Source organism: Mauremys mutica, chromosome 4, assembly GCF_020497125.1.
Source record: "Mauremys mutica isolate MM-2020 ecotype Southern chromosome 4, ASM2049712v1, whole genome shotgun sequence".
Lineage (NCBI taxonomy): Eukaryota > Metazoa > Chordata > Testudines > Geoemydidae > Mauremys > Mauremys mutica.
Genome location: NC_059075.1, coordinates 30,741,006 through 30,861,442, shown reverse-complemented (window position 1 = coordinate 30,861,442; position 120,437 = coordinate 30,741,006). Strand labels below are relative to the sequence as shown.

At 43.6% G+C, this 120,437-nt stretch overlaps 1 protein-coding gene and 1 long non-coding RNA gene across 5 annotated transcripts; one reads left to right on the top strand and one right to left on the bottom strand.

The window, feature by feature from the left end:
- Positions 1–21,790: 21,790 nt before the first annotated feature.
- CATSPERB (cation channel sperm associated auxiliary subunit beta) lies at positions 21,791–114,581 on the bottom strand. Of its 4 annotated transcripts, none has more exons than XM_045016604.1 (27): positions 114,469–114,581; positions 113,813–113,897; positions 112,114–112,211; positions 109,863–110,015; positions 106,879–106,939; positions 104,879–104,974; positions 96,987–97,136; positions 90,218–90,310; positions 89,120–89,238; positions 86,101–86,133; positions 85,440–85,506; positions 76,419–76,465; positions 75,484–75,636; positions 74,316–74,501; positions 73,567–73,711; positions 72,660–72,811; positions 71,200–71,354; positions 69,032–69,225; positions 61,984–62,343; positions 57,407–57,546; positions 51,853–52,050; positions 47,961–48,071; positions 39,872–39,982; positions 38,370–38,508; positions 34,331–34,431; positions 31,978–32,052; positions 21,791–22,849 (listed from the first exon to the last, which is right to left on the bottom strand). In XM_045016604.1, exons 2-27 carry the CDS (start codon positions 113,895–113,897, stop codon positions 22,640–22,642), a joined length of 3,432 nt encoding a protein of 1,143 aa, XP_044872539.1. In that variant the 5' UTR covers positions 114,469–114,581; the 3' UTR covers positions 21,791–22,639. The 4 variants fall into 4 exon arrangements, with proteins under 4 accessions (XP_044872539.1, XP_044872541.1, XP_044872542.1 ...); XM_045016606.1 differs by having other exon boundaries at positions 113,813–113,869; positions 114,469–114,560; XM_045016605.1 differs by having other exon boundaries at positions 21,792–22,849; positions 74,349–74,501.
- Positions 30,126–38,444, top strand: LOC123370241. The gene is made up of 5 exons (XR_006579319.1): positions 30,126–30,212; positions 36,581–36,617; positions 36,825–36,914; positions 37,009–37,062; positions 38,322–38,444. It is a non-coding gene; the product is annotated as an uncharacterized LOC123370241 (long non-coding RNA).
- Positions 114,582–120,437: the final 5,856 nt, after the last annotated feature.

Below are 120,437 nucleotides of genomic sequence, written 5' to 3'. Positions count from 1 at the left end.
ATGCAAAAAAAACACTAGAGCTGTGGGGACCTTATAGGCCCATCACTGTACTGGGAGAGTCTATTACAAGACATATTCTAGCTACACATGGGAACTCATTGTATTTTACTTTATTAAATGGATGTTTGTATTTATTAATAAAATGCATTTTGCTGGGTCTAGTGTTCCACAATCACAGACTAACAGGTTATCTCCCCAATTAACAGTTACTCAGGAAGAGGTATCCAGTCGCCACTATTTCCACATCCCTGTCATACATTTTTGTTTGGCCCTTTATAGCTAACCACAAAATTTATATCCATATGTGAACTCTTCTAAAGTCCAGTTGTGGACATTTAGTTGGGGCCCACCTCTAGGTTTCAGCAGGGATCCAACTGTGGATTAAAGCTGGCTGTGATGGTATCTCCATCTACACTATGAAGACAAGCATGTTAAAAAAGCATCTATAGTATGGCTGAAACTGTACCACAGACACAGTTGTACCATAGTTCTCTTGACTAGTGAATATAAAGTGTTATTGGTGTTTTGAGAACCACATGTTGTGGATCTGTGCCCAGGGGAAGTCCTGGAGCAGGTGCACAGAAATGCACACTACCTGTAAATGCAGAGGCCATCCCTGAAGCACTTGTGTAGCCAGGTGTGGCACTGGAGGTGAGTTCCACCTTACTTTCCCTGATTAGGCATCAATAAGATCTGGGCAAGGAAAAGCCAACACAAACTAACAAAATAGTACATCCCTTTTTAATAAGGTTTCAGGACAGGCACAATTACATGAAACAATACATAACATCCTCACCCTGGTTCAGAGCGCTCACACGAAGTATTAGAATCTGGTCAGACTACTCCTGAAACACAAATCACCCCCTGCTGCAACCAACATAACTTCTACTGCCTTCTCTCTTGCCCAACTTCCTGTTTAAATAGCCAATCCCCATGGCAGGGCAGGGCTTCCTTAATTACACCCAGGCTACCCACGTTCTATAACCTCCACTTTGATAGAAGGTTTGAAGCCCACACAATGCCACAAGTATACAGGGATGGTCTGGGAGGCACTGGGGCCAATCTAATCAAAGATCAGCTACTTCATTACCTGTCCCAAGCACCCTCTGTCAACAGGGCTTCTGTTCAGAGTCCTGGCTGGAATCTGAAGTTGCTTTCTGCCAATGGAAAATCTGAGAGAGAGCAGTGGTTATTTGCAATTTGCACCCCTTTGTGGCCCTGGGAATAAATGTGGACCCTGGTTTATTTTATTGTGGTTTCTTTGTTTCAGTTTTTGGCAATTACAGAATGGTATGCTCAAGCAGGCTCCATGTGGAGTCTATAACCTTTAATTTCTTAACTTTGTCTTAAGTTTCTTTATACCAGACTCTGTTTGGTTTTTTTTAAAATCACCCTTCTTGAGTCTCAGTGTCATTGCATTGCCTACTCTCATATTTGTTTTTTCGTGATGCCTCAGCTCCCAAATTCATATGATTACATGAGAATCTCAATTTTATAAGTAAGTTTCTAGCCCTCATGATAGCAGAGAAAAGCTCAAAAATGTGACTAAAGGCTCAGAGACCAGAAGGGAGGGAGACCAGCAGAGGAGCTAGCAAATGGGAGTTTTGCAAGGGAGTTCTCCAGGTGAAGGAGAAGCAACTACATGACCCTTGGGGTGAGTTTGTTGCCTCTTAGTTTGTTGTTTGAGTTCTTGCTGCTTGCCTGAAGCCTACAGTGTGGTCTGTTTGGGGGGAAGGCGTGGCTGAGCCTAGTGGCCTGTTAGGCAAGGCTGAGAATTACTTAATGAGGCTTTGATCTGTAATTCCTTTAGGATCTGTTAACCAGGGAGTGGGGCTACTCAGGGAAAACAGGGGGTTAAAATGCCAGCTCCTAAGTGACCAAAGGAGCTAGTGAACAAAAACAGCAAACAGGATTTTTGTGAAAGAGTATAGAGAAGGAGCATGAGAGCCGGCTATACCAGATGTTCTTTAAACTTGGGCCAATATTCACCCCTCCTGAAAAAAAACCCAAAACAACCCCTTCCCCAATAAAAGCTTCAGGAGTAAAAATAATGCAGGTAGAAGCCCAGCAGCAGAGCTGGGCTATCTAGCTTATTGCACTGAACACAGCATGCATGATTACCTGCCTCGTGGACAGGTGGTGTATGAGTGCACTCAGTGCAAGCAGCTCATGGACCTCAGGAACGAAGTATGGGCTCTTGAGACCAGAGTGACTGAACTGGAGGAGCTAAGGGAAACAGAGAGGTACATAGACAAGACTTTCTGGGACACAGTAGAATGGTCCCACCTGCAGTTTGACAGCCTCTGTGCTGTTGAGGAGGATGAAAGTCTTTGGGAAGGAGAACATCAAGCTGGAGTGGAGAGAAATGATCACATGGTTAACGCTCTCCTACCAAATGATGCCATGGTATCCTCTCATGCTGAGGATACCTCTCCAGGGGAGGGAACCCCAGTTATTAGGAAGAGACCAGTAATAGTAATGGGGGATTTGATAATCAGAGATACAGATAGTTGGGTTAGTGATGTCTGGGAGAACCAGATGGTAAATTGCCTGCTGGGTGCAAAGGTTGTGGATCTCTTGAGTAATTTAGACAAACTTATGTGCAGTGCTGGGGAGGAGCTGATAGATGTGGTACATATAGGTACCAATGATATAGGGAAAGATATTTGAAGAGAGGGGTCCTGCAGGCTAAATATAAATCTAGGTAAGAAATTAAAGACCAGGACCTCCATGGTAGTATTTTCTGAAATGCTTCCAGTTCAACGCACAGGGCCAGTTAGACAGGCAGAATTGCAGAGTCTAACTGTAGGGAGGAGGGTTTTAGGTTAGGAACCGGGGAACCTTTTGGGAAAGCAGGAGCCTATACAGGAAGGATGGGCTCCACCTAAACCAAAATAGAGCCAGATTGCTGGCATGTAAAATTAAAAAGATCATAGAAGAATTTTTTAACTAAGGGCTGGGGGAAAGCCAACAGGTGTGGAGGAGCACAGAGTTTGAGACATCCCTTAGGGGAGGATCTATTAATGAGGATTTTCTATATCCTAGAAAAGAGGAGAGGATAGAAGTTGATAAAGTACAGGTAGGAACTGAAAAGAAACAGTCAAATGAAAAAAAGAGTCCCATTCAGTTATATCACATGAAGGCAGACAAATAAATATTGACAAATTTGATAAGTGCTTGTATACAAATGCTGGAAGTCTAAATACTAACTGAATAATAACTTGAGTGCTTGATATTAAATGACAGTATTGATATAATGGGCATCACAGAAACTTGGTGGAATGATGATGATGATCAGTGGGACACAGTAATACCAGGGTACAAAATACATAGCAATCACAGAGTAGGTCATGCTGGTGGGGGAGTGGCATTATATGTGAAAGCAAGCATAAAGTCAAATATTGGAAAAATCTTCAAAGAATCAAACTGTACCACCGGATAGACATTCCACATTTAAATAATAATAAGATAGCAGTAAGAATATACTACCAACCATTTGGCCAGGATGGCGATTGTGATTGTGAAATGCTCAGGGAGATTAGAGAGGCTATAAAAGTAGAAAACTCAATAATAATGGCATAGGTGCCGACTTCGTGGGTGCTCTGGGGCTGGAGCACCCACGGGAAAAAATTAGTGGGTGCTCTGCACACACTGGCAGCAAAGCTCCCCTCCCCCTCTGCCCCACCTCCTCCTCCTCCCCATCCTGATTGCGCCACGTCCCTGGTCCTCCACCTACCGCCTAGTGTTTCCCACCTGGCCGCCACCAAACAGCTGTTTGGCAGTATTAGCGCACTCTGGGAGGGCGAGGAGGAGTGGGAATGTGGCACGCTCAGGGGAGGAGGCGGGGCCGGGGCGGGGATTTGGGGAAGGAGTTTGAATGGGGGTGGGAAGAGGCGGGGCATCATGGAAGGGGTGGAGTGGGAATGAAGGTAGGGATGGGGGGGTTGAGCACCCATGGGAGAGAGGGGAACTCGATGCTTATGATAATGGGGGATTTCAACCATCCCCATATTGACTGGGTATGTGTCACCTCAGGATGGGATGCAGAAATACAATTTCTAGAAATCTGTAATGATTACTTCTTGGAGCAACTAGTCTTGGAACCTACAAGGGGAGAGGCAATTCTCTATATAGTTCTAAGTGGAGCACAGGATGTGGTATAAAAGGTGAATATAGCTGAGCTGTTCACTAATGGCAACCATAATGTACTTAAATTTAACATCTTTGATGGGGTGTGAATACCAAAGACCACCACCACACCAGCATTTAACTTCAGAAAGGGGAACTACACAAAAATGAGGAAGCTAGTTAAATGGAAACTAACAAAACTGAAATGCCTGCAAGCTGCATAGAAACTATTTAAATACATCATAATAGAGGCTCAAATATGATGTATGCCCCAAATTTAAAAAAAATAGTAAGAGGACAAAACTAAAGTCACCATAGCTAAACACAGAATAAACGAGGTGATTAAAGCCAAAAAGGCATCCTTTAAAAATTGGAAGTAAAATCCTACTGTAGAAAATAGAAAGGAGCATGAACTCTGGCAAGTCAAGTGTAAAAGTATAATTAGACAGGCCAAAAAAGAATGTGAAGAGCAACTAGCAAAAGACACATGCCCTTAAATTTTTTGCTGTTAGGTTATCAGAAGCAGGAAGCCTGCCAAACAATTAGTGGGGCCATTATACGACTGAGATGCTAAAGGAGCACTCAAGGAAGATAAGGACATTGTGGAGAAGCTAAACAAATTCTTTGCATCTGTTTTCACTGCAGAGGATGTGAGGGAGATTCCTACCCCTGAGCCATTCTTTTTTTAGGTGAAACATCTAAGAAACTGTACCAGACTGAGGTGTCAATGGAGGAGGTTTTGGAACAAATTGATAAATTAAACAGTAATAAGTCACCAGGACCAGATAGTGTGCACTCAAGAATTCTGAAGGAACTGAAATATGAAGTTGCATAACTATGGTGTGTAACGTATAGCTTAAATCAGCTTCTGTACCAGATGACTGGAGGTTAGCTAATGTGATGCCAATTTTTTTAAAAGGCTCCAGAGGTAATCCTGGCAATTACAAGCCACTAAACCAAACTTCAGTACCAGACAAATTGGTTGAAATATAGTAAAGAAGAGAATGATCAGACACATAGATGAACACAGTATGTTGGAGTTTAGTCAACACAGCTATTGTAAAGGGAAATCATGCCTCACCAATCTATTAGAGTTCTTTGAGGGGGGTCAACAAATATGTGGGCAAGGGTGATCCAGTGGATATAGTGTACTTGGACTTTCAGATAAATGATCTGGAAATAGGGTTAAACAATGAGGTGGCAAAATTTGCAGACAACACAAAATTACTCAAGATTGCAGTCTACTTTGGACTTAACTAAGAGTTTCAAAGGGATCTAACAAAACTAGGTGACTGGGCAACACAATGGCAGATGAAATTTAATGTTGATAAATGCAAAGCAATGCACATTGGAAAATAATCTCAATTGTACCTACAAAATGATGTGGTCTAAATTAGCTGTTACCACTCAACAAAGAGATTGTGGATTCATTGTGGTAGTTCTCTGAAAACATCTGCTCAATGTGCAACAGAAGTCAAAAAAGCTAACTGTTAGGAACCATTAGGAAAGGGAAAGATAATAAGACAGAAAATATCATAATGACCCTATATAAATCCAATGCTCATACTTTGAATACTGTGTGCAATTCTGGTCGCCCCGTCTCAAAAAAGTTATATTAGAAATGGAAAAGATACAGAGGAGGGCAACAAAAATGATTAAGGGTATGGAACAGCTTCGCTATGAGGAGAGATTAAAAAGACTGGGCCTGTTCATCTTAGAAAAGAGATGACTAAGAAGTGATATGACAGAGATCTGTAAAGTCATGAATGGTGTGAAGAAAGAGTTATTTACCTCTTCACATAACATGAGAACCAGGGGTCACCAAATTAAATGAATAGGCAGCAGGTTTAAAACAAACAAAAGGAAGTACTTCTTCACATAATGCAGTCAACCCATGGAACTCATTGCCAGGGGATGGTGTGAAGACCAAAAATATAACTGGGTTCAAAAAAGAATTAGATAAGTTAATGGTGGTTAAGTCCATCAATGGCCATTATCCAAGATGTTCAGGGATGCAACCTCATGCTCTGGGTGTCCCTGTGTCTCTTACTGCTAGATGCTGGGACTGGACAACAGGGGAATTATTGCATGATCCATCACCTGTTTTTTCATTCCCTCTGGCATTGATCACTGTCGGAAGACAGGATACTGGGCTAGATGGACCATTGTTCTGACCCAGTATGGCCATTCTTAGGTTCTAAAAAGCACCCAAAGTATCTCATGATGTTTAGGTCAATCTCATGATTTTGGGTACTATCTCATGACTTTTGAATGCTTGGGGTTGGCAGTATTGGTGCCATAGTAAAGTAAAGTAAAGACACAGAGCTGATTCAAAACTAAAACTTTGTTTTGTATTAGAAAGAAGGAAAGAGAACAGTTCCCTGTGGTTCAGTCTGAAAAACAACTAATTCAACCAAGATGATTAATTATATAAGTTAAAATATAGACAGATATGGGATGCTGCACAACCATCACCCACCCCAAAAGATACATATCTGAAACTGGTGTATGTGGGATGTTCAGGCATCTCTGGAAGAGCAATTTAAGCCATCCAGCATGCTGATATACATAAGTTATAATTAGTACATCAATGAAAGAGCATAGTGTGGGTTCCTTCCCCATGTCCCATCTGAAACAGCCTTGAGAAAGGACACTTACCTTCCTATAGTTTTTGGTCATCTGGTAGTCATCCCCTGTCTTCACAAGTGGCTCCACTGGAACTAGATAGAGAGGCAGGATGGAGAAAACTGGCTGGACACCATAGAAGGAACCAGTGGCCTGTCCCCCTGGCAGAGATGAGCCCATACTACATCTCCTAATATAGGATGCTAGAAGGGAGGGAGAAAAAAAAAAGATAGTAAGGCAATATACAGAACACTGAAAAGTGCATATAAGGTGAGAACAAATGACGCAACAGACCAAAGAAACCACAGAGTAATAGGCAAGATCTTCCCAAACATGATCACCCTCATGCCATGCTCAGAGGCAAGGATATAGAATCATAGGACTGGAAGGGTCCTTGAGAGGTCATCTAGTCCAGTCCCTTGCCTCATGGCAGGACTAAGTATTATCAACCATTCCTGACAGGTGTTTGTCTAACCCGCCCTTAAAAATCTCCAATAATGGAGACTCCACAACCTCCCTAGGCAATTTGTTCCAGTGCTCAACTACTCTGAACAGTTAGGAAATGTGTCCTAATGTCCAACTTAAATATCCCTTGCTGCAATTTAAGCCCATTACTTCTTGTCTTATCTTCAGAGATTAAGAATAATAATTTCCCTCCCTCCTTGTTATAACAACCTTTTACGTACTTGAAAACTGTTATCATGTCCCCCCTCAGTCTTCTCTTTCCTAAACTAAACAAACCCATTTTTTCCCCAATCTTCCCTCATAGGTCATGTTTTCTAGACCTTTAATCATTTTTGTTGCTCTTCTCTGGACTTTCTCCAATTTGTCCACATCCTTCCTGAAATGTAGCGCTCAGAACTGCACACAATATTCCAATTGAGGCCTAATCAGCATGGAGTAGAGTGGAAGAATTACTTCTCGTGTCTTGCTTACAACACCTCTGCTAATACATCCCAGAATGATGTTCGCTTTTTTGGCAACAGCGTTACACTGTTGACACATATGCAATGTATCTAACAGCACTGGCAATTGCCATGTAGGACTGGACCATTTGAGATCTGGGAGAGCAAACGTACAAATAGAGTGTCACAGAATCATAGGGTTGGAAGGGACCTCAGGAGGTCATCTAGTCCAACCCCCTGCTCAAAGCAGGACCAATCCCCAGATTTTTACCCCAGTTCCCCAAATGGCCCTCTCAAGGATTGAACTCACAACCCTGGGTTTAGCAGGCCAATGCTCAAATAGGAACTGGTATACTCTACAGACCTGTGGAAATGTGCAACTAAACCAGGGAGCAGAGCAAGGTAGGAAGATAAGCCAAAGGTTTACCCTATTTCCTGAGACTGGGGTGCTGGATACTAGGAAAGACAGCATAGAGGCAGGATGTTTTGGAGAAAAGGGAGTAGCAGAAGATGTGAGAAAATTAACTTGAACAAGGTGCAGGTTGCTATTATTTGTGTTACTGTAGCACCTAGGAGCCCCAGTCATGGACCAGGACCCCATTGTGCTTGGCCCTGTACAAACACAGGACAAAGACAATCCATACTCTAGAGAGAGTTACAATCTAAGTAGAAGACAAGAGACACTAGATAGATACAGATATGCAGATGAGGGAGCACAAGGAAACAACAGAGCAATGTTGGTCAAGTATGACAGGCAGTGGGCTCAGCATAACAATGGCCTAGCCATTGTCAATTTTTTTGTAGGCATCACACCAAAGGAGAATTTTAAGTAGGGATTTGAACGTGATAATGAGTTAGTTAGATTTACAGGGAGATCCTCCGAAGTATCAGGGGGTCCTAAAAGAAAGTAGAAAGGTGCTTGTCTGAAAATTTAACAAATGGTAATGGAGGCTGGCATCATGAACTGATTGGAGGCAGGAGTTGACATCTCAATAGTCAGTGAGAGATGATAGATAGCATGGAGAATGACTGTTGTGAGTCTTGAAAGTGAAGACAAGCTACTTACATTTAATGCAATAGAGAAGAAGGAGCCAGTGGAAGGATTTGAGGAGAAGAGTGACATGGTCAAAGAGATGAGCTAGAGAATCATCTCGGCAGAATCGACATGAGCATTCATCAGGGCCAGAGATCAAGATACATGATTATGAAAACTTGGATGAGAGTTTTAGCTGTGTGAATAGATAGGAAAGGAAATATTGTTGAGATGTTATGCCAAAAGAATTGGCAAGATTTAGAAATAGCCTGGATGTAAGGACCTAGAGAGAGGTCCAAATCAAAGATAATGCCCAGGTTACAGGCCTGAGTGACAGGCAGGATGATGATGTTGTCCAGAGTGATCGAGAAAAGAGGTGGAAGGAAGGCTTTGGGGGAAAGATTTAAGAGCTCATTTTAGCTATGCTGAGCTTTAGCTGATGGTCAGACATCCACAAGGAGATGTCAGAGAGGCAGGCAAGTTTTTAGTTTTGACCAGGAGACAGGTTACTCTCATTGCCAGGGCAGCAAATCTCAAATGGGGTAAGAACTGGCTAACTGACAGATATCAAATAGTAGTTATCAATAGGGAATCATTATTGAATGTGGTGTTTCTAGGGGGGTTCTGCAGGGATCATTACTAAGCCTAATGCTATTCAACATTTTTATCAACGATCTGGAGGTAAATGTAAACTCCTGGTGTATAAAATTTGTGACAGTCACAAAGATTGGCAGCATGGTAAATAATGATGAGGCCAGAGCAGTCATACAGAGTAATGTGGATCACTTGTTTATCTGGAACCATATAAATAAAATGCATTTTGTACAGCCAAGTGCAGCATCATACATTTAGGACAAAGAATGCAGGTCATACCAACAGAATGGGGGACTTTATCCTGGAAAACAGTGTCTCTTAGGCTACAATACTAGTGACTGTGCATGTCTCCATGTGTGTTGTTGTGCTATAGCTCACACACATACACACACACTCCTAAATCCCTGAAGCCTGAGTCTGGAGGCGAGTACAGGACGAGGAAGCTAGCATGCCTGAGGGCGTGGGTATGTATATGCCTCCACTATAGCATGGACCTATACCCATGGTAGAGTGTAGTGTGTGGACGGGGCAAGAGGCACGTACCAGATCCCAAGTTTCAGTATTGCTCCAGATCCATTCCCACAATGCAGTGAACCCTTTTCTGCTTGACCCTTACCACATCTATATAAAAGCCTCATAACTCTGTTGCCAGTGGTAGTAGCAAACTAGGCTGACCACTTCTGTACTCATCAAAAGAGTGCAGCAGAAAACTGTTCTGGTGAACATGGATCATGTTCTCATTGCAGCTGCATTGTCTGCCAAGCATACCTGGGCCGGATCGAAATGTGCGGTTAGACTATACCATCCTCCAGGACTTCTCCCAGAGCAGCAGGAACATTCACCTGAGCTGGGAGATTTCAAGGAGGCTGGAGGAGGCAGGAATTCACAGCACTCCAGTCCAATGGCAGGAATGAAAGAAACACCCGAGACTCCAATACTGGAGGGTAGAGGACTCCAACAATCGTTCCAAAATGGACTCTCATACATGCCCATACTACAATGACCTAGACCTGGTGTTCTCCAGAGCTCCCAGTAGTAGCCTGCAGTATCTCATGACCCCTTCCTCAACCCCACTGCTTCATCGTACAATGGGATGCCAATAGGGGCTAGAGTGTGGAGCTAGGACGGACCATGGAGGAAGCCCTGGAAGCTCCACAGGAAAAGAAGCATTTCATTCTGTATCTCTACCCGACAGAGCTGGTTGAGCGGGCAACCCTCTCCTCCTGCCAACAATGAGCTGCAGCAGGAACCAGAACTTGAGGCTGCTAAGCTGCAATGGGCTCCCACCCATATCCCATCTTGTCCTGGTGCTACATGCCTGAACCCCAGTCCCTGCTCCACCCCAAAATGGTCCCTGAGCAAGACATGGCTATAAATCAAGAATTTCATTGAATTCCCATCGGCCACATTATGCATTTAGCAAAAGCTATAAAACAAATTATTAATGAACTGTCATCGTGCCCTATGTCTGTGCATTTCTAGGCCAGCACACTAGGTACAATAGTTTAGGGCAGTGATTCTCAAACTTTTGTACTGGTGACCCCTTTCACATAGAAAGCCTCTGAGTGCGACCCCCCTTATAAATTAAAAACACTTTTTATATATTTAACACCACTATAAATGCTGGAGGCAAAGCAGGGTTTGGGGTGGAGGCTGACAGCTTGCAACCCCCCAAGAACCCCACGCAGAGTGGGGGAAAGGGAGGGAGGAGACAGGTTTGGAAAGGGACCAGTCAGGGATAGGACAGTAGTAGAAAACTTATGGCTATCCAAAGGCACAAAACCACTCCTCCATTTCCCTCTGGTCCTCCAGTCCCCTTACAAATGGTAGCTGCATTGAAGGGGATGGGGCTGGGTTAGGTGCAGGGTCATTTAAGTCTGGGAAGGAAACTTTGGTTGTCCAAGGAAAATCGCAGTAGTCCTTTATCTCTGTGACCATTACAAATGTTTTCACCATTCCTCATAGCTGGTGTGTGGCCTTTCCCCACTCTACCCCACGCTGCAGAAGCTGGGAGAAATGGGGGCTGATCCACTCTGGTGGCTGAACAAATGCAATGTGGTATCTTTTAGCAGTGGAGATGCTAGTGTCTTGCAGTGTTGATCAGAAAGTTCAGGGAACAAATAAAATTATAGTGCATCTCTTTCCCTGTCCCTTTCAAAGATGTTTGCTGGACACAGGGTCCAGGTTTTCTGGTAATGCTGGTTGAGAGTGGCTGGGCATTCTCAGTGGTTTCCTCCCCGCTTCCATAGACACTCCATCTGCTAGTCTTAGAATATAGTCAATTTTCTCTCAAATTGCCTCCTAGTCCTATAAAAAAAAATCAGCAAATTTCTGGTGAAGCAGAAATTCCATCTGGTTCTTCAGGTTAATGGCAAATGTGTTTGGTCCACCTTCATAACTGACCAAACCCTCCATTGAGCAATGTGTGAAGGGGTGATCTTTAGCAGAAACATCTCACTGTGTAGATGGCTGGATCTCTTCCACAGGACTGGAAAGCCACCTCTCTGTTCCATTCTGGTACCTTGAAAACTGCTATGTTCTCCAAATGATGACCAGCTTTTAAAGAAGAAATAGGTAACTGGTAACATAGCCCCTGGAAGGAACTGACCTCCTCCCCTCTTTGATACACTAAGTTTAAAAAAAAATTGTAACCCTTCTGCCAGGTGTAGTTGACAGTGACATGGCCTGGTTCAATATCTAGGGGTTCCTTTTACAGCATAACACAGAACTGTCTCAAGCCCCGACCCAGTAACCTGGGAAAATTACATTCCAGCCTTGGGTGCCTCCAAGACGCAATACTTCTTGTCTTGCAAGCACTGAGTCTGAGTATAGAAAAGAATTTTTTTAATAAAAAGTGGAATAGAACCTGGCATTAGTTTGGAAAAATGCCACAAGCATGACTTGGAAGCATATGACCATGAGCAAAACACTCACCCCAGAGTATGTTGGGCAGTGACTTTTGCCTCAGGTTCTCACCCTACAATGTGAAAGTCGAACAAACGTTCCTTTTACATGTCACTCCTCTCTCCCCCCACTGCACCCCACATACAGTTTTTGTCCTTGGTCAGAAAAGATCCAGAGGTGCATTCACCTTCCACCCTGAAGTGTGTGTGTGTGAGGTGTCAAGCAATGCCTCAACTGCTGCTGCTGCTGCACTGTGCACTCTGCATTGATGCCTGCTGCCACCGCTGCTACATCGTCATTCACTTCACCACTGCATCGTTCTACTGCCAACCTCTGCAGTGTCTCAAGGTCTCACCACTTAACACAGTGATTTCAACTGGGGAGGTGGTGATGGGGGGGAAAGCCTCACTACTAGGCTGGCCCACAGAAGATGTAAGCCTAGCACTTAGACCTGGTTATCACTGAATTCAGCTCTAACATTCTGTAACAAAACAAATGACTTCCTATTGAGTCTTATCAGTTCTGTCATTCAACACAGAAGAGGGAAAGTGTCAAATGGTATCCAGGACTCTTTAGCTAAAGACCACACCACCAGGTACACTTATCTGTCCCCACCCATTTTCCTTTAAACTGGGATTTAGCATCCCTACCCCTTCCTTAGTGAATGCAGTTCAGTTGAGGGTAACCCCCTCAACCTGGGCAGGTTAAGCACAGTTCTGCCATCCCACACTCACACAACAAGGACAACCACCTTTCATTGCACCCAGCGCCCAAGTGACTTGCAATCCAACAAACACCCAAAAGCGATCATTTGGTCAAAACAGCTCCATCATGCTGTGCACCTAGGCAGAGTAGGTGTGTCTATGCAAACAACCTGAGTTCCTGAAATCTTTTCCTTCAGCTTATCCGTAGATTTCAGGGGAGAGCCAAAGGCGCCAGAACCTTTGTAGAAGTGGAGGGGGAGGGGCCAAGCCCAAAGCGTCCTCTCTCTCTCTCTCTCTCCACAGCTGGCTGCTCCGGTGATGAGCCAGTTGCCCTCCCTTCTGGTGCCACAGCAGCCCTTGGTAGGCAAAAGATGTAATTGCAGGGCCTTCCCAACAGAATCTGTGTCTGTGTGTGTGTGTGTGTCTGTCTGTCTGTGTCTAAATCTGCAGGGGCATAAATTCTGCAGTTGCGCTGAATTCTCCCAGGAGTACAACATGCATCTTGGCCTTTAGCAGTATGATCATGTTTTTTCCCCACAGTGCATGTGATTCTTTTATTAAAAAGTGGTGAAGGGGCAGGGCATGGGCCCCTGATTCCAGCACGGGAAAGCTCATTCAGACCCTGCTTACACATTACTACAGGTATCTTACTATTATTAACCTCTGCTCCTTCCTAGGGGACTGCAGAAGTCTGAGATTGAAGGAGAGTGTAACAGTCACATTCCTGAACTGCTAAAAAGTATCAATATTGAGGCCTTTGGCAACACAGCTATGTTGCGTGGGAGGATTTATTAGCTTCCCTCAAAGGACATAAAAATGTAATGCTACCCTTGCCAGTGGAATTTCCACTGCCAAATGAAAACCATTTTTGCAAGGAGGGCAGGAGCAGCACCCCAGAGACATCAGAGGTAGATGAAGAAGGACCCTGGAGGTCCTGCTCAGTGGCACGGACAGGAGAAATCAGGAGCAGTTTGAGTTCCTCAGGGCTTGGGAGTATGAGACTCTTCGGCAGGAGAAGGCACTGATGAACCAGTTCTTGAAGCAGGATGCATGCCTCAAGGAATGGGATCAAGCCCTGATGTTGTCACTCATTCAGCTGGTAGCCAAACGAATTTGGGGCCCCATCAGCCAGGGCCACTGTGTCCCTCTGGGAACTGGCGCCATCTCCTTCTCCTCCTGCTGCTCCTTCTCCTTTAGCTGTTCCCCAGGGCTCTGAGGAGGTGGAGGATACAACCTCCTGAGTGACAGGGAGGATCCTTCAGGACTTCTGGCACAACAACCTCTACCAGCACCTGAAACCCTTTACAGAGGAACCCCCCTGAGCATGCAGGAGGGGAACAATGAGCCTGTGGCACTCCCTGAAACCCAGCTTGTGTCTGCCCCTCTAACTCCACACAGGAGATGTCCCTGCCTGGACAATTTTCCACTGCCATTTCCAGGGGGTTGGGGAGGGGAAGGGAAAAGACAAGGAGACAGGTTCACCGACAATAATGTGTGCACATTGCTCAGGGATCCTGACCCATTGTTTTTGGATTTGCAGTTCTGTCAAGATTTCCCCCCCCACTTTTATGTTCCATGTGTCACTTGTAATGTTACTGTTCCCTTGACTTGTGCATTGGCCCTCCTTTCTAGTATGATCAGTGGGCTATTTTCTCCAGATTTGGCATCGGGCCCAAAAATACACAGTACGTGACTGACTTCCATAAATCACTGCAGCCATAACACTGCAAAGAATTCCCTCTCTCCCCCATGCCCGCTCCCTGGGCCCTAAATATCATAATTTAAAAAAGCCCACTGGCAGAATACGAAAAGTAAAGTGTGATCAGAATGCACTGGATACTTTCACTAGCAGCAGAATTAAACACATAGGAAAAGTTTACATACATAGATTTGTGGCTTGGTTAATATATTAATTTAGTATACAGAAAAAGGAAACAATTAAATTAACAGTAAAGACATCAGACACCACACAGTGCTTAAATGGCCCTTCCGTCCCCCAAGCTCCAACCAACCTTGACCACTTTAAACATTGGGCGTAGTCAGGCATAACAGCCGATAAATGTTATAGGCAAGTGAATGGTGAAAATAAATATTCTGAAGCCCCTCACAACCACTTACAGAACTGTTTTTAAAGTGGTTTACAACTAATTGACTGCTCTTGGTAAGGAACTGCTTAACAGAGGTGTTGCCATAATTGTGCAATGTTTTGTATTGTTAATAGAACTGTGTCAGCACTCTCCGCCACACAAACACATGGCTAAAGGTATTAACCTTGAGGAGGTGCCTTCACACAATTGCCTATGGTCAATAGGTACAGAATGTTGGCTGTAGGAGATCAAAACCTACAAAAATGCATGTTGGCTTGCAACTCTATGCAAGTGTTCTCTAGTGCTTTAAAAGTGGCTCCCAGAGATAGTGTCCTCAGCAGAGGCAGAAGTCACTATCTCCCTTCCTGCTGTTTCAGGATGTGAGAATATATTGCATCCTGGATTTCACTTGCCCAACAGGAACCAGGACTAGTGTTCACATGGGTGGAATCTAGTTGTTAGTATAAGCTTTGCAAACTAGTTCTGTCCTGTGCAGGTGTGGCGGAAGCACCCTGAAAGTGAGGGGACCATAGACACCTGAACAATGGCCATGACCTTGGAGGCCCTGCCCCACCCCTTCTTCCTGAGCCACCACTCACTTCTCTCCACACCCTCCCGCTGTTGCTCACCCTTATGGCCAGTAAAGGCGGGGGGGGGGTGGTGGGTATAGCCCTTTTGGCACTTCTGGTCCTGTGCCCACTCCATACTGAATTATTTCCCTTTCCCTTCACATATGTTGTGAGGGGTACAGCATGTCACGATTATGCAAAGAGTGTTGGCCACAATGGCATCCAGACAGGTATGCAGACATTGTCAATGAGCTTTCAGCTGCCCAAATGCACACTCTATGACCATTCTGCAGCTACTCAGTCTGTAACCAAATTCCCTTTTTGTTGGATCAGGGATGTTGGGGTTTTGTTACATTAGCCAAGTTAGAAGTTGGTATACAGGGTTCCCCAAATTAACTGCTGGTACAGAAATACCTTAGAGAATCATGTGGTTTCTGGGTAATTAAGTCTCTTCTTCCCTTCTCAAGTACAATTCCACTCTCTTGAGAACCCTGGCATCATAAATCTTTCCTTTTTGTCCAGCATTGGTGTTCGCAAACCTACCTGTCACCATTCCAGTCTGACCCAGCTCAGCCCCTTGCGGGCAGGCACAATGTTGCAGACAAGCCCTTACTTGATTTTTCCCTTGGTCAGGGTATCAATAAGTCCAAACAGCCAGATAAGTGCTAAAGAGGCCCTTGTTGTGGAGGGTCTAATTTATTAGCGAAAAAGCCAATGCAGAACATAAACAAAACTTTCACCCCAATATCCCAGTGGGGTGACAAGGTCATTCTTAGTCCATGTTCCTCACCTGAGTCACATTCACCTCTACCCATGCTCTTCCTCCCTGGTTCCAGCCTCTACCCGTGGTGTTAGGTCTCTTGCCCCTACTAGAGTAATGTTCTTCTCTGGAATCTGGGTTCCAGGGAGGTCTATCCACTGCAACTCTTCTCCAGGGACAGCAGGTGATCCTTGCCAGGCTGGGCTTGGAGGTATGAATGGTAAAGCCTTCTGCCTCAGAGACTCCCCTCTCCAGGAGCTACTCTTACAGGCTCCCCCGCCTAGCAGGTTCCTCAGAGAGTTCACCTTCTAGGTATTCAGCCCTCTGGCTCAGGTTCCTCTTGAGGGCTCCCCTCTGTGGGAACCTCTTGTCTCCCTGTGGAGTTTCTCTAAATGAGCTTGGGTAACCATTATTAGATCCAGGTGCTTATTTACTAATCAGCCACCTGGGCAGTCAATTACCCTACAACAAGAGTATAGACTACTTGTATGCTCCAGAACTAGCTGTTCCAAGAAACATTCATTGCTTCTCCAAACTGGGTCCCCACATGACATTTGAACACAAGGGATGAATTTGGCTCTTTGGTAACTTCAGGGATTGACATGGATGTTCCCTATGGATTTTAACAGGACTCCATTATTGTTTCACTATTTATACTATTCATTTAAGTCAAGTTAATATGTAAATATTAGAAAATTGCTAGTAAATGAGGTTACATGGATCATGAAAATAAAAGTTTATTAGAATGTTAAATCATTCTCAGAAATAAAACTTTTCCAAAACGTTACCACACATATGAGTTCTGTTTACAGAACTTTGAATCACTTATTTATATTGTCTTGGAATGTTGCAGCTACATTTGAAAAATGCCTAACTCTCCATAAGTGATTAACTTTTTCTTACAGTATAGTTCCTTATTTGATAGGTTAGTCCGTGCCTTTATGCAAATACACATCCACAATGTCTCATCTTTGAATTTGGAGTAGAACTTTTAGAAGCACTCAGTGTTGGCCTAAATTTGCTCCCATTACAATTTACACACTCAGAATGCTGTAAAACATTAACTATTTATGCCTCAAAACAGCCTGTGAGGTTGGTAGGTAATTATCACTATTTTAAAAGCTACAGGGGAAACTGAGGAAGCGATAGGTTATTTGATTTGCTCAAGGTCACACAGCAAGTCAGGACATGTCTACACCGACAAAGTTACAGTGCCGGCAGTTACAGCACCTCTCAGAGAGCGCCAAAGGAACACCGCTGTTGTGTGTTCACACTGACAGCTGCCAGCGCAAAGTGTGTTCATACTTGTGGTGCTATTCGGAGCGGTGCACTCTGGGCAGCTATCCCACAGAGTACCTCTTTCTCTTTTGCTGCTAAGACTTGTGGGAAGGTGGAAGGGGTCATGGGGCATCCTGGTTCCTGTCCCAATACCCCATGATCCATTTCTTCATATCCCAGCAATCCCTGTGCTTCCGTCCGCATTTAGCGCCATCTTTCAACGGTTTGTGTACTGCGTGCTCTGCCCTGCCTCTTTATGGCTGCAAAAATGGATCCCAAGCTGTTGACAAGAATGCTGTTCGCACTGACCAATGTGTCATGAGTGGCAGTAGAGTTATTCCTTAAATTACAAAGGCAAGAGGAGTGCGACATTGATCTTGCCAGGCGTAGTAGCTATGACATGAGATTTCTTGTGACATTCATGGAGGTGCTGACCATTGTGGAACGCCACTTTTGGGCTTGGGAAACAAGCACTGAGTGGTGGGATCACATTGTGATGCACATCTGTGGAGACAACAGTGGCTGCAGAACTTTTGCATGAGGAAAGCCACATTCATGGGACTGTGTGATGAGCTCACACCAGCCCTGCAGCGCAAGGACAAGAGAATGAGAGCTGCCCTGCCGTTGGAGAAGCACGTGGTGATTGCACTGTGGAAGTGGGCTACTCCAGACTGCTACCGGTCGGTTGCTAACCAGTTCGGAGTGGGAAAGTTGACCGTTGGATTCGTGTTGATGCAAGTGTGCAGGGCCATTAATTGTATCCTGTGCTAAAAGACCGTGACTTTGGGCAACGTGTGTGAGATTGTGGATGGCTTTGCACAAATGGGCTTCCCTAACTGTAGAGGGGCGATAGATGGCACGCACATTCCAATTCTGGCACCACGTAGCCACCGAGTACATTAATTGCAAGGGGTATTTCTCAGTGGTTCTCCAGGCACTTGTGGATCACTGTGGGTGTTTCACAGCCATTAATGCAGGATCACCGGAAAGGTGCATGACACATGCGTCTTTAGAAACACTGGCTTATTCAAGAAGCTGCAAGCAAGGACTTTCTTCCCGGACCAGAAGATCACCATGGGGGAAAATAGAAATGCCCATTGTGATTCTGGGAGACCCTGCCTACCCCTTAATGGCGTAGGTCATGAAGTCATACACGGGGCAACTTGACAGCAGCAAGGAGTGGGTTCAACAACAGGCTGAGCAAGTGCAAAATGATTGTGGAGTGTGCATTTGGCCGTTTAAAAGCCAATTGGTGATGCCTGTATGGGAAACTGGACATGGCTGATGATAATATTCCTATGCTTATGCTTCGTATGTGTGCTGTGCATTCCATAATATTTGTGAAGGGAAGGGTGAAAGTTTCACTCAGGGCTGGACCACAGAGGCTCAGAGCCTGGAGACTAAGTTTGAACAGGCAAAGACCAGGGCTATTAGAGGGGCACAGCACGGGGCCATAAGGATCAGGGATGCTTTGAGCAGGGCCAGATCCAGGCACCAGCGCAGCAAGCAGGTGCTTGGGGTGGCCAAGGGGAAGGGGTGGCATGCCCGGCTCTTCGGTGGCAATCTGACGGCAGGTCCCTTGGTCCCTCTCGGAGGGAAGGACCTGCCGCCGAAGAAGAAAGCGGCACGGTGGAGCTGCCACTGAAGTGCTGCCGATCGTGATTGTGGCTTTTTTTTTTCCCCCGCTGCTTGGGGCGGCAAAAACCCTGGAGCCATCCCTGGCTTTGACGCAGCAATTTGAAGCTGAAAGTCACTAATATTTGTTGCTATGCTTGGGATTGCAGTGCTTGTAATGCTAGGAGGTGATTGGTGCACATGATGCAAGAAGGGGCCTTAACATAGCTGCATGTATGTTGCTTTGCAGTGCTCTTTTTGCTTTAATTTAATAGAATAAAAATTGCTTTCAAACACACACAATTCTTTTATTGAAAGAATAAGGGCCGACGAGAGGTGGGGAAAGCCGGTACAAATTACCAGGGCATGGCAGTCCGGAATGGGGCCCGGGGCCCAGCTTTGTCAGCCCTGTTTAGTCAGTCTGCCCTTGCTGGGGGGCCTGAAAATTTTTTTTCACTGGGGCCCGAACCCACTCTCGGTGGCCCTGAAGATAACAACCAGAGGGGAGTCAAATGAAAAAATTCATCAGCAGGGAGGGCCATGGGGGGGGGGGGGGAACTGGAAGGAATGGGGGAATGGAAGGTCTCAAGAGGAGGAGGGGGTCCCAGGACAGCTACAGATTTGTGTATGTCCAGGGGATCATACCCAACCTTCTCCTTTGGAGTATGATGCAGCGGGTGCTGTACTTCAGTAGGGCCAAACAGCAGAGGGATGGGTGTTGAATGCAGTGGGTAGTGGGATTCCGCACTGCGGGACTGTGAGGAGCAGGGGTGGCTCCAGGCACCAGCATGCCAAGTGTGTGCCTGGGGCGGCAAGCCACGGCGGGGGGGGCACTTTGCCGGTCACCACGAGGGTCCGCTGGTCCTGCGGCTTTGGCGGACCTCCCGCAAGCTGTCGCCGAATCCGTGGGACCGGGGATCTCCCGCAGGCAAGTTGCCGAAGGCAGCCTGCCTGCCGTGCTTGGGGTGGCAAAATACCTAGAGTCACCCCTGGTGAGGAGGGAGGAGTGGAATGCTGTGGGTAGAGAATTGAGCCAGGAGGTTGATAAGAGTGTGTTGGCGGTGTGGCGGGAGCACATGGGAAAGAGTTTTGCGACAGCAGCTGCATGAGAGGGCGGGAGTGAGGCTGCTCAGTTGAAGAGCTAGTATCTCCTAGAGCATGTCCACTTGGTGCGCCATAACTGTTAAGAGCCATTCCGTGGCTTCTTTCTGGTGTGCCGCATTCTTGTTTCGTTCCCTCTGACCATACTCAGGTGCAGCACTGTGGCCTACTGTATTTGGAAAATCTTTGAGGAAAGCATGCTAGATTGTTTCAGACCCATGGTTTACTTTTTTCCAAAATTGGATAAACATACGAAACCTGCCAAGTAAAATCATTTACCATATATATATATGGAACTTCCATAATATTAAGCATTACACTCAGCTCTTTGAGCAAGGGAGCACATTGTGTCATTCTCCAGCTAACTCATCAGGCTAACATATTGAGTACTGATGGTCTTCTTTTAGGTTAATTTAAGGAGATCTCTCCTCAGCCAAACCTCTACTGTAACCTAACATTCCCTGACCTCCCTCATTACCTCCAAATATACTATCTTCTCCCCTCTTCTAAACGCTTTCATGTATTGTTCATACCAGCTCCTTCTAGTTCCCTTTTCTTATCTCCCACTTCCTTGTGGTGCACATCCCAACTAGGGCTGACTGGAAATTCCATTTTGTAAAAAAAATTCAAGATTTCAACATTTGTTTTTGTTCCACATCAGAATGAAAATAAGACCTTTCAAAAAAATTTCACAAAAAACTATGACAGACCCACCCCAGAATAGCTGATAACCATTCCAGATGAGTTGTGGTTTGCCAGGTGAGCCAATAACCATACCTGGGGTGATACCAACCCCAGAATATCCAATAACCATCCCAAGAGTGTGCCCTAATCACCAGGCTATAGCCTCAATCTCTCACCAACTGGAGTTGTTCCACTTTGAATTAATAATATAAAGAGGGGGCAGGGAGTGGGAGAGAGAGCATTCATGCAAGGGAGAACATTGTCTCTATAACCCAGTGATCAGGATACTTAACAGGTGTGTGGGAGAGCCCAGCCCAAGTCCCTGCCCTGAATTAGGCAGAGCAGGGACTTGAACGTAGATCTCGCACAATCCAACTAAGTGTCCTAATCACTGAATAATTGGATATTATGGAGGTGGGGTGTGTGCATGCCTCTCTCAATTGAAATTCTATCCTTGACAAATGTTTTGTTGAAATGAATATGTTTCCACAAAAAGTTTTTGATTTTGACAAATTGGATTTTCCTGTGAAAAATGTTTTGTTAAAAAATTCCCAGCTAGTTCTAATCCCAGCCTTCTTTCTCACTCCCTATTTTTTAAATTATATTGTTGGATCCAGCTTTTCTTCTACTAGCTCCATGAATCCACCTAATTTTATATTGCACTCTAAAGTATATTCAAGCTCCAATACTCAAGATTTAAAGTGAAAGTGATCAAGTCCCTCTGGAGAAATAGGTGAACCACATATTAGATTTTATTGAATACATAAAAGTAACAAAATGCCAGAAACTTGTGAGGATTCTCAAGAAGAATGAACTTTAGCTATGAATCTTGAAGGAACCTTTATTCACCCACTACTGGTAGTTACTCACCCACAAGAGGTTTTATTTTTTCAGTTTTAAGAGTGCATTTGGTGCTCATAACAATAAGGACCAACAAAACCTTGAGACTTGGATAGTGCAGACAGGATTATGCTGCAAACTGCAGTAACATGCAGGGCATGCACACAGCAAGCACATCCAACCACAGGATGGAAGAACACTAATTAGCCAAGTCTGTTCTTGTGTTTGCCCTTTAATAGCCAAATACAACAAACTTGAGTAATTTATACAGGTTGAACCTCTCTAGTCTGGTACCCTCGGGATCTGACCAGAGCCAAACCAGAGAATTTGCTGAACCACGGGAGGTCAATATTGTAGCAAGCGGGTCTCTTTTTATTTCGCCGAGGTGAATAAACGGAACAACATTGCAGCACTGCCTAGCCAAGGCTTCCCGGTTCTCTTCATAACAAAGTGAAAGTGTTGTTACAGACTTTTACTGTATTGGCACTCTCACTTATGTTAAGTAGTACCTTATTACAAATGAAGTTCTTTACAACATCTGAAAACACTTTCCTAATAAAATAATTTGTAAATGAATATATTTTCCTCTAGATTTCAATACATACATTTATAAAGAAACCAAATCCTGATGGAAAAATTACATATGTAAAAATATCAATGAAGGAAGATAGATAACATAACAATATTAAATAGGAATTACTTTCAACGTCTGTCTTGGGAAATGTAGGTAAGAGAGAGATTTAATAAAGGGGGATGGAATAACTTGCTATTGGGTGTCACCTTGTATTTCATTTAGAAGTGTGGTTGTCCAACCTAGGAAGAAGTAGAAGTAACACTTGCTGAGGTTTCAGACACCGATACTTTGTTCTTTTTCCTCACTTTACTTTTCACTTTGTTCCATATGTTTATTTCATATATTTGCATCATAAATATGACAAAGATGATGCCTCCTACTAATACAGCTGTTACTGTGCTAACAAGATATTGTCCTGGGAAGGCCAAAGGAGCATCATCAACATAAATCTGCAACAGAAAACATTTAACATATCCTTATATTGTCTTAATCTAACTACTAAAATACTATATCAAAGTTTTAACATGTCCGATTTATTATTTGTTAATACTGTTAGTGTGCTCAACAAAGAGAAAGAAAAGGGAGATTCTCTTCCCCGGGAGCTGACAATCATAGGACCCAGTTCTGCTCCATTGAAATCAGCAGAAGTTTTGCCATTGCTTCAATGGGACCAATGTTGGGGATTAAATTAGACAACTAAACAGTTCAGATATAATATTTTGGACTATATAAAAGTACTCTAAGTTCAGATTATGCACATGCCTTCTTACTTTGATGTATTAACAAACCCGGATAGGCTTCACAGAAGGTTTACTGGGTCTGGTTCATTCCTGGCATGACTCCACAAAAGCAGTTATACCAGGGATGAGTTTGGTTAGTATACGCTAGACTATCATTTTTTGTGAAACATTATTTTGCATTTGTTATGCTCAGGACAGTCTTTTGTACAATATAAAAGAAAATACTTTTCTCCTACAGAGAACACTGATCTTAGATATTATTTTAAGGACCACAATGTCCTTTAATGCAGTGGTTTTCAAACTGCGGGTTGCGACCCAGTACTGGGTCGTGGAATGTAAGGCACTGGGTCACGGAGGCTCTGGTCAGCACCGCCGACCGGGCTGTTAAAAGTCCCGTCGGCGATGCTGTCTGGCTAAGGCAGGCTAGTTCCTACCTGTTCTGACACTGCCCTGTGCCCTGGAAGTGGTCAGCAGCAGGTCCGGCTCCTAGGTGAGGGGCCATGGGGCTCCATGTGCTGCCCCTGCCCCGAGCACCGGCTCCGCACTACCATTGACTGGTTCCTGGCTAATGGTAGCTGGGGGCTGGGGGGCAGTGTCTGCGTGTGAGAGCTGCGCCGAGCCACTTGTGAGCCTCTGCCTAGGAGTCGGACCTGGTGGTGGCTGCTTCTGGGGTGCAGTGCGGTCCATGGCGCTAGGACAGGCAAGAAGCCTGCCATAGCACTCCTGCTGCACTGCTGACCGGGAGCTGCCCGAGGTAAGCCTGTGCCCCAACCCCATGCCCCAGCCCCGTGGCCCCCCCCAACCCAGAGTCCCCTCCCGAACCCCTCATTCCTGGCCCCACCCCAGAGCCCTCACCCCCACACCCCAATGCTCTGCCCCACCCCAGAGCCCTCACCCCCACACCCCAAACCCCTCATCCCCAGCTGCATTGGTTCATGGGCATCAACAATTTTCTTCAACTGGGTCGCCAAGAAAAAGTTTGAAAACCACTGTTTTAATGAATGCAATTTGCCATGGCTATGGCTGTAAATATAGTCTAGCAATTGCTTCAGTGAAATAAGAGTCTACACTTTTTAAAAAAACCTAGCAATCCTTTTACATAAAACTCCATGCTTTCAACCTTCACTAGTTAGTTAAGATCTTTGAAGGTGTGAAACAGTCTGTCTTAGAATCATAGATTATTAGGGTTGGAAGGGACCTCAGGAGATCATCTAGTCCAACCACCTGCTTAAAGCAGGACCAATCCCCAAATGGCCCCCTCAAGGGCTGAACTCACAACTCTGGGTTTAGCAGGCTAATGCTCAAATCACTGAGCTATCCCTCCAAGTCCAATAGTTCTTTATACTCATCTCTCATAAAAATGGTTTCCTTGGTTAAATATTACATTATCTCTTCCTTCATCAGCAGCTTCCTCTTAGAAATTCTGCTTAGCCCAGGCCTGCACAACTTGTAAAGCGGCAAGGGCCATATTACTCCAAAGAAAACAGCTGAGGGCCGAAACACCCCAGCCCCGCTGAAACACCCCTCAGCCCAGAGCTGCCTGCCCGGCCCTGCAGAAACGCCCCGCCCCCCAGCGCCGCCTGCCTCACGGAAACAAACTCTCCTTCCCCAGCGCCTCCCCGCCGAAACAGCTGTGGGCCGAAAAGGAAGGTGGTGGGGCGGGAGGGGAGAAACAGCATGCATAGGGTGACCAGATCACAGCAGTAAAATAGGACCCGCCCCCTCCTTGCTCGGCCCCACCATCACACTCCTCTTCACCCCCTAGCCACCTGCTGGCTTGCTGCGTCCCTCCTAGTCAGTCCCCCACCACTCGCCTCCTTTCACCTTCTCCCTCCCCTGCCAGAAATCCCCATGCCCGCCCCTAGAACCCCTGCTGGCTCACTGCTCGCCTCTTTGCCCCCCGCCCCTAAGTATAAAGCCTCATTCAAAGACCCAGAGGTCACTATATTACTGCACGCAGCAGCCAATCAATGCAGTTGTAGATAACTCTCTGCATTATGCATTTTTGTATAACTTTTATATGACTTTGTATTGAAGCTTGGTAATATGTTATAGCGGGCCCCTAAGGCCCCTAATTAAGGTAAAAGAAAAATGTCTTTTTGCTAGAAGTAGAATAAGATCATCCCCCCACTGTGTGATCAAATGCCCTGTTGAATGAATGAGATGTGAATAAGGAAGGCGTGGAAGGCAGCACCTCCAGACACAGGGGCGGCTCTAGAAATTCCGCCGCCCCAAGCAGGGCGGCGCGCCACGCTGCTCATGCCGCCCTTCCCCGGTCCCGCGGCCGGGGCAGAAATGCCTGCGGACCGTCCCGTGGTCCCAGGGCTCCGGTGGAGCATCCGCAGTCATGCCTGCGGGAGCTCCGTCCGAGCCGCGGGACCAGCCCACCCGCCGCAGTCATGCCTGCGGCAGGTCTGCTCATCCCGGGGCTCCGGTGGACCTCCCGCAGGCATGACTGCAGAAGGTCCGCCGGAGCCAAATGCCGCCCTGCCGGGATAATGCCGCCCCACGTGCCTGCTTGGCGCGCTGGGGTCTGGAGCCGGCCCTGTCCAGACAGCTGCAACCCTTGGAAAGGGGCTGGGAGCCAGACCAAGGACAATCAGACTTGTCAAGTGGGATGACTAGAGAAGAGCAGACATACTGATGGCCTCGGCGGTTAGAAGCAAGCACCTTCCTTTGCAGTATTGGAACAACCCCCAGCCCAGAGAAAAGCAGCAAAAAAGACCAATGGACACAGTCCCAGATTTTGAATCTGGGAGATTTGCCCCCCTCCAGCCACTGACTCGCCACTCACCTCTTCACCGCCCCCAAGTATAAAGCCTCATTCAAAGACCCAGGGGGTCACTATATTAATGCACACAGCAGTCAATCAATGCAGTACCAAAAATTAAAATACTGAAAATGGATGCCCCCCTCCATCCACCGACTTGCCGCTCACCTCCTCACCCTGCCCCCCAAGTATCAGAGGCGGCAGGTTTGTAGAAATTTTGGTGGTGCCCAGAATGCTCAGAGCCCGCCCCCCTGAACTCCACCCCCCACCTGCCTAAGGCTCTGCGAGGGAGTTTGGGTGGGGGGGAGGAGGCCTGGGTGCAGGCCCTGGGTTGGGGCAGGGGATTGGGGTGTAGGACGGTTGAGAGGTTGGGCTCTGGGCTGGAGTCTGGGGTGCAGGTTCTGGGATGGAGTTTGGGTTCTGGGTGCAGGCTCTGGGCTGGGGCACAGGGTGGGGGTGCAGGATGGGTGGAGGGGTGCAGGCTTTGGGAGGGAGTGCGGAAGGCTGGGTGCAGGCTCTGGAACAGAGTTTGGGGGCTGGAGAGGGGGTGTGGGCTCTGGGAGAGGATGGTGGGTGCTGGGGGGAGGGGACTGCCATCACATGTGGCTTCCTTCCTCCCCTGCTGCCCCTCACCATAGCCTCACTGGGGGTGGGGGATGGGGCTGCCTCTTGCCCAGTGTTTGCAGGAGTGGTGGCTGGGGGGGTGGGGTGGATCACAGGGTCAAACACTCACCGAAGGCCCAGCAGCTGCTCAGGTGAGTGAGGTCCACTGCAGATGATCCTGTCTCCCGCCGGAAGCCCCCTTGGCGTCTCTTCCAGGTGGGCGCTGGGGGAGGGCTGCAAAGCTTTTGCACAGCTTTTGTTCCGGCAGTGACGCTCCAGGGCTGGCGGGGGGGGAGACAGGGAATGGACACACATTGAGCCCACCTACTCACCCCCCGCGGGCTGCACAGTGAGCCCATGCAGGCCACATGTGGCCCGGGGGCCGTATGTTGTGCAGGCCTGGCTTAGCCTATGATTCATCTTGACCAGCTACACAGAGGTAAAATTACATCTTGACAGGACTACACTAGGACTCTACAATGTGTTACCTATCTTGCTGTAAAAAAAATATCTATTTTTCCAACATGTCATTGATGCCTATCAAATCCTAACTATAATTCTTAAAGATATAAAAGCTGTTGCTATCTAATCTGCCCACCCATGTATTTCTAACACACTCATGACCATAATATCCAAGCACAAATTTATGGTTAGTAAATAAAATCTTTCTTCTGGGTTTTCCGACTGAAATTGCTTTGGTTCTCTAAGCAGCTGCATTGGAGGACTGGCAAAACTGCCCTAAAAACTTAGTTCTTAATCAAGCAGTGCCATGAACTGAACCGTGTTAGGAACATAGCAAGAGATTGTGCTCATGATCTGAAACCCTCTCTGCTTTGCCCTTTCTTCCTGACTGTCACCACCACCACCAGCCTCCTCATTGCTCACTAATGTAAGGGTCCAAACCCTGCCACTACTGCCTTCATCACATTTCCAAAATCTGAACATTTCTTTCTGCGCTAATGCTCTGACCCAGGCTCTCAGCATCTTCCATGTTCACTACTGCAACCTCTTTTTCTCTGGCCTCCCTCATACTCAAATCAGCCCCCTCCCCCAGTCTGTACAAAAAGCAACTGCTGGTGTCCATCTTCCTTGGCCACGGCTTTGACCACATCATCATCCCTTCTTTGGATACTTCCTACCATGGGGCTCTCACTTACAGGGATGCTGGAACAATTTGTATAGTGGGGGTGCTGAGAACCACTGAACCAAATTGTAAACCCTGTCTCTGATGGAAACCACTTCAAGCCAGGGGGTGCGGCAGCACCCCCAGCACTCCTAGTTCCAGCACCTATGCTCACTCAGCCACTGTATCAAGTTCAAGTTTCTTGTTCTTCCTATCAAGACCAGTTATGGAGCTCCCTTTCCCTACCTATCTGCTCTGATATCTGACTGCATCACTCCCTGCCTCATCTGCTCTTCCAGTGATGCCAGCTTCAAGGCCTCATATTCAGCTTCTCAGACAGACATATATATACTTTCTTCCACTTTGTTCTTTAAACGGGGAATGCTCTTCCTAAGCTGATTCATAAAGCCACTACTCGTCCCTTCTTACAAATCTCTCTCCAAAGACCCATCTCTGTCACAACACCTACAACAAAAATTCCAGCATAGAACACCTAGGTTCAAAGCTGCGGGGGAGGCACAGTGAGAAGATGGAGTGGGGAAACGTATTTTTGTAAATAAAAACAATTATGTAGAAGTTACAGAATCATAGAAGTGTAGGACTGGAAGGGACCTCGAGGTCATCTAGTCCAGTCCCCTGCCTTCAAGCCAGGACAATTTCTGATGGGTATTTGTCTAAACTGTTCTTAAAAACCTCCAGTGATGGAGATTCCACAACCTCCCTTGGCAATTTGTTCCAGTGCTTAACTACCCTGACAGTCAGGAAGAGTTTCCTAATGTCTAACCTAAACTGCCCTTGCTGCAGTTTAAGCCTATTGCTTCTTGTTCTATCCTCAGAGATTAACTAGAACATTGTTTCACCCTCTTCCTTGTAACTTTTTATGTGCTTGAAAACTGTTATGTCCCTCCCCTCAGTTTTCTCTTTTCCAAACTAAACACACCCATTTTTGTCAATCTTTCCTCATAGGTCATGTTTTCTAGATCTTTAATAATTTTTTCTCTCCTATGGACTTTCTCCAATTTGTCCACATCTTTCCTGAAATGTGGTACCCAGAACTGGACACAATACTCCAGTTGAGGCCTTATCAGCATGGAGTAGAGCAGAAAAATTACTTCTTGTGTCTTGCTTACAACATTCCTGCTAATACATCCCAGAATGATGTTTGCTTTTTTTGCAACAGTGTTGCACTGTTGACTCATATTTAGCCTGTGATCCACTATAACCTCAGATTCCTTTCCTAGCTAGTCATTTCCCATTTTGTATGTGTGCAACTGATTGTTCCTTCCTAAATGGAGTACTTTGCATTTGTCCTTATTGAATTTCATCCTATTTATTTCAGGCCATTTCTCCAGTTTGTCCAGATCATTTTGAATTTTAATCCTATCCTCCAAAGCAGTTGCAACCCCTCCCATCTTGGCATCATCCACAAACTTTACAAGTGTACTCTCTATGCCATTATTTAAATCATTATTGAAGACATTGAACAGAACTGGACCCAGTGGGACCCCATTTGACATGGGCTTCCAGCTTGACTGTGAACCACTGATAACTACTCTCTGGGAATGGTTGTCCTACTAGTTATGCACTCACCTTATAGTAGCTCCATCTAGACTGCATTTCCCTAGTTTGTTTCTGAGAAGGTCATGCGAGACAGTATCAAAAGCTTTACTAAAACCAAGATATACCACATCTACCGCTTCCCCTCATCCACAAGGCTTGTTACCCAAGAAAGCTATTGGGTTGGTTTTAACAAATCCATGCTGACTGTTCCTTATCACCTTATTATTTTCTAGGTGTTTGCAAATTGATTGCTTGATTATTTTCTCCATTATCTTTCCAGGTACTGAAGTTAAGATGACTGGTCTGTAATTCTCTGGGTTGTCCTTATTCCCCTTTTTATGGACTGGCACTATATTTGCCTTCTTCCAGTCCTCTGGAATCTATAATTGCTAATGGCTCAGATATCTCCTCAGTTAGCTCAAATACACCCTCTCTCCCCACCCTTAATATATCACTTGTCTTCTTTCACTATGGAGCAGGGATTATGTATCTATTTTATGGATTTGTGTATCACTCAGCATAATGGAGCCCTGATCCTGATTTGGGCCTCTAGGTGCTATGTTGCCCCTCTGTAAAATGGGGATAATGATATTGACCTTTTCTTAAAGTACTTTGAGATCTATGGATAAGTGCTATGGAAGTACTCACATATTATTATTGTTAGTAGTAATAGTTACATAAAATAATGTGGGCATCTGCAAGTGGGAACGTAACCCATGTGCCTAATAGGGCGATATCTCTTTAAGAGACTCATTGCGGGAGGTAGAAGTGAGTAGTGTCCGGATCATTGTTGCTCGGCAGATTTAGCACTCCACATCCAGAAGCTTCTGGATTTGTGTGTGGAAGTTTTGGGTCTGCTCCAATAGGTTCCATGTTGCTGGGGTCAGACTCCATGAGGGCAAGCAGTCAGGGCAGCTGCTTTACAAAGGGCCATGTCCCCTGTGTGAGCTGACAGAAGCTGAGCCCAGGAGCAGAAAGCAGGCGCTTGTCCTTAGCTCTGAAGCATTTTGCAGCAGGTTGGTGATATTGTGAACCCTCTAAACGGGAAGCCTGGGCAATGTCCATTACAGTAAATTTTATTTATATTGTATAGAAAATTAATTATAGCAAACTGGGAGGGAAAATAACGTTAGTTGTATGCTTTGAATGTTGTTTTGATTTTAGCTAAACTGTTCTAGCTAAATTGTCTCAACTAACTCACCAACTTTTCCTTAAATGTAGTAATGGGGAAAGAGTCATTTATATTTTGTTATTCTCAGTTTTGTATTTTCTTGTAACAGGGTTTTCTTTAAATCTATACACTTAACTGAGTGATTGGTTAACCAGTTAGCTGAGGGGCTAACAGTGATTTCAGCAGCAGAAGAGTCTGCATGGATTCCAACTGAATCTTCCTATAAGCAAGTGGAGGGGTGTATAGATTTGTTGATCAAAAACTCTAATGGAGACGTAGGTGAACTAAACCTAAGCTTTTGGGGACTTAACTGTTCAGATCTCAATTTGTTTTCTTTATTTATATTTCTGTATAACTGTGAAGATAATGTCTGGGGATTATAAAATAGCCATGTTATGCTGTAAAAATTAGATTGTTTCTTTATAGTAAGATTTTATAAAGTTATTTAATTAAATTCATTTCTTTAGTTCCTTTTGGAACTTGAATGTGGGGAGGTTGACCCTGTGCAATCCTTGCTGAAAATCCTTAGAGACTGAACTCTGGGTCTCCAGCTACTTTTCTATGGGAGGTGGGGTTTTTAGGCATTGAAGAAGGGCAATGAAGTAAACTCTGGCCCACCCAAAGGTTACAGGAAGGGGACTGGAGATTGTATTAATTTGCATTCATTAACTTTCCATGCCTTTTGTAATCCCTTTTGAAGTGTAAATTCTGGGAATAGGTAGGCCAGGCACCATACTGACCAGGGAGCCAGGACAGAGCTGCAGGAGTCCCATACCTGCTGCAGAGAAGTAGTGGCTTAGTACGACTGGGGCAGTGTTCCCATTTGATACTTGCTTTCTTCCTCTGGCTTACGACCACCAAAAATGGAATGGCCAGCTATATAAGGAAGCTGAAACTCACTTTTTATTGCCAGTATCCACTTCCTGTTAATTTGCTTAGTCACTTGGAGTCTGGTCATCCTCACCTGCCATTGTGCAACTCCTAATAGCTCCTTAGGAGAGCTGCAAGCAGGGGCGGCTCTAGAAATCAGGCTGCCCCAAGCAGCGCGGTGCGCTGCGCCGCCCTTCCCCGGTCCCGCGGCGGGCCCCCTCTTCCCACGGCTCCGGTTGAGCTCCCGCAGGCATGCCTGCGGCAGGTCCACCGGAGCCCGGGACGAGCGGACCTGCCGCAGACATGACTGCGGCGGGTGCCGTGGTCCCGCGGCTCCGGTTGACCTGCCGCAGGCATGCCTGCGGGAGCTCAACCGGAGCCGCGGGAAGAGGGGACCCGCCGCAGTCATGCCTGCGGCAGGTCCACCGGAGCCAAATGCCGCCCCCCCGGGAAAGGGCCGCCCCACGCGCCTGCTTGGCGCGCTAGGGTCTAGAGCCGCCCCTGGCTGCAAGGCCCAGCAACTTCCACAAAATGCTGTGGAAATTTTGGACTCTGGGATACATCTGAGGAAGACCAGTTGTGTGAATGGCAAAATGTGGGGGCAGTATCCCTGTTTTACAAAATGTGTAAATCCAAGTTTAGCAAGTACACCTTTTGTGACAGCTCTCGTCTTTCATTTGAAATGCTGTGATCATTTTTTTAAAGTGCCATTTGTTGAAATTATGGGCTATTTACTGTACCTGAAATTCATCAAGTAGATTGCAAAAGGAGACTCCAGGAATAGTTGCTACCCTGAAATGAAAAAGCTCAGACCCCTGTGAAAACAAAACAAAACAGCATTGATGGATCTCTTGTTTTAAGAACAAAATTTGTTTAATTAAAGAAAATACATATTGAAGGCCCTGTTGAGCAGAAACATGCACAGAAAGCATTTTCAGCTGGTTCCTTGAAACTTTTTTGCAGTTTTGCATGCAAGGTTGGCAAAAGTAAGAGCAACTAGTGAGGGACAAACCTATTTTGCTTGCAGATGCAGTAGGGCAGGGGATTAATTGGGGCCATCAGTGGGCTGACAATCTTCCTCTAACAGTGCGTGATTTCTTGATTATGGTGTGCATCAACATAAAAATGACAAGGGGTGGGGAGCAGACCATGAGGAGAGCCACTGCAAACCGCATGTTTTCTCCAGAGGTTGCTCCTAAAATCTAGAGGGTCATCTTCATTTCCCTCATTATCAGAGAAGACTCAGCAGCAGGACAGCATGGGGGCAAAGGGAACAGAATATTCTTGCCTACTTCCAATTCCACTTCAGAATAGCTGATGTGGAAATCAAAAGACTGAGTAGTTCCCAATCCCATTAGCACTCTAGGACAAATTAGAGTGTTTTTTACATTTTGAAGGGGCAGAGGACATGGGTTCTACTGCTCCAAAACATGCAGAGTGGATTGCTCTCAGAAAGTGGCATTTCTAAGTAGATTTACTAGGAAATGGGGCCATAACTGGTCCCCTGAATACCTCACTAGAAAATGCCAATGTTGGTTTCTGCTTCCGTAAATGGCCTAGTTTAGAAAGAGCAATCTAACTTCTGAAAGAAGTTAAATGAAAAACCAAGTGCTAATCTTAGCCCCGGTATAAATGGCCATAAATTCATTGGAGTTACACCTGGGCTGTATTTGGCCCATACTCTTTTATACAGAAGAAAAGTGTAGGACTCTCCCAAACACACCAAAATCTTTCAAAATTTAATTTTTAATCTGTGCTTAATATTATTTTAATACTTCTATTGACAACTTTAGAAGAAAGCAAAAAAGCTAAAATATGCAAAGCATATTTTTAATAAAATACTACTTCATTTTAATAAAATTATTTAAAAAAACATTTTGGAAGACAGGGCTGCTAGAGTACTAGGCAGGAGAGCTGTTTGAGAATTTTCCATTAGAATGATTTTTCAACTGAAAACAAAAATAAAGTTATGCCAATATTTTTGATTTTCCATAGAAAAAATGAAATTACTTTTTTTGGACTCAGTTTAACCAGAATTAGAATATTTTGTTTACTGAACTGCCCCAAAACATTTAACTTCAGATCAGTTAATAAAAGATATAAACTGTATTTCCCTAGCACATGGCCTTATGGGAGTTGTAGACTGGTTCCCTGGAAGACTACATCTCCCACAATACAATGTGGATCCAGCTCACCAAGCTAGGAAAATGAATTTAATGTTGATCTGACTTGAAAGAAGCTTTCGGGTCATTTCAACAAAACAAAATGAAACATTTAGATTTCAGAAATGTCAGAATGTTTTGATTCTATCAAAAATGAAAAATGTTGAAATGAAACATTTTGAAGTTTCTGCAGTGAAAATTTTCAGAATTTCCATTCAGCAAAAAAATATAGAAATTTCAAAGTTTCATCCTGTGTGATCATTTAGTTTGACCTCTTGCATAATACAAGTCATAGAACTTCCCCCAAAATTTCTTATGGGATGGAACTGAAATTCCAAATTTTGCTCGGCTCTAATATGCAGTTGTGATATTTAAAAGTTTAAGCAAAATATTTAAAAGTGGCTTTGAAAGACTGTACCCAGAATAGAGGCTTACTAAAACTGCTTAGAAAACATAATCTATGGATAGATTATATTAGATTAGATAGATAAAGTAGATTAGATTGATAGATCAAATATGCCCTTATTTAGTAATCAGTATTTTTTCCAAAGGAACATCTTGGTGACTGCATATAAAACAGGCTGGTGAAATAAGTGATGGTAATGTCTTGAACAAAACTTATAAAGTAACATAGTCAAAAGGATCATATGTGAAACAACTACCAAATACTTTCTTTACTATCTTAAAGGATCAGCACCTTTAAAGGCTATATATGGTATGGTCATAAGGTATAAAAGACAGTTTATCCAGATTACACATCGGTCTGATCTATGAATGGGTGTGCTTGGATCTGGGTTTTATACGGAAAGGAAGCTTGTATTCAGATCAGAACTTCCTCAGAGTTGAATGGTGTTTGGATATGTAGTTTCGATTCATGCCCATTTTTGTCCAAAATATTTATTTTTATCTGAAATAAAAAAAACAAACTTACATATATGTTTAGGGCTAGGGCTTCTGGATTATACAGTGTAATGTTGAGTTTATCAGCTAAATACGCTCTCATTTTTAACATGCTTGGTGTTTCATTGGTACCTGTAAAATAGTAGAGTTATTCCATTTTTTATTTCCCCCACATTTTTAAAATAATTCCATTTTCTATATTACGGGTAGTTGGTAATATAGGTTCTATGAGTCAGACAGACAGACAAGGGAAGAGGCGTGTGTTAGCCCATTTAGTCTAAAGGCCTACCTCTGTGAGATGGTGAGAGCTTCCTGTGAGATGCTAAGTACCATGAACTTCCATTAAAGAAAATGGGAGCTAGGGGCACTCAATACTATGAGAGGTGCTCAGAATCTTGTAGGATCCAGCCTTTATGTAGTTTTGATCACTCACCTATCATTGAGTTTCTGAGCATCACAGAGTAAGGATAATTAGGACATTTTTGCCTTCTTGTTTAAAAAAAAGTCTCCCTTTTCTTGAAAAATTTCCCTGCATCCACAAAAACATATAGACTGGGGACTCCAATTATACAGTATTACAAAAAGCAAAATAAAGGAACATACTTTAAGGTTGCTGTTGCAGTATCTTTGGGGATCTTATTGTATTAAGTTTCAAATGTTTATGTATCATTGTAGGCCAAAGATTGTATGCAACTCCATGGGGCAAAGTTATCAGAGCTCCTCCAGGAACTCAGAACGTGTGTGTGTGTGTGGTGTGATCACTACAGTCCCACAGATTGTAAACAGCTCCAGAGGAGTACTCTCTAATGGGGTAGTTTGTATATACTGGTTTAGGGCTGAGTTTAAAAAGACTTCTGTGTGTCTCTTGCATCTGATTAAAAAAAATGGTCAGGATCTCAGGTCCTAGAGAGGACCCCAGCCCTTGCTGAAAAGTTGGAAAGACTTTGGCTTACTAGTACCCATAAGATTTCTGGTTGATTCTTGGACTGTTTAGTGCATGTTTAAATCTGTTCATTGATTTTTTTATATGTTTTCTCTGTGATGCTTTTGGCTAAGAATAAATGTACTTTGCTTTGGAAGAGCTGTGTGGTCACTGGTGAAAACATTGTCCTTGGACAATGCTGGCCATTAGGTGACCTGGCCTGCTGGGGATATCACAGTGGATGGCATGGGCTGTGCAGCCTTAAAACTCCTTGTCAGGAGGGAGAAAGAAGCACCAGTCTCCACCTAAGAGACGTGATGGCTGGGAGCCTGAAATCTTAAGTGGGTGCCCTTGAGGGACCATGGAGGGGAAATTGCAGTTATCCTGAAACTCTGACAGTTGCTACAGATGACAACTTAAAACTAAAGGGCTATACACTTTATTACTTATATAGGCTAAGCTGTGTATCCCATAAGAGCAGCATATTAAACTGCTAGGATATGTGTGCCACCATAAAGATTCCTCTGCCTGCAGCACCAAATGGGAACTCTGAGGGGCTGTTTTTCCTCTCACACAGTGGAAATCAGATTTTCAGGTTTTCTGATTTTAACCAAAATGAGTAGGGTTCTGCCCTCTGAGGGCTACAGCATTCCCTGAAATGTTGCAATGCTCTTATCTTATGTGGTATCACAACCCTTCAAACCAAAGTGTATGTGATTGCTAAGGACCCAGCAGAATTGTCCGCTGAAACAGGTGTGGAAGTGGCAGAAATACAGTCTCTATCTTGAACCTGAATGTCCTGGCCTCCTAGATCATCACCCTCTGAGGACTTCAAAGTGCTTTCTAGGTCTGAGGGGATTCCCTCTAGGCCAACAGGAGACAAAGGAAAATAAGATTCATTACAGACAGTTCCTGCTACTTTGAGCCACTCCTGCTCCTCAGTCTGTCCCTGACCTCCCCACCACTCAGACTTGCAATCTCCATGCTGCCTTTTACTCCACTGTGTCACCTAGGGCTAGGCTGTTATTGAATCCCCTCTGTTCTTCATCCCCACCCCTCAACCTCTGCTCCCTGCCTTGGTCATCTCTTCATTTGACTGCTGCATAGGGTTACCAGATGATAACTGTGAAAAAATGGGACAGGGAGTGGGGGGTAATAGGAGCCAATATAAGAAAAAGTCTCAAAAAATGGGACTGTCCCTTTAAAAACGGGACATCTGGTCACCTTACTCCTGCGGCCTTCTCTTCTCTGGCCTCAGTGCCTCTCCTCTTGCTCCCCTCAGTTTAGTTAAAATGCTGTTGCTAAAATTATCTTCTTCCCTTGTGACTTTACTCACGTCACACATTTTTTTTTTTTTAGAGCCCTGAACTGCCCTCCCTGAAACTTGTTCATCAAGGTCAGACTTCTCTTCACCTGCTAGGTCCTACCCAGCTCCACTCCCTCCTGCATCTCCTCCTGCTCCCCCCTCACTCACCCAAGACTCTCTCCTCACCACCCCTTTGTATCCTCCCCATCACCTTTATTCCCTATTCTGTGCAGAAGTCTGTCCATAGTCCCATATGTCACGTGACTGCCCCTCCTCCTTTTTCATCCACCTCCCCAGAGCTCACTTCTTCCAACAGTACGTCTGGAGAGATTCTTACATACAATGTTACAGTCAAGCAAGAAGAAATGCAAGAGAATTGAGTGTAAGGTGAGTCACCTAATATTTCTCTCAATTTCTTTTTACTTATAATATGGTGCCTCAATTTTAATGAATCAAAAATATTATTTTTGTTGCTCCATAGGTATTCATGCTTCTTGATATACAAAGAGAAAAATATGGTTCCTGCGCTGAGGAGGTTAGAAAATAAATTATACTGATACTCCAATGAATAAAAACAAATCATAGTGAAAGTAGGAAAGCAAGAGAAATAACAGAAAACAAGGGAAAGGGAATAATATTCTTGCAGGAGCATTATTTTATTATTTATATACAACTGTTCTTAAGCAATGCTCAGAAAGGAGGTTGGTTCCCAGGTATTTTGCTCCTACACCTCTACTCTGATATAACGCGACCCGATGTAACACAAATTTGAATATAACGCAGTAAAGCAGTGCTCCGGGGGGGGGGGGGCGCGGGGCGGGGGAGGGCTGCGCACTCCGGTGGATCAAAGCAAGTTCGATATAACGCGGTTTCACCTATAACGCGGTAAGATTTTTTGGCTCCCGAGGACAGCGTTATATCGGGGTAGAGGTGTATATATGGCCCAAACAGAAATGATTTAATGGCGATTTTGTTCAATCATTTCTTTTAGAAATGGTAATCGATTAACCTAGGCAGCTAATATGTTTGATTACACTCTGCATCCTAATTTGGACAAATTTAAATCCTTCTGTTCTAATATTATGATGCTAATTTTTATTTGATTACAATAGGTCTCAGAGAACCACATCAGCATCAGGACCCATGGGCTAGGCTCTGTACAAATACACTTAAAGCCGACGTCCCTGCCTTGAACAGCTTGCATAATTTTTAAATTTGAAGATCCATGGGTGAAATCCTATCTACTGTGAATTTTGCCATTGACTTCTATGGGGCCAAAAATTCAATAGCTCCAATCCTGCAGTACCTCGTGCAAGTAAAACTCCCATAGTCTTCAATGCATCCGACGAAGTGGGTATTCACCCACAAAAGCTCATGCTCCAAAACTTCTGTTAGTCTATAAGGTGGCACAGGACTCTTTGCTGCTTTTATAGTCTTCATGTGTCTGTGGAAGGAGACTGCCCAGTTGGGTCCTATGTGATATTTTAAATGTTAGGGGGTTGAATCCTGCACCCATTTAACTCAATGGCTGGGGTTTTACATTTTCCTCTTGCATCTTTTACTCTGTATTTTTAACAGTAGAATGTCTTGGCTGAGAGAAATCAGACAATGCTCAGTCTCACAACCCTCCACTGTCCTACTTGACCACTGAGACAGATCTAGTACACACATCAGGGGCTAAACAGGAGTCCTTGCCTGGATCCGTTAAGAAAATAGATGAGAAAGGAAGGGTAAACTTCCAGCAGAAATGCCCATTTAGAGAGAAGTCTTACAGATTTTAACATTTGTTCCTAGGCTTGTCTGTTATCAAAAAGAACTTTTCTGCAACTCCTCTATCCATACCTGCAACTTCCCAGTTTGTCCTATGGTTAACCTCTGTGACTGTGACAAAAAAAGGAGATACCAGTGGTGTATATTCATTCTCACTGTCAACTCTGAAATGGACTGGAAGTCTTGTAACTGGATATTTCATCCTCAAAGCCTAAAATTGAAGTTGTATATTACTATTTAGTTACATTTAAAATAAAAGATTGTGTTGCTTCTTTAATTCACTCATTAAACACTGAAGCCTCACTGTGATGGGGTGTCTATCCCATACAGATGAACAAAGGTTTACAGGCATCTGAGAGCTCAGTTAGCCCACCGTGACGCACCTGGAGGATGTGTCAGAGTTGATTTGTTATTAGATCTAGCTGGGGATAAGTGGATAAAAGAAGGATCTGAAAGCTAGAGGGGAGGTCCCAGACAGAGAAACCAAGAGAGAAAAGGTAGTGAGATTCCCTCTGTCTGGGAAAGGCCTGGGGAAAGCAGATGGAAGAAAGCTACAGGAATTAGCTACAGGAATTAATCCCAGTGGTGGCCCTGGAAAGGTAGCATGGCACAGAGGAGTTCTGAAGGCAGGACTGGCTCTAGGCACCAGCAAACCAAACGCGTGCTTGGGGCAGCACAATTCCATGGGTGGCATTCTGGGAGGGTTTTTTGTTTTTGTTTTGCTTTGGCAGTTGTGCTCTCTGTGGTTTTTTGTTTTTGTTTTGCTTTGGCAGTTACGGTCTTGGAGGGGTTTTTTTTTTGCTTGAGGCGGCAAAACACCTAGAGCCGGCCCTGCCTGAAGGAGTGGTGTTCAAGGAGAGAAAGGAGGAGCTGGGAAGGCCTAGAGAGAAGCTAGAGGCCTGGTTAAACAGAGGAGAGGCTGTGTTAAGCACAGGATGCTGGGAAGTAGCACAGGAGGAATGAGAGATAGGATGGGCCCAGGGAAATAGCAGCATGTCTGAAGAAGACCCAGCTACTTAAGACAGGGTCCTCTAGGCCAGAACATAGATTTGAAGGTGGGCTTGAGTTCTCCAACCAGCCCTGAGAAAGGCATGTATAAGCCTGATACAAGGACTGCTTAGCCCAGAGTGTGGCTGAAGATGGAGCGTCAAGAAAGAGCTAAATAGTAGCCCAAGAGGGGGCAAAAGGATAATTTGTATTACAACAGCTTTGGACTTTCAGTTGTACTTTTGTTACACTAGAAGGGGTGCAATTAAAATGTGACTTGGCCAGAGGATGAATTGGGAGATGAGACCACCACAGGACCAGAATGACTATTGGCAGGGGAGTACTAGAGCAGAAAGAGCTGCTACATCATGCCCAGCTAGAAGGGGGAGTGTTAACAGTGAGTCAACTCTTCCACACTCACATACCTAGAATGATGAGCTGGGATGTCTCCTTCAGAGTTAGATTTTTTGCCCCCGTTTCATCCATACAATTCTTACTCAAGTCAGGAGAGTTGCCTAGACGTAGCTAAGGGCAGAATTCAGTCTTAATAAAAATTATTTTCAAGCTTGTCTTGTTACAGTTCTCACCTTCTCCTTGCAATCTGAGAAAGCAACAAAAAAGGAAAGTTTCTCGTTGTCATTGCAGTTACATTCTGCTCGAGTTGACTTGTTGGCACACTGCTTGTAGGCTCCAGAATTCTGTAGAAAGGACATAAAAACAGTTTACCTCACTTTCCTACCTACATTCTGAAAACAAGATTTATTTTTTTTAAAAAGAAAGAACATGAGTAAACAAGTGCAATTATTTATCTGCATTTATCAGAGAGATTTAAAATGTAAATGTGAGATTTGCTAAAGACCAATCTGGGTATTAGAGAAGGTCAAAATTCAGAATTTCCATTCTGTGGGAAATTCTGAGGTTGCAAAATATGGTTTCATTTCATGTGGTTTTGAAAAAAACCAAAATCTCAGAATTTTCCCTGAAATGCAATATTCCCAAAATATTTAATTAATGTTTAGTTTAATCTTGACTGTATGATTTTGACTTTTATGTTACATTATATTAACTAGAGCTGTTCAGGAAGCTGAATTTCAATTTTGTGAATGTTTTTGAGTTTGGGGGAAAACATTTTTTTTCTATACTAAAACAAAAAGCCAAAATTTCAAAAATTTTCCCAAAACTGAAATCCCATGATATTTTATTTCATAAACATTGAAAAAATTAGTTATTTACTTGTGCCATAACTGTTGTTTTTCAAGATGCGGGGACAGATGTGCATTCCACTCAGATGTGCACATGCTCAGCGTGCTGAAGACAGAGAACTTTGTGCATGTGCCCTCATGCCTTTTTTTCTGGTCCCTCCCAAGGCTATTTAAGGGTGGAACTGCCCTGATCCTCCTCAGTTCCTTCACACTGGAAGGGATAGAGAACATGCCATGGAATACACATCTGCATCCGCATCTCAAAGAACAACAGTTACAGTCCAGTAACTAACTGTTTTTTCTTCTTCAAGTGGTTGCAGACATGTATTCTGCTCACGTGACTCACAAGCAGTAATAGAAGGGGGTGAGACTCAGAGGCTATTTAAACAGCAACTGTAGAACTGACTTTCCAAAATTTGTATCTAGCCTAGATGCAGTCATAATAGTGTAGTATAGTGTTTGGTAAAGGTGTGCACAGAAGACCAGGTAGTGACCCAGCAAATGTCCAATAGGGAACGTCACTGACAAACGTGACCGAAGCCACTTGGTTTCTTGTGTAGATGTGGCCCATTGAGACACAGAGGCCCCTTGGCAAAGGATCCTCTCTTCTTTGAAAACAACTCTTGTTTCAGGCCTGACAAACTCACTACTCCAAACACATGTCTTGAAAAGTATTTATCCATAGGGGTAACCTGCAAGGCATAGACAGATAGCTTGTAACAAGATCTATAATAATTATGTATGGGTAATATTTAAGGAAAAATGTAACTATATGGAAAGTATGGTCTTGGAGTGAAGTTAGTTACCAAGGGATAAAAATATGTCTTGGTGACGGCACATTCAAACAGGCGGGATTCAACGCAACTATCTAATTTTGGGATGGAGCAAGGCTATCAATGGAAAACTATCAGAGACAATGGTAAACAATTGAAACCAGCTAGATGTAAAAAAGGAACATTACAACAGACGGGGATCACATTGCCTATGAGTAGAGACATAAGACTGTTTCAGTATAACACAGATTAAGAAGAGGCACTCTGGATCCATTCACTGAGGAAACATCTTGCGGAGCTGGGGTGTTTTCATGAAAGACTGGATCCTGGTCCTTGTAAAGCCAACCAGATTTGAACTCTGGAGTTTTCTGGCAATTTATCTATAAATTTAGACATCACGTTCCAATTTAGGAAGTCATATTTCAATAACAGTGCCTGCTGATTACCAATGTGCATCTGTAATGACAAGGTAGAATAAATATTCCTTCCCATTAAATCTAACCCCTTAGTCGCCTTATCTTCAGGCGTCAGCTTGAATATCTCTTGTCTCAACCTCCCATTTGCAGCCATTATAAGGAGAGAGTTTGGGATGGAATGGCAGTAGAAACTCTCAAAGCCTTGCATAGGGACATAGTATTGCTTATCCATATGCTGTGTGTGTTTCAAAAGAGCTTAATTTACAGGGAGAGCTCCTGCAACTAATGGTTGGAAAATGTCCACCAACTTATGGGTATTCTCCTGAGCAAACTCTGTCTAAATGCCCAAGGCTGTAGTCATTCGCCTCAGCAGATCTTGATAAGACTTAGGGTCTTGAGTAACAGAAGCAAACAAATCCGACATTGTGGAATCATCCAGTGAGGAAGGTGAGGAAGGAAGAGGAGCCCGTGGAATCTCCTGTAGCAAAACTTGCTCCTGCAATACTGTTTCAGACTGTAATAGCTCAGAGGGAGAAATGAGTATGAGACTCCAGTCTAGCTGAGTTGGAAAGTGAGACAATAGGAAGGTTCAGTGATCTTGCTCTGCAATGAGAAGAGGATTGGGTCTTTGAAGATTGAGAAGCATCCCCAAAGTTAACCCTCACTATAATAGAGAGGAGACTAATGAGCTCTTCTGGGCTTGTTCAGCACTAACTAGGCACACCTGTAAGGCTTGCTGTGCCTGGAAAGGAGGAGCTTAAAAAGGGAAAACAAGACAAAGACATTATAAACAACCTGAAGTGGAGTCTGGTGGGAACTCAGGGGAGCCACATGGGCCCCAAACCCCTACCCTTACTGTGGGAATGGTGCTGGTTCTGGTAATGATAGTGATTCCCTGGAGGCCTCAAAGACTTTCAAGATTGGTACTTGGAAGGACAGAGAGAGGCAGTAGATGACATTGAGCTCGAACACAAGGAATCTTCCAAATAGTCTGATGACAACAGAGGAGCCAGCCCTGGTGGAGTCAGCAAACGCCCATACTTGACTGAGGTTCAAAACGTGGACCACATTGGTATTAAAGATGGTATGGTAACCAGCGCCTTGAGTACCAGTAGGGATACTGAGGCTGCACAGACAGTTGGCACTGGAACGAATGTTAGTATTGAACCTGTAGATCTGGTCTGCACTGAAACTGCACAAGCCAACATTGGCATCAGTGCCAAAGGGATCTCTTTGTACCAGTAAAAGGAACTGATTTTGCCTCTGCACACTGATTTTTAAGCAGTGCTGAGGGCAGCACAGGCAACAGCACACAATCTTAAATCAGTTCAGGCAGTCCTGAGGCTGCAGAAGAAACTACCACAGCTGAATGCTTGTATTAAAGGAGAGACAGAGATAGAGAGGCAGAGCAAATCTGAAGCTGTCCGATAAGTCCATGGAAGAGGAAAAGATAGCCAACAGGAAATTTTTCTTTGGTTTCCTGTTTGAACTCTCCCAGGATTGGAACTAGGAAACAAAGCAGAGACATCCTAGAAACAACTTGGGTCAGCCCTAAAAGAAATAACCACCCAAAGCAGTGCAGACCAAAAGCAAGTTCATTTTCATAATCTGAATCAGATGCCACCAGCAGAAGGTTGATTTTCTTTTTTGGTGGTTCGGGCTCTGTAGTTTCCGCATCAGAGTGTTGCAGCATTATCTCTCATAAATGTAAACAAACTTGTTTATGTGCGTAATTGGATGAACAAGAAGTAGGACTGAGTGGACTTGTAGGCTCTAAAGTTTTGAATTGTTTTGTTTTTAAGTGTAGTTATATAACAAAAAGAAATCAACATGTGTAAGTTGCACTTACACGAAAAAGAGACTGCATTATGGTACTTGTATGAGGTGAACTGAAAAATACTATTTCTTTTGTTTGCCATTTTTACAGTGCAAATATTTGTAATAAAAATAATATAAAGTGAGCACTGTCAACTTTGTATACTGTGTTGTACTTGAAATCAATATATTTGAAAATATGGAAAAATCCAAAAATATTAAATACATTTCAATTGATATTCTATTCTTTAACAGTGTGATTTAACTCAAAAAAATTAATCATGATTATTTTTTTGGAGTTAATCATGTGAGTTAACTGTGATTAATAGACAGCCCTACTTTATAGCATGGGATACAGACATTACAAGATTAATGCATAAAGCAATTAACAAGCATTTTAGAGTCTAACACATCCGTACAAGTTTAACACCGGTCTTGAATAATACTAACATACATGCAAGTTGGCCTGGATTCCAGCTATAAATTTGTCAGTGCTCAGCTGACACCTACAGCCTTGGCAAGAGCTGGCACCAGTGCTACCAGCATCACACTAATTAACTAAATAGTAAGAGTACTACTACTACCACTATCTAGAACTATTTAAAGGCATTCACAGAGAAAGGCACTGTGACACCAAAATGTGACCACACTGAATGCTATGACTCAAGCTGTGGGAGTGAGAAGGACCTGAGGAGAGCTGGGGCAGTGTCACCCTTATATAGCCTTGAGAAGGACCAAAAGGAGGTGTGAGGGTGCATGTGCCACCTGACATGTACTGCTAAGCAAAGTTGTCCCTTTCTGGCGTGCTGGGCACATGCACACCTGAGTGGAATACATCTCTGCAACCACTTGAAGAAGAGCATAGTGTTTCCAAAACAAAATATATTCCCTAGAATCCCCCACTGCAGTGAAGCTGGGAATGCTGGAAGGTCTGGTAGCGGCTATTAAAATAGACATGATCCTTGTCAGTTTCACTTCTGCTCACCATTGAATAGAAGCTGTGAAATTGACCAGACCTGTCATCAAGTTAATGAGAGAGAGAGAGAGAGAGACACCCCCCACTTCCACCCTACAATATCCAATAGACCAGTAGCTGGGCACTCACATGGGATGTGGGAATCACATGTTCAAGTCCCTGTTCCAAAGCAGGCAGAGCAGGGACTTGAACCACATCCGATGTGAGTGCCCCAACCACCTGGCTACTCTGTGATGGGTCTCTTCCTCCATTCACCCTCACCTCATTTTTCACCAGAACTCCTGTCCTGGATCTGAAAAACCTTCCCAACAAAAGTTTAATCAAAATGGATGTGTTTCTGAGGAACTGACATTTTCCATTGAAAAAGTCTCCAGCAGCTGTAGTACCAGTTAGTTTCCATTGTCCTTCCTCTCTATCGTTGCAGAATCCACAGTTGTACACTGCAGTTTCCATCAAAGTATGTGGCGTAGTCTACGTAGACTGTCAGTCCTTCATCAGTTGAAACTGAGCCAATCACAACACGTCTTCTAATCTCTCACTCTGGCAATCCTTCACCATGCTTGCTAGGAAATCATCCCACCTCTTTGGAAGCTGACTGCGCGGCCGTTTCTGTTCTTGTGGATACCACACGGATATAGCTGTGGGCCATATGTTGTTGCTGAATTGGGCCACATGTCCCACCCACCGCATTTTGCTGAGCCTGCTTTCAACAACAACGTCTCGCACTCCAGACTGCTGCCTAATTATTTCATAGGGGATGTGATCGTGGGGAGAAATGGCCAAAAATGTTTGTTCCATTGCTTTCTGTGTGACAGATAGTTGATGTTCTTCAATCTTTGTCAGCGACCAAGTTTTGCTGCCATATAACATTGCTGGAAGCCTGGTTGAGTTGAAAAGATTCACATGAGTTGTTTTGCTGATCTTTCCTTGGAGGATGTCCTTGATGTCATTGAATATGCACCATCCAGCTTTTTTTCTATGTGACAGTTCACCTTTCTGATCGTGTCGCATGCTGACTTCCTGGCCCAGATAAACGTATTTATCAACCTCTTGGATCTGCTCTCCTCCAAGAGTTATGTGGGTTTTTGGCAGAACATCTGATCTCATTTTAAATCCAACTTGACTACTTTTCGCGTTCAGTTCTTTAAGCATTCTCTCAAGTTGGGCTGTATTTTTGGCTACCAGCACTATATCATCTGTGAACCTGAGATGGTTTAGCCGCTCGCTGTTGATATTAGTCCCACCTTTCAAGTCTGCTCAGCGAAAAACCGATTCAAGACAGGCTGTGAATAATTTTGGTGAAACTATATCTCCTTGTTTCACACCTTTCTCGATGGGGATTTGGAGGGGAGTATCAAACAGTGATATGTCCGTGCTGCAGCCAGAGTTTGCTTCCTTTAGTAATGTGATATATTTCACGCTGATTCCCTGTTCTGAAAGAGCTTCAAGGACAATGTTAGTCTCTATGCTGTTGAATGCCTTCTCGTAGTCCACAAAGTCAATGCACAAAGGGAACTTAAATTCCCCTCAACGCTCTAGTAGTTGGTTTAGCATGAAGAGGTGGTCTATCATGCTATAATTCCTTCGAAAGCCGGCTTGCTCTCTAGGTTGCTGTTCATCCAGGTTTCATGACAGTCGATTTATTATTATTTTAGTGAACAATTTATAGATATGCGAAAGCAGGCAGATTGGGTGATAGTTCTTTCGATTTTCTCGATTGCCTTTCTTATGCAGCAAGATGGTATTGGACTCTTTCCAACTGGACAGAATCATCTAGATTTCCAGGTAGCAGCTGAACCTTTGTGCGAGAGCTTTCCAAAGTTCCTGACCTCCCGCCTTAAGCACTTCTGCTGTCAGACCCTCCTTACCTGGAGCCTTCTCCTCCGTCATTTGATGGACTGCGTGACAGACTTCGCTAATGAGAACCTGAAGTATGTGTTCATCGGTTTCCTGAAGTGATGGCATTGGGATGTCTATACAGGATGCAAACAGCTGGGTATAGAAATCCCTGCAGATTGCCTCCATCTCTGTTCCATCGCTTACTGATTCTCCATCCCTGTTCTTCAAAGCTGATAATGTTGACCTGTACAACTCCAATTACTGTTTGCATTTTTTTTGAGACTTTTACGATCTTCAGCAGCCTTTAGGGGCTTTTCGGTTTGAAATTTCTCAAAGTCTTCCTTCAATTTAATTTGCATGAGCTTGCAGAGAAGGGAGTACTCGAGCCCGTCGCTACCATTTCTTTTCATTTTCCTTCTCTTCTCCAATAAAGTATTTGTATTCGCCGAGATTCTTCTGCTAGCTCTTCTTGGTCTTTCATGTTCAGCTGAGTCTCTTCAGTTTCTTACTGAAGTTCTAATAATCATCATCACAGTTGTTCAGGAGGCTCCAATCTTCCCTAGAAATGTTTTCCTTCAGGATTGCCTCGTCAAAAGCTACCGGTTGGTGCCTTCTGTTCGCCATACACAGCGCCTTTTTCTCCAACTTCACAGAGAACATGAGTCTGGCTCTCAGTAGGCAATGATCACTACCAATATTGAATGATGGCACTACTGAAATATCCTGCATGATGCGTTGTCTATCTATCAGAAACTATTCAATTTCATTTTTTGTCTTTGCGTTTGGTGCGATCCAGGTCCACCTTCTGTTGGCCTCCTTTCGGAACCAGGTGTTACCAATGAACTTTCTCCTCATCTCTGTCAATATAGCTAGTCGTTCTTGCGCGTTTCGTTCTCCGATACCACACCTTCCTATGAACTATTCGCCCTCTCTCCCTCTTCCAACCTTGGCGTTAAAATCTCCCATCACAATCGTATATGTGGAACTCTGAACGAGGGTTTCCTCCAGTTCCTGATAGAATCCTTCCACATTGTCATCTTCGCATTCACTTGTGGGAGCATAGATCTGGATGATTTTGAGGGTACTATTTTGGATCAGTCAGAGGTAAAGCACCCCAATATGCGGTGACTTCAAATGGCATGAGACAATTTTCGAAGACCATTCCTTGTTTATGATTAATCCGACTCCTCCAACTCTCCTTGTGCCTTTTCCTTTTCCTAGAATGACTGTGCTTCCATCCCTCCAGCTGAACTCCATCTCCTTCTTTCATTGTGTTTCACAAACACCCAGCACATTGCAGGCTGTTTTTGCCTTTTCCTCCATGAGATGGTTTATCGTTTCCTCCCTTGTCAGTGTTCTGCAGTTATAAGTGCATACTGAGAGAGTTGTCTGGTTTTCCTTTGCTCACCTGGCATCTGAGATTCTTTGCAGCCTCTTGTCATTTGAATGCCTCACTGCCTCCAGAGTGGGGATCAAGGGACATGCTGAGAACTGAGACTTGGTTTTCCATGTTGTTTTAGCCATTGTTTTCAGCCACCAGCTGGCTGGGCTGTCAGTGGCGTGTTTACCTCCTCAACTTAGCTAGCTTACAGCCTGAGAAAGCACCCATGATCCCAGAACATTCAGCAGCAGTGAAATGATTAGAGAAGACTTACTTTTGATCCAGCAAAATAATCTCTCATTCTAGGTTTGCTGGGGTCAGCATTATAAAAGTTATCAGTGAGTGGAACAGCTATTCCCAGTTTAGATGGAGGCCTGTAGTTTACCTGTATATAATACAACAGAAGAGAGATGGATATGGAATAAATACACATTCAGATGTAGTCAAAAGGATAATACAATAATGTCTTAATGTCAGAATAACTGGCAGAAGAAATGTATATGGTATTAATACCACAGATGACACAAAACCGACTGATTCATTTATTTTTTGTCACATTTCTACGTCCATTATTGTCCCAAATGGAAAAGTATCTATCTCCTTAAAATATATGTATTATAATGTTTAATAAAATGAATTATAAACCAAGTGGACTCAATTTTCAAACATGGGCATCTAAATGGAACATTCAGATCCTATATTTGAATGTTCAAATTGACACATATGCATACACATTTGACATGTCTATATGCTATATCCTAGTAAGGGATTTGGTTGTCTTATTTAGGCATCTGTGTTTGAAATATGGGTCTAACAATGTGCAAAGTTTTATATATTTTGTATCTTAAATATAATTAAGATATTACAGAATTGTCCAATATTAAGTCTGATCTAGAACATTTCACATGATTAAAAAGCCATGTTAGAAAATGAACCATTCAGTCATATGAATTGGCTATGTGTATAAAATAAACTAATGTTAAGAACGAGGTATTCAATAGTCAAGTTAATAATATCATAACTCGGTAACTTGGTTTTCTATCTTGCCCTGCTCCCTGCTTCCAATCCCATTTCAGAGCTCCTGTATTTGTGGGGTTTAGGAATCTTGACAGAAAAAACAAAATATTCTGGAGGACAGTAGTAGCCTTGAAATCATGAATTAACATGTAGTGAGAGGATTTTTATGATTAGAATGTTAAAAGCAATGATTATAACCTATTTAGAAAACATTGAGTGGGCAAAAGGGGAGGGGAGTGGTTCTGTATGCCAAAAATGGCATTACCTGTTTCCAAGTCACTGACAACTTGGAAAAAAATGCTCTTGAATGCTTAGAGATCAATGTCCTAACAGATGATAATGCACTAGATGGGATACTAATTGGTGTCTGCTTCAGACCACCAAATCACAGTAGAGAACAGGATGACCTACTCCTGTAGTGCCTATCTACAAAGAGTCAGGAAAAAAGCTGTGAGATCATGGGGAACTTCAATCTGAGTGACATGCTGGAGGTCTGATGCTGCCAGTACTAAAACATCCTTGGAATTTCTAAATATTATAGATGACAATAGCTTAACTCAAACAGTGTTGCATCCAACATGGGGGAATTCTATATTAGCCCTCATCTTGACAGATAAACAGGGATTGATTACAGAACTAAAAATTAATGGAAGCTTTGGTACAAGTGATCATGACTTGATCATATTTGTAATATGCAACAGAAAAAAAGCCCAAATCAGTAATACTCGGTGCTTGAAAAGGAGCAGTTTCACAAAGCTGAAAATAATTATGAACCAAATCATCTGGAAGGAAGAATTTAATCAGAAAAAACAAATGATAATTGGGAATTGTTTAAGAACAATTATATCTTAGACAATTCCCAATTATCATTGTTTTTTCTGATTAAATTCTTCCTCCCAGCTGATATATAACAAATGGAAGAAAAAAGAAGTCAATAGTAATAAATATAAATCAGAATCTAAGAATTGTAGAAAACTGATAAGAGAAGCCAAGGGACACAAGGATAAATTTATGGCCAGCAGAGTTAAAGACAATAATAAAATAAGTTTTTTAATAAAAAAACTTTTTCTTAAGAACAAAAAGAAACCTAACAATGGTATTAGTCCATTACTAGATGGAAATGATACAATTATTAATAATAATGCACAAAAGGCAGAAGTATTCAATATATATTTCTGTTCAGTATTTGGGGAAAAAGTAGATGATGTTGTCATATCATGATGATGATGATAACAACAATGACACTATTTCCATTCCACTAGCATCTCAGGAAGATGTTAGACAGCAGCTATTAGAGTTAGATATTTTAAAATCAGCAGATAACTTGCACTGAAGAGTTTTAAAAGACCTGGTGGGGGAACTTCCTGGACTGTAAATGTTGATTTTCAATAAGTTTTGGAACACTGGGGAATTGGCAGAAGAAAGCTAACATTATGCCAATATTTTAAAAGGGTAAATTGGGATGACCTGGATAAATATAAGCCTGTTGGTCTGACATCAGTCCCAGGCAAGATAATGGAGTGGCTGATGTCACTGATAAAGAATTAAAGGAGGGTAATATAGTTAATGTCAATCAACATGGGTTTATGGAAACCAGATCTTTTCAAACTAATTTGATATCTTTTTTTAAAAAAAATGAGATTACAAGTTTGATTGATAAAGGTAATTGTGTAGATGAAATATACTTATATTTATGCAAAACATTTGAGATGATACCATGTGATTCTTTGTTTGAAAAGAACAGAACGTTATAAAATTAACAAGGCACACATTAAAAGGATTAAAAATTGGCTGATTGATAGATCTCAAAATGTAATGGTAAATAGGGAACCATCATCAAATGGATGTCTAGTGGGGCCCCTCAGGAATTAGTTCTTGGCCCTATGCTATTTAACATTTTTATCAATGACCTGGAAGAAAACATAAAATCATCACTGATAAAATTTGCAGATGACACAGAGATTGGGGGAGTGGAAATAATGAAGAGGACAGTTCACTGATACAGAGCAACCTGGATCATGTGGTAAACTGAGTGTAAGCAAACAATATGAGTTTTAATATGGCTAAATGTGACTGTATACATCTAGGAACAATGAATGTTGGACATACAAGATGGGGGACTCTATCCTAGGAAGCATTGACTCTGAAAATATATTGGGGTCATGGCATGGCAGATAATCAGCCAAACATGTGTCCCCAGTGCGATGTTGTACCAAAAAGGCTAATGCAGTCCTGGTATGCATAAACATGGGAATCTCGAGTAAGAGTAAAGAAATTATTTTACCTCTGTATTTGGCACTGGCGTGACCACTGCAGAAATACTGTCTCCAGTTCTGGTATTCACAATTCAAGAGGGACATTGATAAATTGGAGAGGGTTCAGAGAAGAGCCATGAGAATGATTAAGGGATTAGAAAACATGTTTTACAGTGGTAGATTCAAGGAGTTCAATATATTTAGCTTAACAAAGAGAAGGTTAAGGGTGACTTGATCACAGTCTGTAAGTAGCTACATGGTGAATAAATATTTGAAAATGGGCTTTTCAGTCTAGCAGACAGAGGTATAACATGATTCAATGGCTCGACATTGAAGCTAGAAAAATTCAGACTGGAAATAAGGTGTAAGAGTTTTTGAAGTGAGAATAATTAACCCTTGGAACATCTTACCAAGGGTCATGGTGAATCCTCCATCACTGGCAATTTGTAAATCAAATTTGGATGTTTTATAAAAAGATATGCCCTAATTCAACAGTATTATTTTGAAGGCGTTCTATGGCCTGTTATACAGGAGGTGAGACTTGATTATCACAGTGGTCCCTTCTGGCCTTGGACTCTACAAACATTTTGATTTACTCAGCCTAAACATAGTAAATATTGATGGCATATTTGTAACAAAATATAATAATTTTTGATCCAACTTTCAAGCCCTGGCCTCTAATTTTGCACACACATTTTTGTGCACAACTAAATCATCTACAAAAATATGTTGACACCAGTTTATATATTCACTTCCTCAACTTTTGTGTGCAAATAAGCATGCTTCCACTTTCTCTTGTGAAATCAGTGTCTCCTACAAAAGTGGACGCACAAAATTGGAGGCTGAACATTACTCTCTTTGGATATAGATTTGCTGACTACTTAGCTTTCTTACCGGCAACTGTTTTAAGAGTTTGAAACCATATGGGTCTTTTGGGTCCCCATGCAGCCAACTCTGGGCAGAGATTGAAACTGGAGAAATGTAGTGCATTGATTTACTGTACGAACAGCCACTCTTCAGTGTTAGCACAATTGTTGACACATCACAAACAAGTGATGCTTTTGTGAGAATGACAGCTATTGAAGATTTACCCTGTGGAAGTTCATATGGTAAAAATAAATGAGTACATCCAAAACATATACAATATACCATTACAATGAACATAGCAAATAAAGCTAGAAATGGCCTATAGCTTATACAGTCTTCTTCAGGAATGATCTGTACCATTAGACACAGCAGTGCTTCATAATTTGTTCTGATTGGTTGGCTGGGTGGAGTTAAAGGGGAAAATTGTAATCTATATGACTTGATACCATTTATCTGGAGAATTTGTATTAATTTAGATGGAATATATGGGGCCAAAAAGTCAAAGTTGTTAACATGACCCACTCACCATTCCACATTAAACAGTTTTAAACAAGGTTCGGGATTTGGTATAGAGAGACCTCAGCCTGCTTAGTACCAGGGCAAACACATTACAAATCCTTTTTAATCTTTTATTAAAAATACAGAAACAGAAGGTAAAATGGTTAAAGCATTTGAAATGTAAAGTATTAAATAAAGGTTTCCTTTCAACAACATATCTTGTTCCATTTCCCTTTAGTGGGAGAGAATCTTTGGAAGGAACCCCACCCCTACATCACCCTCGTCTGACAGTCACTTAGATGGAATTAAAGATGGTAATAATTATCCTTTTGGAGAAAAGAAGAACTTAGTTGTGATAGGTTGGAGCTGTTGTTAAAGTCCAAACCCCTTTCGTAGGAGACAAAACATGACAAACACACACAAGAGGGAAGAGAAAATAACAGTAAAGACAGAAAATGCAGCTTCTGTCCCTGGTGTAGAAATTCACTTGCAATCACACTGCTGAAGAAACAATATTTTCAGCCACTTGGAGACCTGGCATATTTGTTCCAGCACAGGTCAATGTAGGATATTGCTTTTAACTGCCTTTCTAAATCACAAGCTTATAGCAATGTTGCAAAATATACAGTCCCAACTAGCTAAACCAAATTCTTATTAAACAGAAGAAAAAGGAGACAGATAAAAAGGGATTTAGCCAAAGCCGGTGGAAGTGGTTTTGTCATCTAGGTCTCTCTCTCTGGCCCAGTTTGACCAGGATCTCTCAGGATCAGGCTGACAAAAGCACAATGGTGTCATGCTGGATTCAAGGACCCCAGGAGATGGTGGGGATAGCACCCACAATGGTGAAAGTTCACTCCTTCCCCTTTCATAGAATCTTAGAAGATGAGGGTTGGAAGAGACTTCTAGTCCAACCCCCTGCTCAAAGCAGGACCAACACCAACTAAATCATCCCAGCCAGGGCTTTGTCAAGCCAGGCCTTAAAAACCTCTAAGGATGGAGATTCCACCACCTCCCTAGGTAACCCATTCCAGCACTTCACCACCCTCCTAGTGATATAGTGTTTCCTAATATCCAACCTCGACCTCCCCCACTGCAACTTGAGACCATTGCTCCTTGTTCTGTCATCTGCCACCACTGAGAACAGCCAGGCTCCATCCTCCTTGGAACCACCTCTTCAGGTAGTTGAAGGCTATTATTAAATCCTCCCTCACTCTTCTCTTCTGCAGACTAACTCAGCCGAGTTTCCTCAGCCTCTCCTCGTAAGTCATGTGCCCCAGCCCCCTGATCATTTTTGTTGTCCTCCACTGGACTCTCACAAATTTGTCCACATCCTGTCTGTAGTGGGGGGGAGGGGGCAAAACTGGACGCAATATTCCAGATGTGGCCTCACCAGTGCCGAATAGAGGGGAATAATCACTTCCCTTGATCCGCTGGCAATGCTCCTACTAATGCAGCCCAATATGCCGTTAGCCTTCTTAGAAACAAGGGCACACTGCTGACTCATCTCCAGCTTCTCATCCACTGTAATCCCCAGGTGCTTTTCTGCAGAACTTCTTCTTAGCCAGTCAGTCCCCAGCCTGTAGTGGTGCATGGGATTCTTCCATCCTAAGTGCAGGACTCTACACTTGTCCTTGTTGAACCTCATAAGATTTCTTTTGGCCCAATCCTCCAATTTGTCTAGGTCACTATGGACCCTATCCCTACCCTCCAGCGTATCTACCTCTCCCCCCAGCGTAGTGTCATCTGCAAACTTGCTGAGGGTGCAATTCATCCCTTCATCCAGATCATTAATAAAGATGTTGAACAAAACTGGTCCCAGGACTGACTCCCGGGGTGCTCCGCTTGATACCGGCTGCCAACTAGACATCAAGCTGTTGATCACTACTCGTTGAGCCCGACAATCTAGCCACCTTTCTATTCACCTTATAGTCCATTCATCCAATCCATACTCTTTTAACTTGCTGGCAAGAATACTGTGGGAGACAGTATCAAAAGCTTTGCTAAAGTCAAGATATATCACGTCCAATGCTTTCCCCATATCTACAGTGCCTTCTATGATGAGATAACTGGCTATCAGGTTGGTCAGGCATGACTTGTCCTTGGTAAATCCATGTTGACTGTTCCTGATCACCTTCCTCTCCCCCAAGTGCTTCAAAATGGTTTCTTTGAGGACCTGCTCCATGTTTTTTCCAGGGACTGAGGTGAGGCTGACCGGTCTGTAGTTCCCCAGGTTCTCCTCCTTCTCTTTTTTAAAGATGGGCTCTATATTTGCCTTTTTCCAGTCATCCAGGACCTCCCCTGATCACCACGATTTTTCAAAGATAATGGCCAATGGCTCTGCAATCGTAACAGCCAATTCCCTCAGCACCCTCAGATGCATTAGATCTGGACCCGTGGACTTGTGCATGTCCAGCTATTCTCAGGCCTGGTCTACACTAGGGGGCGGGGTCAATGTAAGAGACGTTATTTCAGCTACGGGAATAGCATAGCTGAAGTCGACGTATCTTATTTCAACTTACCTCCCGTCCTCATGGTGCGGGATCGATGGCCACGGCGCCCCCTGTCGACTCCGCTACCTCCACTCAGCCTGGTGGAGTTCCGGATTTGACGGGAGCGCGTTCAGGGATCGATATATCGTGTCTAGATGAGACGCGATAATCGATCCCCAATAAATCGATCGCTATCCACCGATCGGCAGGTAGTGTAGACATACCCTAAATAGTCCTTAACCCATTCTTTCACCACTTAGGGCTGCTCACCTCCTCCCCATACTGTGTTGCCCAGTGCAACAGTCTGGGAGCTGACCTTGTCTGTGAAGACTGAGGCAAAAAAATAATTAAGTACTTCAGCTTTTTCCACATCATCTGTCACTAGGTTGCCTCCCCCATTCATTAAGGGTCCCACACTTTCTCTGACCTTTTTCTTGTTGCTAACATACCTATAGAAACCCTTCTTGTTACCCTTCACATCCCTTGCTAGCTGCAATTTCAGTTGTGTTTTAGCCTTCCTGATTACATCCCTGCATGCTCGACCAATATTTTTATATTCCTCCCTAGTCATCTGTCCAAGTTTCCACTTCTTGTAAGCTTTCTTCTTGTGTTTAAGCTCAGCGAAGATTTCACTGTTAAACCAAGCTGGTCACCTGCCTTATTTGCTATTCTTTCTGCACATCAGGATGGTTTGTTTCTGCTACCTCAATAAGCCTTCTTTAAAATACAGCCAGGTCTCCTGGACTTCTTTCTCCCTCATCTTAGCCTCCCAGGGATCCTGCCAATCAGTTCCCTAAGGGAGTCAAAGTCTGCTTTTCAGAAGTCCAGGTCTGTATTTTGCTACTCTCCTTTCTTCCTTTTGTGAGGATCCTGAACTCAACCATCTCATGGTCACTGCTGCCCAGGTTGCCACCTGCTTCTACTTCCCTTACCAATTCTTCCCTGTTTGTAAGCAACAGGTCAAAAGGAAAACAGCCTTGGTTGGTTCCTCCAGTAGTTGCACCAGGAAGTTGTGCAATTACAGTTACAGGTACAATTATGCAGTCAGCAATTATTGTATTCACTTCTGTTCATCTGAATTCCCTCCCCCAATTTTATTTTTTTGAAGCACCCCAAAAGGGATGATAGGTGAAATAGCCCATCTCTTCATTATTTTGTCCAATAGGACTAATTTCCGACACATTGATTTTGGTTCATTGATTTCTGGACCCACACTTCTCTTGGATACCAGGCATGATCTTAATAAAGTCCCTGACTTAGATCAGTAGGCCTTTCTGTTTGGATTAATTCAGTCTGCCTCCCTTCTGCACCTTTCCCATCAATATTTGTATAGCTTATTGTGACAGTTTATAAACTTGCCCTCCTCACAGTTGAGCTCACAATTGTGGTAAATTTATATGCTTAATTACCACAACAGTTGCCTGTCTCTACATGTAATAGGACTATGGTTGTGATCAGCGGGGTACTCAAGCTACCTGCTTTAGATGGGAAGGGGAAGGGGGTGGGTATGGTAGGACATGCTCTGTGAGGCATCCTTGACTCAGCAATTCACTCTTCCACTTAATCTACCACAGCCCATGCTTGTTAATTTTCTGGTCATGCTGTAAAAGCCATTTTTTTAAACCAGGATACTTTGGGGAAGGGGGTGAATTAAGGATTATGACATGATAAAAGAGGGGGTGTTCTGATTAACAGAATTAATGTGGGTACATATAGCATATGAATTTGTGTAGACAAGTCATTATCTCACTAGTGCTGATTTTATTTTTATGTGCTTTTGTCATGCTTGTGAAAAAGCCCACAGCAATGGAAGAGGGTGTGTGTGTGAAAGAATAAAAAGAAAAACTTTGCAAAGGGGTAATTTTTTCCTGAGTTGCTCCATATTACTTGACAAATATTGACTTTACCCCAACACCAAACACTCTGAAAGGAAAAAAAGAGACTATCAAGGTGAAACCTGGTGGGTAACTCTCCCGTCATTAATCTAAGATTTCCATGCTCTGGCATGGCAGTGTCACTTCCCCGTGGGGCATTCACACTAATATTAATTGGCCTCAAAGCCTACATTCTGATCTCCACTAATCTTTTACACCTCATAGGCAATATGCTCATGTAGACCCACATACAGATTAACAAGGTCTCTACCCCGAGGAAGATAGAAAATAAACTGCACTGATAATGAATCATATGAATGCATAACAAATTACACTGAGGGTAGAGATGTGGGGGAGAACAGAAATAAGTAAAAAAGAATATGTCACTTGGAAATACTTTTATATTATATATACTAGATAGATTCTTGAGCCATACTCATTCCATAGGTGGAACTCGCAGTGACATGTATGAGAACTTTACACAAGGACTGAGGGTCAACAGGCAATAGATAGTCACAAAATTTTGATCAAATGTTGAAAATGTTTCATAGCAAAGTCCTTTAACAAAGATATTCTACATGACCCAGTTGCTACATAAGTGTAAATTCTCTCAATGTATAATCATCTGCTCTGCTCCCCTTTATCAAAACTCTGCTAAATAAAAAATGAAAGATACTATTGTAGGTGCCAGTATGTTACTTACTACTTGTCTGCTCTTACTTGTTTGTAAAAATTGTTAGTAACAGAGAATTCCATGATGTAACTATCAGTGTCATCCCAGTAATCATTTGTCTTCACTTTAAATATGGATGGATTTCCAACTACTAGCTTCATTAGTGGCATGTGAAAGATTGGATAGGCTGTGAAATCAAGCACAGAAATGAAGATCATAATTACTTGGAGCCACGTGCTCCCTTACTATAGGAAAAACTCAAGTGAGGAACAATTACGCACAAGACTCAAAGTTTGAACTCAGAGTTGCCATCTAATGCTCCACTCAAAGGGAAGAGATTTGTGTCCATATGGCATGACCAGGGAAGAGTTATCCCCTACTCACAGCTCTGAACGTCCTCCTCCTCAACATTAGTAGTCGCTTCTTAGTTTGGCCAAACAGGTTAGTTGACCTGTTACTGTAATGTGTCCTTACACAGATGAGTGCAGATTTTTGTGGGAACCATATCTGAGAATTTCCTGACTTTTTCCTCTCTGGCCTCCCTGCATCTCATCTCATCCCACTCTTTCTAGTCTGTGCTGCTGTTAAAATCATCTTCCCATCTCACCACTCGATCACGTCACTCCCATTGTCTTTGAATCAGACTTGCTCTCACAATCGAGCTTCTCGCCCTCATTCTCAGTGCTCTGCACAATTCTATGCTGGCCTGTATCTCAGATCTCATTTCTCACCAATATTGTTACCCTCAGCAATGCAGCTTTGGTATGCCTCACCCACCTTGGCCTTTGCACCTTTTTCCATGCCGCCTCTTTTGCTTAGAATATCATGCTTCCTGTTATTTTCCAAACATTCATTCTTCATTCCATTTCTTTGTTAAAACAGAATTCTGCCACAAAGCTTACCAACATTAATCCATCAATGCAATGTGTGTGTGTGTGTGTGTGTGTGTTAAAAGGAAGAAGAACTCAGCATCACTTAGCCCTGGTCTACACACAGCCCCGGGGTCGAACTAGGGTACGCGAATTCAGCTACGTGAATAACGTAGCTGAATTCGAACTACCCTAGTTCGAATGACTTACCCGTCCAGACGCCGCGGAAGCGAACTCCGCGGCTCCAAGGTCGACTCCGCCAACTCCTCCTGCCGCGGTGGAGTACCGAAGTCGACCGCGGCGCTTCTGGAGTTCGAACTATCGCGTCTAGATCAGACGCGATAGTTCGAACTCCGAGAAGTCGAACTTGCCGCGTCGATCCGCGCGGTAAGTATAAACGTACCCTTAGAAATTTGACCCTCCTCTGCTAATATATTGCCCTATGATGGGATTTTCAAAAGTGCCTAAGGAATTTAGGAGCACAAGTCTCATTAAATTTCTAGTGGGACCTGTATTTATCTCTCTCTGAGTGCTTTGGAAAATCCCACCGGATGTGTAGGAACTGTTATGTACCCCTAATTTAGGATGCAAAATCCTTGATTAGGTACTGTGTTGCTCTTTGTTTTATACATCATCAACCACACTATCATAAGGTTAAAATTTTCAACCTGGGATTGAACTGCAGATTTAGGGTCAAATTCTGCTATCAAATACACCCACACAACTACATTCACTTACATTGGCACGTACGGGAGAGATCTATACCAGGGATTCTGATAATTATCTTTTTAAATGGCTTGACCCTGCAAACATTTACACATGTGAGAAACTTGACTTATGTGAGGACACTCACTGAAGTCAAGGAGACTCTTCACACGACTGAAGCTATTTCATGTGCAGGAACAAGTCCTAAAATACTGACTTGTTCCTGCAAAATATCAGGGTAATTTTCTAACACTCTCACCAATGCTTAATTTTCTTTGATTCTTACTGGGCGTCACAAAGCAGTTAGTCCCTGAGGATAGACTAGGCCTAGCTCCCTTGGACCAAGCAGGTGAGTTCAGTGTAGCCAGTTAAAGAAGTCTGATCTACCCCTGTACCTATAAAGCAGTGGTCCCCAACTTGCCGTTGACAAGCAGCATCAGCAAGAGACGTCCCCGCCGAAATTCGGGGGCAATGCCTCTCGATGACGTCACTTGTCGGCAACAAGCGTCGTCATCGAGAGGCATCCCTGCCGTGGCATTTCGGTGGGTGCTCTCCTGGGGGCCAGGCCGCGGGCGCATTAAGATGCCCCTGCGGGCGCCATGGGCACCGTGTTGGGTACCACTGCTATAAAGGATTGGTACTGGGCAGGAAGAGGAGGGATTGATTGACATAGGCTGTGCCTGGGGAGGGAGAGCCACACTGGAATACAGCTAACTCCTGGAACAAAGTGGGGGTTGGTGCTCAGGGAGACAGCCCTGAGGCTGCTCAGAACTGAGAACCTGCCAGAGGGCCCTGAGAGCCGTAGAGCAGCAACCTGAGAGCAAGGACTGAATTAAAATTGTTTTTCTTTTATTTGATGGCTTCTGTTAAGAAAGTAAGCCTCTTTGCAAGCAGGGCCGGTGCAACCACTAGGCAAACTAGGCGGCCGCCTAGGGCGCCAAGATTTGAGGGCGCCAAAAAGCAGCGCCCAAAATATCTGGGATGCTCACCTGGCGCCGGCTAAATGTGTAACCCTCTTCCCGCCACTGTGCGAGGGGGCACTGCGGCTTTGATCAGCTCCGGCCGGCCGGCTGGCCGGGAAGTGATGTCATTCCTCCTCCAGCTGCGGGGGTGCTGTGCTGCTCCCTGCTGCTCTGGCTCTGCCACAGGGCCCCCGCCTCTGCTCAGCCCTGCCCCGCCCCATCCCCACTCCTCTGAGCTCTGCAGCAGGGCCAGGCCTGCACTCACCAGTGGTGGGAAGTGCAGAGACCCGGACCCAGCCGTGTTGCTGGTGAGTGCAGGGGGTGGTGGTTCCCCCCACTCCCACCCCCCTGCAGCCAGCCCCACACCTCTTACCTGGAGCCAACCCCTGCCACACTCTCATGCCCGAAACCAGCCAGCCCCACACTCCCCTTTCTTCAGCCAGCCCCTGCCACACTCCCGTGGCTGAAACCAGCCACACCACACCGTCTCCAGCCAACCCTGCACCCCATCTCCAACCAGCTCTGCATCCCCTGCCCTGCCCGAAGCCAGCCAGCCCCACACCCTGTCAGGTTATTTATTTATTTTCATTAAATATGTAGACTAAATAATTAAATTAATACATTTTCAAGCCAAATGTGTATTAATTCTAATTAACAATGCCACATTATGCAGTATTCATTTTTGAAAGTTTATAGTAAGCGATGCTCCAGGGGGAGGGGTGGGAATGGAGGGCGCAAGGTGGAGGTTTTGCCTAGGGTGCAAAATATCCTTGTACCGGCCCTGCTTGCAAGACAATGGGCATGGCAGCATATATTTTGGAGGTGGGGAGAAGCCTGGCCTAGTGACACTGGGGATTAACACACAAGTGGAAAAAGCACCCATACTGCACTGTTTACATGAAAAAACTGTGTTTAATAATTGTGGCCCCTGGCACTTCCTGTTCTCTTTCCTGTTATTATTTTATTCCATTGGTTTGATTTAGTCATACATCTATTTTTGGCCAACTATTTTTAAAGAAGGGTCCAAAAGTCAGGGTATCAGCTGGTGCTTATATGTAATTGAAAAATCAATGAAAACACATTTTAAAAGAAAAAATTCAGCTTCAACTTTGCATTAAATTTCTTCAACGGTATTTCTCCAAGCATGTCAAAAGCTACTTGCCTTTGCTAAGAAGAGAGGGCCAGATCCAAAGTTCACTTAAGTCAATGGAAAGACTCCCATTGACATAATGAAATTTGGATCATGCCTTAAGTCTATAATGTGATGTTGCACTCCATATTCTTTATGAAAATATGTTTATGAATGTGAATATAATGTAACTGGAATATGCTTTATGCAAAAGGTCTCTTGTAAGGTATCATTACAAAGCTTATGATCTACTGAGTGTGTTCATCCTATTTGTAAATTAAATTCATCTTAACTCTGGTACTTTTCCATTTAGAAGGAGGGGTGGGGACCCAGAGAGACAGAAGATTCCCACTTTGTGCCAAAAGGGGGTGGAGCAGGACAAAGGGAGAGCCAGTCATGGAAAAAAACCCTAGTTAACACCTAAGATATCTGCTGGAACTAACAAGGCTAGTGTGTCTGGCTCAACAAGGCAGGGTTCTGGAGTCCCAAGCTGGCAGGGAAACCAAGCTCAGAGGTAATTTCAGCACATCAGGTAACAGTCCCAAGGGGGTGTCTGTGACCGAACCTGTCACATATAGCAAATATGAAGGTTTAAAATTAACCTAGTTACGAGTGCAAAAAGAAACCATCTGTCAAAATGTTGTAACTGTTACAATGGCCATACTAAGGTGCTTGGTTTTGGGTGTGAGGAGAGAGTGGAGGTAAGTAGAATTTGGTTAAAAAATGTCCTTTTGTCCAAAACCAACCATGTATAATTTCAGTTTATAATTCCAGCAAGTGGCAGGGGATTGAAATGTAGGACATCGTCTTCATTGGAGTTACTCCAAATTTACATCTAACTGAAATCAGTATCTGGCCATTATCATGTAAAATTCACCCAAACCAGCCTCATTGCTATTTTATGTTTTGTGTTCATACTATAGAGCTCAAGAAATAAAACAAAATTCAAAATGTCTCACCTGTATTAACAGGGGTTACTCTGAATCCAAAATTGAAGGTTTGGGTAAGATCCAGGTATTTAATGGCATTCAGTGGTAGATTATCAAGCTCTCGTACCCAGTATCTACAGGTATCTACGATAATCTTCCATCTTCTTCCATTCTTAGTGCCAAAGTCATACACGAACCACATGTCTGAGGCAAAACTTTTGTTGAACTGCACTCTCTCAGGCATGGTAGCATCTGCCAAAGCATTCAGACTATCCAGAACTTCAACAATCAGGAAGCTGCTAAAGCCAGGAATCACCACAGTCTTCTCAATATCAGAAGGTTTAAATTCATTAAGACTTGAAGAAACAACCTGCTCCGAACTATTATAATCTAAATTAAGAAAACAGAATAATTACATTTTCTGTTCAATAATTTTTAGCATGCAAATATAGGGCCAGATTATGGCACCCTTACTAAAATTGAGCAGTACCTTATTCCTTCACTGGTATGACCACATGTAAATTAACATATTATTCAGTGTGAATCATGGTGTCAGAATCTGGCTCATAATTTCAATAAAGAATGCTCATAAGTAAGTTTAGAAATAAAAATTCATATTGGATTTCAAACATTTGTGTTTGTTGTAACTGCGATACATTTTATTAAACATAGGCTCTGATCCTGTGAAATGCTGTGTGCCTCCTCTTACCATGACATAAGAGCTGCACCGCCAGCTCTACTCCAGCATGGGGTTTTGATACTGAGGAAACCCTGAGGTAGTTGCTTGAGCCAGTTTTGCAGCTGCTTTGTGCACAGCAGCAGGAGGCAGCATCCAGCCCTAGGTTTACAGAAGGGCATTTTTGGGTGGGTGAATTTGCAGCTTTCAGTATTGATACAAAATGACCATTTCTGGAATAAGTTTAGGGTGGCAATATACTCTCTTTCAGTGGCACCATTTCGATTGCTTATAATTTATTTGTATATAAATTTCTTTAAGTATGTCATAGTCATTTTTCCTCTGGGAAAATTAAGTCCATGGCATTTCTTAACAAACAAACAAACCAACCATTTTGAGTGGAGTTCAAGCTAGATTCCACTGAAAGATTATATATCTATATAAAAAAATGGACACTTTGTCCATGCTTGTATAACTCCAGGACAGTTCATCTGAACTAGTGGTAAATTTCCAGTTTCAGCCTGAGGCTGAGAAAAAAACATGTGGAGTTACAGACTCAAAGGAAGTGTTTAGAGGGAGTGAAAATTGGGGTTTAGAATACAATGGCTTTTCAAAATATGTTAATGGTGGTTGTAATATTGCTTATTTGGCTACTCTGAAAGAAAAATGAGGAAGTCTGCAAACAACTCAGAATTCTCAGCACGTTTGTACTTCCAACACTCTCTCCCTCCACTCTTTTTATATCACTTGGCTCCTTAGATCTTCAGGGTTTAGATATCTTCATATGTGTTTGTATATCATCTAGCACTATGGGGCCTTTGGACACTATGTAATATAAGGATTACATATGAATATTTCTTAGTAATAATTAACAATGAAGCAAGAGAAAATTGTCTCAAATTTGTTAAAACAGTTCTGATTTCATTGTTTAATAATATATGGAGATATACCTATCTCACAGAACTGGAAGGGACCCTGAAAGGTCATTGAGTCCAGCCCCCTGCCTTCACTAGCAGGACCAAGTACTGATTTTGCCCTGGATCCCTAAGTGGCCCCCTCAAGGATTGAATTTGCAACCCTGGCTTTAGCAGGCCAATGCTCAAACCAGTGAGCTATCCTTCCCCCTCCCCCCCGCTGCAATTGGTATATATACTTTTGTTCTTCTTGAGTGATGCACATGTGCATACCATGTCTGAGTTGCAACAGCTTTTACCATCACCAGTGCCTAAGAAGAGGCATAAGAAGCAGGGGACATCATTGGCACTGAAGTCTATTAGGCATGGGGATAAGAGTAGAGTGCAGTCTAAGTACTCTTCTGCTTTGGTACTGCAGAAGATGGAACCATTGATTCTGGCACCTAGGTGGGTGACGTCAAGTCCGAAGCCAGAAGGGACTCCTTCCACATCCGTGGCACCACACCACATTTTGACACTATCTCAGTACCGGCCATGCTAGAGGCATTTGTGGTTGCCAGGGATCTCCTGACCCTGCCGGTGCCAATATTGCCAGCAGTACAAGAGCCAATGCTATTGGTGCTGGTGGACACAGGAGAACCAGCAGGATCATTATAGAGCTCGGTACCATGCCAGACTCATGTACCCCTGACAGCTCTTACTTTGGCACCGTGAATGATAAAACCCATGATGTTCACTTCTCTATGGACCTCTCCTCTGCACCAATTGCTGGCACCATCTGGAATGGCACCTCTGTGGACAGCAAAAGGAGAGTAATCTTTTTCCAAATCGGAGGCTGGGTCTTACATTTCCTATTCTCAGAGCCGCTCCTGCTCCCCCTCCCCTAGATGTCTCAACCCTTCCTTGCTACACAGGTCCTGAATTCTCCAAGTTAATGGATTCGGCTCTAAACAGTAAGCTCTTTGGGGCAGGGTCTATCATTTATTTTGTATTTATACAGTGCCTGGCAGAAAGTAGCTCAGTGAGATTGTTGCCTTTAGGTGCTACCACAATATAAATGTTAAGTAATAATAAACCTTTATAATTGTCCCCCAACTTTTCTATAGAAGTCAGATATGTAAGTAATGAAGAAGTAAGTTGATCAGAGAAGGCAGATGGAATTTAAAACTCGATATAAAAGTGAAATTAGCAAGCTTTAAATTAAATTTTTAAATCATATTAACTAGAAATACCACTAACTATTAGAGAACATTACCTGTATGGAGTTTCAGGGAAGAGAATAGAGTAATGCAATTTGAAATCATCACCTGTCTGATATTCAAGCATTTAAGATTTTGGAAAAGAAAGGAGATGTTAATTACCTGTACAGTAACTGGAGTTCTTCAAGGTGCATTGTCTCTATGGGTGTTCTGCTTCAGATGTGCATGCACCCAATATGTTTTTGATCAGAGATTTTTACCAGCAATAACTGTTTGGTCCACACATGCATCCTAGTTATCTTTGTGCACCATTCCAAGGGTATAAAGGGTAGTGTGGCAGGACCAATCGCCACTCCATCACAGTACCCAGCATAAGCTAGGGACTCTGAAGCAGAGGTGAAGGAAGATGGGTAGAAGAACATCAACAGGGACAACACATCTTAAAGACCACCAGTTACTGTACAGGTAAACTCTCTGAGCAATTGTCCCTATGGGTTTTCCACTGTAAGTGCCTCCCAAGCAGTAAACTAATTATGGAGCTGGGTGTTCAGCATCCTATCTAGTACAGATGAAGTACTGCCCTGCCAAAAGAGGATTCCAATCCAGAAGTCTCTAGACTTCTAGCCTAATGCCTTGAGAAGGTGTGAATAGAGCCCCAAATAACCTCTTTACAAATATCTATAAGAGATAATTTTCAACAAGGCTGCAGATATAGACTGAAGTCTAGTGGAGTGAGCTCTAAGAATAGTCTGGGGGGAGGGGTCTAATGTCATGATTTTATAGCATGTTCTTATTCACCCTGAAACCCCGTTCAATAATCTGAGTAGAAACAGGGGCACCTTTCTGCAAATGAAATAAAGAGCATCCGGGAGGTTCTTCAGGACTTTAGTCTTTGGAGATAAAAGGCTAATACTCTCTAATGAGTGCAATCTTGCTTCTTCAAGATTGGCATGAAATTTAGGATAAAATGTTGGTAATTGAATGTCCTAATTAAGGTAGAATTTGGATACTATCTCATCTTAGCTGACATAGTAGCTACTAGGAAAGATGTCTTCACTGCAAATGTAGGAAAGAACATCTTGCTAAAGGCTTAAACAGGGGACTCAAGTGCTATAAGGACCAAATTATGATCCCAAAGTGGATCCCAATAGGTAGAAAAAGTTTCAGTAACCACTTGATAAACCTATGTCATTGGGCAAGGGAAAAACAATAATCAAGAAACCTTCTAATGGAGGGGAAAGCTGCTAATAGCTGCCAAATGCACTCTAATGGAACTCAGTGACAGCCCCCTATTTTTTAGGAATAAGTAATCTAAAACAGGAGATAGCTGTGACTCAAGAGGAAGCAGACCAAATGTAGAACCTCTTCCATTTCCCATATGTCCTTCTTGTAGAAGGTTTTCTGCTGTGGGTGGAATTGTGCATCCCTATCCTGCCTGGACACCCAAGATACCCTTTCTGACTGATATTCTGGGGAGGGACTCCTAGAAAAATAAGGTTGTGTGTTCTCATCTCTATGTTGTGAATCTGATAAGAGACATCCAATTCAAAAGTGGGGCACATGCAGTAGAAAGTGGAGTAATTTGTGGTAAGGTCTAAGCTCTGGTCAGTACTGAAGATTCAGTTGGTTTTGATGACAGTCTTGTGACTCATATTGACAGGTGCATGTCTCCTGTCAAAAGAAAGGATTTCAATTCCTCTGGTACTAGGAGATCCTGGGGTAGAAAAAAAATCTATCTGGTGCTGGTGTCAATTGAGGAGAAGGCACTTGCTATATTAATCCTACATGGAAAGAAGTAGCTGGTACTGGTAGTGGAATAATTGATTTAGCCAATACTGAATAACTCTTCAGAACCAACCACTTTGCTGGTGCCCAGGACTTGCTTGCTTGTCAAAGCAAAGACAAGGGCCTGGTCTACACTAAGCGTTTAAACCGGTTTTAGGAGCGTAAAACCGATTTAACGCCACACCCGTCCACACTGAGAGGCCCTTTATATCGATATAAAGGGCTCTTTAAATCGATTTCTGTACTCCTCCCTAACGAGAGGAGTAGCACTAGTATCGGAATTACCATATCGGATTAGGGTTAGTGTGGCTGCAGATCGATGGTATTGGCCTCTGGGTGGTATCCCACAGTGCACCACTGACTGCTCTGGACAGCAATCTGAACCCGGATGCAGTGGCCAGGTAGACAGGAAAAGCCCCGCGAACTATTGAATATTTCCTGTTTGCCCAGCGTGGAGTGATCAGCACGTGTGGCGATGCAGTTAAAAATCAAAATAAAGAAAGAGCTCCAGCATGGACCATGCGGATGTGATTGCTGTAAGGGCAGGCAAATCTGTTCTATCAGCGCTCCGTTACAGAAGACGAAATTCAAAATCATTTTTAAAAAATCTCCAGACAGACGCCATAGCAGGGACTCAGCGCACTGCTGCGTGACAAGCGTAACGGAAAGCCAAAGAATCAAATGGACGCTCATGGACTGGAGGACTCAAGCTATCCCATAATTCCTGCAGTCTCCGAAAAGCATTTGCATTCTTGGCTGAGCTCCAAATGCTTCTAGGGTCAAACACAGTGTCCGCAGTGGGTCAGGGCATAGCTCGGCAATTTACGCACCCACCCCCCACCCCCAGAAGTGAAAGGGAAAACAATCCTCTCTTGACTCTTTTACATGTCACCCTATCTTTACTGAATGCTGTAGATAGACGCGATGCTGCAGCACTCAACACCAACATCCTTGCTCCCCCTCCCCCGCCATGGGTGGCTGATGGTATAATATGGCTGATATCCATCGTCATCATCAACCTATTGGCACATGGGGCAGTGCAAAAGGACTGGTAACCATGCCGACTAGCATCAGTGAGGTCGATCAAGGGCGCCTGCTCCTAATTTTTCCTGGTAGATGGTGCAGTATGGCTGGTAACCGTCTTCATCATAGCAACAGGGGGCTGAGCTCCATCAGCCCCCACCCTTCATGTGTAAAGAAAAGATTCAATTGTCCCTGGACTAGCAGTGGGATGCTGGGCTCCTCTCCTCCACACTGCTTAATGTCCTGTCTGGACTATCATAGCAGCTGGAGGCTGCCTTCCACTCATTTCTCACTAACAAGTCACTGTGTCTTATTCCTGCATTCTTTATTACTTCATCACACAAGTGGGGGGACAATGCTACGGTAGCCCAGGAAGGCTGGGGGAAGAACGGAATCAACAGGTGGGGTTGTTGCAAGAGCACCCCCTGTGAATAGCATACAGCTCATAATTTCTGCTGGATCTGACACAGAGCAGCTGTGCTCTCTGGTTCTCTGATACAGTGGTTCTCTAGTACACTTGCCCATATTCTAGGCAGGACTGATTCTATTTTTAGATACCAAAAAGAAGGGATTGACTCAGGGAGTCATTCCCAATTTTGGCTTTTGCGCCCCTGGCTGATCTCAGCCAGGGGCACTTATGACAGCAGCAAATGGTGCAGTGCAAAAGGACAGGTAACCATGATCATCTTATTACCAATTTATGGTATGGTAGATGGTACAGTATGGCTAGTAACCATCTCTGCTGTCATGCAAAAGCAAAAGCATGCTGCTGTGTAGCGCTGCTGAATCGCCTCTGTGAGCGGCATCTAGTACACATACGGTGACAGTCACAAAAGGCAAAACAGGCTCCATGATTGCCATGCTATGGCATCTGCCAGGGCAATCCAGGGAAAAAAGGCGCAAAATGCTTGTCTGCCGTTGCTTTCCCAGAGGAAGGAGTGACTGACGACATTTACCCAGAACCACCCGCGACAATGATTTTTGCCCCATCAGGCACTGGGATCTCAATCCAGAAATTCCAAGGGGCGGGGGAGGCTGCGGGAACTATGGGATAGCTACGGAATAGCTACCCACAGTGCAACACTCCAGAAATCAACGCTAGCCTCGGACCGTGGACGCACACCACCGATTTAATGTGTTTAGTGTGGCCGCGCGCACTCGATTTTATACAATCTGTTTTGCTAAACCGGTTTATGTAAATTCAGAATAATCCCGTAGTGTAGACGTACCCAAGGACTCAGAGAAGAATTTGAGATATCTAGCCATGAAGAAATAGAAAAGAAATTCAGTTTTACACTTTTGGAGAACTAACCCCACTGAAATGTGCATTCCTTTATCTGCAGGTTAAATATAGTGTACATTCAGACAGCTAGAATGGGGATTTTTTTTTTGGTAAAAGGTCATATAAGAAGTTATTTTCCAAAAAAAAAAAAAAAAAAGGACCTCATTACTGTACAGAATCAATGGTATCTGTAACTTACATTCAGAAACAAGCTGAAGCTTAACTCTGGTGGTGTCTGACACCTTCAAAATCCTTAAAGAATTACGTATAAAGGAGTTTTTCTCTTCAGATCCAAAGGGAAACTTTTCCAGAACGTCTACGATGACAGAGGATAAATATTGTGGAGGATATTCATGATGGAAAACATTGACTATTGTAGCTGATCCTCTTGGCCTACATGGGCAGGAAGCATATATTTGTTATTACATTAGACACTTTGCTAATTAAAGAATTTACACATGCTTAAGTCCAACCCTATTCACAACAGTACTTAAAGAACATATATAAATCCAATTGACTTCAATTGGATTTAAGCATAAGTTTAGACAGTCAAGCATACGCTTAAACACCATTCCTGAATGGATATGCTTTCATGAACTAAGGTGCTAGTCAGGTCCATTAGAGTAGAAATTACCCATGTCTGTCTCCAACACAAAGCCAGAACAGTTGGACTGTGTACAATGTTGGGTGCGAGTAGCAGAGATAGAATTCACTTCCTAACCTGCAGGCAGGCTATGGAGCTTCAGTGCAACCCCTCTAAAGTTGATATTCCAGCCCATGGACTATAAAAGCAGTCACTGCCACTCTGTTCCTCTTCTACTATATTCCTGCCTCTGGAGGACTTAGTGCAGAGGCTCTCTTATGATGGCAGCTGTTTTCAATCACTATGTTGTTTTAACACACGTGGTGCTAAAAATGCTGCCAGAGCAAGAGAAACATTGTGTACTAGAGTTCCCAGTGGTCCCAGCACCACTGCAGCTGAACTGGTCTTAGAAACGGTAGGAATTTTTTGTAACAATTCCATAGTGTAGACAAAGTTTGAAGTAAATTCTTGGTGCATCAGAAACCTGCAGCTGAAAAAAATCAATCCAGATGCAAAGGGAAAGAAGAGTGAAAGAGGCTATACTGATGATTTCTACTGTTATTTCTGAAGAAAGACAGGTGACTGCTGGCAAGGGTAGAGTGGGGAAGCTTGGTTTGCTGCAGAGCTCAAAGTATATTTAAAACATAACTGCTGATTGACACAGTTGATTAGCTTCTTTACCTATGCAGCCCTTTGCCTGTCTGCTGAGACAAGCAAAGGGTTGTAGTGGTGGCGGTTTGTGTCAGGTGGGTGCCTGTTCACTAGTACTGCCACAATGTCCTTCACACAGCAACCAGAAGGTAAGATTTAGCCCATTAGACAGAGAAACTATCTCTAATGATATTGAACGCTCTAGCAGACGTTTATATTCAACACAAAGTCAACACATAATTAGGTTACGACTGTCTGCTGCTATGCAAATGAGGCACTGGGCTGGAGAAGCAGAGTTGATGTAAACTGGCAGAGCAGTCTTAGGACATTTTCATGAGCATTACATTCATTTAAAACCAAAAATAACCACAAGCAATATAGGAACTAGACCAAAATGAAGCTTTATGTGCTCTCAGCTATTTCTAAAAACCCTTCGCACCAGTGTTGTGCTGATTTAACACATGATGTTAGTGTACACAAGAAGGAAGCAAATAAAAAGCTGCAATAAATCCAAGCTCCATTAACACATACACACACACACACACACACACACACACACACACGTACGTACGTACGTAAAGGCTACATACTACAGTCCTAAAGCAAATAAAACTACCATTGAACTCCCACTGGACTTAATGGTCTCCTAGTAAACTCCACTTATGACTCTCCTTCATGATTCTGCCATTTTACTTAGATTGTTTTCTGCTGACATTGCTCCATTGGACAATTAGAGGGCAATGTTTGCTGCTAGTCATCTGGCAAAGAAAGGCTTTCCGAAGGCCACTGAGCATCTATAGGACTTCAGTGCAAGCTTTGCTTGGAGTACACGAAGACTGTACCCATCCTTTGCAGAATGGAAAAAGTAAAAATTGACAGAAAAATCTATATCCAGCTAAAATCTGCCCTTGGTTATACCCTGGTAACCCCATTGAAGCCAATAGATTTGGAAAGTATGATTGAGGGCAGCTCTTTGCCCAATGTTTTCACGTTCCTAAAATGGTATATAAAACATTTTAATAAAATACAAACCATGAAAAAAAGTATTTAGCAATGCTCTTTTAAATGATTAGCACATGAAAATATTGAATGCTCTTTGATACTAATAATATAGGAAGAGTTCATCTATTTACCGATATTGTAACACCTTGCCTTTGTGCAGACCATAAAATCTTGACTTTTGAACACTTCTTGATTTTCCATTCAATGGGATATGTTCAAAAAATACCATTTGCTGTTCAGTGATGTATTGTGGCGACAATGGGCCATCAAAACCTATGTCGTCCTCCTAGAATGGAGGGAAAATGGTGGTGGTTATCCTTTTTCTTTTTATTCTTCTTTGCCTAAACAATGTAAAATATAAAATTGTGCTTATGCCTTGAAAACTGATTAAAGACAAATTAGTAAAATAAGGACATTTCAAATAATCTGTTCCTTCCCCCCACATAAAATGTTACAAAAGTTTTCTAAGACCTACAGGACTCTCTAAATATAGAGACCATCCCATTAAAAAGGCAACAGTAATCAAGCTTAAGAGAGTGGTATTTGAGGTACAGCAGTTATTTCCTTTGCTAAGTAAAGGGAAAACTGCAGCATCTGAGATGTGTAACTGTTGGCAAATGTTTTTAAATGGCAACAAAGATATTTCTTTTGAGTTCACTGATTATGTTTTTTAAATAGTAAGAAAAAAACCCAGTAAGTACAAGGACTATATTATTGGACAATTACTTGTTGCCCATTTGATTTAACAGGTATTATGCCAACTTCTTACTATATCGTTATTAGCAACTATGGATGAAGGTCACATTTCCTGGAATATTTATAATTGAAATGTGATTTTTTTTTTAGGTTAACCATGTTGCTTAGGCCCATAGACTGATCAGATTTTACCTATGTGACTAAATTCCACTCAGCCTCCCACTTCTTATTCCTGCATCATGAGCTTCTCTCTATTACTGTGAAAGAAAGTTCATTTCCTCATAGTTCTTAAGCCGTCTCTTCTTTTGGTATTATTCAGTACATTATTCCGTCTCACCATACACTTGGGAATTGCTCTGCTCACTTAATGAAAATGTTACTATTTAAACTCAAATTCTGCAAAGCACTGAGAAATAATTTGCATAAAAGATACTATATAAAAAGAAATACAATTTACCAGCAGCCGCTCTATGTGTGAGCAGCACTGGGTGATTCGGCTCTCTTCCATTTAAGGTGAAATCCACTTGCGTGTGGAGGGCACACTCAAAACCTTCTGCTCTATTCAAGCATAACATTGCACCATCTGCTAGTGGGGAAAGGCCTGTGCAAACCTGTGATGAACCCAAATAGGAGGGCCAGACGATGATGTTTGAAGTGGAATGGAGAGATGGACTACTGGATCCACACTTAATTGTACTCAGCATAAAAGTGAAGAAAGGTCTGTGACTTATTCCAGGTCCTGGACTAGAAATACCCAGACAGGGGCTCCACAGCAGCCTTGTAGCTTGTCCAAAGGGTGGATTCCTTGAACTTTCCTTGAACTTTGTGCCTGGGGAGGCAGGAGTGGTTTTAAAAGTATTCTACAAGAGTTTGATAATGTTGTTATACAACTAACCTGTATTAGAGTGATAACATCAAGCAGGTGTACTTCCAGACTATCAGAGATTGATTCATTCAGAGAAATTATATTTAAAGACCCCAAATGGTCGTAGTACAAATTGAAAACATCGTGTGCTGATGTCGTAAGCTTGGCATATCTTTCTAAACCTACAGAGAAAGAACATAGAACAAGATGTTGAAAATAGGTCACCTGCACAAGCAAAACTTGGTAGCATAGTGAGTTTCGGTTTATTGCAATAAGGCTGAAGGCTGCTGTTGGCTTCCGAGGGAGCTGTGATGGCTCAAGATGAGGCCTCTGTTTTTAAAAATCTCAGAAGAAACAAGCTTATGGTAAGTTAATAAATAAAAACTGTTTAGAACAAAATCACAAACAAATGTAATTGAATGATTATCTCCTAAGGCACATACTATATAAGGTCCTGATCCTGCACTGAGCACTGGGATAAGCCCTTGTGTCCATTATTGTCAAAGAGGCTCTGCCTGGGTCAGGGAATCCACGCATACATGCTCATTGCAGGCTCAAAGCCCCAAGGCTCAGTCCTGCAATCAGTTAAGTCAATGACAAAACTCCCACTGACTTCAGTCATAGTGTGGAGCATACCATTACTGATGCTCAGCCCAAACAGATTATCTGCTTTGCAGTTTTAGATGTGTATGTTAATGTTAGTAATACAAAGAGTTTTTCCAACCTAATGACAGTTCGTTCAGAACTTAACAGAAGATATGAATTGAATAATTATTTTTTGTAGCAGTTTAAAAGTCTTCTTGTATCCCTTCAGCCAATGTACTGTAAAATAATGGTAACAAAGAACTAGCTTTAACTGTTTTTCCCAGAGCATGGTTAGCAAAGCATGCCCTGGGTCAATTCCTGACCACTGCAGAACTAATTCTGAATTCCTCACCTGCCTTAGTAAAGAAGATGTTTCCCTTGTCCGTCACAAATGCAACTGAGTGACTATAAACACACATATTTGTTTTTATAATTATTTCATTCTCCAGAGTGATTAACAACATAAAAGTGTTGCCTCCATCATCAGAAAACCAGACCTATGGAAAAGAAACAATTGTGACTGTTGAACTGCTATCTGCATTCATAGTTTGCTCACAGAGTATTATAGAGACAGAATCTTTTTCAAATTAACATTTGCTGGAAATAATCAAAGTAAACACCCCAGCCTCACAGTTATAAAAATGCAATACATTTTATTGCATACATACATAAGTATTACAGAAATATCAGGCTGTCCCAAAATCTACAACTTGATGTTTTTAGAAAATAACCCCTATCCGGCAATACAATGTTTCCCTGTAACTAAAATTTGTTCATAATTAACTATAACTCACTTCTTGAGTATTTCCTCTCTCCCTTTCCCCCCCGAATTAAAGGCCTATCCTTACTTAAGATGAGCAGTACCTCACTCCACAAAGTCACGCTTGATTTAAACAAGACCATTCACAGACTCTGTTCAGTGGTAGCAAGCACTGCAGAATGAGACCCTGTGAGAAGTTATTTCTTCCCACAGTTAGAAAATGCATGACAGTTTCTCATTTTGATATTGCTTCTGCTGAAGTTGATAGGAGTTTTACAAAATTTCATCAAGAAGGATAGACCTGGACCTTTCATTCCTAAAAATCACCATTAAAATTATACCTCACTTCCATATATATTCCCAGAGATGCACACCTGGCTTCCATAAACATAGAGAAAGTGACTTCCTGGGTGAAAAAACATTCCAAAAGGCAAAAACTTAGGGTCTGGAAACCAGAATACTGGAAATTTTGTTTGCCTGTTCAATTTGTGGTCTGTTATCTTGTACACCGAGACCATTGCTTTATTCTAAAGAGAAAAAAATATTAACTATAGGCAGGTAAAATTTTTGCACAGTCATTAAACCACTAGCATAGAGAATATCATAAGAGACAGAATGTACAGCACATTTAAGTGGTTATAAATTTATGTCTAGCAAGTGACAGTAATACACAGAACTTAGAGAGAGAAACCTGCACTTTATTGTGTAACTGGGCACAAATTTTTGCTTTTCATTGACCGGTCAAATAGAAACATTCCCTAATTTCTAGTAATTGAAGGAAAAGGCTTTTGTGGCATTTAGAAAAGATGGAAACTTAAGTTCTGAAGAGGGGGAAAAGGGCTTGTGAATAAAGCAGAGGACTGGGAACCAGGGGAGCTGGGTTTTGTTTCCAGCTGTGCTACAAGACATCCTGGGAACTGCAATTAAATGTTTGATTTTCCTCATCAAAATATAGTTGCTCGTGAAGAGCCATTTGCACAGTTAACCTTTTTTCAGTGCAAGGCACCTAAAGAAGGACCCATTTTATATACAGAAATAAAGGAGAAATATCCCATTACTACTTCACACTTCTGTAGCACATTCCATGCAAAGATTTCAAAAAGTACCTGCAAACACTAGGGTGAAGTTCATCCCTGTGCAGAAGTTCAACACCAAGTCAATGCACCACTTCCACCCAACACAGGCCTTGCTCTGGACTTCTGCACAGGGGAGAATGTCACTGTAGATTAATAATTTTTTATTATCCTTATTTTACAGACGGGGAAACTAATGCACAGAAAGGTGAGTGACTTGCCCAAAAAGCAAACCAGTGAAAGCGTCAGGGATAGAATTCAGATCTCCTAAGTTTCAGTTCCTCTCCTCTAATACTTTGGCATCCTTTATCCAAAAACCATTGTCTTGAACAGAACAACAGAATGGCATGGAAGGATGGGCAATTTAATTTAAATTATAAATTAAAGTTCAGATGTGCTAAGTGACGGAAATTATGCCTGGGGTTCCATACTGTACCTGAACAGTTATAAGACCTATTCCAGTGTTCTGCTGATAGTCAATAAGAAATGCCACTACTCGTCTAGAAAGTGTCTTTCCACCATGAATTCTATGGGGCAAGCAACTGTACCATTCTATATATGGATCATTACTATAGAAACAGGTAGATACCTAAGAGGAAGGAAATATATGATTAGGAACTCAATATGGTGAAAGTTTGAATGGCTTTGTATGTAGTGTATCATAAGTTTGGTTTCAGAACAGAATGGAGGACCAGATCCTCAGCTGGTGTAAATTGGCTCAGCTCCATTGACTTCAGTGAAATGCTTGTGAGCATGAGACTAACAAAACTGCACAAGCTTTTGCACAAATCCCTTCAGCAAGACCAAACTCAGTCTTACTCGGGTCCTGGGTTTCTTCTTTGGGGCAGAAATTGACAACTACCTGGAAGCCAACCTCTATGTTGGATTTGTGATATGGACAAATGGGAACTGGTAAGTAAGTGGAAGTTAATGAGAATTTTCTTGGAGTATTAAGGAAGCAGTTCAAGTAAACAATTGCAACTTTAGGCCCTTTAATCTGCAACTACATCCATGTAGACCGCCCTTTGTGCCCATATGGAGCCTAATTGACTTTAGTGGGATCCACCTTGGTGCTGGGGCCACCAATGTTACCCAATGGAAGTATCAACAGGGTCATAGTATGAGCTAAATGTTATTGTATATTAATTTGGAAAGCAATTTTAAAGCTAGGAAACTAACTAGGGGACATATAGCATGCCAACTTTTTACTAATGAGCTATGACCTCAAGACTTTACATGTTCAGACAGAAAAATAGCAAAGAAATAGGAAGTTAAAAAATATAGACTGATATCAGTGGGAATACTGTTGCATTAGTACTGCAGTTACGATCAACCAATGCAAACCTTACCTGGTTTACAGCATTACCATACCTGGCTTAATGTCTTATCTTTGTTGAATGAGAGGCTAATGTAATCCACTAGGGAAAAAACAAAGGTATTATCTAAACATCGAAGTCAGCATGTAATAGCTGTAATATAGTTTTGTAAAAAGACCAATATGGTTTCATCTTTATGGGACAGATTTCCCAGAGTTGGGGCCAGTTCTTCAAAACAGCTCAGTACCCAACATGCTCAGCACTTTTGAAAATAAAGGCTTATATCAGCTCATATAATGTATATATATCATTATATATATAAATTTTATACTCCCTCCCTCACACACACCAACCCTCTTCCTTATACAGAGAGGGAACCTGTACAAGCTGATTTGGGTTTCGGCACGTTGGAAAGGGAACGATCGCCTCTGTGGTATGTGCCACATTTCATCCAACCCTAGAGAGACTCTTCCATGGGTTCTCTTTCGGGTTCCGGTTCCACCTGATTCTCCATCCCACCAGAGTTTAGGTAAGTTACGTTGTGTCCCCCTCCACCATTTGAAAATCCCCTTCAGGGTTCGGTTCAAATAACATCTTTGGTTGAGGGAACTCCTAGAAGGCTGCTGGGAGTTTGGCTCAGCACTTGTGGAGAGACAGGAAGCCTTTAAGTGGCAGTCCCTCTAAAAGGGAGAATCCTCAGGAGGATTCTTCAAAATCTGTGAGTTTAAGGATTAGAGCAGTAAAATAAAAAGATCAATATTTTTTAGATATGAAAAGTACTTTTTAGTCAAAGGATAACTGGAAAAGTCTATAAATGAAAAAGTGAAAAGCTCTCTGTTGCAAAGCTAGAATCTCCTGCAGCTAAGCTGTCATTACGCCAAGTGAGAACAGGAAATGGCTGAAAGGTCAGAAAGCACTGCCAAAAAGGCACTTAGCTACATGGGGAACAATTTAGGATAACTGTTTCTTTCATTTCCCCTTGATGAAGAGGTTTGGAGGGGAGGTGGATCTGCAAGAAGATATATGTACAGTAGAACCTCAGAGTTCCGAACACCTCAGGAAAGGAGGTTGTTTGTAAATCTGAAATGTTCATAACTCTCAACAAAACGTTATGGTTGTTCTTTCATTGACTTAATACAGCTTTGAAACTTTACTATGCAGAAGAAAAATGCTGCTTTTAACTATCTTAATTTAAATGAAACAAACACAGAAAGTTTCCTTACCTTGTCAAATCTTTTTTTTTTTAACTTTCCTTTTTTTTAAATTTAGCAGTTTACGTTTATCACAGTACTGTACTGTATTTACGTTTTTGTTGTTATCTCTGCTGCTGCCTGATTGCATACTTCCAGTTCCAAATAAGGTGTGTGGTTGACCGGTCAGTTTGTAACTCTGGTGTTCGTAACTCTGAGGTTCTACTGTATTCTGTTCCATACCTCCTGTTTTAATCCTTTTTCTCTACTCCCCTCTCTTACACTAAAGTGGTCCACTGGATGAATAAAAGGGGAACCACTAATCTGGGAAATTATAACCAATTAACAAATGAGTAAGGTAAAGGACAAATTTGGGATATGGACAAGCAAATCCTCTTTACTCTATAGACTGCATTTACACAGAACAGAATTTGTGAACTGGATTTGTGGAATGCTGATTTCAATCTGCCTGTCTAAAGTAGCTACTGTGCACCCACATACAAGTACAAATGAAAATTAAGAACATAAAAAATATCCATTGGTGCTAGAAAAACTCTTTTACCCCACGTGCTCATGCAAAGGATGGGAGATGAGGAGACCTCTTGTAACTGTTTACACAAATACACTTGTAAATAATTTAAATCTGTGTGTAATTGTCTGGGTTAAATTCTTGCTCCCTTTTCAAAGCTTGAGTGAATGGGCTTTACACAGGGATCTAGGGAAGAATTGTCACCCTAACCTGGAGCTGGGTTTCAGAGTAGCTACTATGTGGCCACTACAGCAGTGTCTGGGTTATAAGAGCCGCTGCTGCTGCTGCTGCTGCTCTGTGTCCACTAAATAATGTTCTGATCAGTGGATCTGTGAAGTTTATAGATTCTCCGCCCATCCCTTGCAGAGAACTGCTGCAGAGCAGTGCTGTAGGGCACTGAGAAAGCACAGGTTTCTCTTCCATGCAGCCTCTTGACCGCCTATCCCTCATGCAGCAGGAGAGGTTACTCACCTTGGGCAGTAACTGGAGCTCTTTGAGAAGTGTATGTGTGCCTGTGGTGCTCCACTTTAGGGGAACATTCATCCCTGCACCTTTGATTGGAGATTTTTGGTAGCAGTGCCCGTTCAGCCCACGCATGCATCCTACCCATCCTCGTGCCCTGCACCGAGGCTATATAGGGCTATGTGAGCAAGCTGCTCTCAGTTCCTTCTCTATCGCAAATCCCATAAAGGCAGCTCCAAAGCGGGGTGGATAGTGGAGCACCCACAGGGACACATATTGAAGAACTCCAGTTATTGCACAAAGTGAATAACCTCTCCTTCTTCTTGGAGAAGTGTCCCTGGGGGAACTCCACTTTAGGTGACTCCCTAGCAGTAACCCTTTAAGAAGGTGGGAGGTTGAGAACAGAGTCCATCACTGCCCCCTGGATGAGATGATTTTGATTGTATTTTTTGTGTATTATATTATTGAAGATCGCCTCATCCAGGGGGCAGAAAAGAACTGCCCCAGCTTTGGTCACGCCTCCCCACCCCCCACCCCCTCAACAACCATGAGTGAAATTAACAAGGATGCCAGAAATAACCCCGGATCCCCCGGTTCAGACCGTGGAGTGAACAGCTAAGTTTAAACTGTTCCTATGCAGGCAGCAGACTACCTGGGGAGGCTTCTCCCTCAGCCAGTCCCCCTGCTACAAGCTAGAGGGGAGCCGCTGCAGCCCCTGCTGAGTGCGGGGGTCGGGGGAACGGGGAGCCTAGCCACCTTGGCAACCTGGCTGGAGGAGGAGGAGGGAGAACAAGATGAAAAATGTGACAGTGAGTTTTCAGTTTTTCAGGCTTGTTCCAGTAGTAAAGTTCTATTACAGACAGTACTGGTAGTAGCTTTATTTTTTATATCTAAGTCATGCAATGGGAGGGATCCATGAAGTATGTAGGAGAGGTGGGTTGCTTGTGTTTGGACTGTACGGGTAAGAAATGTAACTTATTTCCACCCTGGCCCTGCCCCTTCCATCTGAGACCCCGCCCCTTCCGGGGGACCACAGTGGGACCCGTACCGGTGAGAGCTGTATTTTACTTTCACCCCAGCTCTTTACACCAAAGTTTATATCTTCTCTATTTCTGAAGATAAGTATGTCTAGTAGATTCCTTTCTGGTATTTAACAGTATCTTTTGTACTTCCAAAGAACATATGATCTCTAATCCTGAGAATCACTGAGGAACCAAGTTTGCAGGACATTCAGACTGGGGTGAAGTGTCTGACCCACATCCTGAGACAATAGTTGAGGTCTGATTGCGAGCTGCCGTGGAGTGTGAGAGATGAATTTGATGAAGTAAGGAAACCAAACTTGTCATGGTCAAGTTGATGGAACTCCATGCCAGAGGATGTTGTGAAGGCCAAGATGATAACAGGGTTAAAAAGAAACTAGATAAGTTCATGGAGGATGGTTCCATCAATGGCTATTAGCCTGGATGGACAGGGATGGTGTCCCTAGCCTCTGCTTGCCAGAAGCTGGGAATGGGCAACAGGGGATGGATGTCTTGATGATTGCCTGTTCTGTTCATTGCCTCTGGGGCACATGGCATTGGCCACTGTTGGAAGACAGGATACTGGGCTAGATAGACCGTTGGTCTGACCCAGTCTGGCCGTTATGTTCTTATGATGCAATCAAAATGACTTTGGCTTGGTCCTGTCTGATCTTGATAAAGACCTTTAAGAGCAATGGAGTTGGAAGATATGCATAGAAAAGACCCTTTGTACATGCAAAGAGGAAAGTGTCTCCTAGAGGATGGGGATCGAGCCCTGCCTAGAACAGAATTTCCTGCTCTTTGTGTTGGCTGACGTTGCAAAAAGATTGATCTCTGGAAATCCCCAAGCTACGAGTATTTTGTTAAGGACTTGAGAGTCCAGCTCCCATATGTAATTTAGGAAGAAGTGTCTGCTCATGTCATCCGCCATGGTGTTTTGTATACCCAGGAGGTAAGAAGCCAAGATGACTATCCAATTGGCTGTGCACCAGTTCCAAAGCTTTATTGCTTCGGTGCAGAGTGAGGGGAATGCACTCTGCCCTGATGACAGATATAATACATGCATGCTATGTTGTCTGTCATGATCTTGATAGACTTGGTTTTGAGTAGGGGAAGAAAGTGGAGGCAAGCATTTCTGACCACCCTTAATTCTAACAGATTGATATGCAAGGGCTGTTCCTGTTGTAACCATTTGCCTTGGACTGTGTGGTACGCTAAATGTACTGCCCATTCCAAGAGGGAAATGTCCAATGTTAATATGGACCCCTCTGTAGGGGGATTCTGGTTGAAAAGGATTCCTGCACAGACTTTGGATGCATTCATCCACCAGGTGACTGACTGTAGGACCTGACTGGGTACAGATACCAGACTGAGTATGTTGGGTGCATTAACAGTCCTGAGCCACCAGGATGTAACATGTTTGTTATCAGCCCTCTTGCATGTGGGAGCGTGGGGGTGTTGGTGGAGTTTGCCAGATGGACTTGGCTGGCTTCAGGAAGGCCTCGTTAATTGGCAGTGCTATCTATGCTGAGGCAGAGCTGTGCAATATGTTCAGGAGCTTGTGATGGGAATCCTGGACATCTTCTGGTGGAATTTTCAGGGTGTCAGTGACCCACTTCATCAGGTCCTGGAATGGTCTAAAGCTGTCAGCTAATGATGGTGAGGATGGGATGACTATTGATTGACTCATACAGTGATGATGAGATGTTTGAGATGGGGGTCACGGCCTTGTCTGCCCTTGCCTCTTGCTCCTCAAAGGTCTCCTCAGGCTCAGAATGGGGAGAAGAGATGGATAGTACTGGGGAACACAGTCTTCTGTGTTCCCTATGGGACTGAACTGAGGTCCCTTGAAATTGTTGGCAGTACATTGCTCGTGGATTACAGTAAGGGCAATGAGGGAGACCATAAGGCACAGTGGGAGGAATCCAGCACTGGTCATCTCAACTGTTGGAAGGCAGGGGTCTGGTGTCCTGCGTCTGTTGCATCTGCAGAGGGGAATAACTTCTCCTGGAATAAACTGAAGAAAGTTCAAAGTCTGAGTCAGAATGCTCCTCTACAGAATGTATTGCATGTGACAACTCCTCCTCATGGATAGTCGAAGATGTAGGTCTGTCTCCCAGAAACATGAGCAGACAGTGACCCAGCCAATCTCAGTACTGAGGGGCATCCAGAGCTTGCAAGGAGAAGAGACTCAGGCTCATTTGGTACCATAAGGTCTTTCAGGTACCGGAATTCCTGCAGCAGAACAGAACTTGGTACTGGCACCAATGATGTTGCAGAAGCCATTGTGCAAGGTACTAATGGGGCTGAAGATTCAGTCTCTTGTTAGTAGTAATCTTTGGTACCAAGCCCTTTACCAAAGAAGGTATGGGACTTAGTTGAAACTTAACATGCCTAATACTTGGAGCTTCACTAGCATTCCTCTGGGGCCTGAGGTCTCTGGGGACCAGATCTTCTTTAATGATGAACTCTCCATTGTTTTGCTCCTCTTATCCCCTTCCTTATACTTGGAGTGGGAAGCTCTTGGTACTGGCAGTGTGGTAATCAGTACTGCACTCAAGGAGAGTATAAGGATGCAGGGGCTAGAACCCTGGTCTGTAGAACCAGTGATGGCTGATGTTAGCACTGTGAAGAATAGTTGCCACAGGAAGTACCGCCCAAGGGAGACAGAGTGACAGTACCCTGTGGCCCTCTGATTCGCCAATCACCCTATTGTCTGGGCAACAAAACAGACTTTGAACCTGTTACAACTCAAGACCTCACATTATTTCCTGATCTCCAGCCTCCGATTTCACCCTGACTCTTGCCTTCTGACTCTAGCCTGGTACTACCTCTGATCTCCAATCTCTGATCCCAACCTCACCTTGACACTGATTCTTGCCTAATGAACTTGGCTTTAGCAATTCCTCTGACTCATGATCACTGACTACTGTCCCTGGCACTTGTGGACTCCAGCCCAGCAGTGACTGCTAGGCCAAACTGCCTATGCCTCAGTCCCTTACAGGCAGTGTTGGAGACCGGGGTTTTGTTGCTGTGTTCCCCTTGGAAGCTCTCAATCACTGTGATCTCAATGATGACGGGGCACTGACAGACAGAGAGGATCCCCATACAGGGGGGTTTCTGTACTTGGATCCAAAGCCAGTCTTAAGGCAGTCTTAAGGCCACCATTAATAATCTGTACTTAATTTCCCTGTTTTTATAGAATCTTCCCTTAAAAAGCAGATTTTACACTTGCTGGGAATGTGAGAGTCTCCCAAGCAATGAATGCAGTGGGAATGCCTGTCACTAACAGGGATTGCTTCTTGACAAGAGAGGGACCTTTTACATTTCAGGGAGCCCAGTATCCCCAACAGAAGAAAAAGTTGTTCAACCCCTCAATAGGGAAAAAATAAAAAAAAAGTGTGTGTGCACATGTACATATTTTAAGAAAAAAGAAAAGAAAAGAAAAGAAAAGAAAAAAGAGGAACATACATTCCAACTATCAGGTACTAAATCTACTATGACTAAGAACTAACTATACAGCAAAAACATTAATAAAAGAGTGGGAATAGGTACACAGTAAAAAGGCACACAGGACCGGCTTTAAGCCAATTCAACCCAGTCCCCTGAATCGGGCCCCGCCCCTAAGAGGGCCCCGCGTAGGGTGACCAGACAGCAAATGTGAAAAATCGGGACGGGGTAGTGGGTAATAGGAGCCTATATAAGAAAAAGACCCAAAAATTGGGATTGTCCCTATAAAATCAGGACATCTGGTCACCCTAGCCCCGCGCCCAAGCCCCAGTACGGCGTACCGGTGCACTGTACCGGGATGGCCTTGCTTCCCCAAGGGGCTGGAGCCCCAAGCCTTTTAAATTGCCACCAGAGCCCCACTGCTGGAGCCCTGGGGTAGGGCTGTGGGGCTCTGGGGGCTATTTAAAAGGTCCAGGGCTCCTGTTGCTTCTACTGCCCCGACCCTTTAAATAGCCGCTGGAGCACTGCCACTTCCTCTGGCTATTTAAAGGGCCAGGGCGGTAGAAGCAGGGGAGCCCCTGGCCCTTTAAATAATCCCCAGAGCCCTGGGTTAGCAGGAGGCTCCGGGGGCTATTTAAAGGGCCGGGGCTCCAGCTGCCTCTGCCGCCCTGGTCCTTTAAATAGCCGCTGGAGCCCTGCCACTTCCCCAGGGCTCCCGCAGCTATTTACAAGGCCGGGCGGTGGAAGCAGGGTAGCCCCGGGCTGCTGCTGCTACCCCGGTGGGGGGGGAGGAGAAGGGGGCACTCACCATACAGGGTGGGCTGTACCCCCTGTACCCGCACCCCCTACCCCTAGCCAGCCCCAGCCCTGAACCCCCTGTCCTGCCCACAGCCAGCCCCTGCCCGCAGCCAGCCCTGCACCCTCTGCCCTGTCTCCAGCCAGCCCCGCACTCCCTGCCCTGTCTCCAGCCAGCCCTGCACACCCTGCCCGCAGCCAGCCCCTGCCACACCCCCTGCCCTGCCTGCACCACCCCCACACTCTGTGTCCTGCCCGCACCAGCCCCACACCCCCTGTCCTGCCTGCACCAGACCCGCACCCCCTGCTCTTTCTCCAGCCAACCCTTGCCACACCCCCCTGCCTGAAGCCAGCCAGTCCTTCACTCCTCTGTCTCCAACCCTGCCAAGCCCTGCTGCACCCCCCTGCGGCCCTGCCTGAAGCCAGCCAGCCCGCCCCACACCCCCCTGTCTCCAGCCAGCCCTGCACCCCTTGCCCTGCTTGCAGCCAGACCCTACCTCCAGTCAGCCCCTGCCCTGCCTCCAGCCAGTCCCATGTTCCCTGGTGCCCTGCAGTTCCCAGGGCAGTAACCCTGCACACCTGCTTCAATGAGGGGGGCAGGGAGCAGCTGGGACCCACACGTGTGCACACCCTAGGGTGACCAGACAGCAAGTGTGAAAAATCGGGATGGGGGTGGGGTGTAATAGGATCCTATATAAGAAAAAGACCCAAAGATCGGGACATCTGGTCACCCTAGCACACCCCCAGGGAGTGGCGGGGACCCACACTTGTGAAACGGAGCTCATTTCTAGTTCAGGCCCATCTTTTTAAAAAAGAACTTTAGGTAGGGTTAACATACATCCGTATTTTCCCAGACATGTCAGGCTTTTTGGTTCTTAAATAGCCATCTGGGAGGAATTTTTAAAATTTAAAAATTTCTCCTGGGAAAATACGGATGTATGGTAACCCTATTGGTACAAAAAAAACATACTGTGGCGCATCCCTTAAATCAGAACTTTTTATAGGGAACCGGTTGCTAAGAAATGAAAGGCTTTTTTTTTTTCATATTTTTTTTTTTAGTCATCCCTGCCAGGGCCCCGCCAAAAATGTTTGAATTGGGCCCTGCACTTCTTAAAGGCACATACTACACTCCATCTCTGGATGCAGGTGGTTGAGAAGGAACTGAGGACAGTTTGCCCATGCAGCCTTGGTATAGGGCACAAGGATGTGTGGGCACATGCATGGGAGAACAGGCACTGCTACCAAAAATCTCCCATCAAAGGTGCAGACACACATACGCACCTAAAATGGAACATCCACAGGGACACCACTCAAAGAAGAACTACAGCACTTCTACTGTTTTTTAGCATTTTTCCTGGGTACATAAGTTGTGGGAGAATGGTTGGGGGATCAGCCCCTAAACTAAAGACACTTTATAGTTAAGGCTGGGATTTTCAGAAGATCCTAAGGGAGTTTGGTGCCCAAATTCCATGGAAATTGAGTGGGATATGGGTGCCTAACTCCCTTAGGCTCCTGCAAAAACCCCAAGTGATTAACACGAACACAACTCAGTTCATAACTATGCTTCACTATTTTTTCCTTTTCTCCCTCCGTTTCATAGATTTAAAAATGTTCACATCTGAACTTCTCACCTTCATAGCTCTCTGCATTAGCTAGACATTGCACATTATACCATACATTTGCGCTGAAATAATCATCCTATGAGAAACAGAGGGAAATATATCATTAAAATAATTGCATCCCTTTGTGATGTAATTTTTCTGTACATAAATAATGGCTTAGTTTGCATTAAAGAATCCTGCAAAGACACTGGAGGGTGCAAGGAGGGTTGGGCTTGATCAATAATGTAGATAAGAATAAATACAGGTTGATGGGGAAAGAGGAGTTGGAGAATACAGCCACTTCCTGAATCTCCAAGTCAGGAATAAGCAAGGCCTGAACATAAAGCTGTTGGAGATGTAATTTTGCAAACAACATGTGAAACCAAAGCCTTGATAAGTGGTAGTCATTAAAAGATCCCGTGATAATGCTACTCAGTGTCTACAGCCAAGTTCAAATCTGAGAAAGTAAATTGTGCGTGCCTACAATTCCCTCTGCTGTATTATTCTTAGTAGGCTGGCCTAACTTAAAATGTTTTTGTGGACTGTTAGGCAATTGTGGTGTTCTAACCCAGAAATTACAAATATTTCAGGTTTTTAAAAAAATATTAATTCACTGGTGTAAAGTGATCTCGTATTGTGAACACGTAAAACAAACAGAAAATTAAGAAAACTCCTTTTCCAAGATTCTCACCCTTTCAAAGCCACAGAAGCTTGGTTTGGTGAACTAGGGAAAAAAAGAAAGCAAAAAATTAGTAATACTAGTATGTGATCATGTAATTAAAGATTATCATAATACATGTGCACCAGGGGATGAAATTAAGGTTGCACACACACAGCCTTAATTTTGGTATTTACTAAATGTTGAATGCTTGACTTTGCAACCTTAATAATGTTCTTTTAGCATAGTTTTTTGCATATAATATACATATTAAAATCAATAAGGGAGGGCATTTCTTGGCAATTCATGAACAATAATATTAGGCATATTCAATTTCTCCAGCCAGTCATTAACAATCAAGAAATGTTTTTCCTATCAGTTATTAAATATGTTCATGATTAACAGAAATGATAGATGGGTTTGAGCTCCAGAGTTCAGATCCCAATTTGGTTTTGAATTTCTTCAAGTTATTGGGACATTTGAATCCATGGTTTTGATTCAGGCCTATCTCCAATATAAACTCATTGAAAATCACTGACTATCCAATCTGCAATAACAAGTTGTAGAAACATGTACAGTACAAATTATTTAAAAGTTAATAGGATTTGTTTTGATAACTTGTAATTAGGAGTTTTTAATTATATAAATATTTCAGTTACAGTCAGTCTAATTTTATTCTCATAGCTTCATTTTGTAAGCAGGGGCGGCTCTAGACATTTCACCACCACAAGCAGGGCGGCATGCCGCTGGGGGCACTCTGCCGGTCGCTGGGAGGGCGGCAGGCAATTCCGGTGATCTGGGGGTCCGCTGGTCCCGCGGCTTTGGTGGACCACCGGAGCTGCGGAAGCAGCGGACCCTCCGCAGGCACGCCTGCGGGAGGTCCACCGGAGCCGCCTGCCACCCTCCTGGCGACCAGCAGAGCACCTCCTGCGGCATGCCGCCCCTTGGCACTTGGCGTGCTGGGGCCTGGAGCCGCCCCTGTTTGTAAATATATAGAAGCACATGGAGCCAAATTCTGTTCGCAGCTACACCCACACAGGTCTCTGTTGATTTGCTCAGGTGTAAATAAGGGCAAAATTTGGCCAGTGACATGTACTTTGAGCTTTAAACAAGGTAAATTAGTAATCAAATTGGGCCAAATCCTTAAATCTTAATCCATAAATCCTTACTCAGACAAAATTACCATTTAGTGAGTGAGTTTGACCCTCAGATCCTCCAACGCCAACTGATAAAGGGTTTGCTGTTCTGTAACAGTAATGCCTATCAAACCTGATGCCCTCACTACACCTAACACACTGCTTTCATGGTATTAATCCATAAGTAGTGTCATTTAAGGTATTAAATGAAAGCCAGTGACACACTCTTCATTAATACCAGACGAAGCATGCCTATTCACTTATCCCTGTCTCCGATGTAAATTAAGTATGGTGAGGCAAACACAGTGGAAGCTACATATACATTCCAAGTCATCAGAGACCTGTGAAGTCAACAGGAATGGAGCACACAGGAAAATGAACAATGTGGGAGAAGTGTTTTATCTAGGGATGCACTTCAAAAGAATACACTTCAAAGGTTTACTGGACTATATCTGGGGGAAAGGGACAGCTTTTTATCCATCACTGAGGGAGCAAAAAGGACAGCACATTTTGCATTCATAAAAAGTGGATCCCAGCCATGCTGGGTGGTAGTGCTGGGAAGTTGTTTTAGGTGAGAACCTACTTCAGACAAGGATTTGATCCTGTTAACATTAAGTTTAGACTCTAAGAAGCATCTTATACTTCTGTCTCATTTGAGTCTTTGAATCTCTTTTCTTTGTGAATAAACTTATTCTCGTTTTTATTATAAATACATCCCTGTGTTATTAAGCAAAGTGTCAGTTGAATCAAACAAGCTGATGTGTACTGTATATAGTTCCCTTTGGTGACAGCGAACCTGGTAATTTCTGAAAGCATCCAGTGATGGGGCTGAACACTGCAGGGGTTGCTTTTAGAGGGGCTGAGGAGTTGGAGTCTACCTTTTGTACCTGCAAGGCAAAGTAAGGGCTGGTAATGCTCGAAGGAGATTGTTTGAGTAGCTAACAGACTGGTGGTGTCAGGGAGCAGACAACCAATTCAGCACAAGCACGTCTTTCTCACTGATGCAGGGATGGGGATAACAAGGTGACTCTCAGTTCTGGACACCCTAAGAAAGCATTATAATGTGGAGTTAAAAACAGAAGATTTCAGAGATTTGGTCCACTGTAAGCAGTTAGGGACATAATGAAATAAGTTGCTTATAGAGAGTATGTGACTAAAAAGATTGAGCCTGCAAGTAGGAATTAATATCTTTCACTTCAATGGAACTATTCACATGCTTAAAGTTAAGCATGTGCTTAAGTGCTTTTTTGGATGAAGACCAGAAGGCTCAGCATCTTGCAGCATCAAGTTCTAAGTGATCAACCAACCTTCCACTTACCACTAGTGCTGATCAAATGAATTGGCCTTGCCACGTTACTTGTGGCACAGCCAATCATTTGCAAAGATGGATCCAATCCTTTTGCTATGGTGGCAAAGCAACTCTGGTCAACCCATCCATATGTGGGTTTCAGAACATGTAAGTTAGCAAGTCCATTGAAAACCCTGCTTTCAGACTAACAGAGGAACTTCTTGTATGGATAGTTTAAATTAGATGACCCAAAAGATCTCTTCTGGCATTAAAGTTTATTAATCTAATAAATAGTTAACAGGAGCATGACTAAATGTGCTACATTTCTCACAAAACATTCTTACAATAAGATTACTCTACAAATTAACTGTTATGCTATGGGACAGTTGTGTTTCCTGATTCTGAATTTTAACAATCCTGAATCTTCCTTTATTCCTAATTTCCTAATCTCATGTTAAAAGGCTGAGAAAAAGGTAATCCCACTAGTCGCACAAGTTAAAATCTCCCTTACTATATTTCCATGAGGATTTCTCCAAAAATAACTGCACAATTGTGCAAATTTTTATTTGTCTTAAGCTTTACAAATATGGCTTTAAAAGTTACTTAATTTATAAGCAAACTCACATACATTTAAAATCCTTCCAGTTGGATAGCGTAGATCTTGACTAATGAAAAGGCCCAATGTAGTGAGGATTATTAAATGATTATTCGTTAAGATTATATTCACAAGTGAAAGGCCAGCACAGTCTTATGGAAGAGAAAAAACAGCATTATGAATAATCACTGCTTTGTTTTGTGCATTCACACATCTGTCATGACTATAGTCTACACGCAAGCCAAAGAATCACTTCGCCATTTAGAACATTTGTGGGTATCATTACAAGTGCTCAGTTCCCCTCAGGATTCAGCATATAAAATCATGAGAGACATTTTTACAAATCATGTAGGTTTTAGAATTTGACACTAATGCCATTTAGCTGGCCAGCCTGAACCTGAAAATAAGGCCAAAAGGATAGGTAGTGTGGAATTAGGGTTGTTTTTTTGCTGCTTCAGAATAGCTTCAAAAACCATATATCTTTCTTCCTATAGGAACCGATTATTCCTTTTGCCTTGCAGGTTATAGCACGGACTCTTTAAGAGCTTCCTAGGTCAGCTCAGCACTCACCCAGTACTTAAGTACTTCTCATCTTACAAAGGACTGGGAGATGGCCCTTTCCAGAGCACACTTTCCACTCCAGTTAGCCAGTAGGGACCACCGTGGCAACTCTGTAATGTCTTTTTCTTCTCTCTGACAGGGTTCAAAGCACTACCTGTGATATTTACCTTTTCTCTTGTCTGGATTGAGAATGTGGTCAAGCAAGGGACCAAGACTATTTCAAATTAGTTTCTACTACTTGCCACTGATCTAAGCAGGCCTTCCTTCTCTATGCATGCCTGCTATGGATTTATAAATTTTGGTTTATTATTATTTCTTAAGTTTTTTTATTTTATTATTGACAATTACATACACATTATGCTATATTTTGATGTAATTCAAGATGATCTCTACTGACCTCAAGGGCAGCAAAAAATGTGGGCAGAAATGGGTCAGGGCATCCCATCACGGTTCTGTCAACACAAGTCTAAGTGCAGACTTGAGTCTCTCACATGACAGTGTAATGAATGTACCACCCAAGCAATCATGAACACTGCACTTGTTAAATTATTAAGAACAAGAAGGAATTACCATCGTCTAGGAGACTACACAGGCTGTTTGTCATATTGAACCACTGTGTTTCTCGAGATATAAATCCAGAATAGGTAACTCCTAAATAAATTCCTACAAATAAAAAAAAAAGAAGAAGATTGATGTAGCAATGAAAGGATAAAAGGTCAACCTAAAAGCAGATGTCTCACAATTTGTAAAAGCATCTTCTGGTACAATCATATGAGGCCAAATCCTATACTCTTAATTCTGGAAAAACTCCCACTGACTTCATAGAATTAACTGCAGGGTTGCAAATGCTGTCTTCTATTGATCACTTCAATACAAAAGCTTCTATGTAACTTTTGAGTGAATGAGAACTGAGTAAGGACTCCGGAATCTGGCTACAGATATCAGAGGTGTTTGAAACTCCATTGTCTTTGGTTTTGAACCACTTTTTGGAGCTTTTAACTTGAATTTTGGGTCTGAAACTCCAAAATCAAAAGTAAAACTCAGTTGAAACTGCCAAGTTTTACCTTTTTCATACTGTGATTGGGAAACCACAATAAGGTTCAGATGTTGACTTTCCAAATCAATCAGTACCACATAGTTTTGATATGAAACCATAAATGAGACCCATATTTTATTTTGAAACAGAGACTAGAACTCATTTTAAGGATTTGCAGACTTTTTAGGAACACAAACTGAGCTGTGATTTTTATTTATTAAATGCTCAATGCACCTGACCAGATGAAGGTCCAGACTTACAGGGGTGCAGATTTCGTCTCTGATTTTAATTAAGCACATCTTGCTTTTGAGGGTTATTGTTGAAAGTTCAGGAAGCATTTCAATGGAATGAGAGTAGCCATTCAGCACAGAGATAAAAAGGGAAGAAGGAAGGATGTATCTAACAAGAGTGAAAGATGTATACGTTGAGTTTGTCATGACTTATTGAAGTGCCTGGTCCCTTAAAAGCCAGTTTTACCATTCACTTTTATGGGATCAGGTCTTTCCTCAGCTGAGTTTGACCGCTGTCAGTGTTTGTAATGAAAACTTGGAACAGCTACAATAGATATTTCAGGTGTCTCAGTCTGTATTTCAAGCACTGATGTTATGATTTCATTGAAATTAGTGACTGAGAAACTGCAAAAAGTTTCAGATAGTGTTTTTGTTATCCAAAACTCTGAAAACTAATGCGTAAATCTTAATAAACCGGCTTTACTAGAGTTCTAGTAGATCATCTGGCTCTGAAATGCAGTGACATTAATGAATGTGGTCATGAGATTTCCTTTTCCTGTCCCGGCCAAAAAGCAGGAAGGGCAGAGGAGTATGAAAAGTTTTAAAAAGAAAAAATATTTCAAATTTTTTTTGTAGATTTGGTTTAGTTTTAGTTTTGGGAGAAGTTTCAGGCTTTGCTACCTCATGAAAAAAAAAAGTTATTTACCCTACAATAACTGGCTCTTCAAGATGTCTTGTCCATATATATTCCACTTTTTGAGTGCATGCACCAGCTGCACTCTAGATGGATTCTTTGACCAGCATTGTCTGTTGGAGTATCCTTATGCCTCTGACTGAAGAGTGGTGTTGCCCCAACTACCCCTCAGATTCTTTGCCCCATGAAATCTTGATGTTAACAGACTCTATAGCACTGAGTATGGGGGGGAGGTTGAGGCAGATTGTGGAATGTATTTAGTCTAATCTTTATATAGGGAAATGTATTGAAGAACCACAGCTACTGTAGGGTAAGCAATTGTTTCTCCTTTGTTGCTCGTGTATATACAGTATATATTTCACTGCTAGTGAAATTATAGAAGGTAAGTACTCAGAGTCTACCCTAAATGATGGACCGTAGGACAGCTCTGCCAAAGTCAGCATCAGGTCTGGATGCTCCATGACAGAACAGAGTTGGATGAATATGAGAACTAAAGGCCATGGTTATTACTCTATAAAGTCTATGATTGGTATATTTCTCAGAGAGCCAACAGAAGTTGCTTGTGCTCTCATAGAGTGGGCTATGACCCTTAATGGTGGGATTACAGAAGCCAACTCATAGATTGATACAGACCAAAATCCAGTTCGAAAGTCTTGGGGTAGAAAAGACCTGGTCCTTAACCCTATCTCTATATGCTATGAATAGTCTGGGGATGATCTGAGTGGCCTAGTTCTATCTGTGTGTAATAAGAGGCCATCTAATGTATGTAACTTTGCCTCACCTTTTTTTCAAACGTGGATGGAAAAAAAACTACCTGAAAGGGGGTTCCAAAGAGGATGGATCTAGACTGTTCTCAGTGGTAGAAGATGACAGAACAAGGAGTAATGGTCTCAAGTTGCAGTGGGGGAGGTTTAGGTTGGATATTAGGAAAAACTTTTTCACTAGGAGGGTGGTGAAGCACTGGAATGGGTTACCTAGGGAGGTGGTGGAATGTCCTTCCTTATAGGTTTTTAAGGTCAGGCTTGACAAAGCCCTGGCTGGGATGATTTAGTTGGGGATTGGTCCTGCTCTGAGCAGGGGGCTGGACTAGATGACCGCCTGAGGTCCATTCCAACCCTGATAGTCTATGATTTTATGAACATGCAGGAAGCAATGTGGCCAAGCACTCTGAGGCAAGTTCTTACTGATGTCTTGGGGTGAACTCTTAGATGGTAACATAGGTCTAAAATGGCTTGGAATCTCTGATGGTAGATAAGCCACCACTATTGTGGAGTAGAGACTGGCTTTTATGAGGTTTATGTTTTTTTCAGTCACTATTGATTTGTCTTTGTTTATTTCCAGTCCAAAGAGAGATGCAGTTTGCTGAATGGAGCCCACAACTTGCTGCTATAATTGAATAAGCCAATCATCCAGGTATGGGAACACTTGAATAGATAGATTTCTGAGGGAAGCTGCCACTACCATGAGGCACTCTGTGAAAACTGCTGACATGATGAATGAAATACTCTCTCAGGGGAATCTCTCCCAGGGGTAAATGTTCCTGAGTACCTTGACCTTAGCAATTTAGCTGATGAAGGCTCTCTACTGTCCTCAGAGCTAGAAGAGGAAAAAGAATACTCCTCTTTAAGATGAGAGGCAATACGAGTAGGCTTGCGTGGAGCCACCACATAATGTGTTTTAGTTCGCAGAGGATGCACTCGGTATCATAGTTGAGACAGTGGCCAGTACTAGCAGTGGTGACTTTACCGCTGGTAACAGGGGGGAGGTCTACTACTGAGGAGACTGATAGGTCTTTGGATGCTACGTAAATCTTTGGTACTAATATGACAGTGCCTATGGTAAGCAAGCTGCCATTACCAGTACTGAGGTAGAGGCTACTGGAAGAGTCAGTACTGGGAACATCAGTACCAGATGCCTTGGCACTGAGGTGTCATTATCAGGTGATCTCTTCAGCACCAAAGATGAAGGTCCTGAGATAAAGTGACTGGTGCCTGAATGAGCACTGGTCGAACCCTTTTTGTCTCATGAGCTATCCTTGGCCTCTGATGCTCAAGAAGATTAATGAGCCTTAGAAGTAGAAGGACCCAGAGAAGGAAATCTGTCTTTTTTCTCTAAAAGCTCCTTCTTCCCACTGCCATCCAATGTTTTACTAGAGGAAGAGAACAAATCCTTCAGCACAGGAACATCAGAGACACAAGTGGAAGAGGCAGCAGGAGCACATTCAGATGAGAGTGCTCAAATGTTTCTGTTCCTGGAAATCAAGGATCCATGATCAGAGGAAGGATGCATCAATCTCTCCATCAGAAAAAGTTTTAGCTGAGCTTCCCTGGCTCTTTGGCTGTCTTTGAACGTGACTTACAGCTGATATCTCTCTGATGACATGCCCTTCCCTTAGACATAATAGCATCTAGGTTGTCCATAGTTTAACGGCACTATGGCTTTATACAAAGGGAAATTCTTAAAGCCTGGGGTTTATGATTATACAAAGTGACTGAACTCAGTGTTGAAAGTACCTTCCTCAAGCAAAATAAAACTAGTTTCCTCACAAAAAGATGAAAGGAAATGCTATTAAAAAAGACAAAAACTATACTAATCACTGTGTGCTATCAGACTACCTACGACTATTCACATATACAGAAAAAGGCCATACAACTCAAAAAAAGCTCGGACACTGCAAGTTCTGACTGACTTGTAGCCACATATGGTGAGAAGGAACAGAGGGGTGGAACAACTCTTTATGCCCTCAGCTGGAGGCACGAAGACACATAGGGTGCAAGTGTGGCCCCAACAGACACTGCTGAGCAAAAAAATTCATCTTGACAACACTGGAATATATGAAGGATACTTGCTGGAGGATTCTCTGCACCTTGAGGTCTTTAAACTATGATTTGAGGACTTCATTAACTCAGACATAGGTTAGGGGTTTGTTACAGGAGTGGGTGGGTGATATTCTGTGGCCTGCATTGTGCAGGAGGTCAGACTAGATGATCATAATGGTCCCTTCTGACCTTAAAGTCTATGAGTCTATATGCAGACAAGCAAGTGCAAAACCACCTCTCATCTCCTACAACTTGTGAGACTACTTCTTTTCATGCTTCTTCCTATGCCTGAAACAGATTCCCTGGTCTAGTATGCCTTGCAAATTCACCTTCCTCCAAATCCCTATTCAAAATGTATTTATTTCAGGAAGGCTTTCACTCATTCCTACTCTCAGACCTCTCTTCATAATCCTTTCATCTACTCTATATTATGGTTTGACCACAATGGACTGAATCTTGAAGTCTCTACTCAGTCAAAACTCCCATGTATGCCAAAAGGAGTTTGACTTGAGTAAAAATGGAGAAAAAAGTGAGTAGTAACTTCAGGATTCAGGCCAATATGTATTAAAAAAAACTTGTACCATGGAATTGCTAAGAAGCACCAGGACAGGCAGGCAGGCATCTGGCTGTCACTGGAGCAGTAGCAGTCTGTCAGAGCTACCAGGCAGCTGGGAGTATCCCCAACAAGGTAGTGATGTTGAGCAGACTGGAGTGGCTGCTTTCATTAGCAGCCTCTATACCTGCTTTGCTGTCACCTAGTTAGACTCTGGCTTGTTGATTGGCTGGACCCTTAGGACTCACAGGTAATTATCTCAGATGACATGTGAGGTTCATGACATGCAGGCTCAGGGATGACTCATCAGACTCAGAATACTTATCACACGAAGTGAGCGAAGACAATTTTTAAAATTGCTCAATCATTTTGCTTTTCTGTTGCTTCCCTTCCCTCCTGTCCTACCTCTATTTTGTTCATTTGGATTCTAAAATCTTTGGGTCTGTGAATTTATCATTTTACACGTCTATAAAGCACCTTTGATACCAATGGTGCTATATAAATAAAACCATTTTGCCCATCTCTAAAATGGATTAACATTTGGTTTGGTAGCTCTTCCCATGATGGTGCGACAGACCAGATTACCCATAAACTCTGCTGCTTTTTCCAACAGATATAGCTAAACAATAGTAAGTTACTGAATATCTGTATCTTTACTTTAGTTTTTGTTTTACAGGATTACTGGTATCTCCTATGCCAGGTAGTTTGTGCTGGTTTTACTTTTCAGCATTTCCTACATCTACCATTAGATGGCAGTGCTCACTTTTATTTGCATCTCAGGCCTAGTCTGTCTGAGATATTAAAGCCAATTTCACCATACTGTACAACAGAGTATAAGCCTGGGTCTACGGGGGGAAAATCAATCTAAGTTATGCAACTTCAGCTATGTAAATAACATAGCTGAAGTCGACGTACTTAGATCTACTTACTGTGGTGTCTTTACCATGGTGAGTCAACTACTGCCACTCCCCCATCGACTCTGCCTGCGCCTCTCACAGCGCTGGAGTACAGGAGTCGACGGGAGAGCGCTCGGGGGTCGATTTATCGCGTCTAGACTAGATGCAATAAATCGATCTCCACTGGATTGATCACTTCCCACCGATCTGGCGGGTAGTGTAGACATACCCTCAGAGTAATTTTCTAAATGTGATCAAGTTTATCAGGACCAAAAGACATCTAATTATAGAAGGCCATACTAAAAATCAACCAATGGTCCATCCTCCAGCAGGGGTTCATTGCTGGCTTCTTCAGGGGAAGGTTTAATGAAGTGTGCAACACTACCCTATTGGGAATTATTTTCCCGAACCCAAATGATGATCAGAATATATCTGGACTGGGGGACAACTTTGGTTTTATTTCCAACTCTACCATCAACTTGATAAGTGATTGTGGTCAAGTTACATCACTCCTCAGTGCTTCAGATCATTTTTACAGCTGGGAATCTGAGGCACTGAGACCCACAAGTTATTTATGTGTTGCTTAAAAAAGCATTTCATAGAGTGCCCTCTTCTGGGAATGAGCAAAACAGAAGTGCCCAATTAAGACTTTTCTATACCATTCATTAGGTCAGGTGACAATCCTATTTCCTTCTTTCTCCTCCAAACAGTGCTGGCCTTTAAATCTCTCTGCATGTCTCAGATAATTTCAGTTGCTTTTTTCCAGACCTCTTCTCCTTCTGCCTTTTTTAAATGAAGGGATGCACCCTAAATTCAACAGTCAAAGTGAGGAGGTATCATTGATTTGCATAATGGAAATATAGTTTTTTGGAAGGTTTCTTTTTTCACCTTTTGGCTGTGATTGCACACTGGGCCAGACAATGTCACTGACCTGTCTAATTTTGGAAGGGAGGGTACAGATGCTTACATAAGGTAATGCGAGAGGTTCTATTTCTTTCAGAACTAGGGAGAGTATGTGAACTGTACAAACTGTTTGATCCAACTTACGTTGCCTTGCACTGGTCTGCAGATTTATGGTGAATATATTTAAACACACAAATGCACAACTTACCATGTACTGTATCATTGCATATAAGAGCAATTACTGCCACATCATTAGCACAGGGGCATTTTGACACTGTGATATTTATTACATCGGGTATTAAAGCAGCAATTTCAGTAGAGTTTATTGGTTTGCCAAGATGCCACTGAAGAAGAGGCTCTGCGGAAGAAAAAAGTCTAGATGTTTAAAATATACAAAGCATGAATACACTGCATGTTTATTTAACCATCCTTACCATTTTCCTATATATTTCATGGATAAACAGAAGACAAATATAATTGGTTATAAGAGACTAAGTAAGAAATGTACCTAAAGTGCAATGGAGAAAGAACATGCACGTGGACGAGCGCATATGTAAGGGCTTGCCTATACTACAGACGCTACAGTGGTACAGCTCCAGCACTGCAGCTATGCTACTGTAGCATAGGCACTTGTTACAGTGTTACAGAAAGGATTTCCCCCCTCACTAGAGTAAATCCACTCCTATGAGAGGCGGTAGCCAGGTTGATGGAAGAAGTCATTCATTGACCTAGCGGTGTCTACACTGGGGCTTAAGTTCAGCTTAACTATGTCTCTCATGAGTGTTAAAATTTTTTGGTGTTTTAGGTGTAGACCAGGCCTAAGATGAAGGATGCCATTGAAATACAAAACATGTTAATCACATGGAAAAGAAAGTGCAATGGCAAAAAGTACTTGCATGAAGCTTAGTGGAGAATGCATATCCTGCTGCTTAAAATAAAATTATGCACACAACAATTTAAAAGAACATTATTGAGATTGCAAAGTCAAGCACTCAAGAGTTAAGAAGTACCAGAATTAAGGTTGCCCATGCAACTTTATTTTAGCCTCCTTGTGTCTATGCATTATGACATAGTCTTTAATTGAATGCTCACATACTATTTTTTCCACACCTGGTTCCAGTCTCCTTTCCCAGCCAATACCAGTTCCCCCTTTTTTCTCCTCACAATTTCTTGACCCCACAGCTTTCTTGCCCAGCCAGGCCCAATTGTCCCCTCCTGACTCCTCATACAATCTGTCTCCCCAACCCTACATGGGCTCTCAGTTCTAGTCTCCATCTTGGGGTTCTTCATCCAATCTGTTGCTCCTCATCTCAGTCTCCATCTAGCCAATCCCATTTCTCTCCCCACATCCCAACTCCTTGTCAGAACTCTATCCTCCTTCCTCAATCCATCTTCCTCCCCCACTGATTCCTGCTCCCGGTATCCCCTTCCCCCAGCTTCTTGTCCAACCTCAGTATACCCCTACCCCAGCCAAATGGCTCCCAGCCTCCCTTCCTGTTTCCCTCACTGGCTACCAGTCTCTCTCCTCCAACTACCATTCCTAGTCTCCTTGCCCAACCAGTCCTACCCTCCTCTCACAAAAGTAAATCCACTCCTTTACAAAAGCTGGTCTCCCCATCTTCTCTCTCAGTCAGTTCTAGTCTCCCCTTCTGACTCCTCCTCAGTTTCTCGCCCCTCTTCAACTCCAGTCTCCCTGTCCAATCGATTCCTTTCCCTCCCCCTGCTCTAGATTTTGTCCCCTTCGCATTCAGATCAGATGGCTTCTTCACCCACACTACCTGGGTGCGGGTGGGAGGTGTTCCTGAGAGCACAGGAGAGACAAGCTCTGTATACTCACTTCCGTTGCATACCTCCACCCAGGACTGGAACAGAGATTCCTTCTGAGCCTCATTTACTCCACCGGGATGGTGTATGTATAGTGTGTTCACCACTAGGAGCTGTGAGGGGATGGCACATGCTCAGGGAGGATGGAATCTCTAGATCCGAACTGTTAAAAGTCCAGACATCTCTACTGAGTATGTGCAAACTGTGATTTTTCAAAGGTTTATAACTTGGTGTGACAGAATGCTATCAGCAGCACCCTGATTATTGACATTACAGAAGCCTAGCTGAGGGCAATTTCACACTTTCTGGGGATTGTGAGCACCTGGCTGACAATCACTGAGCTAACAAAGTAACTGGGGAGAATGTAAGGGGACGATCAGGAAGCAAGGGGAACTCAACAGCAGTGCAAGAGGAGCTCAGCTCAGAAGGAAGCTCAGAAGGTGAGCCAGGGCTGAGGAGTGAGAGCTATAGGGAAGCCAGTTCTTGCTATTAGCCTGTGTTGCATATTCTTGTGAAGAAAGAGGGAAATAAATTCACACCTTGGTGAAAGATAAATGGCATGGTGTACATTTGAGATTATGAACCATCTGAACTGGCCAGGCAGTGAGGTTCACCAGGTAGTTATGGAGGCACTCTGTGACACTTGGCCAAATTTGAGTAGATTTTCACAGGGTTAGGAAAAAGCACAAGGGGTTGGCCTGACACAAAGGCTACTCCCTTGCCAAATTTTAAGGCCTTGTCTACACTACAAGACTATTTCGAATCAACTTAGTTCGAATTTGTGGATTCGACCGTATGAAGTCGAATTTGTGTATCCATACTAAATACACTAATTCGAATTTCTGAGTCCACATTCACGGGGCCAGCGTCGACTTTGGAAGCGGTGCACTGTGGGAAGCTGGGTAGAGCCCCCAATGCCTGCTGGGGGGAGAAATGTGTCGAGGGTGGTTTTGGGTAAGTGTCGTCATTGAACCGTCAATCACAACCTCCCTCCCTCCCTCCTTGAAAGTGCCTGCGGGCAATCTGTTCGTGCACTTTTCTGGTCAGTGACAGCGCGGACGCCACAGCACTGCAAGCACGGAGCCCGCTGCGATCATCGCCGTTTTCTCCTCCTCGCACTTTATTGTCCACCTCTTCCACAGTCAGCTGATGAGAAATTGGGCTACTTTTCAATGGTGCTGCAAGCACTGGGGGACCATAGGGGACGTTTTGCAAACATCAACGTCGGGTGGCCGGGCAAGGTTCATGATGCGTGTGTTTTCAGGAACTGTGGGCTGCTCAGACGCCTTCTGGAAGGTAGTTTCTTCCCGTACCACGAAATAACTGTTGTGGATGTGCATTTGCCTATAGTGATCCTCGGTGACCCAGCCTGCCCGCTAATGCACTTGCTCATGAAGCCCTATACAGGCGCCTGGGACAGCGACAAGGAACTCTTCAAATACCAGCGAGCAGCGAGCAGCGTGACCTGTGACTGTTCAGTTTCTTTACAGAGAAGCTGAACCTGCCCCTGTTTCTTTACCCAGTTACTGTTGACTCTCCTCTTCGGTTAAATACCCCGTTCTCCCCGTTTCCCCCACTTCCAAGACACGTGTAAAAATAAAATACATGTCACACTGTTACTGAGGAGAGGTTTCTTTATTCATGACTTTTCGTTAAAGGGTTGAAACTGGAACGCAGACTGTGGTGGGTAGGGTGTGCGCTGATGTAAAGACCGCCTCTAAACTCAAGGAATGACAGGCTCCTGCTCCTACAGCGGTCCGCATTGCCGGACTGCTTGTTTCAACGGAGCCTGCCATCCCTCTTTATGGAATTCTGTGTGCGGGTGGATATGTGACCTTGTGGTGAAGGAGGACGGATACAGATTCCTCAGCTGCGTGACTCAGCGGTCCAGGACAAGGACCGCTGTATAAGATCTGTAACCGCCCTCCCCCGCTGCAAAGTCACATCTCCCCCGCCCACACAGATCCTGGAAACCACCTCCCATACCGACCAGGGTGCCTACTGACTGCACCGTGTGTGTGACCCGCTGCTGATCCTGCCCCCATGTCTGTACCCTGGGAAAGGTGACTGTCCTATGCAATTAACCACCCCCTTCCCCACGCACCCCATTCAAACACGGTCTTCAGTGAAAAAACATGACGGAAACAGTACTTAACAGCAAAGTATTTTTATTACTTAAGTACACAGTTATGGGATGGGACTGGGATTGGGACTTGTTTGAGTCCGGAAGGGAAGGACTTATGCAAACGTAGGGTATGAGAGCTTTTGGTTACTTGAGCACTCTGCTGGGGTGCAGTGACAGTATTCACGGCCCAGGGCGGGCATCCTCCTGGTTATTTAGGGTGAGGGGGGTATGTGACTTTGTGGCGGGGGAGGGCGGTTGCAGAGATACTGCCGGGGGCTCTGTCCTGCAGCGGTCCTGCAGAACATACACAAGTCGCCGGAGCGTGTCCGTTTGCTCCCTCACTAGTACAAGCATTGCTTGAGTCGCCTGCTTGTGTTCCTCACACCACCTCTCCTCCCATTCGCTGTGTGAGTGCTGGTACAGAGAGACTTTCTCCCTCCACTGCCTCTGCTGGTCCGCCTCGGCTAGGTAGCAGCCCACACGTTCATCGAAAATCGTGTCCCTTGTCTTTTTCTTTCGCCGCCTAATCTTCGCCAGCCTCTGCGAGGGGGATGCTGTGGAAGGTCTGGAGACAGTGGAAGCTGTGAGATGGGAAACAGTTAGTGAATTCCTTGCAAAGATACTTTTTTGCGAACAATTAACTGAGTCTAGGCTGTCTCTGTGAATTTTTTGTTGAGACCCCTGTGCCTGCTGTTGCACAAATCATTTGCGCGGTGGATTCTGGGTAAATGTCACCAGTCATTCCTTCCTCTGGGAAAGCAACGGCAGACAATCATTTCGAGCACATTTTCCATGAAATGCCCTGGCACACGCCATAGCGTGGCAACAATGGACCCTATTTTGCCTTTTGTGTATGTCACCGTATGTGTACTAGATGCCGCTGACAGAGGCGGACCAGCAGCGCTACACAGCAGCATGCTTTTGCTTTTGCATGACAGCAGCGATGGTTACCAGGCATACTGTACCGTCTACCATACCATGAACTGGTAAGAAGACGGTAATAAGATGGTCATGGTTACCTGTCCTTTTGCACTGCGCCATTTGGTGCTGTCATAAGTGCCCCTGGCCGATCAGCCAGGGGCGCAAAAGCAAAATTTGGGAATGACTCCCCGAGTCAATCCCTCCTTTTTGGGTATCTAAAAATAGAATCAGTCCTGCCTAGAATATGGGCAACTGTACTAGAGAACCACTGTATCATAGAACCAGAGAGCACAGCTGCTCTCTGGCCAATCATGCATAAATTTTGAGCTGAATGCTATTCACAGGGTGTGCTCCTGAAACAACCCCAGCTGTTCATTCCGTTCTTCCCCCAGCCTTCCTGGGTTCCAATACCATTGTCCCCCCACTTGTGTGATGAAGTAATATAGAATGCATGAATAAGACACAGGTAGTCGTTTGCGAGAAATGAGTGGAAGGAAGCCTCCAGCTGCAATGATAGTCCAGAGATGACATTAAGGGGTGTGGAGGAGGGAGCCAATCATCCCTCTGCTAGTCCAGGGGCAATTGAATCTTTTCTTTACAATGAAGGGTGGGGGCTGATGGAGCTCAGCCCCCTGTTGCAATGATGAGGACGGTTACCAGCCATACTGCACCATCTACCATGAAAAATTAGGACCAAGCGACCTTGATCGACCTGTCCCAAGCAAGTTGGTATGGTTACCAGTCCTTTGGCACTGCCCCATGTGCCAATAGGCTGATGATGAGGACGGGTAGCAGTCCTATTGTACCATCAGCCACCCATGGCGGGGTGGGAGGAAGGATGTTGTTGTTGAGTGCTGCAGCAGCGCGTCTATCTGCAGCATTCAGTACAGATACGGTGACATGTAAAAGAGTCAACAGAGGATTGTTTTCCCTTTAACTTCTGGGGGTCGGGGGGGGGTGCGTAAATTGCCGAGCTATGCCCCGACCCACCGCGGACACTGTGTTTGACCCTAGAAGCATTTGGAGATCAGCCAAGAATGCAAATGCTTTTCGGAGACAGCAGGAACTGTGGGATACCTTGCGTCCTCGTTCCCCCCTCCCTCCATGAGCGTCCATTTGATTCTTTGGCTTTCCGTTACGCTCGTCACGCAGCTGCGTGCTGAGTCTGTGCTATGCCGTCTGTCCGGAGATTTTTTAAAAATACTTTGGACCAGGCGTAACATTACAGTAATTCCCCTACTTAGATGCAGGAGTCTCCGAGCGAGATAACCATGAGGACGGGCACTGAAGGAGATAGAGAGCGCATGCTGCGTGAAATCTAGCACGGACCTATGCAGCCGTGCTCTGGGAGGCAGTGCTCCCTGAATACCGCATGAAAGCCTCGCGCGGAAAAGGGTGCTATCACGGAGCACCCAATAAGGCAGCTCTCCCCAGGAACCTCCTGCTGATGCTTATCGATTAACGGCAGGAGAGCTTCGTGGAGATCTCCCAGGAGGATTTCTGTTCTATCACCATATATACAGAGACCTCCTTTTCACACACTTCAGATTGCTGTTATATTAAGAATAAAAGTTAACATGGTTAAAGCACTTACCGACTGCTCCTACCCCTGATTCAGGATCCGGGTTCATGGCCGGGGAGGGTTGGTAGGGGATCTCCGTGACGGTGATGAAGAGATCCTGGCTGTCGGGGACACCAGCGTTGTAAGCGCTGTCGCCTGCCTCGTCCTCCACAAACCCTTCCTCATCTTCCCCGTCCGTGAACATCGTCGAGGAACTGTCCGTCGACACTGTCCCATCATCAGAGTCCATGGTCACTGGTGGGGCAGTGGTGGCAGGCTCCGTAGCATCCGTTGGCCGCTTTGATTTTTTGGTAGGCTTGTCTGGGGTCCTTGATTTTCACGCGGCACTGCGTTGCATGACGGCTGTATCCTCTGTCTGTATCATGGCTTTGGAGACCTTCTCGTAGGTCTTTGCATTCAGTTTGTTGGAGCGCAGCTCCGAAAGCACAGACTACTCGCCCCCCACACCGATCAGATCCAAGAGTTCCCGGTCAGTCTAAGCCGGGTCCCTCTTTCTATTCAGAGATTACATGAACTCCTCTGCTGGAGAGCTCTGCATTGCTGCCGGTGCTGCTGAGCTCGCCCCGATGTCCAACCACAAAATGAGATTCTAACTGTCCAGAAAGGAAAAGGAATTCAAATTTTCCCGGGTCGTTTCCTGTGTGGCTGGTCAGAGCATCGAAGCTCGGACTGCTGTCCAGAGCGTCAACAGAGTGGTGCACTGTGGGATAGCTCCCGGAGCTACTAAGTTCGATTTCCATCCACACCTAGCCTAATTCGAACTAGCCATGTCGAATTTAGCGTTACTCCACCTGTCGGGGTGGAGTACCAAATTCGAACTAAAGAGCCCTCTAGTTCGAATTAAATGGCTTCCTGGTGTGGACGGTTGAGCGGTTAGTTCGAATTAACGCTGCTAAATTCGATTTAAAGTCCTAGTGTAGACCAGGCCTAAGTTTCTGTTCCAAAACAGGGGGACTTTTAGATCATCTCAAAGTATTTTTAAGGGGGGGGGAGACATATTTTCCTCTTAGCCTCATTCTTGGAAACTGCTGAACTATATTGGCTGAAATAAAAAAAAAAAATCAGCCTGAGGCAGACACCAGGCATAGAAAACTTCAGCCCAAACCACTGAAATTTCACAAAGTTCTAAGCAACTGAAAACAGGAGATCTTTCCTGGGAATTATGGGCAACCTTAATTAGGCAGTGTTGACAGCCACTCCAATAATAACCACGTTACAAGACAATAGACTTGATAAAGAAATTAGGAAGGCTCTTTAGCTTGCTCTACAGAAGGGACATAGTTTTCTAATAAAATTTACTGAAAAAGGTGCACTGATCATCTTGTTATAGCTTGCCACAGACAGAACTTTTTAGATGAACCCTGTCCTGTACTGATGTTGTACAATAACTATATGAATATGATTAAGGCATTTTAGCATGTGTAGAAGAAATTGATTTTTAAAGATTTTTTTTTCAATTTTTCCCTAATGTTGTCACTACAGGGCAGAGCTAAGGTTACTTGTGTGCCTTAGCAGTATGTTTCCATATCTTAAAATGTTTAGATTTAAGTGTAAGCTTAACTCAGACTAATATCATCCTTAACTCCATTTTTACAGGGTCTTTTTTTTTTTAGAATTCTACATGATTCTCTTTCTAAATGTATCTTACCTCTAAAAACATCTAGTAGTGTTCCTTCAGTAGCAAACATGTTTAATCTATGATGCATGGTGAATCTTACAAACCATTCCTCTATTGGAGCAATATCTGGTTGAACATAAAGTGAATACAAATGGACAGCATTTAGAGTCTTTTAAAAACACAACAGAAAAGTGTTTCGCAAAGAAGGTTCTTTCTTCATACTTCAGTCTGCCTTCATATAAGGGTTTTCCCATAACTTGAATCCACCCAAACTGAATAACTTCCCATGAATTCCTGTTTATAAAAAGAACCAAAAGGGATAGCTCAGTGGTTTGAGCATTAGTCTGCCTAACTCAGGGTTAGGAGTTCAATCCTTGAGGGGGCCATTTAGGGAACTAGGATAAAAATCTGTCTCGGATTTGATCCCCTTTGAGCAGGGGCTTGGACTGAATAACTTCCTGAGGTCCCTTCCAACCCTGATATTCTATGATTATCCTTGTTTCTATGAATTCTGAAGCCTTATTCAGCAAAAACACTTATTGAAGTCAATGGGAAGGTCTCTTAAATAAACTGAATAAAGTGCATCAGGATCTGGCTCAAAGACTATTCATTATGTGGCTTCTTTTCTCAACATTTCATGTAGCAAGGTGACACAATACAGAGAATATATAAGATGCAGTATATTTGGATTTTTAAAAAGATAAAGATACAGTGTGTCACTGACTCCTAGTCAAAGTATTTATCTGCATTGTCTTGGATACGAACACTGCCACACAGAGTGAAAAAGAGCTGAAGGACCACCAACTAGGCAACTGCTAATATAGCTGTGGGTCTATCTAGTCTGACATGGGTTTATTTAACATCTTTAAATAAGTGGAAGTGGGAGTAAACCAAATAATGAAATTAACAGATTATATTACATTAGGAGGAACTGTGAACAGCAGAGAAATATTTCTAGATATGTTAGAAAGGAGGACAGAACATAACAAAAAGATTCAAATTGGGAAAGTGAAAACCAATACAGAGGAGGAAAAACAATATGAAAAACAGATACACAAGGCAGGGAATGAATATGGAAAGCCGTAACTCTATAAGAAACAGAGGTGATAGTGGAAAACAAACAGGAGTTTCCAGTGCAATATGCCACTATAATTTTGTCTACGAAGTCATGAAATCTCAACCAAGGAGAAGATAGTCATTGGCAAAGGTTATTCAAAAATAGGTGCCTATAACTCTGGTCTGATTTGTTAAGTGATGAGCACCTTCAGCTGTCACTGAAATTCATTCAGAATTGCATAACTCAATATCAAAAAGATATTAACAAATTAAATGAAGGTAAAGAAAACAAAAATTACTAGATTTGTAAGGGAAGATTAACAAGGTTAACTATTTACAGAATGGGGCAGAGATTACTATATGGGGACATGATCTACAAGTATATGAGGGGGGCCAAGAATGAAAAGGACTAACATAGGGTGGTACAAAGCAGCAGCATAGCTAGGACAGAAAAACTGGGTGGGCCCTGGATTTTGGGTGGGCGGGCAATGATGGGAGGATGATGGGAGGGGGACAGGAAGGACGGGGGGGGGCACAGGATGGATTCCATGCCCTGGAGGGGGGGGGGCAGGAGGGATAGTTAGCATGAAAGGGAGGGACCACAGAAGGAATCCAGTGCCCTGGGTAGGGGGGCAGGAGGGCTCAGGGAGTCTGCCTCCCCCCACTCCCTTTCCTGCTCAGCAGGCACCTGGAGTGCACAGGCTGTGGGGTGAGCCCATAGGGTGTGTGGGAGCCCACTAGGGCTCATGTTCCGCCCACCCCTCCCGACCCTGGCTCAGTGTCATGTCCCCCTCCTGCCGGCGTCGTGCGCTGCTGTCCCAGTCTCTGGCCCCAGTGCTAGCTCCCACCCCCAAGGCAAAGAGCAGGTAAGCCTAGTAGTAATGGGATAAAATTAAGAAGAGTAAAACTTCAGTTGAAGTTGAGGGAGAACATGGTGATAGTGATATGTATGTAACTAAAAAGATAGTTTTTACCTGTATTATATGTAATATTTCTTCTGGGGATATCAATAGTCCAGGTAGACTGATTTTCTTCCTTTCATTAAAAAAAATCAGTTAAATATTTTATTTCTCTGTGATTCTAAGTCACACATTTTATTTTTTCCTTTTTCTCATTATTTTCAAAGGGTGTCAAAACTTTGGGTTAAATCATCTGCGATGAAATGGAAGCACTGCCATCACACAAGCTTCTGTCAGATTCTCTCTTTTATGGTACTTATTCATTACAATCCACACTTTATATGTGGATGATGGATAAAACTCATTGAAAAGAATAAGCATGATTCCATTCCTTACCGTAAAGCCATGGCAGAGTGCGCTTGGCCCCACGAGTAATTACCCAGGTTCCAGATGGGCTTGTAAAGCCCATGCTGAAGCATGTGCTGCTATGGCTTCCCTGCTCCAGTACCCAAGTTAGCAAGATTAAAACTAGCTCAGGTACGTCAGCTCGAGCTGCAGTCACCCTCTGGGGTTACAGTATAGTGGTACAACTTGTGTGTGTAGATAAGGCCAGTGGTGAGCTGCAGCCGGTTGTTAAATTTAGAAACCCTTTTAGAACCAGTTGTAAAGGGCTTTTAAATTTAACAAAGGTTCCAGCAGCTCCCTGCCCTGCCCCCAGTCCCAGCTCACCTGGCTCCAGCTTTGCCTCCTCCTCTGAAGGCTCTCCCTCCAGGCTTCCTGCCAATCAGCTGTTAGCGCGGAAAGCCTGGGAGGGCTGAGAAGGAAGCAGCAGCTTCCTGCAGGTAAGCTGGGGGGGGGGGCACAAGGAGGGCTCTAGGTGCAGCGCGTCCCCGGCCAGGCAGCACAGCTCTGGGCCGGCCCCGGCTCTGACCCCGACCTCAACCCCGGCCCGACTCTGGCCGAGCGGGCAGCGCAGCTCCGGGCCAGCCCCCGGCCCCGACTCTGGGTGGCGCGGCTCCGGGCCGGCCCCGGCTCTGACCCCGGCCGGGCAGGGCGGGTCCGGGCGGGAGGCTCCGGGCCGGACCCCGACGCCGACCCGGACCCCGGCTGGGCGGGCGGCGCGGCTCCGGGCCAGACCCCGGCCCCGACTCTGGCCGGGCGGGCGGCGTGGCTCTGACCCTGACCCCGGCCCTGACTCTGGGCAGCGCGGCTCCGCGCCGGCCCCTGGCTCTGACTCTGGTCGGCTGGGCGGCGCGGCTCCGGGCCGGACCCCGACTCCGGCCGGGCGGTGAGGCTCCGGGCCGGACCCAGATGCCGACCTTGACCCCGACTGCAGCCAGCGCCCGTGGCTCCCAGCCCCGACTCTGGGTGGCACGGCTTCCATCTCCAAGCAGCAGGGTAAGGGGGACAGGGAGCAGGGAGAGGGTGTTGGATAGAGGGCGGGGGGTGGATTGGGGTCAGGACTGGGGGTGGTCAGAGGGCAGGGAACAGGGGAATTGAATGGGGGCAAGGGTCCTGGGGGGGCAGTCAGGAAGGACCAGGGGTTGGATGGGGCGGTGGGAGGCAGTCAGGGGCAGGGGTTCCAGGGGCAGTCGGGAAAGAGAGAAGGGGTGGTAGGATGGGGCGGGGGTCCCGGGGGGCTATCAGGAATAAGAGGAGGGGTTGGAGGGGTGGCAGGGGGCAGTTAAGGCAGGGGTCCCCAACCTTTTTGGGTCCAGGGACCGGTTTCGTTTGCTGGACCCTCCGCAGGCGTGCCTGCGGGAGGTCCAGCTGAGCCGCGGGACGAGCGCTCCCTCCGCAGTCGTGCCTGCGGGAGGTCCACCGGCTCCAGTGGAACTTCCGCAGGCGTGCCTGCGGAAGCTCCAGCTGAGCCCCGGGAGCAGCGGACCTCCCGCAGGCACGACTGCGGAGGGAGCGCTCGTCCCGCGGCTCAGCTGGACCTCCCGCAGGCACGCCTGCGGAAGCTCCACTGGGTCGGTTCGCGGCCCGGTTTCTAAGAGGCCGCGGACCGGTACCGAGCCGCGGACCGGGGGTTGGGGACCCCTGAGTTAAGGGACAGGGAAGGGGGTGGATATGGCAGGGGTCCTGGGGGGCAGGGCAGGAGTCCCGGGGGGTGGGGGGGTCACCCTCGTGGGGTGAGGAGGAGGGAACCGGTTGTTAATATTTTGGCAGCTCATCACTGGATAAGGCCTCATTTAAAGCTCTGGGGATGGCTTGAATAGGTAGCCAGAGCAGGACTAGCATTCAGATCTGATTCAACACTGCTGAAATGTCAGACATTCTCATCAACTGATGTCCCAAAATGGAAGAAATAAGATTGTGTCATATTTACTCTGCGTTGTAAGCCACTATTCTGAAATGCCTGCAAAGCCTGAACAAAGTGTGGGGAAGAAGGGTGGCATCTGGAACCTGAATTTCTGTTTCTTCTGGGCTTAATGCTTTAATTCCTACCTGCCACTAAAATAGTGCATTCAGAATAGCTTGAAACATTGAAAGGTTGCAGCACTTCCTTTCTCTGTGCAGATAAGGCTCTGGCATTCCATCCAGATCCCAACCCAGTGCATTTCTTTCTCAATTGGTTTGCAGCTTGCTAGTCTTTTGACTTGCTGGCCTGTAGCTAGCTCTCCTAGGTTCTCCTGAATGCTGCTTTGCCTCCTGTTCCTCTGCCCATGCCTCCCTATTTGGGGCCACTTCTCTCCACCTACCTCTCACACTCCATTTCTTACTTCTCCAAATTCCGCACCTCATAGCTCAGAAATAGCCCAAGCCACCACTCCCGACCTGACCGCTCAGCTGCTACTACCGTTTCTCCCCGCTTCTTTGCTGAACTATAAAAAAGTCTCAGGAATGAAGGGGTTACACTGGACTCAACCTTATTTAAGTGTAGTTCTTCTGTATTTGTATCTACTTCTGACAGAAATGCAAAGGTAATCCAACAGCCTGGTAGGAAGGAAAAAGGGTTACGTGAGAGGAACTGGCTAAAATTGCTTTTTTACACTGTCCAGTGCTTGCCAAATTACTGTTTATCAAACATGCATTGAAAAAGAACAAAATGTTACCAGCTTCATTCTGAAGTAGAAGATCCCAGAATAGGTACTGTTGAAGATCTGAATGGTGGGAGCAAGCCCTGATGAGGTATATAGCAGAAGCAGCTTTTTTCTGTTCTCCAAAGTATCCTCCTCATTTACATTATATAAATGACAGCTGATTTTCTTTGAGGAGGAAAAAACCCACAAACTTTTAGCAGGGGAACACCTTTTGCTTCAGTTACCAAAATGATCAACCACTCAATAGGCCAATTTAGGTGGATTAATTAGTGGGATTTGATTGCACATATCAATTTGCCCTGCAAATAAACATATTATAACATATCCATGACCAAAGCTAGGGCTTCACAGTTATCACTACAATGCACATTACAGCCATGCTGAACTTCAAGTCAGCCGTGGGCATATGAATAAGATCCTCTAGTTCCAGAAGGACAGTCCCCTACCACTTGAGCTGAAGGAGAATCTTCATTAATAGTTAACAGAACAGGGTCAGTTGAAGAGTTCGGATTCTGTCAGTAGAGGTAATTACAATGTAATTAATTAAACACAAAACCCTATGTTATTACAACTTTAATTTTCAAAATGTGGCCTCTGTCTATCTGTGTGAAAGCAACTTCACATGCACCATCACTTCTATATGTAAGTTTTACACACTGAAGCTATGATTTTTATGCACTAACTGTAAAAGGAAAACAAATTTGTGCAAACAAGTCTGAACAAACAGGGTCATCCAAATGTGCAGGCAAATGATCAAAGCGATAGTGTGCAAAAACTACAATTGCAAATGACTGCAGGTGCACAATTACACACCTATAAAGTACATGCTTCAGTTTAAGATCAAGATCTGGCTGTAAGATTTTGAAATCTGGAAAGCTTGCCATTGATGCATGAGACAGAACAAAATGCAGTTCTGCAGTTAAGTAGCCTTTGCAGCTGAAATAGTAGAAAATGCATATTTGCCTCAGGGCCGCCCCGGGGGTGGTGGTGGTGGAGGAGTAGGGCAATTTACCCCAGGCCCCGCAGGGGACCCCACGAGAATATAGTGTTCTATAATATTGCAATTTTTTTTTTTAACGGAAGACGCCCCCGAAATTGCTTTGCCCCAGGCCCCCTGAATCCTCTGGGTGGCCCTGATTTGCCTATGAAATACAAGTGCATATGACTCCAAATATATTTTAAAAAGAGCTACTGTGTATGTGCAGTAAACCAATGTGCCATTTTTAGTGTCACATTGGTGACTGTAATGGGGCAGCTGCCCCTCACTGGCAGAAAAGGGGTTAAAAGCAGCCCTAGGGAGGCTGCACTGGAGGCAGCCAATTAGAAAGGGGCTGAGAGGAGTAGCCAATCATGGCTCAGCAGGCCTATATAAGAAGAGCTGCAGACAAGGGAGCTATAGAAAACTCCTGGCTGGCAGCTAGGGCCTGGAGGCTGAGGCAAGGGCAGAAGAGGGTGCTGGAGCTACATGGGAAGTGTCCCTGTGACAATGAACTGCAGTTCCCACTGAGGGAAGTGGCTAGATGGAGATTGCAGGTCCCCCAGAAAGGGAGAACCCAGAGTGTGGTGCAGCTGGAGGGCAGTGTTATGAAGAGGACACCACGGTCCTGGGAGTGACATGGGTCCAAGAGCAGAGGTGACAGTGGGTGAGACACCACCAGAAGAGGATGCAGAACTAGTTCCCCAGACAGCCAGTAGGAGGTGCCGCAGTGGTGAGTTCCACCCCATCACAGTGACCAAAGCTTGCTTTTTCATGCATATACATATATATACACACACACACACGCAGTGACTGAATAATCTGGATATTCTTCATATATCCATTCTTCATTGGAAGGAATAGTTCTCCTGGGATAATTCCAGTCTATTGTTATATATATCCATTAGTAAAAGTAAGCTGATGAAGAAATATCCAGATTATTTGGTCACTGAGATGTTAGGTAAAAGCAGTAATCCATTGCAAATCTAGGGAAAATTACCTTTTTGAATGATACCAGATCATTGCACTCTTCAATGCCATAGGTCAACTCTCAAATCTAATTTGTTACTTTGAGGTCATCATTCAGTCAATCTAATGCGAATTATTTCACTTTTAATGAAGTCCTTATTATGCATGACAGGTTTACACATATGGTAATACCTTCAACTCCTAAGAAGAATTAATTCACAGTCCTCAAATTATAATAGAACAGTTAAGCACAGTGCTGTACTTTTTGTCTATATGCATTGAACAATTACAAATATAAAGCTTCTCTTGGGAACTTACCAAATTTTGTGAACCAAGGTACAATTTAATGACCTTGGGCTTTGGGCTTGCATCATCTAATGGTTCAGTATAGCAAGAGAAACTTGAATTCTCCTTCACTGAGGGAGACAAAAATATAGTTTTATCATTGAAATATCCTTTGTAGAAATGTCTGTTAAAGCTAAATATTAATTTTGGAAAGGAAAAAAGGTAATGTACTAACTTGTATTAGGTATAAGGAAAATTAGCAAGCACATTTGAAAAAATTACACTCATCTATCAGGATCTGACCATAGAATCATAGAAATGTAGGACTGGAAGGGACCTTCATATGTCATCTAGTCCAGATAGGCTGAGGCAGGACCAAGTAAACATAGATCAGCCCTGACAGTTGTTTGTCCAACCCGTTCTTAAAAACCTCTGATGGAGATTCCACAACTTCCCAAGGTAATGTGTTCGAGAGGTTAACTACCCTGACAGTTAGGAAGTTATTCCTAACTTCTAATCTTTGGTGCAATTTAAACCTATTACTTGTCCTGTCCTCAGTGGTTAAGGAGAACAATTTCTCACCCACCTCTTTATAACAACCTCTCACATACTTGAAAATTGTTATCACGTCTCCCCTCATTCCTCTCTTCTCCTGGCTAAACAAACCCAGTTTTTTCAGTCTTTCCTCATAAATCATGTTTTGTTGCTCTCCTCTGGACTTTCTCCAAGATGTTCATATCTTTCCCAAAGTGTGATGCAGGACCCTCCGCAGGCAAGCCGCCGAAGGCAGCCTGCCTGCCGTGCTTGGGGCGGCAAAATCCCTAGAGCCGTCCCTGGTCCAAGGGCACTGATTTCATATTTAATACCAGCGGCTACTGGACTGAGCCAAAGTCTGACTGCTTTGAAAGGATACGACCAGATGCATCTTTTTGCAAAAGCTTTCCTATCATAATAAACAACCACGAAATACTCACAACCCAATCAAGCAGGCATTATTTGGAATCTCTCACTAGCCATTGTTCTGGGCATTATCTGTCAGCTTCCACCAGAATACAGTTTTCTCAGGGTGTTGTGGGTAGCTAGGTATTTTGTAATGAAGCTGGGTTGTGATCCATTGATGGCTTTGTAGAACAATGCTAAAACCTAGAAGTTGGCATTGAAAACAAATTGGGAGGGAGAGGGGAATGCAGAAATCTGTCATGTGATCTCAATGGCTTCTTTTACTGAAAAGACAGGCTGCTTCATTCTGTACAAGCTGGAGGTTCTGTATTACTTCCACCTTCAACTCTAGGAGCAATGTTATATTAATTAGATTGGATGTGACAAATGCATGGATTCATCTTAAAGGAATATGCACAGTCTTCTAGCAAGCTGAAGGTGGAAGAAAGCATCTCACCTATGTCAGTATCTGGGCATCCAGTGTGAGTGATGACTACTGGTATTATAGAATCTTTGTAAGGCACTCAAATGCTGTAGTAATCCGCATGGGGAAGAGATCAAATGAGTTTGAACAAACGAATGGTTTGGCCCAATGTGCATAAAAATGCTATGGTACCTTGCCACGTGATACAAGACAGGCCCATGATGACTTACGAAGCACTATGGTACTGATAGTTTCAATATTACCACTTTACATCTCTGAATGTGAGTCCGTAACTATTCACCTCCTACACTGATTACCAGTAAGTTAACATATCTGAAAGCCCCCTGACAGAGCTATATCACAACTTGCCTTCCACATTATAAGTGATTCCTGAAGATAGATTAGGCATCTTTAAAATTGCTCCAACTGCAATATATAAAACCAGTGAGTCCATCTGTTTAAACAAAACAAAACAACCACCCTCATTTTATAATCTTAACAATATATCATGGGAATCTTATCAGTTCTATAGAAACTGAGGCCTTTTCACAAAAAATTATGCTGGAGACTTGCAAGACTCTTGGCTTCTACTCCCTTCTCTACCACTGGCTTTTTGCCTGACCTTGAGCAACTCACTTGACTTCTCTGTGCCATACTTTTCCTTATAATTTGGATTACACTACCAATCCTGCAATGCCCCACAATGCAATTCTCTCTTGTAGAGAGAATGCTGCAGAACAGACTGTGCTAACTAGTAGTTAGGGTCTATGTTTAACTTTTGCCACTGACTAGCTGTGCGACCTTGGGCAAATCACTTTGCCTCTCTGTGCCTCAGTTTTCCCAGCTGTAGAGTGGGAATTCTCAGGGGCATTGTGAGAACTAATATTTATAAACCACTTTGAGACCCTGGGATAGAAGGTGTTATATAAAATATACAGCATTTAACTATCAGGATTTCCCAACTCTTGATAAGTCCCTTCTGTGTCTTAATCTTTTCTTTTTTATGCTGTCCCCATTTGGCTCACTTTAGTCTTGTTTTTTTGTGTATTCAAGACACTTCATTTCCTCTGAGTGCAGCTCTAAAACAGCGAGCAAAATAGACCCAGTCTTCTCTTCCTCCAACCCCACACTGGTCTCTTTACCATTGCTTCCCCATCTGCATGGCTGTGCTGTCATGCCTATCTTCCGCAACAGCCAATCAGCAGTTCCTTAACCCGGGACTAGCTTCAGGATTCTGAAGGATGGCAGTTGGCCTTTCCAACTGTCCCCTCAGATAGATGAACAGCAGCCCTTCTGCGCCATGCTTCCATGAGCAGCAGTCATAGGGCTCTCAGAAGTCCCTCCAGTGAGAACGGTAGTGCAGATCCCTGACTGGCATGGGGCCATTATGTTCACCCCTTTCACATAATTGACAACAGGCTTTTCTTAATTAATGTCTTTATTACTGAGTTAACAGGGAGCACAGGCTAATCTACACATTGGTTCTTATCCTGTAACACAGGCTGCTCCTGCACCAGGCCAGGAGCTGTTTCTTTCCTTTTAGAATTAAAACAGACACACTGCATGACAAAGAGAGCTAAAAACTTAAGAGAAAATTCTGCTCTTGGATCCACACGATGGCTCTCTCAACTGATACTCTGTTCTCTCTGCCTGCTCAAAACCCCTTACTCTGCTCCAAGAGACTCTTGAATTAAAGAAAGCAAAATTCCTCACTGGAGAGGAAGGACAATTACACAGTTAGATTGGGATCACTAAGAAAGGAGTGAATCAATATTAAATCATCCTCCTCCCCAGCCCACACAAGAAGGGGGATTGAAAGAGACTGGATAAGTTTTAAATAACTTGATATGACGTATGGGATTTCCTGATCTGCTCATGAAAGTTACTGAGTTCATAGGGTGATTTCTTACACCTCTTATCAAATGGGAATCATTAAAAGTGTAATGCAAACACAAAGTCTCTCACATTATATATTTTTCCTGTAAACATGCCACCTTTCTGTAAAGGTGCCCATCTTTATTCTTGTATGGCTGGAGAATAGAGACCACAACATCAGCGTGAGCACTCAAATCAATGAATGCGGCACATGTCTCTGATCAGGGCTAGCTCCAGTGTTATTGCTGCCCCAAGTGCCAGGAAAAAAGGAAGACACGATCGACTTTATAAGTAATTGCACATGCTGCAGCAGCTACTTCAAAGGATGATGAGTCCCTTGACAGGGAAGGGTAACCTGGTGCAGGGAATGGCATCAGGCTCTGCAGACTTGAATACATCTAATTTATCCAAATAAGTTGCTAATGCATTCTTCCCCTGTTTTGGGTTGCAGTTCATTCCCCCTTGTTATTAATATTAATTGGGTTGACTTTCTAGTTACCTTTGACATTTTTATTGCTCTTATTCTTCAGGCCTTACTTTTCAGGTAGTACTGTACTCTGCAGAGCATTATTGTCTCTCTGACTTCTCTGATTAGGATTTAAATCCTCTTTTCTAATTCAAGCACTGCTCCCTACACTCCTGGTCCCAGATAAGGAAAAATAAAAAGGAAACCAAATTGTCAGCCCCTATGCTGGGCTCAGCATATAGTCCTGGTACTTTAGGGAAGTGTCTCTAGCCCCTTTTGGTGGGAGCCTGTGGGGTAGGTCTGTATTCCTCTCCAGCCTTCTGAGTTGGGTTTCTGCCTTTTCAACCCTGTCTCCAGTTGGAGCATGAGCTGCAGGGTTGGGTTCCATCCCGGTGTGGGGTTTGTATACCTCAACACAGCCAGGTAAATTGATTTATGTAAGATCTTTTCCAAAGTTTACTCTACAACAAACTCTGGTACATCAACCATTGACTTCTTTTGTGCTACTCCAGCACATTATATTAAAACTACTTTAGACAATGGGATTTCCTTTTAAGTTTTGAGTTTGTGGGCCCTCAAATTGTCTCCTTGGAATAGAGAACAAAACAGATGACTCTTCTCTCATGCTTAGATTGTAAACTCTTTTGGACAGAAATTTTTTGTTCTGGTTATCCTGTCTCGTGAATATTTTCAAGAATTTTAAAAAAAAGTTTTCCCATCCCAAATCTGGAAAGTCAAAATCTTGAAAATCTTCATGATCGAAAACTGAAAATAGAGTTCAGATTGGGTAAATGTTTTGATAATTACAAAACATTTTGCTTCTATTTTGGACATTTTTCTTTTTTCCTTTAATTTTTTCCAAAAAAAATTTCAGTCTACTTAATTTAATTTCAAAACAAAATCAGTTTGAATTGGAAAACTGGGATTTTTCATTTAGGAAGCATCAAAGCAAAAGGTTTAGAGAATTTTGATACTTTTTCTTCAAGTTGGGAGATTCTCTGAAACCAACCCTGTTTCAAAAACAGACAGGTTTGCATTTTTTTGATAAAAATGATTCGCTGAAAACTTCCCAACCACTTCTATAACACAGTTATGTTTTTAGATTGTAAATTCCTTGGGCAATACAAATAATGCCATAGTTAATTAAATGAAAAATTCTGAATGCAGAGTGGATGCCCTTAAATTTAAGAGTGTTCTTTTTCAGGGAAGCACAGGAATTCTTCAAAACAAAATCAGAAATGGGCCTGAAATGGAATAATGGGTCCAAAAACTCTGATCCTGATCCAGGTCCAAATTTAATTTCTCCTGCTCTCTCATCTATGAGCCAAACTGGAACACTGACTCCAAACATCTCCCAACTCTGGCATTACCTGAACTTTGTGTATCAGACCCTCCAAGACTGATACACATCAAACACCTCTTTTCCCTCCAGAATGATCATTAAAGATTTCTTTGGGGACTCATCTTCTCAGACATAAATCCAGTTGTAGATATTGTGGCTCAAGAGAGACTTATTGTTGCTAGCCTATTTCACCTATTCATATTAGAGAAACCAGCTTCCACAACCTGAGCAAATCTTGAAGACACACACCTGTACTGGAATTCCACAGCCAGAGCTAGGAGGCCAATTTTTGTGTAGTTTAATCTCCATTACAAGAAGCTATAAGGCTCTGTCTTGCACTGCTGGGACTGTTTTATTTAGTCTAACACCTCCTACCACAAGAGGTCTTGGATTTCAGCTCTGGCGGTCCCTATCATAATTCCAATACTAAGTAGCTTAGACAAGACTTAAGTTTCTCTGCTGTTCTTCACAGCAGCCACTGTGTAGCAGTAGAACACAACTATTTTTCCTCCGCCTTAGAAGGCCAACATTTCACCAGACAGTCTCATACATGGGGCAACGCTCAAATTTTCTCCTAGATCATAAGCCTTTGCCAGCAGGAACCATCTTTTGTGTGTGGGGTGGGGGTGGGGGGAGGAGTGGGGTTCCTAGCATAATGGGATCCTGATTCAGGCATCTGTGCACTCCCACAATAAATAATTACAGATAGTACTACTAAGAAAACAGGTACACCATGAGAAGACAAACAGAATAATGTGAAGGAGGGTGAAGAAAATAGATTTATGCTGCTGCTTGGCTAGGTTAGTGCACACATCTTGAGCATTACACCAGGGAAGACAGGGAAGGGGTTGTTGTATGCTTATGGCTATAGTTTATTCAAAACTTCATTAAAGAAGTGTGTTTCAAGAAGGACCTTGAGGAGGAGGAAGATCCAGCCAATAAGGTGGTTCTAGGCATGGAGGCTGCATGAATTGAATGTGGACATGTCAGAAGGGGCTGGTCAGCCAGGCAAAACTCAAAAATGGCTTGAAAAAATAAAATTAAATGCCTTCCTCTCCAAAGAAGGCAGCAGATAAAACGGGGGCAAGTCCAGGCTAATGTAATGTGTCAAATTAAGCGCTGAGGCCTAAAAAAAAACCAAAAGACCGTTCTCTCAGCAACATAAAAGCTGGCGATCCACAGACATTACAGCAAGAAACATGTCTTGAAAACAAGCATTTTAATCATCATTTAAAATAAAATGTTGCACATGATCATCAGAGATATGAGAAGCGCTTTGTTTTGTAAATAAGTCCTGGTCAATTGTCCAAATAATAATGAAATACTACTCTCTGTATTGTGGTAGGGCCTAGATGCCCCAGCCGTGGATCAAGGACTCATTGTGCTAGGCACTCTGTAGACACATATAAAAAGAAGCTGGTCCCTGCCCCAAAGTATATGATGAGAAACAACAGGTAGTTATAACAAACAGATGTGGAGGAATACAAGGAAACAGTGAGACAATTATGACTGGTGTAGTAAGCAGTGGTCACAGTACACTAGCTTTGCCATTAACTCCCCCGCTCCCCCCAAAAGGCCATTTTACCAAAATACACTTCAGAACTAAACCAGGCTGTGGTTGGAGAATAGTGTTAAGCACAGCCCTGTGAAATACTCATAATGAAATGTGAAACCAGGCAAAATCACCAAGGTTTGGAGTTTTCCTGCAAACACAAAACTCATGTAAGTTTGCAAACAGCCTGCAAATTGAGTACACATGGGTTTATTTATTTATTGAAACTGTGTAAAGGACAAAGCAAGATGTGGCTGTTCAGCTTTGTGTTTTGGAGCTTTCAGTAGTAGATGGGCACCTTACCTCTGGGTTGGAGTATGAGGAGATGGATTCTGTCCTACCAACTTGTGCATTGTTTCAATAGTGAAAACTCGTCAGTCTCTCTGAGTAAAAAAGTCACTTAGTGCACTAAGCCATCTGATATGACTCTGCAAACCATTAGTTGCAATGAAGCCAAAAGCCAATGCAGCTACTCATATACTTAAAGTCATTTGCTAAACTGGGGCCGGAGAGCTGAAGCTTTTACGGGATGAGTTCCCTGTTCTATGCTAGCAGTTCCTCACTTTCATGAGCAACAAATTCACACCCATTCTATGCCCTTTTAAAATGTGCAGTAGTTTCCAAGTAAGAGTGACAAGTTAAACAGGTAATAAAACTGGGTAATAGAGCAATGAGAAATCAGTGGGACAGCAGAAGTACTGAGAAAGCTGTTAAGCAGCTCAACTAACTTTATTACTTACACAAAAAAGTGTATAAATCCACACATATTGGGCCTGATCCCACATTTCTTGTTACACCCAAATTTCCTGTTGAACACTAAAGGAGAGTTTCAGCTGTGCATGGAATGTGGAATCAGGCCCTTACTGTACAAAGAACAGAGTATTTTGCAAGTGGAATAAATGAAAGCGCTTAAGAGAAAAATATTATCCAAGTTAACTTCTCCATAGGAATCTCTGTTCATTTGGCTTTTCTTCATGTCTTCTAAACTGTCAAAAACTGTTTTGATCTGCATTGTACAGTGCAAAGCACAGATAGTTAAGTTAAGAAATGACCGTCAGTTATATGGCCTAACTAAAAGTGCAACTTTTATTCTTACTCATTTATAATATTATACTATATTCCACAATTCTGTGGCTAGAGAATTTGCAACAGGATCCATTAATTGCTGCAAAGTCACTCATTTAAAAATAAATTTCTAGTCCTTAAGGCTCTGAAGAAAATCATAAAAAATTACTTGCCTCATAAACTCTGACTCTGAAAATGAAAGATGACAATATTAAATGTCTTGTTGTAGCCCTATTGGTCCCAGGATATTAGAGAAACAAGGTGGGTAAGGTAAGACCAAATTCTGTTGAAAGAGACAAACTTACACAGCAGAAATTGGTCCAATAAAAGATATTACCTCACCTACCTTGTCTCTCTAATATAAATATCAACACTTAACTGTTCCACGGTTGTTCATTTTAGCAGCTATATCCATCAAGTGTGCCTATCCGTAGCCCGACCTGCCTCCCCTGGTGGGGAATTTATTATCAAAATGACTCAGATGTCCCTGTGATGTTATTCATTTTTAAAATTCCCATTTTTAAATGTAAATGCTGCTGCAGAATTTGCAGTGTCTCTCACCAGAATGCAGTGTCTGAAGTGTCCCTAGCCTCTGTTTGCCACAAGATGGGAATGGGCGACGGGATGGATCACTTGATGGTTGCCCTGTTCTGTTCATTCCCTCTGTGACTGGATCTCTGGTGTGCAGCCTGGG

Excerpts from the sequence above, each read along its gene's own strand:
- CATSPERB (XM_045016604.1), bottom strand. The coding sequence starts at position 113,897 with ATGGACTCACTGGTTTTATATATTGCAGTTGGAGCAATTTTAAAGATG. Across the intron at positions 86,134-89,119 it reads CAACTGGAAGGATTTTAAAT|TTCACCAAACCAAGCTTCTG; the intron begins GTATGTGAGTTT and ends TTTTTTCCCTAG. Across the intron at positions 38,509-39,871 it reads TCTCAGATTGCAAGGAGAAG|GCTTTGAGGATGAAATATCC; the intron begins GTGAGAACTGTA and ends CTTCAATTTTAG.